The 144,179-nt window shown below is 40.7% G+C and overlaps 7 protein-coding genes and 3 pseudogenes across 10 annotated transcripts; 6 read left to right on the top strand and 4 right to left on the bottom strand.

The window, feature by feature from the left end:
- Positions 1–6,782: 6,782 nt before the first annotated feature.
- Positions 6,783–7,730, bottom strand: LOC128588875 (olfactory receptor 8B12-like). The gene has a single exon (XM_053595636.1). The coding sequence runs from the start codon at positions 7,728–7,730 to the stop codon at positions 6,783–6,785; it is 948 nt and encodes a 315-aa protein (XP_053451611.1).
- Positions 7,731–16,483: 8,753 nt separating this feature from the next.
- On the top strand, positions 16,484–16,884 carry LOC128587200 (40S ribosomal protein S23-like; annotated as a pseudogene).
- Positions 16,885–16,993: 109 nt separating this feature from the next.
- On the bottom strand, positions 16,994–17,954 carry LOC128587194 (olfactory receptor 8B12). The gene has a single exon (XM_053593112.1). It carries the CDS (start codon positions 17,948–17,950, stop codon positions 17,018–17,020), a length of 933 nt encoding a protein of 310 aa, XP_053449087.1. The 5' UTR covers positions 17,951–17,954; the 3' UTR covers positions 16,994–17,017.
- Positions 17,955–33,484: 15,530 nt separating this feature from the next.
- On the top strand, positions 33,485–34,414 carry LOC128587197 (olfactory receptor 8A1). Its single transcript, XM_053593116.1, has one exon. It carries the CDS (start codon positions 33,485–33,487, stop codon positions 34,412–34,414), a length of 930 nt encoding a protein of 309 aa, XP_053449091.1.
- A 4,295-nt stretch (positions 34,415–38,709) lies between these two features.
- Positions 38,710–39,227, bottom strand: LOC128587204 (peptidyl-prolyl cis-trans isomerase A-like; annotated as a pseudogene).
- A 341-nt stretch (positions 39,228–39,568) lies between these two features.
- On the top strand, positions 39,569–40,113 carry LOC128587198 (60S ribosomal protein L17-like; annotated as a pseudogene).
- A 23,082-nt stretch (positions 40,114–63,195) lies between these two features.
- On the top strand, positions 63,196–71,015 carry PANX3 (pannexin 3). The gene is made up of 4 exons (XM_053593103.1): positions 63,196–63,376; positions 65,295–65,437; positions 68,705–68,919; positions 70,376–71,015. Exons 1-4 carry the CDS (start codon positions 63,196–63,198, stop codon positions 71,013–71,015), a joined length of 1,179 nt encoding a protein of 392 aa, XP_053449078.1.
- Positions 71,016–75,007: 3,992 nt separating this feature from the next.
- Positions 75,008–83,611, top strand: TBRG1 (transforming growth factor beta regulator 1). 2 transcript variants are annotated; one of them, XM_053593100.1, is made up of 9 exons: positions 75,008–75,393; positions 77,002–77,072; positions 78,279–78,511; positions 79,059–79,195; positions 79,494–79,640; positions 81,324–81,421; positions 81,667–81,777; positions 82,219–82,361; positions 83,274–83,611. In XM_053593100.1, exons 1-9 carry the CDS (start codon positions 75,244–75,246, stop codon positions 83,414–83,416), a joined length of 1,233 nt encoding a protein of 410 aa, XP_053449075.1. In that variant the 5' UTR covers positions 75,008–75,243; the 3' UTR covers positions 83,417–83,611. The 2 variants fall into 2 exon arrangements, with proteins under 2 accessions (XP_053449075.1, XP_053449076.1); XM_053593101.1 differs by lacking the exon at positions 75,008–75,393 and adding an exon at positions 77,856–77,970 and having other exon boundaries at positions 77,008–77,072.
- A 147-nt stretch (positions 83,612–83,758) lies between these two features.
- On the bottom strand, positions 83,759–124,570 carry SIAE (sialic acid acetylesterase). 3 transcript variants are annotated; one of them, XM_053593097.1, is made up of 10 exons: positions 124,459–124,570; positions 119,978–120,139; positions 111,902–112,077; positions 106,013–106,151; positions 102,340–102,517; positions 100,207–100,316; positions 99,493–99,626; positions 91,416–91,573; positions 90,288–90,480; positions 83,759–88,947 (listed from the first exon to the last, which is right to left on the bottom strand). In XM_053593097.1, exons 1-10 carry the CDS (start codon positions 124,523–124,525, stop codon positions 88,714–88,716), a joined length of 1,551 nt encoding a protein of 516 aa, XP_053449072.1. In that variant the 5' UTR covers positions 124,526–124,570; the 3' UTR covers positions 83,759–88,713. The 3 variants fall into 3 exon arrangements, with proteins under 3 accessions (XP_053449072.1, XP_053449074.1, XP_053449073.1); XM_053593099.1 differs by having other exon boundaries at positions 106,013–106,073; XM_053593098.1 differs by having other exon boundaries at positions 111,902–112,074.
- A 172-nt stretch (positions 124,571–124,742) lies between these two features.
- On the top strand, positions 124,743–135,217 carry SPA17 (sperm autoantigenic protein 17). Its single transcript, XM_053593117.1, has 5 exons — positions 124,743–124,812; positions 125,966–126,146; positions 131,289–131,359; positions 132,563–132,649; positions 134,947–135,217. Exons 2-5 carry the CDS (start codon positions 125,993–125,995, stop codon positions 135,079–135,081), a joined length of 447 nt encoding a protein of 148 aa, XP_053449092.1. The 5' UTR covers positions 124,743–124,812; positions 125,966–125,992; the 3' UTR covers positions 135,082–135,217.
- Positions 135,218–144,179: the final 8,962 nt, after the last annotated feature.

Genomic DNA, 144,179 nt, shown 5'->3' with positions numbered 1-144,179 from the left:
TCACATATGACATGATTCCATTTATATAAAAATCTGGAAAATGAAAACAAAATAGTTACAGAAAGCAGATTTCAGGGCAAAGGAAGGGAAAGTCAAGATAAGGGGAAGCTGGGAGGAAGGGCTACAAAGGGACAAAATTGTGATGATAGTTTCCTAAAGGTATATATATAGGTCAAAACTTATCATATTAACACTTTAAACATGTGTAGTTTTTATATGTCAATTATATTTTACCAAAATTCTTTTTAAAACATAAAAATAGATAAATAAACAAATATGCAAATATTCATTAAATTGAAAATAATTTTAAGCCTGGCACCTTCAGATCTCAAGTGCCCTGCTGATGCAAAACATCAACCAAAAAGAAGCAGAGGTCATGTAACCATTAAGAGCAGAGAGAGAGAGGGAGGAAGGTGAGTGGGAAAAGGGAAGAACAGAGAGAGGGAAGGAAGGAGGGAGGGAGGTGGGGGGTCTCATGTGTGGCACACCATTTGTGTGCAAGACACAATTGTAAGAGGGACTTTACCTAACAAATGCAATCAGTGTAATCTGGTTTCTTGCACCCTCAATGAATCCCCAACAATTAAAAAAAAAATTTTTTTTTTAAAGAAAGATGATTAGGAGAACCAAAATGCAGCCAGTCTTGAGGCTGCTGTGGCTGTGCTGTGTTGCCTTCTCCTCCTCCCCACATCTTCTTTCCCTCTTCCTACTCCTTCCCATTATTCTTCTTCTGACCTCAGTAAAAGATCTCCTGAACAAACCACAGATAACACTAATCATACAATGGCAGGTTGAGAATCAAGCTTCATTAAAATTAAGAACATCTGCTATCAAAAGATATCATTAAGAATAAGCGAGTCACAGTATGGGAGAAGATATATTTATGTACAGAGAGTGCAAAAAAACACATACACATTATAAGAGATGTCATCTATGTATTATATATTACGTACACGGGTGAGCACCTCTTGTAATTGCAGAAGTCACATTTCATTTCTTCTTGTATTCATTTTTTGTTGTCAGTGTGTATTGAGTCTTACAATTTTTTTTTTTTTTTTTTGTAGAGACAGTGTCTCACTTTACCACCCTAGGTAGAGTGCCATGACATGACAGGACTCACACAGCAACCTCCAACTCCTGGGTTTATGTGATTCTCTTGCCTCAGCCTCCGGAGCAGCTGGGACTACAGGCACCCACCACAACGCCCGGCTATTTTTTTTGTTGCAGTTTGGCCGGGGCTGGGTTTGAACCCGCCACCCTCGGTATATGGGGCCAGCACCCTACTCACTGAGCCACAGGCGCCGCCCTGAGTCTTACAATTTTAAAACAGTATTTTCCTTTTTAAAATGTTTATACATACATATATACATACACACATATATAAAAATACCTTTTATACTTGTGTGTATATATAATACAGGTATAAATGTATACACGTAGATATATTTACATATTATATACATATCCTTATATATGTGTATATGTATACATAGTCATGTACATATATCTACAAGGGCTGTCCAGAAAGTATTCAGCTATGCATGTCTCTATTTTTCATTTTACTTGGCTGGATACTTTCTGCATAACCCTTTTACATGCACATATATATACACTGACATATATCTGAGGTCTGAGGATTAAGTTTGTGAACTTGCCACCATGTGTGTCCATTGGCAGCACTGTACAAACAACTCTGTAATGTTTCACACCCTTGATATATCGGTGTCTTATAGCTGTGATCACGTCGACATGTGGTGGTATCTTGCTGAGTGGCATTGATTATTGTTGTTGCATGTTGTGTGTGCCATCATAATATCAGAGTTTGAATTAGAGCAATGGACCAACATTAAATTTCTTGTTAAACTTGTCACTAGTGGTAGTGAAATCAGAGACCTGTTTGTCCCAGTTTATGGGATAATGCCATGAAGAAAATGGCAGTGTACAAATGGATTAAACATTTTTCTGAGGAAAGAGAAAGCATCACTGATGAAGAGAATTCAGGGAAGCCAGGAATGAGCAGAACCGATGAAAACATTGCAAAAACTCATCAAATTCTGTGTCAAAATTGTTGGCTGACTCTGTGATGCATAGCAGACTAAGTAAATGTCAATGGAGAAACAGGAAAATCTTACCTGAAAATCTTGGCATGAGAAAAAGTATGTGTAAAAATCGTCCCAAAGGAACTCACAAATGAACAAAAGCAAAGAAGAGATGAAGTTTGCCAAGACCTTTTGGCAAGGCAAAACAATGTTTTGAGCCATGTTATCACTGGTGATGAAACATGGATCTACCGATAAGATTCTGAAACAAAGCATCAAAGTGCACAAGGGAAGGCAGCCAATTCTCTATGACCAGAAATTTCCGTCAGTCCAAATCAAGAGTCAAACGATGTTGCTAACCTTCTTTGATACTAGAGGGATTTTTCATTATGAATTTGTACCAACTGGACAAACAGTTGACCGAGTTCACTATTTGGAAGTACTGAAAAGGCTGCATGAAAAAGTTGGATGAAAATAACCTGAACTTTTTGCCAGCAACTCATGGCTCTTACATCACAACAATGCACCAGCTCATGTGGCACTATCTGAGAGGGAGTTTTTAGCCAATGAACAAATCACTATATTGGAACAGCCTCCCTATTCACCTGATCTGGCCCCAGTGGCTCTTCTTATTTGCCCAAAGATAAAAGAAATGGAAAGGAAGGTATTTTGGTGACATTGAGGACATCAAGAGTAATATGATGACAGCTCGGATGGCCATTCCAGAAAAAGAGTTCCAAAATTGCTTTGAAGGAAGGATGAGGTGCTGGTGTCAGTGCATAGATTCCCAAGGAGAGTACTTTAAAGGTGACCATAGTGATATCAGCAATGAGGTATGTAGCACTTTTTCCAGGGTGTGTTCAAGAACTTAATAGTTTAGCTGGGCATTGTGGCGGGCGCCTGTAGTCCCAGCTACTCGGGAGGCTGAGGCCAGAGAATCACTTAAGCCCAGGTGTTGGAGGTTGCTGTGAGCTGTGTGAGGCCACGGCACTCTACCGAGGGCCATAAAGTGAGACTCTGTCTCTACAAAAAAAATAAAAAAATAAAGTAAAATAAAAAAAAAAAAAAAAAGAACTTAATAGTTAGACCTCATGTAAGGACTTACATGAAGAATTTTCTAAATGTCTCCAAATCAGTAGGAAAACAACTACCAGCCCTATTTTCCAAATGGGCAAAAAATTGGTACTTCTCAGAAGGAGCTACCCAAACAAGCAAGAAACGTACAAAAAATGTGTTCAACATAACTACTCATCAGGAAAATGAAAATTAAAACAAAAAGGCATACTGCTCACACCAGAATGGATAAAATAAAAATACCCAGTGTTAATGAGAATGTATACCAACTGGGACACTCAGCCATTGTTGATGGCAGTGCAAATGGATTCAACAAACCTATTTGAAAACAGTTTGGCAGTATTTATAAAAACTAAACATATGCTTAGCCTGTTATCCAGCAAATCCACATCTAGTTATATACCCAAAAGAAATGTTTGCATAGTTCAGCCAAATACACATTCGAAAAATGTTTATAAAATCTGTACTAATAATAGGCAAAAACTTGAAATTATGTAACCATTGACTAACAGAATAAATAATTGTATATTCATGTATTGGGATGCGAGAGCAACAACAAAAAAGTAACTTCCCCATACATGCAACAATATAAATGAACATCACAGTCTTTATACTGATGAAAAGAAACCAGAAACAATAGCTAGCCCTAGAGATGCAAAGTCGAGGAAAGGTTGCATTTATTAGGAAGGGGAAAACCCTTCAGAAGGAGACAGAAATGTTTTACATATTAATATTTAAAAGTTCAGTGAGCCAAGGTTTGTGTACTTTGCTGTAAGTTAGACTGTAAAATTTCTTTAAGATTTCTGTTTTGTTTTATTACCTACATTGTACTACATACCCACCACAGCCACCACATTCTCAAATTCTAGGTGCCCTGAATTCAGTGGTCTTTTCAATCCCAACTTCTGTGGGAAATCTTTGAGATTCCTCAAAGAACAAAAGGAAGATCTGCCGTTTGATGCAACCATCCACTACTAGGTATTTACACAAAGGAAAATTATATAAAAACGTCCTTCTATCCCTCTGTCTGTGCATATTTTGTTTCCTGATTTTTGTGTATCTCAAAACTTTTATAATGACCCACAGATGAAGGGACTGGATGAAATGATTCCTAAGCCTCATTCAGCATTCTTCACCTGAATATTTATCAGACAAGTCACAATTTCAAAGACATGGAATCAACCTAAGTGCCCATCAATACATACATGAATAAAGAAAATTAACAGACACACTCACACACACACCACCATAGGGTACTACTCAACCACATGAAGAAATGAAATACATCTCTTGCAGCAACTTGGGTAGAACTGAAAACTACTATGCTATGCGATATATCTCAGAAATGGAAAAACAAACACCACATGTCCTCAGTAAGTGGGAGCTAAACGATGAGTACACACGATCATTAAGTATGTCCATGGAAATTGGAAACCCAGAAGGGGAGAGGGTGGCAAGAGGATGAGGGATAAAAATGTTATCTGTCGGGTACAACGTACAGTATTCTGCTCATGCAGACACTAAATTTCCTGAATTCAGCATTGTACAAATCATCTGTGTAACAAAAACTTGGGCCACCTTAATAATTTGAAACTTAGAAAGAAAGTACAATCCTCCCCCATACGCTTATTCTTTTTATCTCACCAACATTGAATAGAATCATTCAAAGGGCAAAATGAACCATTTATCCACACTTCCTTTATTTTCCAATAGAAGGGAACTTTTCCAGAGAAAAGCTCATAGTCAAAATATTTCCCCAGCATGTCACTTATCATTGCTTCTTAAAGAAAACTTACCACTAATGATGGAGTTAGATCAAAACGTTGTACTTCTGATTCTTTGCACAAAGCTATATTTCTCTTAACATAACACTGTGGATTTATTAATTTACCAAAGATCACCATTGCTTCACCTCATGTCTTATTATTGGAATATCATGATTATCTGTCATGCCCGCAAATGCAGTAGCAATTCCCTCTACTAGTAAACTGATGCGGCCCTAGTATGTGCCCAAAACTATCTATAGTGTTACTTCCTCTAGCCAGTGTCATGCAATAGAAATATAATATAAGCCACATATATAATTTAAAATTTGATAGCAGATATATTTAAAAAACTAAACAGGGAACTTAATTTTAATAATAAACGATTTAGCATACTATATCAAAATGTTATCATTTTAACATGTAATTAATAAAATATTATCGACAAAGTATTTGACATTATGTTTTCATAACATTTCATCATTCTCCAAAGATCCAATGTGTATTTCACATTTACAGTATGTCTCAACATGGATGAGGATATTTGTTTTTTTGTTTTGTAGAGACAGAGTCTCACTTTACGGCCCTCGGGTAGAGTGCCGTGGCATCGCACGGCTCACAGCAACCTCCAGCTCTTGGGCTTACACGATTCTCTTGCCTCAGCCTCCTGAGCAGCTGGGACTACAGGCACCCGCCACAACGCCCAGCTATTTTTTTGTTGCAGTTTGGCCGGGGCTGGGTTTGAACCCACCACCCTCGGTAGATGGGGCCAGCGCCCTTCTCACTGAGCCACAGGCACCACCCAGATGAGGATATTTGAAGTGCTCAGTAGCTATACATGGATAGTGACCTCCATGTGGAATAGCATAGCTCTGAATTATCTTGAATTACATACAAGCTTTCCCATCAGATCCAAAACCCAAGTAAATCCTTAAAAACGAGACTCCAAATTCTGTCTCTGTTCATCTTAAAATAACATACAACATCTCCACTTAGAATTTTTACATCCCTTAAAATTTCATATCTCTCCATTGTAGTTTTAATCCACTGAATAGATTGTTTCTGTAAGGCTTCATCCATCAAGCCCAACATACTTCCCACTTACATGCTACAAAGTCCTCAAACACTGATCTTGTCATTTTGCCAAGACCACCTCAACAAAATGTTTCACCTCCTACATTCTTGCAAAATGTGATATATTAAAATTATCCTGTGAAAAATGGCATGAAATTACTGCGAATATATTCATAACTGAAATGTGATAGGTCAACTAACATGTGAAATGAAATCTCCCCAGAGGGAGATAGGCAAGAGAACATGGCAAAAGGAAAATGAAGTGGATTGGCATTCAAGCTGGGATTCCAGCTCTAAACCCTGGTACCAGATAGTTTTGTGTTCTTGGGCAACATGCAAATATTTCTGAGTCTCCAAAGTATGATTATATATGGGTCACTATGACAGTTTTGAGACAGACTGTGTTATGGTACATCATTTCCCTTCCAAGATCAACAGCGTCCTTTCTGATTTGCCCATGCAAGTTTCGATTTGCTTGGCTTATCTGTGTTGCTGGGAGGGCTTTGTTTGCTTCCATCTGCGCAGATTTTATGTTTCCTGATTTTTGTGTATCTCAAAACTTTCATACTGACCCACATATAAAGGGACTGGACGAAATGATTCCTAAGCCTCATTCAGCATTGAATATGTTATAACTATGGAAAGTTTTTCATAAAATAAAAAAGAGTTGGGGATGAGAGTAGGGCAGAATAAATCGACACAGAAAAAATAGAGCTAAAATTTTCTCTACATATAGGACAGAAAGCACTGTGGCTTAGATCCCTCATTTTGAAAGGTAATACTCATAATAAAAATACAAATTAAAAAATCTTTGAATCTCTTTTCCCCATTTCTAAATTTTATTCCAACAGAAGTTTATTCTGCCCAAGGTCCTCTTCAGGGCAAGTTTGACATCCTTATTCCTCAGGCTATAGATTAAAGGGTTGAACATGGGCACAACGATGGTATAGAACAGGGAGGACACTTTCCCCTGGTCCAAGGGTAAAATAGAAGGTGGTTTGAGGTACATAAAAGCTCCTGACCCAAAGAAAAGGGAAACTGCAATGATATGGGAACTGCAGGTACCAAAGGCTTTGGACTTGCCCTCCCTGGAGCTAATGTGAAGGATGCTGGAAAGAATAAAACCATAAGAAATAAAAATAGCAACAATGGGCACCCCAATGCCGATAGTCACAACAATGACGACCACCAGGACATTTATGTAAGAGCTGTTGCAGGACAGCTCAAGGAGAGGAAGGATGTCACACATATAATGATTGATGAGGTTGTCTGCACAAAACGTCAGAAACACTATATTTCCAGTATGGGCCACAGCCCCAAAAACCCCCATCCCGTAGACACCTGACAGAAGGAGCAAACACAGCTGGGGAGACATGGTGACCGTGTACAACAGTGGTTTACAGATGGCCACATAGCGGTCGTAGGCCATGGCCGACAGGATGAATGACTCAGAAAAGACAAAGAAACAGAAGAAAAAGAGCTGAGTCATACACCCTGCGTAGGAAACGAGGTTCTTCTCTGAGACAAAACCCATCAGCATTTTGGGCACAATGGCACCAGAGAAACTAAAGTCTATGAAGGACAAGTTGAAGAGGAAGAAGTACATGGGAATGTGCAGGTGAGAGTTCAGCCCGATCAGGGTGATCAAGCCCAGGTTCCCCACCACCGTGACCACATAGAAACCTAGGAACAGGAAGAAGAGGGGCAGCTGGAGTCCCGGCTGGTCAGTTAAGCCTGAGAGAATAAACTCCGTCACCGAAGAGGAGTTCTCGGCAGCCATTCTCTTTTAAGAGGGTCTACAAAAGAAAAAGAGAAAGTCACTGAGAGAGAGAGAATCCTTTCATTCTTGAGAATGACATCTGAACAGATTTTTAAACTTCAAGATAGCTATGTTAATCAGTTTGATTTAAGCATTCCACATTGTATATCAAATCATCATATTGTGCCCCATAAATGTATACCGTTATGATTTAATTAAAAATTAAATTTAAAAACAGAAAAGTATTTCCTTGTGTCTGTATTCGCAGGCCCCAAGTGCCTTTAACCACCCCAGTAACTGTCTGGAGGATGAAGTTTGCCCGAAGAGTGAAGAGTGGTGCTACTGAGTCCTCTAGTTGAGCTGGGACAATCCTCCCATCCTTACTGTGGACTTCTCCTCTGTTCTTGCTTCCCTCTACTGCCCTTGGTCAGGGGAATAAGATGTGGGGCCCTTCTTTGGAGTGATTCTTGAGAAGCAAAACCACTTGACCTCACCCAGACCTCCCACATTAGGTCCTGTACTAGACAGAGCAGGAAAATGACGTTGTGCTGTCCAGAGTCTTTAGCTGACATGTTTGTGGAGTTATTATACAATAGTAATCATTAATATTATGTAAAGTCATTAATTAAAAGCTAAGACAAAAAGAAGAGAAACATATACTAAATGCCATGGGGCATTACCAGTACCCCCACTCTACAGGTGAGGACACTGGGCTAAGCGACTTGCACAAAGTCCCAAAGCTACTGAGTTGCAGCAGCAGGTGGACTCCGCCTGGCTGGCTCCCCTGGTTTGAGCTTTTAGCCACTCTGCTGCAGCCCCCAGCAGGACAGGCAAGGACTCACTCCCTTCTGCTTGGAGCCACAGTGCCATCTCTACTGCCTCTCATCCTTCTCTTTCATGGCCCTGCTGAACAGGTGACAACAGTGAGCTCAGACCCCTCTGCTTCTGTTTCTCCACCTTGGAAATTAAAACATTTATTTTATCTTGGTTCTCTTGCTGAGCTGAAGAACACAATCTCTAATTGTGGCTTTGCCCTCAGGGTGCTATCTGGCTTCCAGGGATGAGACAGCATCCTTTCCTAACTCCATAGATAATAGGAGTCTAAAAAGTTTTATTCCAGATTAGAGACCCCAGTGAGCTAGTTACAGAGGCTCCCACAGGGCCATTGCCCAGAGACCATCTTCCCTAAGGAAGAAGAAATATTTGATTTGTTTACACCCTTGGAAATGCTTCACGTGGGTTTTAATGACCTATTATTCTTTCATTCTGGTTACATCTTTTTAAGCATGATTAAGAGCAAAGCTCTGTAGGAAAACATGACTTTTGCTACCTTATATTGAACGCTTACTGTGTACCAAACACTGTATCTGATTTGGCACCTTCAGAGGGACACCAAGGACCCAACAGCAATGCTCAAAGATTTTACCTCAGTTATTTCTCATGACAATCTCATAAATTAGACCTGTTAATCTCCATTTTAAAAGAGAGGGGCACACACAGCTTTCAGATTCCATAATCTTGATTCAAACCCTGCTCTGTACAATTTCATATGGACAAGGGACCTTGGTGAGCTTTCTATGCAATCATGGGCTACTTAATGTGTGCCACTGATGATATCCAATTCTGTCTCCAGATACTAGTCTCGGCTCCTCTAAACAGTGTGTGTTGTCTCAATACTTTTCAGGAAGGAATTTTATTAAGATACAACTAATAAAGCTTCATGTGGCAACTTGTCTTCTAAGTAATGAGGAGCTTTTGTGTGTATTAAGGATGATAGATTTCATAGCCATGAAAAAAGTATTTAGGGAAATTTGAACTTCAGTGTGCCCGTGGGTTAGATATGTTTTTGAACCCGGGTTAATAGCAGAAATATTCTCAGAGAAAATATAAAATTTGGACACAAAAGCAGAAGTCCATATTCTTCTAGGCCAGTCTAACTATAAGTACTACACGCAGGCCCGTGTATGCTCATGAGGACCTGCTCACCCTTTTCTCGGTCTCAGCAAGGACGGCGCTTAGCTGTCACTTTGCACTTAGAATTGTTCACACCCCAGAATGAACAATCTGCTCCAGTGAGTCCCAATCTCTGTCTCAGTCCCTCTGCACAAAAGTTACAAACAGAGAAAAACAATTCATTAAAACAAAATTAAAGCGAGTCCATAAGGCAGCCTGTCCTTGAGATCTAAGTGCAAAGAAGATGCCGAGAGTTTTCTGGAACCTCTAAGGGGATTTTGTCTGTTACTCCAGAGATGGTTGCCACGGCAACTTTACTTCCAAATGCATCTTAAGCAGGCCTTCTCTAAAGAAAGCCGTTAAACTCATGTTACCTGATGATTTGCCCTAGTAACAAGCAGCAAGGAAAAAGAAACCCAGCACTATTTTGACCTCTTTCCATTTGTGTAGTATTGTAGAGCACTGTCAACTTCCAAAACCTGTATCTCTGAAACATGGTTCCCTTCTTGTATTTATTTCATAGTTAAACTATATTTTGTACGTGTTACATTACAGAGCATGTAAATATTCACACACAACAAAATATCCTTGCATGTATGCCCCATGCACGTGTGTTAGCTCTCAGACTTCTGGTAGATCACCACGTTGTAAACCCACGGTCCCAAGCCAATCGCTAAACCCATTCGCTTCCCAACTTCAATAAGCAGCACAAATTGGGACAGACAGAAGAGATGGCGGGTTGAGAGCCCTTCACTGAACTAGCTTCAAAAAGTGGACAGAGTTAATCAGCAGTTACATGGATTTGCCTTGTAAGGTGCCTCTCACCACCTTCTACCACTCTTTCTCCAGGTTTTGGAATAACATTTAAAGTTAAATTGATTTTAGAAAGTGTATTCAGCAATGTACAGTAATATGCAAGATGCAGGGATATGTAAGGCATGGTTCACGCCAGAAAAAAACATATACTCTAATAGAGACACATCCCATGTTGGCTCTTTTTCCTATTTGAGTTCCTTCATAGTTCACATTTACCAGGATTCAGTTCCTAACCTTCCATACTTTTTCTACTTCCTCAAATTAATGGAGGGTTCATTTGTTTCATAGCTTCAGCAATCCATCTGTGTGAAAGGCTCCCAAATTTGTGTCTTTAGTTCTCAATTCCCTGTTAAGTTCCTTTCTGTGTATATTACATCTCTTCTGGATATTTCTAAAAGGTTGTTTTATAGTCACACTAAACTTGAACGTGAAGATGAACGCAACCTCTTTTCCCCCTAAGTAGGTATCTTCTCAACCATTCTCTTTACTTATTTGGCTATAATCAATGATAAGAAAGAAGATTGTAGCATTTCTGAAGTTGCTCTCAATTTTGCTTTTTTAGTACTGACATCTATTATCTCTAAAAACTTCTTAGTAGCTGGACCCTCTTCCAGCAAAGACCCACTGGGCCTGGCACATCATTTAGAAAGTCATCCCTGCTCTTAGCAAATAAATACAAATAAATACAAGGCTGCAGCTATAGTACTGTCTGCTCAAAGCCAGCTTCCTGAGGCTGCCGTGTTGTCAACCTGCCTATCCTGGGATCACATCTAGCTGTTGCTGCACCCCCAACTCAGCAGCAACATGCCATTCCCACCTGCAGCCACAGAACATGCCCTCGGATGCCCTGCTGCTGGACTATAGTGACTCTGCCTCAAGAGGCTGCCCCTGGATTTGCCACAGCCTACCCACCACCAAGCTGACCTAATGATCAAGTTATAGCTACCCCAGCATCACTGCCACCAATAATCAGGTTTTCAGCTGCAACCTTTCCCTTTTGTTGATGTCCCGGGCATTTGGCCAGGAGTTCTCCAGTGAATTAACTCAGTGCAACAGAGAATCTCACCACTTTCTACCACTCTTTCTCCAGGTTTTGGAATAAGACAGCTCCCAGCACACAAATCCCTCACTGACTACATTTCCTAATTTGAGACTGGGGTGAGTCACCCAACAGCCAGACTAAATGTATGCTTAGGACTGCAGCACAGTGGGTGGCTTTGAAAAGTGCCTCTAAAATTTTACAATGAAAACAACAACAAAATTCTAGAGAGAAGCTACTTTAATTTTGGCATACATGCAAGTTTTGCTGTTACCCTGTTTCCCCTAAGGTGTGCTCCCAAAGATGCACTAGGTCTTATTTTCAGGGGATGTCTTATCTTTCCTGTAAGTAGGTCTTATTTTCGGGGAAACGGGGTATATCAAAAAGCAATTCTTCTGTTTTGAATTTCACAGGAGTGACCTCTGAAGTCTTAATCAGGCCCTGCTTTAGGCAAATCATTTATCCTGAGACCTCTTTAGTCCCCACCTCCAGGGATATTGATTGTATCACCTAAGTAAAGTGCCTGACCAGGCCTACCACATAAGAGGTGCTGGATAATTGCCACTCCGTTCTCTTCTTTCTCCACTTCCCTTGGTTTTTCTCCACAAACTCAAGACATGCAAACATAAACAAACATGTATACATATTGTTTTAGATTCTAACTCAGCTGCATAACCTTTATTAAAGAGAATGTGAAAACTGGGATTTCTGATTCTCTCTCCTGGCTGTGCTATTGGCTAAAAACACCTCCCAAGAGCAGTTCCTCAGCCCCTACTGCCTCTTCCTTCAACCATATGATGGAGATAAGCTTTGCTCTCCCTTAAAACTCACTTCTTCCCTCCATCATCACTCTCCCACACTCTGCTGTTCCAGAATTCCAGGCAGAAAACCACCTCTAAGTGCCAGCTATCCTAGTAAGGAGGCCTCATTGTCCAACTACAGGCACTTTGGTGCCAAAACTCTAGGGCGGCATAGAAAGCCGGTTGCTGACCTTCCTGGGAAGCAAGGGGAAGCTTTGAGAGGGAAAGAACTACCAAGCCAAAAGGCTAAGTCAGAACATTTGGCTGATTGGAAGCAAAGAGAGAGAGCTGTCCCGTCAAACTCAGTAGGATTGTGGCCTGGCAGGTTCCAACCCAGCAAATGGGAGCATGGAAGAAGGACAGCTGATGATAATCAGAGAGTTGACAAAGAAATGCCCTCTGCAGAGGCCTGGATAGCTGCTCTCCAAGCTCCTCTTACTCCCCTGCTCCAGCTCAGGGTGCCTAAAGCCACATTCCTGTCTGAGCATCTGTTTCCACAACATGCATGTCAAGCAGACTGCTTACATGGGCCACTCCTGTGAGTGCTGCTTGGCCTCTGCAATCAGGATGAGTCTGCCCGATAAAAACATGATTGGCTTCCCACATGACAGCAAAGTACAGGCCACCTCACTGAGCAAAGTCAGAGGGCAATTTCCACCTAACATTCATTAATTTGCAAAATTGGCATTTCTCTTTTCTGGGTGAACCTGTCATAGGAGAGATGATTAGACCAAGTGACCCGGACACTGTCCAAGAGTCTGTAAGTCATCTTCCAGTTCTCAATTTTAATTGATTTCTGAATTTATTTTAGGAAATGTCACTTTTTTCTCATTATTTCCTCTCCTATGACAGTTTCACCTAGAATTTTAAAACTGGCCTAAAGAAAGCGTAAGAGAAAAAAAAAAAAAAGCGTAAGAGAGAAAAAATTATTTCTGTTTGTTTATAATTCAGCACATAAAGGATGATCTCACTTCAAGAAACTTTCCTACTCCAGATGAAATTCTCCTTTCCTGTTCTCTGAATGATGGAGTAGATCAGTTAGCTATTTTTACATAGCAGTCAAAAAAAAATCTCATTACATACAATATTTTTTCCTCACATGTTTATAGGTTGATAGTAGCAGCTCTTTCTGTCTGGGTTCTAGGGGGCAGCTCTGCTTGCTCTGCACAATGCACCCTGCTCCACCCGTGTTCATGGTGAGAATGGGTTGGGGAGGGGGCTCAGTTACCCAGGAGAGGCCCTTTCAGAGGAAGAGAAATAAGCAGAAGAGGGCAAGCCCCCCAGGCAAACGTATTCCAAGCTCTTGTTTGCATCACATCTGCTAAGATCCTATTAGCCAAAATGGGTCACACGGCAAAGCCAACGATCAATGGGCAGGGAAATATACCCTACCTCTAGGACTCCATGGGCAGTGAGTGGACACATATTATTACTAGATGAGTGATAAAAAATTTTAACCAATAATGCAAGCTACCACATTGAGGTAGGAGTAATTTTTTTCTTTATATATATTTTACATTCCAAATTGGCAAAAATAAATATGAGTTGCTCCAAGAATCAGAAAAAGAAAAACCATGTGCTTCATTGGTTGAAATAGATAAATAAACATGCATAGAAATGTATGCTGAATTAAAAATACTTACCATCCTGCTGTTTTCAGCTATCGAAGACTCTGACCTCACCCAGTATCAACCAAATAGAGATGAGGCAGTGCAACCAGGGAGTAAGCTCAGACGAACCAAAATGTTACTCTGTGGCTGCAGGATTGGGGCCCATGGTCATATCTCCAGGCCAGGGATGCCTCTGCTCTTCTTCTTTCTCAGCCACGTCCTTCCCAGGTCTCTTCTGTGACTGGCTCCTCTTCTTTTTACCCTTGGAATGTTCTCTGTGTTAACCTCTTCAAAGCTGTTTCCATTTAAAAACCCTTCTTTAATGCCTGTACACAACTTTAAAATAAGAAGAGGTACTAAACATGTATATATGCATGCACACAGAGAGAAAGATGCTTGTATATGGGAAAAATCATAAGAAATTAGCAACAATTGTTGCTTCTAAGGAGGAGAATTTAGGTATGAAACACTAAATGAGAGGCAGACACACTTTTCACTGAATGACCCCCACTAATACTATTTAATGTTATACCACAGGCAAGTATTACTTAGTCAAAATATATTACCTTTTTAAAGAAAGATAAAGAGGGGTTTGTGTGTGCAATGATTAAGCAGAATTCCAGGAAGGTGAAATGACTCGCCTCAACTCATGCAAAAGCTTGAGGAAGTGCTGATGATAATTACGTGAAGGAGTTCTTGCAGGGTTGAACACTGAGATTTATTAAGTGCCTTGCATTCTCAAAGACCCCACAGAGTCAAGATTATTGTCTCTTGCAAGAGGGACTTTACCTAATAATTGCAATCAGTGTAACCTGGCTTATTGTACCCTCAATGAATCCCCAACAATAAAAAAAAAAAAAATTTACACATTAAAAAAAAAGATTATTGTCTCACTTTTTAAAATAAAGAAATTAATATGTAGAGATATTAAATAATTTCCCCAAACTCACACAACTACTAAACAACTGAGCCAGGACACAAAACCAACTTCACCATATGCCTCATGAATCTCTGTTTTTCTCTACTTTCTACCTCACATGGTATATTCACCTCACCCACCTAACACTCGCCCACAGGTCTCCTAAACTTACTTCTCTTTCCCTATTCCATGCTGACCAAAGCAAATTTGTTATACACACACACACAGATGAGTCTCTTTGATCCATGTCATACCAAAGGACAAAGCTAAACACCCAACCAAACTTCCATTTTTCCACCAAGAAAATTTTCCCAAGGAAAAGCTCATAAATTGAAGTGTCTCCCCAGCACTTAACATACTAGAGTTTTCCAAAGAACTTTCTTTTGCTACTAGTAAATCATTTAGATCAAAGTGTTCTGACATACCATATCCCTCTCTTTATACAATGTTGTGGATTTATAAACCAGTCTTGGATGAATTATCCCTTTCCCACACACATCTATATAAAGTCAGTGCTATGTGTAGTGCCTTAGAATTCAATGGAAATTGCCTCTTCTAATACTCAGCTGCTTGGTGCTACCTTAGTATCCATCTAGATCCTTATTTCCTGCCACTTTAGGACTTTCAGACCTGTAGTTGGGTTATCCTAAGCCACAAATTTCTTCATAATATCTCAAACACCCAAACTACCCTTGAAAAGGCTCTAAATTCTGATTCTCTTAGTCTTAAAATAATGTATGACTTTGCGCTCAACAACTTTATAACCCTTAAACCTATGAAAGTCCTTATTCACTAGACTAGGCCCCTTGGGTTCCACACACAACTGCAATCTTCACTCAATGCCATCCGCTCACAATTTTGCCACACTTCTTTTGTCATTTGGCCAAAATCAACTTAAGAAAACTCTTCAACTCCTGCTCTCTTGAAAAAAATATAATATTCAAAAAAAGAATTATTGAGCAGTTACATTAAATTACTATAAATAGAATCAGATTTTTAATGTGTTAAATTATCATTCTTTTAAAAAGAAACACACAAAGACAGAAACGAAGGAAGAAAACATGGCACATGAGAATTCAAGGGCTCAGATTCCATTCCCAGTTGTGGCACCAAGTAGCTGTATATCCTTGACAACATATACATTTCTGAGTCTCTTACATGCATTAATTGTAGAGGCTAAATTAAATGATGTATAAGGCCCATTGAAGATTAAATGATGTATAAGTGTAGAAAACTTTGCATAAAATGAAAGTTTTTGAATAGTTGAGGGGAAACAGGGGCAAGGAGAATACATATACACTAAACACTCGTCCAAATTGAAGATTTAAAATTATCCACGTAAGACAGAAAAAAAAAAAAGCCCTGGAATTTGGATCCCTCATTAAAAACACACAAAATGAAATAAACAACAATGGAAGTTAAATATCTTGGAAATTAATGCAAATTAAATAGGCACAGATGCCACCACCTCAGTAAAGTGTTGCAAAGACAACATTTTCAAAGGATAGGGTCCAACCTCAGATCAGGTGTTACACAGTCAGCTATGTGGTGTCATTGGCTGGGTGGGCCTGTTCACGGTGGCTTGTGGCTCCTTCCTGGGTAGCTTCTATTTCATGTAGGTCCGTGGTGCCAACAAGATGAGCAGGTGTCAGGGATTTCGAACTGCCAAGAAGCTCCACATCACCGACGAGACCAGAAGTGGCATGAAGGCCTACTTGGGAACAGCCCTGAAGGCTGCGCCTTTGGAGGTACTTCCCATGCAAAGGGAATTGTGCTAGAACAAGTAGGAGTTGAAGCCAAGCAGACAAATTCTGCCATCAGGAAGTGTGTCTGAGTCTAGCTGATCAAGAATAGAAAGAAAATCACAACTTTTATACCCAACGATGGTTGCTTGAACTTTATTGAGAAAAACAAAGTTCTGGTTGCTGCATTTGGTCAAAAAGGTCATGCCATTGGTGACATTCCTGGAGTTTGCTTAAGGTTGTCAAAAGTAGCCAATGTCTCTCTTTTGGCCCTTTACAAAGGCAAGAAGGAATGATCAAGCTCATAAATTTTAATGAAAACACAGTAATAAATTTTCATATGCCAAAGAAACAAAAAACAAACAAACAAAAAAAACACAGAACACACACATTAATAATCAAAGCATGTTATCTTCCTCAACTCCTTTCTTAAGAAAAAACTTTTCTGCTCAATGTTTTCCCCAGGGCAACTTTGATATCTTTGTTCCTCAAGCTATAAATCAATGGGTTTAACATGGGCACCACAATGGTATAGAACAGGGAAGACATTTTCCCTTGGTCAAGAGGCAAAATAGAGGGTGGTTTGAGATACATGAAAGCCCCAGAACCAAAGAAAAGAGAAACCACTATCAAGTGGGAGCTGCAGGTGCTGAAGGCTTTGGATCTTCCCTCAACAGAACTAATGTGAAGAATGTTGGTGAGGATGAGGGCATAAGAGATGAAGATGGTGATGATGGGTATCCCAATATCAATGCCCACAACAATAAAGACCACCAGCTCATTCATGTAAGAGTTGTTGCAGGAGAGCTCAAGAAGGGGAAGGATGTCACACATAAAATGATTGATAAGGTTGTGAGCACAGAAGATCAGACTTATTATGCTTCCTGTATGGGCCATCGCCCCAGCAAACCCCATCCCATAGACACCCAATAAAAGGAACAAACATGTGTGAGGAGACATAGTGACTGTATACATCAGTGGATTACAGATGGCGATATAGCGGTCATATGCCATCGCTGACAGGATGAAGGACTCAGAGACAACAAAGAAGCAGAAGAAAAAGAGCTGAGTCATACATCCAGGATAGGAGATGATGTTCTTCTTTGAGACAAAACTCATCAGCATTTTGGGGGTGATGGTAGTGAAGTAGCAGAAATCTATTATGGAGAGGTTGAAGAGGAAGAAGTACATAGGGGTATGCAGGTGAGAGTTCAGCCCAATTAGGGATATCAAGCCCAGGTTCCCCACTGCAGTGACCATGTAGAAACCTAGAAACAGGAAGAAGAGGGGCATCTGGAGTTCTGGCTGGTTGGTTAAGCCTGAGAGGATAAACTCTATCATGGAAGAATTTTCAGCTGCCATTCTTCTCTGGAGTTGGGAAAGGGAGGTCTGTAGGGACAAGAGAAGAGGACCACTTAGAAAGAAATACCACCACCACCTCCCCAGTATCTATCCCCCATTCTTAAGAAAGAAATCCACTGAGATTTGAACTCGGATAAGAAGGTTTTACCATTTGCTATGGATCTATCTTCACAGCCCCAGTGACTTCAGCTTCAGGAGTACAATACCTGGATCACTACAAAAGTTTTCAGGCAGTGTGTATGGTTCGTTATTTCACATCTAAGAAACACAGCTGACATCCTTTCAGAGTCACCCATGCAAGTTTCAACTTGCTTGGCTTATCAGGGTAGCTGGGAAGGCTTCACTTGTTTCTGTCTGTGCAGATTTTATGCTTTCTTGATTTTCATGTATCCCAAAACTTTCATAATGACCCACATAAGAGTCTAAACTTTGCCTCCAGAATGAGACCTGGTACTGCTGAAAAACAGGGGTACCAAAAATAAGCTGAATGTCTTTCAGATCTTTAAGGCAATCCTTTTTCTATGTCTCCTGGCTTTGCTTCAGTTGCTAAAACCTGAACCTCTTCCCTGGAGAGAGTTCTAACAGACAGAAGCCACCTGGGCTCTGCTCAGAGCTTCCACCTCTGGATCAGAGGTATCAGACCAAGAAGGTGAGGTCACATTTTCCCATGATCTCTTAGCTTAAGTGGCTGTAGATACAATAATTTTTAAAGCTAACACTTACAGGAAAGGCTCTGTTCTAAGAGCTATGTGACAGTATTATTCCCATTTTACAGAAGAAACAGCCACGATTACATGGCTAGCCAAAAGTCTCCAAACTACTGAGCTGTAGCCAGTAGATTAATTTTGGCCATCTGATTCTCACAGTTTGCACTTGTGATCACAATGTTACATGAGTGATCAGCATGAGGCAGGCACCCACCTTCCTTTATTTTAGAGCCAGAATGCTAACCTCTACTGCCTCTTGTCTGTAATGATTCTAGGAGAAAAATGACCCTAGAGAATAGAAGATGACAGCTTTAAGGTCATTCTCTCCTCCCTGTCCAAATCAAAAGATCAGAGCCTCTAATTTACCTTATAACTCTTTCTGCAGTGAAAGTCACAACTTCTAGTTGTTCATTTGGCCAAAGTTCCCTGCAACATCCAGGAAGAAGTCAGTGCCTTTTCCCACCAGTAGATAACAGGAGAATAAGAGTTTTATTCTAAATTACAGATCTTAGTGACCTGATTATTAAGACTCCTTTAAGACCATTTCCTCAGTGAGAAGCTTGGCAGTTTCACCCTAGATCAATGGGGAGTCACCAATCCTATGTACTCAATTTTGATATGAGGACAATTAATGACAATTAAGGTTATGGGGGGGGAGGGAAAGCAGAAAGAGGGACGGAGGGAGGGGGGTAGGGCCTTGGTGTGTGTCACACTTTATGGGGGCAAGACATGATTGCAAGAGGGACTTTACCTAACAACTGCAATCAGTGTAACCTGGCTTATTGTACCCTCAATGAATCCCCAACAATAAAAAAAAAAAAGACCATTTCCTCAGAGATTACCTTCCCTGAGTTAATCTGATTACCTCACTTTGCTTTCTCCTGGAAATTGCTTGATTAGGCTTTTAGAGACAATTCTTTATTTCAACTAATGTGTACTCAGTACTATTTAGAGAAAATCATTGTGGGAAAAAAATGATATCATTTCTTGAATACCCAGTAATGAACCCGATAATGTGTACTTATATTTAACTGCTGGCTGACAGGATCAAAAGTACATGTACACAAATATATCCTGCTCCTGAATATTATTTATTTCTCATAATGATATCCATTTCATAGGTAACAGAGACACCACCTCTGCTATGGAGACGATATGTTTCAGAGCCCACAGTCATGCCCACATGCCAACACACTTGTCTAAACTACCTTCTGATGGGAGCTACTGAAATATAAAGTAAGGTCCTTGCCTTCTTAGACTTGACAGTTTCTTGGGGAAAAAAATATTCAATTAATTTAATAAAAAGATACAAATAGATCCAGGAAAAGCGAATGCAAAGGGCTATTGTAATTTAAAATATAACATTTAATAATTTATTCATATTCCAATTCATTCCAGGAATTAATTGCATTATTCCCAGCTTGGACAACAAAAGGAGACTTCTGTGATTCCCCTCCTCTGTCTTCTCATGGAGTGTGAATTTGATGGTAACAAAGGATGCCTATTAGGTAACAGCCTTTGACATATGCCAAGACCAACCTTTCTGTAAATTACTGTATAGTCAAAATTCTCTTTGCCTTTTCCTGTCTTCTATCCACTTTTCTTTGAGCACTTCTCCTAAATGCCTCCTAGGCTCACCTACCTCCAAAATGTGAACCAAGTGAGAATTGGGCAGAAAAAAAATATTTTAAAAGATAATATATGACAATTTTCCAATTTTAGTGAAACATTTAAATCCACAAAATAATAAATTTGGGAAAGCACAAGCAAGATACATAAAAATATACCACACTTGGGCATATCATAGTCAAACTGCTGCAATGGTAAAGAAAAGAAGGTTACAAGCAACTAGAGCTAAAAGACATTGCTTCCAAAATAAGAATAACTGATACTATACATGTAAAATAAATGGAAGTTAGAAGACAATTAAATTTGATCTTTAAAATTTTGCAAGAAAAAAATACCAATGTAGTATCCTGAGTCTGGCAAAAATTTCCTTCAAAAAATGAAAAAAGGAATTTTCATATAAAGAAAACATAAAAGAATTTGTCATTAATAAGCCTATGCCACAAAACAAAAATGAAAAGGTTCCACTTGAAAGCTCAGATCTTCACAAAGAAATACATAATACTGAAAATGGTAAATATGTGGGTGACATAAAAGGCTATTTTTTTAATTTCTTTAAATTCAAACTGCTTTAACTATTTAATGTAATAGTTAAAGCAAGTTATGGTAGATGTATAATATATGTAGAAGTAAAATACGTAAAATGATGGTAGCACAATAAAACAAACATAAAACAAATAATACAGTAAAAATAATACAGAGAGATATAGTTAAAAGTCTAGTAAAAGACCTAAAATGGAATATAAAAAAACACTCAGGTAATCCAAGGGTAAAAAATATAGATTAACATTTTTAAAAATCAACACGATTCACCACATATAATCATCCAATAGATGCAGAAAGTGTATTCAAGAAAAAGGCAACATTTATTCGTGATAAAAACACTCACCAAAGTAGGAATAGAAAGGAACATCCTAAATCTGATAAAGGATGACTATGAAAAACTTGCGGCTAACATCAAACTCAACAGTGAAATACTTAATGTTTTTATCGTAAGATCAATAACAAGATCAAAGTTATTGATCTTTGACTTGATACTTTGACTTGTTATTGATCTTACATATATTGTTTCTATATGTAGAAACAAACCTTGATGAGCAAACTAGGTGAGCTGTGATTTCGAAAAGCGTTTCTCTTAAGAAGTTTATGGAACCAGACTACAAAGATAGAAGGTCCGCTTCTCGTCAAGTCCAATGGCGATCACCACAGGGCACCAATCACTGTGTGTTCATGTGTGTGGATATTAGTATCTGTTTGCTTATTCACCTCTGGAGACATTCTCAGCCAATGCTCCATGATAATTGTACCTTATCTGTAGCTTGTCCCTTGGAATTTTCTGTGTCTGACAATATCTCTAATGAATCCCAATACGCATAATTCACTAATTAAAAAAAAAATTAACTCTCTTAGGGAGGTAAAGGCAGAGAAAACTTCAAGGATTCATGTAAAGTTGGCTTTTCAAAATAAATAAAGTTAGCCTTTTTTTTTTTTTTTTGAGACAGACTCTCACTGTTACCCAGGCTAGAGTGCTATGGCATCATTATAATTCACAGCAACCTCAGACTCCTGGGCTCAACCATCCTTCTTACCGGCTTTTCTTTAAGAGCCTTAGAAGCCTCTTGCCTGGATGATGCAACACCAGAAAAATGCCTCTGAGTTAATGTCATTTCAGAGACTACTGCTGTGAAAACTTTATTTCAAATGCATTTCAAACATGGTTTCTCCAAAGGCAAATTCACTACTTGGTTCAGCACAAGCAGAAAATAGTATAAAAAGAAATACTTTTGACCATGTTCATTTTGGCATAGAACCTTCCCTTTCTCCAAACCTGAATCTCTGCTTAATGTATGGATTCATCATTTAGTTAGTTCTATCTAGCACATATCTAATGTGCATGACATGTAATGTAAATGTATGAGGTTGGGCAAATGAGTTTGCAAACTCATCCTAGAAAAAGTGCTACGTACCTCATTGCTGAATGTCACTGTGGTCCCCTCTGAAGGATTTCCCTTAGGAAGCCATGCAATGATGCCAGTGCCTGTCCACCCTTCAAAGCAATTTTGAGACTCTTTCTCTAGAATGGCCATCAGAGTTGTCATCATATAAGGCTTGACAATTAAATTCATGAACTCATCCTAGGAAAAGTGCTTTCAAGGGTGGACAAGGCTCTGGGGTGATGTTCAGAAATAAGGTATACAGCACTTTTTCTAGGATGAATTCATGAACTTAATTGACAATGAAATATGTATACAATGTCTTTACATCTATCTCTCAGAGTTTTTGGCAAATCAAATAGCATTAGTATAACCCCAAGTGAGGTCTTTACCAGAAAAACACAAAACGTGTTAATTCCAACAAGGAGAAGCGCAGAGCCTAGCTGGAGAGAAAAGATAGTAGCTGATAGGTCTTCATTTGAAATGGTCTCAACTCCTGAGGAAATAAATAAAATTAGCGACTAAAGAAGAGTTATTTAACGTTCAATGAACTTTTACTTTGTACATTATTTAGCTTTTAAAATGCTAGATTCAGGGAGAAGAAGACATAGTTCATGTGCTGGAGGAGTTTACAGTCCAATAGGGACAGTTCCCACACTACTCTTCTCCTACTTCCCCTTTTCCAGGGCCCTCTGCCCTCCGTTTTCTTCCTTGGGGAATGGATGGCTATCAATTTATAACTAGTTTTCATATTTTTGTGAAGCCCAGAAGCTGCTATCCCATCACTTTACTAGATATTTCTCTCGACAGAAAAGAAGCCATATCAGTAAAATAACTCAAGAAGTTTTATTCTGAGCCAAATTTGAGGACCATGACTCAGAGCTGCACCCAAGAAGCTTTGAGCACGCGGACTCCAGGAAGTGGAGTTACAGCTTCATTTTGTACATTTTAAGGAGACAGAACTTATGGGCGAGGTCATAAATCAATACGTGGGAAACATACATTGGTTTGGCCTAAAAAAGTATGGGGACAATATTGGGACATCTGGAAGTGGTAGCTTACAGGGTATAGGTGAGTTTAAAGATTCTTTAGCTGACAATTGTCTGAAAGAGTTAGACTATCTAAAAGACCCAGGGTCAGTGAAAAGGAATGCTTAAGATAGAGGGTCTGTTACTTAGAGACAAAGTACTGAACCGACTCAAGTGGTTTGTTATGTATATTGAGGACCTGCAGGTAGGTCTTGCGCAGCCTTAAGGCTGTTAGTGAGTCACAAAGGACATCTCTAAGAAGGGAGGGGGCATGATGAGCCATAGATCTCCTTTCTCATGGCTAGCAACTCAGTTTTAGGGACCCTCTTGACCAAGAGGGGGACCAGTCAGTTAGTCACTGGGGGGAGGAGCCTTAAGATTTTATTTGAGTTCACATTTCCTACTTGTGGTCTTGTGGTCAACTCAAATACTAACTTCAAAGCTGAACCTCTCTTCTCTTCTGCAAAAATAGATACCTCCTCAGCTGCCCCCATTTCTTAAGTAGATATAAGCACTGGGGAAGAACTACAATGCAGTATCAATAAGGTATCCACCTGTCAATTTGCCTAGAATGGTCCCAGCTTATGCCTGTCTCTGCAAAATTATTAGTGACACCTTCCTTCTGTCTCAGATTAGGTACTGATGAATGATCAATTATGGTCATCCCTAAGTATTGCAAACATAAACTTTGGAATCAGACTAACCTCAGTACCAATCCTGGTTCCACCTCTGCCTAGACATGTGACCTTAGGAAGTGTTTAACCTCTCTCTGAACTTCAAGGCCCTAACCTTAAAGTGAAGGTAATTACCATACCTCAGAAGATTGTTACGATGAATAAGTGGTGCTGATTACAGCATTGAAAGTCATAAAGTGAAGTAGTTTAAATAATATTAGCACTCAAAATTATCTCTCTTAATAACAATGGCAGTTTATATAGCTAATGGCGTCAGAATAGGCTGAAACAGAACAGTAGGCTGGAAGATCAGCCAGAAGACTTTCCACAAGTAGTGAATACAGAAAGAGATGAAGACGTGGTAATGGCACAATTAACATGATCCGATGTCTCGGTGTTACAGAAGAGAATGATGGGAAGAGTCACAGATCAAATTCGACTAATATTACAAGCCTCAGGAAACCAGGAGTGGGAAGACACAAATGAAGACTCGAAGAGTGAGGAGAGTAATAATCTGAATTTTAGACAAGACCATACAGTGCTGGCAGAACTTTCAAAAGGCAAAGATCAAAAAGAAGTTGACAACAAATGATCCCAGCTTGGAAGAAAACAACAGATGCAAATTGGAGAATTATAAGAACAAAGGTGATCACAAAAAGCAGAGGAATAGTGAAGTGCTCCTAACAAGTATGTTGAAAGAAAGAATAACTGAGATGTAAGGACTGAAAGTTTTCCCCCAAATGCCCACAAATGGGAAACGGAAGTTGACCAACAGAAGTGTATGAAAGGCATGCAGAGCATCTAAGAACAGGAGTTGGAGCATCCCTGGAATTAAACCTTGAGGCCTTCTGATTTCAAGATCATTCTTTTTCAAGCAACAAAGGAGAAAAGAAAAGCTTCATCTTTCTCTGCCACACCACTTTTAATATTATAAAAGGATCTGTTGTGTAAAATTTGGATTCAGTCAAAAATCCTCACTCCAGGGCCCAGATGGCCACGTGTGGCTCCAAAGCCACAGGTTCCCTACCCCTGGGAGGCATTTGTGAGGATTCGATGAGGCCTTAGTAAATATTCAACTTGGGAAATAATTGTGGGATAAATTACACTTTACAAATCCCAGAGGAGGACATTTCAAGGGTGAGAGATGGCTACATTCCTGATCAAGAGAAAGAACTGAAAACGACGTTGAATTAGATCATTCCCTTGTACTCCTGTTCACTCGTCTTACATAACTCTCTTTATGTGCTTAGTCTAAAAGAGACTTCTACTATTAATTGACTATTTCAAAACTATACTGCATAAGCCCCAACTGGATAAAAACCTCCCTCCAGGAAAAATCTATACTTCATAACTTATGTATATATTAACACATCCAGCACCTAATACTGTGATGAACACATAATAAGCTTTTTTTTTTTTTTTGAGACACAGTCTCACTATGTCGCCCTCAGCAGAGTGCCGTGGCATCACAGCTCACAGAAACCTCAAACTCTTCTGTTTAAGCAATTCTCTTGCCTCAGCCTCTCAAGTGGCTGGGACTACAGGCAACACATAATAATTTTATTGAATGCAACAGCCTTGCATATGAATGTACTTCAATAAAAATCCATAATGCAAACCCATAACTCCAGGAGGGGTCTTTTATTTTCTTAAGTAATACACCTAGTCAGAACCTCTTTAGCTACTCCACCCCCTATAACTTACATGCAACAAGTTTTTCAAAATCAATTTGAGGACTTAATATTCTAGTATTTGTGTTTCATTGACATTGATGCTAGATAATATGTGCCTCCTGGGTGAGACTTCCAAAGTCAAGGTACTTAGAGATTTACACAGAAACTTACCACAGAGATAATGGAAAGAAATTGGTTGTGGAGCTGTCCAGGGCTCATCTTTGCTACAAGTAGGTCCACAGAGCTCTTCAAAATAAAATTTTTATTTTAAGCATTACATTATAGGAACATATGTGTCATAAAGTAAAATCTGCCTATACAATACGACAAAATGTAAAATTTCCCAAGGGTAAAAAAATAAACCAAGATTGCACAATGAATTAAAATAAAGGTGGGGTTAAACAAGAAAAAAAAATGGGCTTCAAGTGCAAGCTATGTGGTTTGACAGGTAAAGAAGGGAGATGATTCTAAGCATAGTCAAGACATCTCCATGGACAAGGACATTCTTTAAAAAGCAAAGCTTTAGATAAGCTGAAAACAAGGATTGAAGGGATTGTTTCCAGTTCACAAAGACCTTTACTAGGAAAAAAAGCAAACTTTCCTGGTGTGTGTCACACTTTATGGGGGCAAGACATGATTGCAAGAGGGACTTTACCTAACAATTGCAACCTGGATTCATTGAGGCTTATTGTACCCTCAATGAATCCCCAACAATAAAAAAAAAAAAAACTTTCCTTGTAAGATGTTCCAGAATTTCACAAAGCTTTTTCTCAAGAACTTTACTCTGGTAAGCTAGTTTAAATCAAGAAGCAGTGTGTTATTATGGAATGAGGCAAGTCTAATGATTTGGCTCTGGCTTGTATTGCCTTGAACAAGACATTAAGTTTTCTTTACCTGGTATGTCCCCTCCCGTAAAACAACAATAATTAAACCTGATTTACCTATTCCATGATGTTTTTGAATAAATCAAATCAGATGTTGTTAAATCCAGTGAATACTTTTTGATGCCATTTTACCTAATAGTATTGACTCCTTCACTTTCAAGGCACACGGATTTTCTGATTTTCCTCCAACTTCCAATTACTTCTTTCCAGTCTCATTCTCTTTGAAGGCTTTTCTTTGCCTGCCCATTAATGTTGACAACTCACCAATCCTCAACTTTCCCCATTCTTTCCTTTCCCCTCCTCCTCACTAGACTGTATTTGTGTTTTTCTTCGTGTAGGCATGTAGTTGTTTATACATTGGTTTCATATTAGTATTGTGTACATTGGGTACTTTTTTCCCTATTCTTGGGATACTTTACCAAGAATAATGTGTTTCAACTCCACCAAGGTAAACACAAAAAATGTAAGGTCTCCACCTTTTCTTATGGCTGAATAGTACTTTGTGGTATACATATACCACAGTTTGTTAATCCATTTATGGGTTGATGGACACTTGGGCTGATTCTATGTCTTGGCAATTGTGGATTGAGCTGCAATAAACAATGAATGGAATTCTTGAAAAGAAGATAGACAAATGGCCAACAGACATAGTTCAATATCACTAATCATTAGGGAAATACAAAGTAAAACCAAAGTAAAGATGCCACTTTATCCTTGTCAGAATGGTCATTATTAAAAAGTCAAAAAACAGGGCAGCACCTGTGGCTCAGTGGGCAGGGCACATATAGCAAGGGTGGCGGTTTCAAACCCAGCCCTGGCCAAACTGCAACAAAAAAACAGCTGTGCGTTGTGGCAGGCGTCTGTAGTCCTAGGTACTCAGGAGGCTGAGGCAAGGGAATCACCTAAGCCCAGGAGTTGGAGGTTGCTATGAGCTGTGTGACGTCATGGCATTCTACTGAGGGTGAGACTCTGTCTCTACAAAAAAAAAAAAAAAAAAGTCAAAAAACAACAGATACTAGATAGATGTGGGGAAAAAATAGAATAGATGTGGAAAAAAAGGTACACTTTACACGATTGGTAGGCCTACAAATTAATGCAACCTTTATGGAAAACAGTATGGAAATTCCTCAAAGAGCTAGAAGTAGACCTACAATTTGATCTAGCTATCCCACTACTGGGTATCTACTCAAAGGAAAAGAAATAATGTTATTAAAAAGACAACTGCACTCAAATGTTTACTGCAGCATGATTCACAATTGCAAAGATCAACCTAAAGGCCCATTGGTGCATGAATGGATGAAGAAAATAGAAAACTACCATGGAGTATAAAGTAGTCTAAATACTACTCAGCCATATAAAGGAATAAAGTAATGTCTTTTGCAGCAACTTGGATAGAACTGGAGACCATTATCCTAGGTGAAGTATAACAGGAATAGAAAAGCAAACATCACACATACTCACTAGTAAGTGGAAGCTAAACGATGGGTGTACATGGTACAAAAACACAGAAAGAGCATTGGAAACTTATAAGGGTACATTGTTGGGTACATTGCTCTGATGGAGTCACACTGAAAGCCCTAACTTCAGCATTATAGAGTGTATGCATGTAACAAAAACTTTTCTTTAATCCCCTTGAAGCCCCATACCAACAGCAGGTGGGGGATAGTCCTCCAATGGTTTGTTTTCTCATAGTCAGTTGTCTGGCTAGACCAGGTGTGTGAAAACCATATTTGACCACCTCCTCCACCTGATTGGTATGCAACTGCTTTAAGATTTTGAAATTTTAAAAAATGATACAAGACATAAAACAATAAAACTCAGAATTACAAAAAAAATCATAAATTAAGCAATAGAACCCAAGAAATTAGAGAAAAATATTATCAAACATTAAGACCGAACCAGGAGTAACAGAAAAGAAATAAGCACAACAGATAAATAAACATACATAGAAGGTGAAAATAGGGGGGAAAGACGTGAAATATAAAGGATTTATGGGCAAGCAGCAAATGTAGACACTGGATAAAGCTCTAACTGACATACAGTAGGTGCCATGACAGAGAAATCCAAACCAAGAGAAGAGAATAATAAAAACCATAAGTCAAAAAACTTCCTAGTGTTAAAAAAAATTTTTTGAAGTGACATATTAAGAAGAATCATTATCCCTAAGAAAATTGCCCTAGAATGAACATTAAAACGTATCCGAGTAAAATTGGAATATTTTTAAGAAGGAAAAAGGGAAAGACCCTTTGAGAACTGTGCAGTAACCAAATTTCTTACTTCTGTTTTAAAAAATGTAGAAACTTAGCCAGGCATTGTGGTGGGCACCTGTAGTCCCAGCTACTCGGGAGGCTAAGGCAAGAGAATCGTCTAAGCCCAGGAGTTGGAGGTTGCTGTGAGCTGTGACGCCATGGCACTCTACCAAGGGTGATAAAGTGAGACTCTTGTCTCTAAAAAAAAAAAAAAAATGTAGAAACAGTGACCAGGCCAGAACCATAAGCCCTTCTCTCACCTGATTCGTGTTCTTGAAATACCATTTCCCCCACTAAAAGAAACAAGTTTCTGGTTCAGCACCTGTAGCTCAAGCGGCTAAGGCGCCAGCCACATACACCAGAGCTGGCAGGTTTGAATCCAGCCTGGGCCTGCCAAACAGCAATGACAACTATAACCAAAAAATAGCCGGGTGTTGTGGTGGGCGCCTGTAGTCCCAGCTACTTAGGAGGCTGAAGCAAGAGAATCACTTGTGCCCAGGAGTTGGAGGTTGCTGTGAGCTGTGATGCCACTGCACTCTACCCAGGGCAACAGCTTGAGGCTCTGTCTCAAAAAACAAAAAGAAACCAAGCTTCTTGGAGAGATGGTTGATTCCAGGTCTGAAGAATGAAATGTGTGAAGTGAGTTCAGAACATCTTGTCATAGCAGGTAGCAAGGAAGGCATTTGAGACTGTTAGCACTGTGCCAAAAAGACTCCAGAGACAAACTGAGAAAATTCCGCAGGCCAAAAATGGAAAAACATGATTAAAAGGTAATAACTGCAATGGATCGACACACATAAAATATGTTCGGATTAGTGAGTTTATAATGATAGTAAAGAAAAATAAATAGTCACCGTGGGAGAATAACAGGAAACCAAACTATTGGTTTGAAAATTAGAAAACAAAAGTGTTATGTGTTTATGTTAACTATGGTATTGGGTACATAAACCTATGTATTTGATGAAATTGCATAGAAGTAAATACACATACAAATAAATATAAGTAAAACTAGGGAAATCTGAATAAGATCAATGGATTGTACCAGTGTGGATATCCTGGGTGTAACGTTGTAGAATCATTTTGCAAGATGTACCTCGTTGGGGGGGAACTGCACAACGGATACAACGGGATCTCCCTACACTGACCTTACGATTGTCTCAAGATAAAAAGTTTATTTATTGGTAATGAAGATTTTTAAAAATCTTCATTACCAATACATTTATGGATAATAAAATACTGACTATATCTTGAATAGTAAATTTTGTTATGGACATACTTTCCTTATGAGCCTATATGAAGGAAGAATTCTTACGAGTCTGAGTTCATATACTCTTCAACCTCCGACCCCATTCTACTCTGCAGTCAACAGGGATAGTAGCAGGGTTATAAAATCAACACTGTTTACAAATTTAACTTTCCTTCACTAAAACCATATAGTTATTTTGGTAAGATATTTGAATGTGTTTTTCAAAATCCTTGAAAATAAGTTAGTCCACTGCGTTATCACAAATAACTAATGACAAGTAACAACCATGTTAGCAACTGATGATGATGTTGGCAGTGACTGAGGGGGTTGTGGTGATGGTGATAAAGATCGTAATCAAGATGGTGGTGATGATAGTGGTGCCAGGGTCATTGGTAGAAGAATATTCCAATGCTACCATTAAACTCTAAGTTTACCTAGCTGCAAGAGGACTCTACCAATAAAGGAAAAATTACACACCCGGGAGACAAAACAGGCTTTACAGAGCAGGTGTAAACCAAGACTCTTAATTACTCTAGTAGTGAGGACCCCGGTTCCTGAGTGATTAAACCCCAGGAGATATTCTGCCATATAATATATATGTAAAGACAATCCAAAGCTTCCCAACCTCAGTGATCTGTTTTTCATGACTATGCTGCCCCTTTGAGTAAATTTAGGACTAAAATCCATGTGGTTCGTACATTTTCTAATTTTTGAAACCAAAGCCTCCCGTGCAATTTCCAGGAGATTGTGCTCCATTTTTCCTCAGCACAGGTATTTAATGACAGATTTAGAGCAACTGTATGAGAAACACGTTTCTTCTATGAACTCTTCTTTATAGTGCAGGCTACTTACAACAGTATGTTTACCTTGACCTCTATGTGCTTTTTCTCTGTGGGCTGTGTTCTCTTCAGCAGTAATCCTGAGCCTCTGATGGTTTGGTAACACTGGCGGGAATAATCATAGTAATTGATAGGAAATATGCGGTTTGTGTTTGCTGATCTTACATTATTACAGGATCATGAGAGTGAAAATTAAATCAGTGCTATCCAGGATTCTTGTGTACAATGACATTCCTATTTGTACTATGTTCAGTCCTAGGTGGTCACTCCAAACTTTGTAAGACACTTTTATCTACAATAATTATTCATAAGGTGCATTTCCTGTATTTCTGCCTTGTTTTAAGAGGCAGAAATTGATACACAGCTATGATTTAAAAAAACAAAAAAGAGGCAGCAGTTGGGTAAAAGAAGATTTATACGTGTTTTTGATCTATTGTTATCTAGAAAACAAATTCTCCTTTGTAACAAATGAAAATAATGCATTTCTAGTTCCATTGTAATAAATGGAAATAATTCCTTATTTGAAACGTTAGGAGTGTTTTGGATTTCAATTTTTTTTCAGATTTTGGAATATATGCATATATTGGAGATGAGCCCCCAGTTTCATATACCCCTTTATACACATAGCATGCAGGTGATCTTATGCAATATATTTTAATAACTTTGTGCACGAAACACTTTTGACTTTGTTTTGACTGCAACCTGACACACAGGTCAGGTACAGAATCTTCCACTTGTGACATCGTGTCAGTGTTCAAAATCTAGCTTTTGGAGCATTTTGGATTTTGAATTTTCAGATTATGGATGATCAAAATTTTAGCTACCTTTGCTACTAGTTATTATAAAGTTAAATGTCTCACTAGCAATAATTTAACATATAAAACTTATAATGCAATGCAGATTTTGTCTTCACACCACATCCTAGGGATTTTAAAGACGCCTTCTTTAAAAAGAAATACAATTAGTGCCAGTTATTATTATTATAGGAATCAAATAATTACATTTTAAAATGTTATGTAATATTGTCAGATTATAAAATGTTTTATAAATATACATATATTTTTATATATGTAAATCCATATCTACATATGTAAATATATACACAGAAAAAATCTAGAATATTCACTACTAGTGTTAGTGAATTTAGTAATTTCTGCTAGTTACCAACTAGCAGAAAATGGGTTTTTTTAATTTTGGCTTATTTACATTTTTAATTTATTGTAATGCTTGCATATTCCCTTCATATTTTTAAATGCATCCAATAATATGTTCCCTCTATATTCAAAAATTTAATAAATTTTTTGGCCCAGCACCCGTAGCTCAATGAATAGGGTGCCGGCCACATGCACCAGGGCTGGTAGGTTCAAACCTGGCCTGGGCCTGCTAAACAACAATGACAACAACAACAAATAAAAATAGCTGGGTGTTGTGGAGGGAACCTGTACTCCCAGGTATTTGGGATGCTGAAGCAAGAGAATAGCTTAAGCCCAAGAGTTTGAGGTTGCTGTGACAACTACCGAGGGTGACATAGTAACACTCTGTCTCAAAAAAAAAAAAAAAATACATTCCACAGATGAGGACATCTATATGTATTGAATCCAGCAATGATTATTCATGTTTGCTAGAGACATGTATGCAATTTTAATACTTTGTCATTAGAGATGTAATAATTGCACGGTTTGATATTATGATAAGAAAATAATAGTTACTGAGCACTTAGTCTGGACACTATGTGCCAGTGACCGGGCTATGCCACAGATCAATTAAATCCAAACTCCTATGGGTAGAATCCAGGTATCAATAATTTCTAAATGTCCCGGGTGATTATATTATATAGCCAATACTGAGAACCAATGCCTTAGCACCCCAAGTATGGTGAAAAACTAAGAGCAAATCCAGACACTTAATGACAACTTATATTTTTCTAGTAATAGGAATTGAGTATTTTAAAAAGATTTCTAAATATGCATAATTATCTCATGCTACATTTATTACTACTTTTAAAATTGATATTACCAACTTCTTTATTGTTCAGATATAAAAACTGACATGTCACTCAATGATATACCTTGTAACTACCTCGTCAATTGACATTTCATCAATTTTGACAGGCATTCACGCATTCACATTCAGTGATTATTTAGGAATTACATATATTACAGCGAAATCTCATTTCTGAAGCAAAATTCATCTTCAACTATAAAATATGAAATATACTGCTTATTGTGTATAGGGTACAGGTTTTCTAACCTTACATGCATCAGCATCACTGGACAGTATACTGTTAGTACACTGATTGCTGGGCTCCATCCCCAGAGCTTCTAATTAGTAGATGTGGGGGGAGGCCTGAGCAATTGCATCTCTAACGATCTCCAGGTAATGGCAATAATCCTGATCCAGGAATATACTTTGAGAAACATTACTCTAGGGTGTTTGAGAAACATGTGCACGGTAAAAGATCCATATCTGGACCATTTCCTCTCATCTTCATGATCTTTGAAACACTCAGGGCTGGTCTTCCTGCCAGTAAGAGCAGGAGTGAGGGGAGGGTACATCAGCAAAGAGCCCAGCATGGCTCAACTGGCACCAAAGACACAACACTAGCTTCCCCAAGCAGTCCAAGAGCAGCCTATCATGAGGTTCTTCTCTCATTCCACAGGCCTCCACGCAGAGAATGGGTGCAGAAAATCACTCCGCAGTGACAGAGTTCATTCTAGGAGGACTAACAAACCAGCCAGACCTCCAGCTCCCTCTCTTCCTCCTCTTCCTTGGGATCTATGTGGTCACAGTGGTAGGGAACCTGGGCATGATTGCCCTGATTTGTCTGAACTCTCAGCTTCACACCCCCATGTACTTTTTCCTCAGACATTTGTCCTTTGTGGACCTCTGCTATTCTTCTGTCATTACCCCGAAAATGCTGGTGAACTTCGTGTCAGAGAACAACGTCATCTCCTATGCAGGGTGCATGTCGCAGCTCTACTCCTTCCTTGTTTTTGTCATTGCTGAGTGTTACATGCTGACAGTGATGGCCTATGACCGCTATGTCGCCATCTGCCGCCCTTTGCTTTACAACATCGCCATGTCTCATCCCGTCTGCTCCCTGCTGGTGGCCATCGTCTACACCATGGGACTCACTGGCTCCACAATAGAGACTGGCCTCATGTTGAAACTGCCCTACTGTGATCAGCTCATCAATCATTACTTCTGTGACATCCTCCCTCTCATGAAGCTCTCCTGCTCTAGCACCTATGATATTGAGATGACAGTCTTCCTTTTAGCTGGATTCAACATCATAGTCACCAGCTTAACAGTCCTTGTTTCTTACACCTTCATCCTTTCCAGCATCCTCCGGATCAGCACCACAGAGGGCAAGTCCAAAGCCTTCAGCACCTGCAGCTCCCACCTTGCAGCTGTGGGGATGTTCTATGGCTCGACAGCATTCATGTACTTAAAACCCTCTACAGGCAGTTCCCTGGCCCAGGAGAATGTGGCCTCTGTGTTCTACACCACGGTGATCCCTATGTTGAACCCCCTTGTCTATAGTCTGAGGAACAAAGAGGTAAAGACCGCCATGCAAAAAACACTAAGGACAAAACCTTTTTGATAGAAATGTTGTATCAAAGTAAATAGTTATAAATATCAGTGGATGCTCTCTGAATGCTGGCCCAGTTGTGAATGGCAATCACTTTTCCACATGGTTGGGTGAATACCTTCTGTCCTTTTGTTTTCCTTCACTCCCTTTCTTCCCTCATTTCTGTTTGAAACTAGCCAACTTCAAGTTCATATTTTCTTTCATTTTGGGATCCAATTCCTCTACCCTGAGCCTTTGGTAAACATTTACTATCTTAGTTGTAATTTAACTTAAGTTTTAAACTTTGAGCATAAGTTTTAGAGTCATTCACAGTTTTATTACCTTCTATGTAGAAAATAGTACTCAGTCCAATTCTTACTTTTTGCACTCAAGAACAAAGCAAAGAGAAAAGAATTTAAAAATTACCAAGAAGGATGGACATTGTGTCTCATCCTGTAATCCCAGCACTTTGGGAGGCTGAGGCAGAAGGATCACTTGAGGTCAAGAGTCCAAGACCAACCTGGGCAACATAGCAAGACCTTGTCTCTACAAAAAATAAAAATTTTAAAAATGACCAAGAAGTGATATGCAGTCTCTTACTTGACCAGACTTTTTCCTTTCCTATCTTTCATTGCTCTCTACTTATGCTTGCCCAATAATTTCTACCTGATCCCTTTATATAATTTTCTTAGCAACAACAGAATTATAATAATAGCAGCTAACATGTTTTTGGATGCTTTACTCTGAGCCAATTCTTCTACGTGTTTTCTATTTTATTTCAATTATACCTTACAACAAGTCAGTTCTACTCTATCCCCCCTTTCACAGATATGGAAACTTGGTTTAGGAATTTGCTCAAGGACACATACTTGGCAAATAAATAGCACTAAGATTCAAACTCCAGTACCAATCACTCCAGAGCTCACACTCTCAGATGTCATACATTATTCCCTTCACTTTAGGCTGACAGTGCTTTGGAAAGCTTATTAAACCTCCCATAATGATGCTTTTCCAACTTCAAATGCCTTCTGAAAATAATTTGTCAACTCCCCTTCTTCTATCATCTGCCCTAACTTCCTACTCTTTATGGGCAACATCTAGAATAGAGTGGGAGAATATAGCTAACCACCACATACAATAAATGCCAGAAAATCAACAGGAAAAAGGCATCAACATCAACAGAAAAAATGAGCAAGGTATATAGAACAGACAATTTACAGAAGAGAAAATCCAAAGTACCACTGAGCATGTGAAGAGATGCTCAAACCAGTTACTAAACATAGAAGTGCAAATTAAAACAGTGATATATCTTTTTACATCTATAAGATTGGCAAAAATTAAAAAGCTGGATGGTGCTAAGTGTTACTGAGGAGGTGGAGATTTAGGAACCCTCATGTACTGTGGCTATTCTGGAGAGCAGTAAGACGTTACTTAGGAAGAATAAGTATATATGTCCACAGGACATAGCAAATCTGGTCCCGGGTATATATAGCCCCAAAGCATCCTCTTTCAGGTCCATCAGATGGAATGTACAAAGACATTCATTATACTATTACTTTTGGCGTTGGGAAAGTGGAGACAAAACAGGTGTCTACCATTAGGAAAGTAAATAGACAAATTGTGGGGGAGACTTTATAGCAGTTAGAAGTCAAGAATTAGCTATAAGCAACATAGCTTTAGAGGTACAGTGCTATGTGAAAAAAAGGAAGAAATATAATGAGGCATAAAATTACTTCAGTATATTAAAATTACATGCACACAAACCAAAAAAAAAATTAGAAAAAATAACATAAAATACACATTAAATAAATTTGAGTGGTTGCCCAGTCAAAAAATATGCCTGGAAATCAGGAGTGGGAAAAGGGAGAAACAAAGAAACAGGACAGACAACATTCTGGAAAATAAAACACATTTTGACAAATTTAAAGGAATAGAAATCATATGTCTTCTCTCATGCCAGTGAAATTAAGCTAGAAATCAATAACAGAAAGATAGCTGGAAAATCTTAAAATACTTGGAAATTTAACAACACAATTCAATACAAGAAATCCCAAGAGAAATTTTTAAGTATTTTGAAATATACGGAAATGAAAACACAACTAATCAAAATGCATGGGATGCAGCAAAAGCAGTCGTTAGAGAGAAATTTACAGCATTAGCAAAGATGATCTAAAATCAATCACCTAAGGTTCCAACCTAGCAAACTAGAAAGAGAAAAGCCAATTAAATCCAAAATAAGAGGCCCAGCTCAGTGGCTCACACCTATAATCCTAGCACTCTGGGAGACAGAGGTGGGCAGATCGCCTGATCTCAGGAATTCAAGGCCAGCCGGAGCCAGAGTGAGACCTTGTCTCTAAAAATAGCCGGGTGTTGCGGCAGACACCTATAGTCCCAGCTACTTGGGAGGCTGAGGCAAGAGAATTGTTTAAGCCATGACACCATAGCACTCTACTTAGGGTGACAAAGTGAAACTCTGCCAAAAAAAAAAAATAAAAAAATTTTTTTTTAATTTTTAAAAAGTCCAAAGTAAGCAGGAGAAAAGAAAAGAATTAGCGCAAAACAAAAATCAATGAAAATGAAAACAGAAATCAATAGAGAAAAATCAATGAAACAGAAAACTGCTTCCTTGAAAAGATCATTAAAATTGATAAGCCTCAAGCCAAGCTAACTGAGGAAAAAAAAAAGATACAGATTAATGATATCGGAAATGAAAGTTTGTCATAGACTCAGTACACAATAGATGTTCACAGTAGGTATTAACCGATACTGCTTCTAAATGACAGCCAGGAATTATTTTTACAAGATATCAACTTAGTTTTTAAAATATAAGCGATGTGGAAAGCAGGACAGATCCTGTGGATGTTAAAAGAATAAAGGAATACTATGAACAATTCTCTACCAAAAGATTTAATAATGTAGATTAAGTGGACCAATTCCTTAAAAGATACAATCTGCCAAAACTCACACCAGAAATAATAATCTGAAAATGCCCATAGATCTATTAGAGACAGTTAAGCAATAATAACCTTCCAAAACCAAAAACACCAGGCCCAGATGAGTTCACTGGTGAATTCTACAAACATTTTAGGAAGAAATTATGCCAATTCTGTACAATTTCTTCCAGAAGACGGAAGCAAAGGGAATACTTTCTAACTCATCTACAAAGCCAGCATAACCCTAATACCAAAACCAAAGACAAGAAAACTACAGACCATGCCCCATGATCATATCAATGTACACAGCTATGAATTAATAAAAAAAAAAAAGAAAACTACAGACCAATATCTCTCATGAGTTTTAAATATAAAACTCAACAAAATATTAGAAAATGAATTCAACAATGCATATACCACAACCAAGTGGGATTTATCCCAAGTATGCAAGGCTAGTTAAACATTTGAAAATCAATATGTATAATCCATCATAAATCACATATCAATACATGCAGAAAAAAACACTTCGCAAAATTCAACATCCAGTTATGATTTTGTAAAAAAACTCTCAGTAAACTAGGAACAGAGGGGAACTTCCTCAACTTGATAAAGAACATCTTTTTTAAAGCCCTACATATTCTTAGGCTATAAAAGGGGGACAGGGAGGGGAGGGGTAGGATGGGTGGAGGGAGGGTTATTGGTGGGACCACACCACAGTGCAGAGGCCTAAGTAGAAATCCATAGAAGGATTCCAATACTTCCAATACTCTCCAGAAGTTAATACAGAAAACAAGAAACCACCCACAGCCCTCTCCCCACAGTCTGCTACCCCTTTCACCTTCTCCACTATGTCGTGACATAGCCCCAAAAGCCCTCTCCAGAAATGAAGCAGATGCCAGCCAATATACTGGGAAGCTTCATAAAATAATTTAGCATGTCCCCAAAATTGTTTCCAAAATTTAATAAAGCATATGACATAATTACTGTTTAAATGTTTTTGCATATGGCTTATTTAGCATTCATATTTTAAATGGACACTATTCTATAAAGCACAGGTCTATTTTTTTATGTGACAGACACATGCACACACAACTTGTTTTCTGTTGAGGTTCCTCATGTAATCAATATAAGAGTAGCTTATGGCCCATTTTATAAGATTTATTTTATAACATTATGTTTTTATTTTTTTATTATTTACTTCTTATTTCATAATCATAAGCTTAATTCTGCAATCCAGCCAGACATGGAGAGGAATAAGGAAACTATGAAACCCAAAGAACTGCAGTGAGAGCACAAGGATTACAAGATATTGCGAGCAAATGTGGTAGAGGAGTGCTCTCCTGAACTACAGAAGGAATGGTTTGGTGGTTGAAACAAAACATGAAGTCAAATTTATTACAGTTGTCCACAGTCAGTAATGGGGATCTTCTTGCTGATCTTACCATTGTTGGACCCAAAGCCCTCCATGGATTCCACAACTCTCATGCCTTCTTTCATCAAAGCCCACATCCTGCCATCCAATCCCTCAGTCTTGGTAGTGCAGATGAAAGACTAGGAACCATTCGTGGTGGGTCCAGCATTTTCCAGGGACAAGATGCCAGGACCTGTATGCCTCAGGATGAAGTTCTCATCTTCAAATTTCTCCCTGTAGATAGACTTGCCACCAGTGCCATTATGGCATGTGAAGTCACCACCCTGGCACATAAACCCTGGAATAATTCTGTGAAAGCAGGAACCCTTATAATCAAATCCTTTTTCTCCAGTGCTCAGAGCATGAAAGTTTTCTGCTGTCTTTGGAACTCTGTCTGCAAACAGCTCGAAGAAGACACAGCCAAGGGCTCGCTGTTGGCAGTGATATTGAAGAACATGCTAGGGTTGACCATGGCTGATAACACACAACTATAGGAAGCAGCAGCATCTGCAAAGCTGACATATGTTTTTAAATGATTATAGCTTATAATATATCATGTATCTTTGCTTTCCTGACAGGTACCTGGACATACCATTATGTTACACTCAATTTTTACTCAGAAACCATGCTCTATTTTTTTTTGCAGTTTTCGGTCAGGGCTGGGTTTGAACCCCCCACCTCCGTCATATGGGACCAGCACCCCACTCCTTTGAGCCACAGGCACGGCCCAAAACCAAGCTCTTTTTTAAAATTGCTGCTGTAGAAATTCATGGTCAAGTTTACAATACACTCATTAAGAATTCATTGTGCTCTTCCCCTAGCGGCCTGACGTGATCTGTGAAAATGGTTCACTATTCACTTGACCCAGAAAACCCACAAAGTCATGCAAGTCAAGAGGCTCAAATCTTCGTGTTCACTTTAAGAACACATGTGAAACTGCCCAGACTGTCAAGGGTATGCATATACAAAAAGCCACCAAGTATCTGAAGGATGCCACCTTAAAGAAATAATGTGTACCATTCCCACATTACAATGGTGAAGTTGGTAGGTGTGCCCAGGCCAAAAAGTGGGGCTGGATACAGGGTCCATGGCCCAAAAAGAGTGCTGAATTTTTGCTGAATATGCTTAAAAATGCAGAGAGTAATGCTGAACTTAAGGGTTTAGATGTAGATTTTTTGGTCATTGAGCATATCCAAGTGAACAAAGCACTCAAGAGGCGTCGCCGAACTTAAAGAGCTCATGGTCGCATTAACCCATACATGAACTCCCCCTGCCACATTGAGATGATCCTTACTGAAAAGGAACAGATTGTTCCCAAACCAGAAAAAGAGGTAGCACAGAAGAAAAAGATATCCCACAAGAAACAAAAACTTATGGCATGGGAATGAATGCAATATAAAATAAATGCAAATAACAGTAAAAAAAAAAAAAAAAGAATAAAGAATTCATTGCTATGAATACTAAATGATGAATAGAAGGTAATGAGCAGAGGATGGGTAACAGCTTTGTAGCCAGAGAAACAGCATTAAAAAAAGACATGAAGGCACAGAAAGCTCAAGTATGTTTAGGAAAAGGTGGTGTCAAATAGAAATAGAGCTTTGAGGAAGAGTTCTGCAAGTGCTCATTTCATCTGTCAGTTTGGCTATACTATGTCAGGTGAAAGTATAGCTTTGTTATTGTCATTATTTGGAGATTAAGTACAAGGAAATGTATATGGATACCAAGATAATGAAGGGTAGACTGTGATGCTAATTTTATGTGTCAGTTTGAAATCCAGTTCTTTGGGCAAACACTAGTCTAGATGTTGCTGTGAATGTACATTATAGATGTGCCTAAAATTTATGATCAGTGGACTTTAAATAAAGAATATTATACCAAATTATAATGTAGTAGGTCTCATGCAATCAGTTAAAGGCCTAAGGGTAAAAGAGTTTGCAGAGAAAGAATCTGGCCTCAAGACTATAACATAGAATCCTGTCTGAATTTCTAACCTGCTGGCCTGACCTTTTGATTTGAGATTCAAAACTACAACTCTTACTTGAATCTCCAGACTGATCACCTGCCTTACAAATTTTGGACTTGCCATCCCTTACAATCATGTGAGCCAATTCCTTAAAACAAATTTCTCTATAGATATGGTATCTGTATATATGCTACAGGTATACTATAGATATTCTCTTTATATACATCTATTTATAAATAGATAGATACAGACATACATACATAAATACTATAGATATACTCCATTGAGAGAGAGAGAGATGTTATACAGCAACCAATAGGGTAAATTGTTTCTGGAGAGGCTTGACTGATGGAAGTGGTTACAGATGATATTTAATCAGCCTCCTTTCCGCATTCTGAGTGAGGAATTAACTTAGAAAGAAGACACAAAAGCTAGACAGAAGGAAGTAAAAATCAGCCTAAATACTGATGAAGTTAATAGTAATAGTAGGTCATATAGCTTAGAGCTACAGCCACAATAGGACTCTCTAATTCTCTCCTTCCCCAGATTAAATTTACAAAGCTAGACATAAGCAGAGTTGGAAACTATAGCTCTTTTGTACAAAAGGAGAGCCCTCAGAAGATTAGGAGAGAGACTCCGCAGGGCAGGCCTTTCCTAAAGAGAGAATGTTTGGGGGCATGGGCCATGCTTAGCCAGTACTGTTTCCCATCCTCAATAATCAGGAGTCATTGTTCCTTCTGGGAGATGAGTCTATGAGAGATATGGACGAAGAGAAACCATGGCCTTTGGATTTGGACATGAAGCAGTTTTAACTGCTTCTATGTTCCATTTCATTTCAAATCAGAAAGCAAGGAAAGGAGGTACCTACCTCCCTACTTGATCCTAGGACCCAGGATTGATGCTAAATGGGAATTCCTATGCTGGCTCTCTAACAAAATAGTCAGAATTCAGTAACATAATTTGCGGACCTGGCAATTGGGTGGGATTGTACATTCTCCACATAACAAAGCCCCTGTGCATATTACCATCTTCAATTAAATTATATAGAATTATTCAAGAGACTAAGGTCTGGTATATGTACACCATGGAATATTATGCAGCCGTAAAGAAAGATGGAGACTTTACCTCTTTCATGTTCACATGGATGGACCTGGAACATATTCTTCTAGGTAAAGTATCTCAAGAATGGAAGAAAAAGTATCCAATGTACTCAGCCCTACTATGAAACTAATTTATGGCTTTCATATGAAAGCTATAACCCAGTTATAACCTAAGAATATGGGGAAGAGGGAGAGGGAAGGGAGGGAGGAGGATGGGCAGAGGGAGGGCGATTGGTGGGATTACACTTACCTACATGTGAAACTTAGTAAATGTAGAATATAAATGTCTTAACACAATAACTAAGAAAATGCCAGGAAGGCTATGTTAACCAGTGTGATAAAAATATGTCAAATGGTCTATAAAACCAGTGTATGGTGCCCCCATGATTGCATTAATGTACACAGCTATGATTTAATAAAAAGAGAGAGAGAGAGAGACTAAGGTCACTATTCTGTTAAGTAATTGCAGATGTTGCCTTGGAAAAGCATAAAATCTCTTCACATCAAACACAGAGAAAACTGCATATTTTGCTTTGGTTCTGTTGGTTCTGGGGGATAATATTGTGGCTACTGGGGTCATAAAGGAAGAACCTAACTGTCATACCTGCATAACACATTGCTGACTATCACCTCACCAAAAACCCAGCAATTACACAGCAAGTTCTATGATCAGCTTCAAAGTACTCCCCATGGCTATCTGCTAACTGTAGTGATATTCAGCAATGAGGCATGTAGCATTTTTTCTAGGATGAGTTCACAAACTTAACTGTTAGACCTCCTATGAAAACAGCTTTTCTTTCTTTTTTTTTCAGAAAAAGTTCCAAAATTGCTTTAAGGTTAGACTAGGTGCTGGCATTGATGCATAACTTCCTAAGAGGAATACCTCAAAGGTGAACAAGGTGAACATAGTGATATTTAGCAATAAGATATGTAGTACTATTTCTAGGATGAGTTCATGGACTGAATTGTCCAATCTCATAAGCTCAATCAGAAATGAAAAAAGAGTTATTACAAGTGATACCACAGAAACACAAAATATCATCTGTAAATACTATGAAAATCTCTACACACATAAACTCAAAAACAGACTAATTGCACAAATTCCTGGAAACACATGACCTCCCAAGACTCAATCAGGAAGAAACAGACAAATGGTAGGTAGCAAGACTGAAGCAGTAATTTAGAAAAACCTTCCAACATTAAAAACTCCAGAAAATATAGCAGCAACAAAAATAAATGGGACTAGATTAAATTAAACAGTTTCTGTACAGCTAAGGAAATAATCCACAGAGCAAATAGACAATCTACAGAATGGGAAAAAATATTCACAAGCTATATATCCAATAAAGTGCTAATATCCAGAATCTATAAAGAACTCAAACAACTTAGCAAAAAAAAAAAAAGCAAATAACACCAACAAAAGTGGGCAAAAAAAGATAGAAAAATGGCGAAAAAACATGAAAAAATACTCAAAATCACTAGCCATCCAGGAAATGCAAATTAAAACCACCATGAGATACCACCTTTTCCCAGTTAGAATGGCTTTTATTAAAAAGTCAAAAACAATACATAATGGCATGGATATAGAGAGAAAGGAACACTTATATACTGTTGGTAGGACTGCAAATTAGTACGACCTCTGTGGAAAACAATATGGAGATTGCTCAAAGAACTAAAAGTAGATGCATCATTTGATTAAGCAATCCCACTACTGGGTATTTTCCCAAAATAAAAGAAGTCATTTCATCAAAAAGACGACTGCACTGACATGTTTATTGCAGCACAATTGACAATACAATGACGTGTAATCAACCCAAGTGCCCATCAATGCATGTGTAGATTAACAAAATGTGGTATATGTATACCATGCAGTACTACTCAGCCATAAAAAAATGATTAATTAAAGCCTTTTGCAAAAATTTAGTTGAGACTTGAGACCATTATCCTAACTGAAGTATCTAACAAATGAAAAAACAAACACCACATGCACTCACTATTAAATTAGAACTAACCAATGAGCACACATGTGCACCGAGGGAAGTCACTAGAAATCAAGAAACAAGGGAAGAAGAAGCAAAACCTATCTAATGGGTACAAGGACACTATTCGAGTGATAGGCACACTTACAGCCCTGACTCAAGCATTACAAAAGCAATCTGCATAACCAAAAACATTTGTAACCCCATAATATTTTGAAATGTTTTAAAAGCATCTAAAAACAAATAAATATATACTTTATATATAAGTGCATATGTATACTATGCATGTGTGTTCATATATATTCCTCTTTTAAATAAATTTTTATATATGCATAATTTCTCCCATAAAAAGAAATAGAAGATGATGTTTAGAAATCAGCAAACGCTAAACATGGTTCAGACAGAATGACTCCCCTGCTACTGCCACCTGGTGGCAGCATGCCTGAAATTTAAAGAGAGTAAACAAAGTATTCCCAGTAGCTCCCTCTGCCCCAGGAAAAACACGACAATTATACAGCAAGTCCTAATAGGTTTTCAGATAAAGTGCATCTATACAGGGGAGTTGCTGTGGATATAAAGAGAGAAATGGGCAAGAAATGATGTAACCTAGTTAAAGGTGAACAACAGCCCTTGAATGTTGGCAGGAAGAGAAGTTTATAGCACATCTAAAATAATTTACAATAAAAAAGAGAAATAAAGAGCATTAGGGCAATATAAAAAAATATTTTTAGGGTGAAAAGGCATACTCATGTCTATATTGAAGAAAGGAGTTAGTATAAAAGAGAAGATTCAAGTTACAAAAAAGAAAATTGAAATTTGAGGATTTGAAATACTTGACAGGATGTGAGGATTGGGACTGAAAGTACAGGAAAGGGCATTTGACCAAATTCAACACATTCAACAGTTCATTATTTTTAAATATTCAATGAAATAGAAATTGGTAGACATAAGATCAATTTGAAAACATTCTTAATGTAAAAATACATGGTATTGGATGCATTCCCATGAAAACCTGAACTAGACCAATCTGCTCACTGTCTTTTTAATTACTTTTTTTTTTTTTTTTTAGAGACAGAGTCTCACTTTGTTGCCCTTGGTAGAGTGCCATAGCGTCACAGCTCACAGCACCCTCCAGCTCTTGGGCTTAGGTAATTCTCTTGCCTCAGCCTTTCAAGTAGCTAGGACTACAGGCGCCCGCACAACGCCTGGCTATTTTTTGGTGCAGTTTGGCCAGGGTTGGGTTTGAACCCGCCACCCTTGGTATATGGGGCCCTACTCACTGAGCCACAAGCGCCATCCTTAATTACTTAATATTAAAAAGGGGAGATTTGCAACTAGACAAAAAAGAAATTAGAGGCAAAAGAACATAAAGGAAGAGGTAAAGTTATGCAGATGATATTGTTACTTATTTGAAAGCTCTTAAGGGAATCAATGAAAAAATACCTAAAATAATACCAGGTAAATCCAGGAATAAAATTAGAAATCAGTATACTTCCTGTACCAACAATAACCTGTTAGAACATGTCACAACTCATTACAAAAGAAAAATAAAATAAGTTCTAGGCAAAAATCTAACAAGAAATGTACTAAAAGTGTAAACATGCCTAAAAGACATAAAAGCAGATCTAACAAATGGTGAAATATATATCACATTCTCCCATTGTATGACAACAGGAAAAATATATCAGTTCTCTCTGTTTGTTTGTAAATATAACATAATCACAATAAATATAGTATGAGGGGTTTTTCTTGAGTAAAACAAAGTGATAATAAGTTTATATGAAAGAATAAACATGCAAGAATAGCATGAAAAATCCTGGAGTGGGGGTGGGAGTCACAACATATATAAGCTAATTCTAACAGATGCAAAAACAATATAAAGTTTCTGTAAAATGGGATGTTAGTACATGAATAGGATGGTAGACCACTGGAACAGAATGTAAAACAATGGAAATTTAATATTTAATATTTGATGAGGGTAGCATCTCAAATCAACAGAGGATAGAATAAGTTACCATTTTTAATGGTTTTGGTACAACTGGATAGCCTTATGAAAAATATTAAAATTAGATCCATTTCTTACACCATAAATAGTATAAATTTCAAATACATCCAAATGTAAAAATTAAAATCCAACAAGTTCTGGAAAGGAAAGTAAAACATGGACAAAGTTATTTATAACCTGAAAGTTGAGAACACTTGGCAGACAATTATTCAAAACCCAGAAGCTATAATTATTATATAAATATTAATAAATGTGAATACATTTTAAAAAGCACTTTTTGCCTGAGAAAAAATTTATAAGAGAAGCTAAAAGCAAATGACAATAAGATAAATCTATGTGGAATTTATATCTCAGACACAATGCTAATATCTTTAATATAAAGAGCTTCTGGAATTTGAGAATGAAATGACCTACAATCTAAGACAAGAATTAGCAAAAGATATAAATAGAAATTTCAGAGAAAATAGAAACATTAATATTTCTTAAACATATAAAAAGATGCTCAACAAGTCTCATAAAAGAGATGCACATTAAAACTAAAGGAAAGATACTTCAAGAAAAAGGGAGGTTGAGATTTCCTCACCCAATCTTGATGGAGTCACAGGGTCCAGATTGCCCTCTGCCTTAAAACCCTAGAGAACTAGACAAACTATATAAAACAGCTGTTTTCAGACATTAAAAAAAAGGAGCAAATAATTGTTTTTAGGAGGGAGGAGGAAAGAAAAGAATTTTGGTTTTGAGGCAATTTCCAAACAGGAATGCAAGGACAGAAAGCAAAAAGGGCTTGGTAGAGTCAATTAACTCAGGAGGCAAAGACTGGTGTCCAGGAAGGCCAGAGCAGCTATGAGAGCAGAAAACCGATGAAGAGGGAGCTATGCAAAGATGAACTCTACAAATCTGCATAGAAATGTACTTGACCTCCTTTTGTCCTTCCTCCTCCCATGTGACAGCACAGCACTTGTCCCTGCTGGAGGAGGATGCAGTGACAGGGCACCATCTTGAAAGCCAAGAGTGAGCTCTCACCAGACCCCACACCTATGAGCACCTTGATATGAGAATTCCCAGCCTCCAGAACTGTGAGACATAAATTTCTATTACAGTTGACCCATAAACAACACGATTTTGAATTGTGTGGGTCCATTTATATGTGGATTTCCTTGTACCTCTGCCACCCAGAAACAGCAAGACCAACCCCCCTCTTCCTCCTCCTCCTAAGCCTAGTCAATGTGAAGGTGATAAGGATGAAAACCTTTATAATGATTCACTTTCACGTAATGAAGAGTGAATATATTTTCTATTCTCTCTCAAAGCAGAAAAAGAGCTACTTGAAAGTTTGGCTTGATGCCAAATCGAAGTGCAATTAAATTCCATAAATCCAGGTTAGGCAGAAAAAAGTTGTTTTGATGAAACAAATTACCAGAGAGCAATAAGCAGAACAATTCCTGGAGTTTGCACAGCCTGGAACCATTTAAGTTCCTACCGGAGTGAAGACATTTCTTTTTTTTTTTTTTTTTTTTCTTTTTGTAGAGACAGAGTCTCACTTTCCCGCACTCGGCAGAGTGCCATGACGTCACAGGACTCAGCAACCTCCAGCTCTTGGGCTTCCGCGATTCTCCTGCCTCAGCCTCCGAGCAGCTGGGACTACAGGCGCCCACCACACCGCCCAGCTATTTTTTTGTTGCAGTTCGGCCGGGGCTGGGTTTGAACCCGCCACCCTCGTTATATGGGGCTGGCGCCCTACTCACTGAGCCACAGGGCATACATTACAAAACCCAGAATAAAGAATAATCGCACCTTAGTGCTGGGACTATATCTGCACTATGCTATTCTAGATGTCCTCAGAACAGCTCAAAAATAAACTTTGAAAGGATCAGACTAAGCCTCAAGATACTTAAAATCCTTCCAGAAGAAATCCCAACACACTTTAAAGGAATAGAAAAAACCCCCCATAAATTCCATTACGTCCATGCCTGGAAATCACTGGATTTGGAAGAAGCAGAAAAATGTGACCAGTAACCAGAAAGGAAATAGTTCTCAATAAAAACGGCCCAGAAGGGTGGCACCTGTGGCACAAAGGAGTAAGGTGCCAGCCCCATATGCTGGAGGTGGCAGGTTCAAACCCAGCCCCAGCCCCAGCTACGAAAAAAAAAAAAAAAAAAAAAATCCCAGAAATGATAGAGGTGATAGAATTAGCAAATAAAGACCTTCTAATTAGTGATTTTAAATATGTTAAATATGCTCAGTAATTTTTTTTAAATGAACATAATGCTGAGAGAAATGGAAGATATCAAAAATAACCAAAGGGAATATCTAGACATTTGTAATATCTCTATTCACATCAGATTAAAAAATCAACAGAACCTCGGTGATCTGTGGAACAATATTAACCAGTTTAACAGAAGTACAATTCTGTTCTAATAGAAGAGGAAAAAGAGAAAAATATTTTTTAAAATAATGACTGACATTTTCCCAAATTACAGGAGAATTATATACCCACTGATCCAAGAAGCTGAATGAATCTGCAAGCAGAATCAACACAAATAAAATCATACAAAGGTATATGATAATCACATTTTTTAGTATCTATCAGAAAGAAATTTTTTTTCCTTTTTTTTTAATTTTTTTTTTTTTTTTTGTAGAGACAGAGTCTCACTTTACTGCCTTCGGTAGAGTGCCATGATGTCACAGGACTCACAGCAACCTCCAGCTCTTGGGCTTCCGTGATTCTCCTGCCTCAATTTTTAAATGCAAACAGGGGAAAGCACATTACATAAAGGAAAAAATTATAAGAATGACTACAGATTTCTGATCAGAATAATGATCTTGTTTAGAAGATAATGGTGAGACATCTTTGAAGTGCAGGCAAATATCAATCTAGGAGTCCATATTCGGTGGGAATAGCTTTTGAAATTGAAAAGGAAATAAAGACTTCTCAATACAAGCAAAGCTTAGAGAATCTGTTCACAGTTGACTGCACCACAAGAAATGTTAGAAAGTTCCTTAAGAAGAAGGAAAAAGATGCCAATTGGAAGCTTGGAGAGCCCCTAAAATTGTGAAACATTACTTTAGAGGTAGGATAAAAATGAAAACTCAGAAAGCACTTGTGTGGATAAATATAAAAAGCACTTTTCTCTATTTTTAATGTCCTTAAAAAATAAAGCAAGGAAAAATGAGTTTTAAAAGTCAGGGGACTAGGCTGCAATTTTAAGTCAAGTAGTGAGATTGGGCCTCATCGTGAAGCTGGTATTTGCACATAGACTTGTAAAAGATGATCAGCGCTGTGCTCAGTAACATCAGCTACCCTAGTGTACTGCAGAGTAATCACGGCTTACTGAAATATCCTTCCCAGACAACACCTTGCAGCATGCACTTCAGTAATCATACCTTAACCCAAAGCAGTGGCTCTACAAGAAGTTTTTAGACATTTGGAGGTGCTTCAAGGAGCACAAGAGATCTTTCTGAGCATTTTAAGAAATCACAAATTTTTTACACAGTTACTCTATGAAGGTAATTGTGTAAACATCCCATTCTGGTCTCTAGACACCCAGTCCTGGCTGCTCCAAATTCCATTCATTGTATACTCAGCTTCAAGAAGGGATCTGATAAAACTCATTTCTTCAAGGACTGATAAAGCTGGTATGTGACCACCGTGCTTCACATTCCTTATTTTTTTATATTAGGAATTTATACTATATTAATATTGAATTTGTTTCATATTATTAGTATATTTATATTTGCAATAATTTCTGTTTTATTGGGGATATTTTAGCCAAAGCAATGACTCTATTTGGGGAAACTGAAGCCTCCATTCGCCAATGGGTTATACATATTTTTGGTCAGAGTCTCCTTGTGGAGATGTTGTGGAATCATAACACAACAGCCAAAGCCCACATTTTTTCCCTAGCAAGAGCTGTTGGTGTTCATGAGTATATGCACGACCACATCACCATTGCTTATCTTTCTCTTGGCCCAACCAAGGCTTAGCAGTAACGGTACATCATTTATAGATTTTCAATGGGAGTATTGCCATATTTTTCAGTGTTATCAATAAACCCCAATCCCCATTCTTAATCCCACTGCACAAAATTTACAACTCGAGAAAAACAATTCATTATAACCAACTTCAAATAAGCCCCATAAGGCAGACTCTTCTTGAGACTCAAGAGCAAATAAGACCTGAGAGATTCATTAAAAGTTAACTTTTCTCTAAGCACCTTTGAGGGTTCTTGTGTGGATGGTGAAATACTAATGAAAGTTCCTCTGAGTTAATGTCACTTCAGAGACTTCTGCCCTGGAGGCTTCATTTAAAATGCATTTAAAAATTATTAGAGCACTCCCTTTTGTTTTTTTTTTAATTTATTTTTATTTTGTTGACATAAAATCCACATAACATGAAGTTCACCATTTTAAGCACATAAATAAAGTAGATTTTAGTATATTCACACTAGTGTGTCACCCTCAACACTATTTTTACCCCACAAAAGAAACCTCATACCTATCAAGCAGTCACTTCCTATTCCCTCCTAACTCCAGCACCCCTGCAACGTCTCTATGGATGTGCCTGTTCAGGATGTGTGATATAAATGAACTTATACAATACATGGCCTTTTGTACCTGGCTTCTTTGACAAATCATAATGCCTTCAAGATTCACTCCTGTTGTAGCATTTCTCAGTACTTTCTTTCTTCTTATGGCTAAATTATATCCCTTTGTATAGAAATACCACATCTTATTTATCCATTCCTCAATTGACAGACATTTGGATTGTTTCCACTTTGGGGCTATTATAAATAATGCTACCTGAAAAATCACATCTTGGGGCCTTCTCAGGCCTTTCTTGAGTAGTGTTCAGCCCTAGGTACCCATGTGGCCTTCCCAGGAACAAGTGGGAGCTTTTCAAAGTCCTTATTTCCCAAGGTAGCTTATCCTCCAGTCTTTTCTGTCAGTCTTTTTGGTTAACCTATTTTTACACCAGTTGTTATCCCTTGCTTCAGTCTGTGACTAATACATTTGCTTTTAAATACTTTTCGACAAGCCCTGAGTCCCTACTCCCACTCCATTTCCCACAAAGCCACCTTAGCCCTGGGAGAGAGTTCCAGATTAGGCAAAATAAAGTCAAGTCCTTGAGCTAGTCTTTCAGAGAGCTGCCAGAGAAGACAAAACAAACCACCTTCATTTTTTTAAATATTCATAGATGGACAACTAGATAAATTATAATATATATGAATATGATAAAAACTTTGTAAAAAGGTAATCCAGCCTTTATAACAATATGGATGAACATGAACACGAAAAACATTAGGCTGTGTGAAATAAGCCAGATGCAGAAAGAAAAATATACACATGATCTTTTATAGATGGAATATAAACAAATGTCAAAATACAGAAACAGAATAGAGCACTGGTGACCAGAAGTACGTTAGGTGCAACGGAAAGATGTATGTCAAAGGGTACAAAGTTGCAGTTACGCAGGATGAATAAATCTAGATACCTAACGTGCAGCATGAGGTTAATAATATAACCTCATATATACCTATATATAATTATATATAATAATATAACCTCATATATATACTTTATATATAAATATGTATTTATATGTTATCTATAAATATAAATATATATTTTTTATTTTATTTATATTTATATATATTATAATATATATTTATATATTATATAAAATAATATACCCTGGGAATTTTCTGGGAGAGATTTTAGGTGCTCTTACCACAACAAAAAAAGATAACTATGTGACAATATGGATATGTTAAATTGCTTACGGTAGCAATCATTTCATTGTATATATGTATATCAAAAATGTTGTACACCCTAAATTTTACAATCTTAAAAAAAATCTCAGTATCTTTAGAAAAAGGTCTGTTGTTCTCCTTCCAGGACTGGGTACTTGTGCTGAGAATGTGAGTTTCTCTTCTCAAGGCTGCTGCCAACAAGGTAGGAGCCAGAGGCACCAGCGCAAGTTAAAATGCTACAAAAGGAAGTGGGGAGGTGTGATAGAGGGAGGGTAAAAGGCGGGACCACACCTATGGAGCATATTGCAAGGGTACAACTCAGATCTGCCAAGTGTAGAACATAAATGTCTTAACACAATAATCAAGTAAATGAGGCGAAAGCTATGTTGATTGGTTTGATGTTAGCACGTGGAGTGTATAAAAAAATCAACACATTGAACCCCACATATGCATAAGTGTATGCAAAACTCTCATCAATATTCAGCTTCTTTTCCTTGATTAAATGTTCCCCTCGTTGCTGCAAGCTTTTTTATTAGCACCCAGAGTCCTAAGAAAGTTGATTCTTAAAGTTTTTGCTAGTTTATTTTTTGCTTTTGTGGGTAGAAAGAGAAGATTTTTGAAGTTCCGTTTTTTCTGACACACTCTAGGATCGCCTCCCCTTTCTTCTCAGACATATCCCAGTTGAATAATAAATTATCCCTTGCTTCAGTCTGAATTCCTAGTAAATTATCGGACAGTAAACATTGGGACTCAGTCTGATCTCGGTGCAAATGCTGGCGCTGCCACATGCTAGCTGAATAACAGCGATAATTTTGTTTAACCTCTCTCTGAACTTCAAATCCCTTAAGATAGGGACAATAATTCCTAAACTCAAAGAATTACGCCTGGCACCATAATTTCAGGTATAAAGCACATAATATAAAGTGAATTTTCCTGTCTTCACCCTGCCACATGAAGCTTCGAGGCTTTTATCTGTATCTAAGAGGGAACATGGTTAGAACAGGTATTGTTACGGAGGGGTGGAGGGGAAGATAGGTAAAATAAAATGAAACTATGTATTTTAAAATGCAACACACACATACACAAGTTACAAACAATGTACATAATGTGATCTCACTTTAGAAGAAAAGGTATACGAATCCACAGAAAAAGGGCTATCAGAAGTCCAGGGTTCTGGCTCGGCACCCATAGCTCAGTGGTTAGGCCACATACACCAAGGCAGGCAGGTTCAAACCCAGCCCGGGCCTGCTAAAACAACAATGACAACTGCAACAAGAAAAAAGATATATATAGCTGGGTGTTGTGGCGGGTCCCTGTAGTCCCAGCTACTTGGGAAGCTGAGGCAAGAGAATGGCTTAAGCCCAAGAGTTTGAGGTTGCTGTGAGCTGTGATGCCACAGCACTCTATCCAGGGCAACAAAGTGAGACTCTGTCTCTAAAAAAAAAAAAGAAGTAGTAGTCCAGGGTTCTAGGCTCGATTCCACCACTTACAAGTTGTATGACCTTGGGTGACTTGAGTAATATCTCAAGCCTCAGTCTCCTAAGATGAGAAAATAATAACAGCTTCTTTCTTTTTTTTTTTTTGCAGTTTTTGGCTGGGGCTGGGTTAGAACCTGCCATCTCCAGTATATGGGGCCAGTGCCCTACTCCTTTGAGCCACAGGCACCGCCTTACAGCTTACTTCTTTTTCCCTATGTTTTGCTGATAATAAGATGGTCAAGATAAAGCTAGGGCGGCCACAATGCCTAAGAGACACAGGCATATGGATACAAGAGGCTGAAAACCAGACCAGTAGTTCTCAAACAGTAATATGCATTAGACTCACACAGAAAAGTTGTTAAAACTCAGATTGCTGGTTCGGCACCTGTAGCTCAAGCGGCTAAGGCACCAGCCACATACACTAGAGCTGGCGGGTTTGAATCCAGCCCAGGCCCACCAAACAACAATGACAACCACAACCAAAAAATAGCTGGGCATTGTGGCGGGTGCCTGTAGTCTCAGTACTTGGGAGGCTGAGGCAAGAGAATCGCTTAAGTCTAGGAATTGGAGGTTGCTGTGAACTGTGATGCCACAGCACTCTACCCAGGGCAACAGCTTAAGGCTCTGTCTCAAAAAAAAAAAAAAAAAAACTCAGATTGCTGGCCAGGGGCAGTGGCTCAGCCTGTAATCCTAGCACTCTAGGAGGCCAAGGAGGGTGGAAAACTCAAGCTCAGGAGTTGGAGACCAGCCTGACCAAGAGCGGGACCCCATCTCTACTAAAAACTAGCCAGGCATTGTACCAGGCACCTGTAGTCCCAGCTACTTGGGAGGCTGAGGCAAGAGGATCTCTTGAGCCCAGGAGTTTGATGTTGCTGTGAGCTATGATGCCATGGCACTGTCACCTGGGTGACAGAGAAACTGTCTCATTTAAGAAAAAAAAAACAAAAACCCTCAGATTGCTGGGCTCCATCTCCAGAGTCTTTTCTTCCGCCACCCCCTTATTTTATTTTATCTTTTACCTTTGATTTTATTTTTTTATTTCAGATTAATATAAGCATTTTGATTTAGTAGGCCTGGGAATGGACCCTGAAAATTTACATTACAGGTTTCCAGGCAGTACTGAGGATACTAGTCTGTACAAGTTGAGAATCACTAAACCAGACAAAGGGAAAAAAGCACAGGATCTTCAGGTTCAAGTTTCAATTCACCTCTATTAGCTTCATGACCTTAAGCAAATCTCTTAATCTGTACTTCAGTTTTTTTCACCAGTAAAAAACATAATAATTCCTGCTAATAATTCCTGTCCACAAGATCATATAAGAATTAAATGATTTAAGGTAGTGAAAGGAATGCACAAAGTCTACTGAATTATGCAGATATTATTTATTATAAAAGGCAACTAACATAGCTAGAACTTAAATTATTTTCATCTTAGGAACCCACCAGTAAAGATCCATGGCTTCCAAAAAACATGTCTGAGATTTGAGTACTTTGCTCAGTTATATCTACAATGCGAACATGTAAACATAAACAATAATAACCACAAGAGTTAAAATTTATTGAATGCTTACTATTTACTAGGCACTGTATGATTTAAACCTCATAATCCTATGAGGAAGCTACTTTTAATAACTCACTATTTTAGCTAAGGAAATTTAGGCTTCAAACGTTCATGTTATTGTCTCAGGGTCACACAGAAAAGATCAGAAACAAGGTTTCTAAATAATATGCTTACAGTGCTTTTTGTCAATTTATCTAATTTAGACATTATTCATTGATTCAAGGCCTAACATAATATAATATTAACTCATATGATTGGGATTTTATACTCTTACTTTCTCCACACTCCCAATCTTTCTCTCCTGTTCTCCCCAAATGGGCAAATTACAATTTTCATACTCACTACTCAATGTTTTCTGTACTGTCTTATGCTTTTTTTTTCACTTGCTCTGTTATTTTTTCCAAAGTAAACACTGTCCCCATAGCCTTCTATAAGCCTCTTATTGCCATACGTATTATATCTGTCAAATACCCATCAACATTATTTTCCAAAAGCACAGATATATAAGACAATATATTGATTTTATTTTTCTCCTGGAGGCCTCCACCCTTCTTTCCCTTCTGCACTTGCTTTCCAGGCCTGATGTGTGGCTGTCATCCTAGAACTTCCCTTCACTGTACTCGTGGGTTGGACCTGCTTTCTCCTGGATCCCATGTCTTGGTGTAAAGTCAGACCCTTGTTTTGCTAGAACACTTTATTGAAAAGCTCCCTTGAAAAGAAAGGAAGAAGAGCAGGAGGGCAGGAGATAATTATTTGAGTTTTCATTTTTTACATCTTCATTCTAACCCTCACATTTAAAAAACACTAAGAATAAAGTTTTCCATGAACTACTGGACAAGAGTCTTGTCTTCCAGTAATCAATATTGCCATAGAGACACTTTTCCATTCTCATTTATTTTCGTTTATATTCAGGGCTACTGGCCCTTATTTTTTATAGCAAAACAGCACGTGTTCTCTGTCTTCCATCTCCTAACACCATAGAGCCATGTGGTGTCCAGACAACATACACATATATATAATAAAGATTCCAAAATACACAAACACATACATATATATACATATATGCATATCACATATATCAAGATATGTGTGTAATAAATATATATATATATATCATGGGGGGGGTATTGTTTGTTTAGGTGTATTTTTATTTTATTTTCTTCAATAGCAAGGATGTCTCAATTTTTGTTATAGTTTTTTAGCCCCTTTCTTTTTTATTTATTTCTCTCCTTTTTTCTGTCTTTTGATAGATATTTTTCTACTTTTCTCATCTTTCCCACGTGAATTTCTCATATAACAACTTTTTTTTATTTTTGGTTTTTCTTTATCTTATATAATTGTATTTTTAATGTTCTTTTTTTTTTTCTTTTCTCTGAGTACTGGGGCATCGTGGCATTGGTTGGGCTCAAAGAGGTCACAAGTTCATGGTCAAGGATGTCCATCTAGCTTTGACCTTTGGAAAGACGGTACTGTCGGATCCCTGCTACAATATACTGCTGAATTGTAAGAGGATACAATAGGAGCTCTTGACCTATCCAAGCTCTTGATCTATCCAAGACAGTTAAAGAAGCAGAAGAGAGAGAAAGCAGAACACTGGTGAAGAATTATGGGATTTCATGAATCGTTGAAACATAAAAATTATAGGGATCCCTAAAGGGGAAGAAGAACATCCCAAAGGAATGGAAGCCCTGCTGGAAGATGTCATAAACAGAAATTTCCCAAGTTTCACTAAAGATTCTGAAACACTCCTATTACAGGGATAGCAAAACCGGGGCCATCTCAACACAAACAGAGCATCTCCAAGACACATTGTAATGAAACTTTCCAAAGTCAAGACAAAAAAGAAAATTCTTCAAGCATCTAGGAGTAAGCACCAATTGACCTACAGGAACAGATCCATCAGGGTCACCGCGAACATTTCAGCTGAAATTTTCTAAACCAGAAGAGAATAGTCATCTACCTTTAACCTTCTTCAATAAAACAATTTTCAGCCCAGAATTCTGTATTCTGCTAAACTAAGCTTCAAAATCAATGGAGAAATCAAATCTTTACTAATATGTAAACATTAAGGAAATTCGCCACAAGACCAGGGTCTACAGCAGTGGTTCTCAACCTTCCTAATGCCGTGGTTCTTTAATACAGTTCCTGTGGGTCATGACCCACAGGTTGAGAACTGCTGTTCTACAGGAAATATTTAGACCTATTCTTCACACTGACCATCACAATGGCCCACCAGCAAAATAAACACTCACAAAATAAAGGACAAAACCTCACCTCCACAAAGGCACAAAGGATAAAACTAAGCAATGGACTTTAACAAAATAAGATGAATAGACTCCACCACACTTATCAATTCTCTCAATAAATGTTAATAGCTTGAATTCCCTGCTGAAGAGGCACAGGCTGGCTGATTGGATAAAAAAGCACAAGTCATCCATGTACTATCTAGACTCAGAGTAGAGGGATGGAAAATAGTATTTCAGGCAAATGGAAATCAGAAGAAAGGAGTGGTCACAATTTTATTTTCAAATACAAGTGGATTTAAAGCAACTAAAGAAAAAAAGATGATCACTTTATTCTGGCCACAAGAACAACACAACAGGAGGACATTTCGATTCTAAAAATTTATGCATCCATCTTAAATGCTCTCAGATTTATTAAACATACTTAAACTTATTGGTCTGAGCAATAGGGCATCACATAACACCATGATAGCTGGGGACTTTAACAGCCCTCTGACAGAACTGGAGAGATCCTCTAAGCAGAAACTAAACAAAGATACAAAGAACTTAAACATGACCCTAGACAAATAGGCTTAATAGACATATACAGATTTGCTTGGGATTTCACACCACCTCAAACCTAAGGAGTATACATTCTTCTCAACAGCCCATGGAACATACTCCAAAATAGATCATATACTAGAATATAAATGAAACCTGAACAAAATTTTAAAAATTGAATTATATCTTGTATTATCTCAGACCACAAAGTAATAGAGGTGGAACTCAACTCCAAGAAAAACTTTCATCACCACACAAAGACATGGAAATTAAATAACCTTATATTGAATGACAGCTGGATCAAGGAAGAGATAAAGGAGGATATTGTTAAATTTCTCAAACATAACAACAATGAAGCTACAACTTAAAACCTGTGAGATACTGCAAAAGCAGTCTTAAGAGGGAAATTTATCACATTAGATGCCTACATCTGAAAAACAGAAAGACAGCATATCAAGAACCTAAAGAATCATCTTAAGGAAAAGGAAAAGGAAGAAAAATCTAATTTCAAACCTAGCAGAAGAAAAGAAATAATCAAAATTAAATCATAAATAAATGATATTAAAAACAAAAGAATCATTCAGAAAATTAATGAAACAAAAAGTTGGTTTTTCAAAAAAATAAATAAAATCGATAACCTTTGGCCAGACTAACTGTGAAAAGAAAAGTAAAATCTCTATAAACCCAATCAAAAATGAAAAAAGGGAAATAACAGCAGACATCGCAGACATACAAGAGATCATCTCCAACTACTACAAGAAACTCTATGCCCAGAAATTTGGCAATGTGGAGGAAATGAACCAATACCTGGAATCACACCACCTCCCTAGACTTAACCAGGAAAAAGATGATCTCTTGAACAGACCAATATCAAGCACTGAGGTTGCAGAAACAATAAAAAAGCTTCCAACAACAACAACAAAAAGCCCTGGACCAGGTGGATTCACACCAGAATTCTATCAAACATTCAAAGAAGAGTTTGTACCTATACTTCAGAACCTATTCCAAAATATTGAGAAGGAAGTGTCCCTAACACATTCTTTGAAGCAAATATCACCCTGATTCCAAAACCAGGAAAGGACCCAACTACAAAGGAGAATTACAGACCAGTTTCACTAATGAATATAGATCAAAAATACTCAATAAAATCTTACCCAATAGACTACAGCTACACATTAAAAGAATTATACATCACAATCAAGTAGACTTCATCCCAGGGATGCAAGGCTGGTTTAACATACACAAATTTATAAATGTAGTTTATCATATCAATAGAAGCAAAAACAAAGACCATACAATTCTCTCAATAGATGCAGAAAAAGCATTTGATAAATTTCAGCATCCTTTTCTAACAAGAACACTTAAGAATATAGGCATAGGTGGCACGTTTCTTAAACTGAATGAAGCCATCCATCACAAACCTCCAATTTGTTGAATTAAATTTCATATGCAAAGCAAAGCCAGTTATTGGTGTAAAAAAGTGCAACATCCTATTTCTTTTCATATTTTCTTTCATTTTTTAATACATAAACCCACAAATATATATAATATAATTTTTCACAAATACATAACTGTGATATAACATGCATATTTTTGTGTGCACAATTCTTTGTTCTTTATTCTTTCCTTTCTTATTTGGTGACATTGTACCAATGCCACAGTCATGACACATACAAACACCTAAAACAGCGTTTCTTCATGGTCTTCTAATGTTTACATCTGTGTGCATTAAAATTCAATCAGTCGAGCTCCATTAACACTGACATGCACGGCTTGTCAGGGTACAGACTGTACTCCTTTTGGAAATGGTTTCTCGGAAACCACCACATGACATTCTCACCCCATCTACATCCCTCTGATTTGGCTGCTAACTATCCTCCCCAAAAAAGGATCCCTGCTGTGTTAGATCACAGAGCTTCAAGTCCAGGGAAAAACTAATGATGATTTCCAGATCCCTGACGGCAACTCACATTTCTATAACAACTGCACATTTGAAAAACATTTTCATACACATTATCCCATTTTATGCTTACAACATACCTTGGGAGTTGATATAATTACTCTTCATTTTATAGATAAGGAAATGACTTTTCACTCAGTAAGCAGTATAACTATAATCATGCCACACTGTACTCCCTAGATTTGTAACAATATCGTATTTACATTATCACGATCTAGTGAATATTTTGGGATTGCCTATATGAAAAGGAAGATTAAATTTCAGAAGCAAAGCACATGTCCAAATCTATGAAATAAAACAAAAAAAATTATCTCTAAATATGTGGAAAGGTTGTAGGCAGTAAAAATTCCAAGTCTAGCCCATTTACTCTAACCATCCTGACCTCTGGCTGGTCTGACTCCTAGAGAATATTACTAATAATGAGATGAGTAAAACACAGAAAATAGTTCAATGGGCATACCTGGCCCTACCAAAGGACTTCCATCTTGACAAGAATGGCAACAGAAAATTACTCTACAGTGACACATTTCATCATCAGGGAATAAACCCGCCAGGGACCCAGCTCCCCCTCTTCTAGGGATCTATCTGAGCACTGTAGCAGGGGGTCTGGTCTTGATTACTCTCATTTTTCTTAATCTTCATCTTCACACTTTCATCAGAAATTTGTCATTTGTGGATCTCTGCAACTGTTCTATTATTAAAATACTGATGAACTTTGCCATGGAGAAGACCATCATCTCCTATGACAATGACATGTCACTGTCACAGCTCTACTTCTTGCTTATATTGCCATGGCCAAGTGCTACGTGTTGACCAGCAACTGCTGTCATCACACTCATCAAGTCAGCTCCTGCAGGTAATTATAGTATTTAATGGAGTTGGTTGGCTCAACAATAGACACTGTGCCTTGTATTAAAATCATACTATTATGAATTATTCATCAGTGCTTTCTTTCCTGGGTGCATGTATGGTGTTAATATGAAAAATTTCTTTGTGGCTAGATTTGACATCATGGCTACTATTAATATTACATGTTTCCTATACCTTTTCTCTCCAGCATCCTCCCAGAGGGCTTCCCAGAGGGCAAGCTCTAGGATTTTTCTGGGGTCTGATGCATTCACACTCCTGCTTTGCTTTCCTCATCTTGGTTACTCCAGAAAAAAAAACAAGTCCCATGGAGAGAGAATATTAGATCAGCCCTGCGGAAAGGGCCATGTGGTGAGGAAGTTAGGCCTCCTGCCACACTGAGGCCTTCTGCCAAAAGCCAGGTGAGGAGCCATCTGGGATGTGAATCTTCCAACACCAATCAAGACCTCAAATGACCAAAGCCAGTATCTTGACTGTAATCTTGTGAGAAACTCTGTGCCACAGCAACCCAGATTTCTGACCCACAGAGACTGGAAAATAATAAATGTTTGTTGTCTTAAGCTGTTGACTTTTCGAGGAATTTGTTACATGGGAAATAGTTAATGCACTTATGAAGAAATACTCAAATTCATTAGTTATCAAGAGAAATACAAATTAAAATAATAAACCTCACTTTACACCAGTAGCCCTAAAAATTCTAGTCTTGAATATGTATCCCAACTGAATTTTCTTGTAGGATCATAAGGGGAAATATATGTTATTTGTGGTACAAGTAGCAGAGCCAAAATGAGTATCTACCCATAGGCAAGTGAGCAGGTTAGAATGTATTCAGCAGCAATAGAAATACCAGATTAGCTGTACATAGCAACACAGAGTGCTGGGTTATTTTTAAAAGTAAGAAACAAAATGAGATATAAAACAGAATATTGCTTATGTATATTAAACTTATAATGCACAGACTTTGGGGTATGGTGTAGTATGTCACGGCAGGCAAATGCTCCTGCAGCAACAAATAGGAAAGGCCATATTAATTACAAAAACCGTATTTGTGTGAACATCAGTAAGCTACGGAAGAAACGAATACAAAATGAATTGAAATTCCAGAAGAGATAGCATTGTTTTTGTAAGATAATTAAAAAATCTCGAGAAATTTTTATCCTGGAGGAATTTTCTGCTTCTGGGGCCTTGGTCCAAGCAGAGAGACTCTAAGGAGAAAAATGAACCATCAAAGCTTTTAATGGCTGTTACAGAGTGGAGTCACAACCTGAAACTTGAGGGACTCAAACACACAGCCAGTTTTCCCCCATACAACAGTAGGGATGTGGTGTGTAGACTGAGGACCAGAACAGAAGCTTCTAAAATTCAAAGTGAAACCTCCTACATTCTGTGGTGCTTTCAAAACAAAGACTCTCCAGAAGGTCACTGAACTAATACAAACTCACTGAGCCAGTGTCTGCTTCAAAACTTTGCCAGATTTTGATGCTACTTACATGAAGGGGTGTGTGTGTGTGTGTGTGTGTGTGTGTGTGTGTGAAATATGTTGGGGTAGGCAGGTAGAACATACAGTACTTTATTCAGCAGCTTGTTAGCCTGATCAAAAACATTGATCAATTGAGAATGCCAAGCTCAAATTTAGAATCCTCAGACTCTCCCAGGCCCCTGGCCTAATCCCTGTCTCTTCCCAACCTAGACAAGGCCCACACTGCAAAAAAACTCAACAATTACATGTGTGGACACCTCAGGACTTTCATTCCATCCAAATCCCCAAACCAGCTATTCCTCAGGCCTACCAGTGCACACCACCAACACAATCTTCCCTGGAAGGATGTCCCTGAAGAAGGGGCCCACAGGTGCTGGAGGCAGGCTGGGGCCTGTGGCAGGGCATTACAGAGGTCCTGGTGCTAGAAGAGTGGTTTAGAGTGGGTTAATAGGCTCTGAGCAAACACACCCCCTTGGCCCCACGGACTCCTTACCTCCTAGGAAGGACACAGCCAATAGGAACCAGAGTAAAGCCCAGCTTAAGGCCCTTTTGCCAAGTTTAAGGCCAATACTTGAGATAAGAGTATGGTATTCTCCACCCATAAGCCCCACCAAAAGAGCTGACACTTGCCCTACTTTACCGTTCTTAAAGCACCTGCACAAACAATGCTTTTAATCAATCCCCACAACTTTGTAAGATCGTAACATACTTCCATCTGGGAGATGAGAAAACTGAGCTAAAAGTGACTTGCCTGAAATCACACACACACAAATGAGTATTCCAAGGTCTGCAGCAGAGGAGTCTCCCCTCTATTCAAAGGTCATGCTCTTTCCACTACTAACTGCCATGCGTCCCCCAGCTCTCAAGAGAACTGATAGGCTAAAAAGGAATTGGAGATTGTAAATACGTGGTTGAAATGTCTCGGAGAAAGACCAGAATCAGGGAAGGCAATTTAACACCAAATACAGAGCAGTTTTTTGGGGAAAAAAAAAAAAAAAAAAAAAAAAAACCTGGGCCTAGAGCAAAAATCATCACTGGGACAAAGACGACCATGTAGGGGTAGCAATCCTAGCTGGGTCTTGGGGGCTCCATCCCCACTCCAAACCACAAAATGAGAGCCTACAACACATGCAAGCACTCCCCACCCAAATTCCACACCAATTACATGGGGGGCCTGGCTCCACAGCCCTCCTCTCTCCACCACCCTGCTGAAAATACTTTATTAATGAGAGGGCAACATAAAGCCACAGGACACATCTGTTCGGACACAACCCGCAGAGCAGCCTGGCACCAGCCCAGGTGAAGACAGACCCTCCTCCAGCAAAGACCCACTAAGGCTAGGCCTCCCTCTAATTACCAGGGTGCCTAGCTCAGGACCTGTGCAGTTATTTAGAGAGCCATTGCCTGCTCCTAGCACAGATACCCATGAGCCTGGGGCAGCAGGCACTGTCTGCTCAAAGCCAGCTGCCTAAAGCTGTCGCCTCCTCACTCCACTCTCCCGGGATCACTCCAGCCACCACTGCACGGGCAAGTTCAGCAGCACCATGTCTCTTGCAAACACAGCTGCGGAGTACATGCTCTCTGATGCCCTGCTGCCTGACCGCAGGGGTCCCCGCCTCAAAGGCCTGCGCCTGGAACTGCCCCTGGACCGGATGGTCAAGTTCGTAGCTGTGGGCTCCCCATTGCTGCTGATGTCTTTGGCATTCGCCCAGGAGTTCTCCTCCGGTAAGTCGCTTCCAAGGCCCAGTGAATGAGAGAGACTCCACTTCACATCAGGCTCTGCCCGTGCTCGGAGGTGAGGCAGCACCCACAGCCACTGTGTCTCATAATTTGGGGCTGGACTAGATAACCCAAAGGGCAGATAGTGTACAAGCTTTGGACACCAGCAAAGGAGACGCACCAGAAAGTCTGAGAATTCATCTCCAAAATGCTACATTTAACCAAAAAACTTGTGATTTTAGTATTCATATATATTTTTGTGTCATTTTAATACTTAAACTATAATTTTCGTTTTCATCTGGATGAGAGAGGTTAGAGTCCCATAATCTTTTCAGGACCTCACACCTCTCCTTCTTAGCCACTGTGAATAAGTTTCTGGCTTCCTCTGAGCCCCATCTTCAGGGTTGCTGATTTGAGAACAAACATTAAGTGTCTGATGGAACCTGGCCCATTAGGGGTGCTGGACAAGCTCACTGCATCCTCTCCACAACTGCCAACACAGTCATGAACACACACACGGATCTAGTATTTCGCGTGCTGAATTAACTCAGCAAATCCACTACCTCTGTTAAACAGAATGTGGACTTCCTGAGACTTCTGGCTTTCTTTTCTGCCTGCGCCGTCAGCTTATTATACTTCCCACTGAGGTGTGCCACCCCCACCACTGCCTCTTGGTTCATCCCCAGAAGGGGAGAAGTAATGGTTCCCACCTCTGCCCTTCCTGGAGAATAACAGGAATACAAAAAGCCAGAGATGCTCCTCCAAGCTCATTCGCCTATCGGCTCTGCTTGCCCACCTTTTCTTTTGATTTGGGATCAGAAATCCAGTAATTAATCCTTTATATTTACAGCCTAAAAGTTGTCTGCCGTCTCAGGAAGGAGACATCACCATTACACTGTGAGGCTTCTGGTGCCAGGCTGTGGGAACACAGGGACCCCCAAGGCCCACCAGTCTGGGAATCAGTGGCTCTGAGAACACAGAACCACCAGCCCTAAGTCAGTGCACTGATAGGCCTGGGCCAGACAGGGGAGTGCTGTCAAGGTGTACCCTGTCCAACTACAACATAGCAGTGCCCAACACAGAAAACGGGGGCATCAGAAGAAGGTAGTGCCTGCCGGACACAGAAATCGGCCAAGAGTTGAAAGAGTTGTGGACGTGACTGACCCCTTAGAAAGCTGTTAGATGAGTGCCCCCAGGTTCCCATTGCTCCACTCCAGCTCAGGGCCAATAAATGTTAGAGGAGTGCCCCCAGGTTCCCATTGCTCCACTCCAGCTCAGGGCCAATGAGTGTTAGAGGAGTGGCCCCAGGTTCCCATTGCTGCACTCCAGCTCAGGGCCGATGAGTGTTAGAGGAGTGCCCCCAGGTTCCCATTGCTGCACTCCAGCTCAGGGCCAATGAGTGTTAGAGGAGTGGCCCCAGGTTCCCATTGCTCCACTCCAGCTCAGGGCCAATGAGTGTTAGAGGAGTGGCCCCAGGTTCCCATTGCTGCACTCCAGCTCAGGGCCGATGAGTGTTAGAGGAGTGCCCCCAGGTTCCCATTGCTGCACTCCAGCTCAGGGCTGATGAGTGTTAGAGGAGTGGCCCCAGGTTCCCATTGCTGCACTCCAGCTCAGGGCTGATGAGTGTTAGAGGAGTGCCCCCAGGTTCCCATTGCTGCACTCCAGCTCAGGGCCGATGAGTGTTAGAGGAGTGCCCCCAGGTTCCCATTGCTGCACTCCAGCTCAGGGCCGATGAGTGTTAGAGGAGTGGCCCCAGGTTCCCATTGCTGCACTCCAGCTCAGGGCTGATGAGTGTTAGAGGAGTGGCCCCAGGTTCCCATTGCTGCACTCCAGCTCAGGGCCGATGAGTGTTAGAGGAGTGACCCCAGGTTCCCAGTGCTCCACTCCAGCTCAAGGCCACTGCAAAGCTGTATTTCTGTTCCAGGGTCTTCAATAAGCTGCTTCTGTCCCAGCAACTTCAGCGCCCAGCAGGCTGCCTATGTGGACAGCTCCTGCTGGGACTCACTGGTTCACCATGAGCTGGATGAGCCTGGCCAGTACAAGATGAAATCTCTCTGGCCCCACAAGGTAAAGCAGCCACACTCTATCAGGCCAGCTCCATGGCTGACTGGAGGGGACAGGACTGCCCCGTTCTATCCCCTCTTGCCTCTGCCCCTCACCCCCACCCCACTTATTTTGGTTGCTAGCTTTGATGTTTCAGGCATGTGTCAAACATCTGGTGATCTTTGGCTGCCCACTTTTGTCCGATGGCAAGGGCTGTGCTCATGGGTGAGGTCGTAGACAGGCAGCCTTCCGTTTACAGTGACCCTGTGATCTATTTCGTTGGAAAAACCTCAACTCTATAGTCCTTTCTCTTGGGCCAGCTTTCTCCAGGAAGAGTCATTCAGTCCTTAATTTGCAGAGATGGAGGGGTGCAGTTGGAATTTAAGCTGGCTGCCCACCCTCTGAGGGCTCGGCTGTGGGTCTCACTGTTCAGTGTCCATTCATCTGCTCCCGCAATTATCAGTATGGCTCTGCTGCCTTGATGGATGTGAGAGTGCAGAGTTTAATCTGGTTTAATCTCTCTAGAGAGCAAACTTTAAGACTAAAGAGAGGGCCACTTGAACAGCTCACCTTACAGAAAGGTTCTGTGGGCTTGTTTCTCACTTCGACCCCACCTGCACTCTCATTTTCAGACGTCCCCAGTGTGTCCATTTCCTGAGGCCTTCCGGTTCTGTAGTGCAAACCAGCTTGATTGCCCCCACCCCAGCTTCCTGTCCTCCCCACAGGGTAGTACCTTCTATTCTGCAACTATTTCCCAGTTTTCAGCTTTCTGCTCTCTTGTCACCTCTCTTGATCTCTTTGTCCTTATAAGATTCCATCTTTTTTTAATCTTTTATTGTCATCTCAGTGGGGGTTTATGACAGACTAGTGGTGACACATATATTCAGTTCACAAAGTCACACAGCATTTTCTAGGTATGACAATTTATAAGGCTTCAAACTGCCACAGTTCTAAGATCCAGGCAAAACCAGAGATGTAAGGGAAAGGGTTTGTGAGCTTTCTATCAATAGAAGTCTAAGTGGGATTTAAATGGTAACAAATTCAATCACAGAGGGGGTTCACATGTCAGAAAAGGGTCAAATTGATAATCAGGATCTTTAAACCCAAATTCTCTGCCTCACTTTAAATCTACAAAAACTGAATCCTTTGGGGGAAAGGGCTTATTTTCAAGAAATGTCATTTCTTAGGAGTAAAAAAGTTCTAATTTTCTCTCATGGTCTCACAGTCAGGTACCTTTCCTAACATAGCTGTCTTGCTGAGTGCAGAAAATATACACACCCTTTCTCCTCAAATACACGTGTTGTCTTTCCTCTTTTCCTTCAAACTCTCCTCTAACAAAGCATCCCTGGTTCAAAAAAAAAAAAGCTGTAAGTCAAGTGGTCATTAAGGGAGTAAGCTCCAAACTCAGCTAGTTCCACACTCTGGCTCTCCCACCTACTGGGCGTACAGCTTGCACAAGTTACTTACTCTTTTCACGCTTCAGTTTCCTTATCTGTCAAACAGAGATACATACTAACCTGATAGCATCCCTATGAACATCAAATAAGTAAATGCATATTAAACCTTTACACAGAGATTTTACTGCAGGCAAAAGAGTGGGGTCAACGGTTTGAGGTGTGGTCAATATGATGAGGAAACCTAAGGAAAAGTGCCTATAATAGTTAGCTAGGGCTGCTGTAACAAAGTATCACAAACTGCGTGACTTAATCAATAGAAATGTAATAGAAATGTACGGTTTCACAGCTCTAGAGGCCGCACAGCCAAGATCAACACGTCATCACTGTTGCTTCTTCTGAGGGCTGTAAGGGAAGAACCCTTCAGGCCCTTCTCCTTGGCTTACAGACACATCATGCTGGGCATTCCTATGGCCATGTCTGCCTCTATCTGGATTTTTTTTTTTTTTTAGAGACAGAGTCTCACTTTGTCACCCTCAGTAGAGTGCTATGGCATCACAGCTCACAGCAACCTCCAGCTCTTGGGCTTAGGCGATTCTCTTGCCTCAGCCTCCTGAGTTAGCTGAGACCACGGGCGCCCCGCCACAACGCCTGGCTATATTTTGCTGCAGTTTGACTGGGGCGAGGTTTGAACCCACCACCCTCGGTATAGGGTGACACCCTACTCACTGAACCACAGGCGCTGCCCAGGATTTTTTTTTTTTTTTTAAGAACACCAGCCATAAGGAATTAGGGGCCACCCTATTCCAGTATGATGTTATTTTAAATTCATTAATTATACCTGCAAAGCCCCCATTTCCAATAAGTTTTCATTCAGAGGTACTAAGGCAGTGGTTCTCAGCATTCCTAACACCACAGCCCTTTAATACAGTTCCTGAGGGTTGTGACCCACAGGCTGAGAACTGCTGTACTAAAGATTAGGACTTCAACATATTAAAGGAGAATTGACACAAGTGTAGCTAATAATGTAGCTGAAAACAAGATTTATATCAGCAATTCTCAACCTGTGGGTCGTGACCCCTTTTTAACAATGAAAATACATTGCGGCATTGGGAAGGTTGAGAACCACTGGTTTATATGCATTCCTAAACGTCAGTTTGCGGGCCAGGTGTGGTGGCTCACACCTGTAATCCTAGCACTGTGTGTGTCTGAGACCAGCTTGAGCAAGAACGAGATCCATCTCTACTCAAAATAGAATGTATCAGCTGGGTGTTGTGGCACATACCTGTAGGCTACTCAGAGGCTGAGGCAGGAAGATCCTTGAGCCCAAGAGTTTGAGGTTGCTGTGAGGTATGACGACACCACTGCATTCTACCAGAGAAACAGAGTGAGACTCTGTCCCAGAAAAAAGCCCGTTTGTGTATCTTTGTAAGTGAAAAACTTTCCCCAAAGAACTCCAAAAAAGTGTCGGATGGTGCAAGCATTACCACGAATCCAAAATTCAGAAAAGACCGCTGTGCATCATTGAAGACTAGAAAGGTTACATGGAGACAAAATGTGACTTTCCCTCCCCTAGAATGTCATGGCCACTGTTGGCTGTGTTCTCTGGCTAGCTACTCAGATTAACATTTGGAGGGGAAAGGTAGGGAGAGCCTGCCTCTCTCCCTCCCTCTCCCACCCCGCCCTAGGCCCCTAGACAGATGCAGGAGCAGATAAATGGATGGGGGAGCCTGAAGATAACACATCCCTTCTCTGCCAAAGCTCCCTGTACTCAGCCAGGGCAGGAGAGCTGTCTGCGCAGCCTTTCTCTTAGAGGCCGGAAAAGGGAGCCCCTCACTCAGAGCTATCACCTGGTGCTTGGCAGTCCAACCCTTCCTCAGCCACTCTCACCCCACAGGCGCTCCCCTACTCCCTGCTGGCCCTGGCCATGGTCATGTACCTGCCAGTTCTGCTGTGGCAGTACGCGGCGGTGCCAGCCCTCAGCTCAGACCTGCTGTTCATCATCAGCGAACTGGACAAATCCTACAACCGCTCCATCCGCCTGGTGCAGCACGTGCTGAAGATCCAGCAGAAGAGCTCCGACCCCCACATGTTTTGGGATGAGTTGGACAAGTGAGTTCTCTCTTCCACCTTTTTCTGAAAAATTCAGTCAACCATTAAAATGGGGTCTTTGCCTGGCCATCTTTAAAGTAACTTCTATGCCATCCTTCTCAAGAGTGCAAAGTGTGGACACATCATCTCCTTATCTTTCTATCATTTCTGTAAAGGGAGAAGAGAAAGGACTCTGCCTCTAGTGTACAGAAGCGCACACAGAAGGGCTTCATCCCTCTAAAACACCACTTCTGTACCCTATTCCCCTTCACTAGCTCCCTCCACACCTACCAAAAAAATGCCAAAATTCTCCTAAATATTTGTCCAAGGCCTTCTACATAAGGTCACCAACTACTTTTTCAACTAACGACCAGGTAAAACCTTCCACTCCACCTAGGCCATCTCCTTCTTTTCCCCTGAACAAATCACTCATTGATTTAATCATTCCTACATCTGTGTACCAGGCAGGTGTTCTGGGTGCTTCTGATAAATCTGTGTGTGGTGCAGAGTGTGGGCAAGAGGACATAAAGCTGTACCTGGATGGCTTACATACTGCAGGGGAAAAAATAGGGAGTAAAAAACATGTCAGGAAATAATAAGGAATATGAAGAAAAATGTAAAGGGGGACTGGCAAGCCAGAAGGATGAAATATGGTTTTAAATAGAATGTCCAGGTGAGGTGCCCCAAGAAGGCAAAAGGACAGTTAAGCTAACATTTGAAATCATATCATGTCCTATGAATGCACTCGTTACTCCATCATCTGATAAAAGGTCCTCTCTACCCTGAAGCCCAGCTTTAAGCCAATAGTCTTTGTAAAGGTCTCTGAACACTCTAGCCCACACTGTTACCTCCCTCTCCTAAGTTTTGCAGCTACTAAAGTTTGAGTCCATCAAGTCAACAAATCAAACCCCATCCTTATTTCATATTTGGTTGTCTTATCTGCCCCTTCCCCATAAGCCGGGCTCTAAGCTTCTTTTGAGTGTAAGCAGAGACCAGCTGACATGTACCCAAACACCACAGCTCTCAACAAATACTGTGACCACATTTAATTACATAAAATTAATGGACTGGCCTAAAAATCATACTCAGACTACACAGGCCAAGAGTCAGAATGCACTTATTTAGACTCTCAGTCCAGTGCTGATTTCATAAGCCTATTGTTTCCGAAACGTCCTGCTTTCACTTACAGCTTCAGTCTGCCTCGCTGGGCAGAAATCCAGTTTGACTACTCATTACTCATTGATCATTCGCTGGATTTATCACATTTCAGTCAATGCCTGGAGAATCAAGCTATGCTCACTCGCCTTTTTCCTTTTTTTTTTTTTTTTGTTCTGAAGCACGTTTATGTTCAGGGAAGGCAGATTTTCATGTAAGCCAAGAGTGCTATGTTGGGAGCAGAGATCTTCTGTTCCTTTCCCACAAAGTTCTCCTGAGGTACGATTCTAAATGGGCTGGTTTCCTTCCTTCCCCTGCCCAGGGCTCGGAAAGAACGATACTTTGAATTCCCTCTGCTAGAGCGATACCTGGCCTGTAAGCAGCGCTCACATTCACTAGTGGCTATCTACCTCCTGAGGAACGCGCTCCTGCTCCTCTTCACCTCGGCCATCTACCTGTACCTTGGTCACTTCCATCTGGATGTCTTCTTCCAAGAAGAATTCAGCTGCTCCATCAAGGCAAAGCTGCTAAGTGACGAGACCCACGTTCCTGATCTGATCACATGTAGGCTGACCTCCCTGTCCGTTTTCCAGATTGTTAGCCTCTCCAGTGTAGCAATATATACCCTGTTGGTTCCAGTGATAATCTACAACCTCACACGGCTGTGTTGGTGGGACAAACGTCTCCTATCTGTCTATGAAATGCTTCCAGCTTTTGATCTTCTCAGCAGAAAGATGCTGGGATGCCCCATCAACGACCTCAATGTGCTCCTTCTTTTCCTCCGAGCGAACATCTCTGAACTCATCTCTTTTAGCTGGTTGAGTGTCTTATGTGTGTTGAAGGACACAACCAGCCAGAAGCACAACATTGACACAGTGGTCGATTTCATGACTTTACTGGCTGGCTTAGAACCCTCAAAACCCAAACACCTCACCCAGCAGGGGTGTGATGAACACCCATAGTTAAGAGATCATGGAGCAAGAAATTCTGTGGAAAGTAAAAGTCTTTCTCCTTCTTCACAAGCCACACACACTAATACAAAAAAAAAAAAAAAAAAAGACAGAAAGAAAGAAAAGAAAAGAAAGACAAGCTTGGATTCAGCTGAATCATCCTACATTATGTTATCCTAAAGATAAGAAGCTATAACAAAGCCAAGGAAATAAATGTGAAAGCTGAAACTGAAGAGTCAAAAGAACCAAAAATTAGATCTATTCTATGAAGACAGAATAAATAAAGTCTACAAGGAAAGAAGATTCTAAAGGCTATTTATAGAGGCACATTCTTCTCACTACATTCATTCCATCACCCTCTAAGATACACACTCAGCTTATCCCAAAGAGCAAGTGAGGAAACCTGTTAAGACAATAATAAATATGTAAAACCCCTGGAAACTTCTGGGTGGCACCTGAAATCCCAGAAATTTTCCCAGTGTGCTTTGTTTAAGTCATCAACCTTGCCCGGGCCCCCTATGGGCAGCAAAGTGTGAGCCAGGATTTAATGAAGGCTTCAATTTGGAATCTGATCTTAGGGTTTAAAGATGTAGTAAAACAAGGCTAGGGCCATGTATTAGCCATAAGTAGAGCCTTGAGGTGTCCAGAACCAGGTTTCATCATCTAAACCAGGGACTCATATCATCAAGGGCTGGCATTATGGGTTGTGGACAACTCTTAAGGGGCCCAAGAGATGCTTTTAACACCCTAGGGAATACTATAACTTCCCTTAGAGCCAATCACTAAATATCAACCACTTAGAACAGTGATTTTCAACTGTTGTGCCATGAGAGGATCTTAGGTGAGCTGTGACAACTTTTAAAGATCATTAATTAAATTATTTTTGAAAGAAGTTCAAAGCACAGTAAGTACATTCTTTTTCTTACTCTCTTTTTTGATCAACATAATTTAAGCGTGCGGCGGAAGTTGAACCGTAGCTTCAAGTGTGTCCTGAAATAAAAAAGATTGAACCACATTGCTCTAGGGGGTGAACCTGTTCCCTTCCCTTCTCCAGCTTCCAGAGGCCGTCCTCATTCCTTGGCTCAGGGCTTAAGTGTGCTGCGGAAGTTTAACTATAGGTTCAAGTGTGCTGAGATATAAAAAAATAAAAAAGGTTGAGAAACACTGACTTAGAACTAAACAGGATCGACAGTAAAGTACTGTTGAACCCTGCTCTCTCTTCTCTAATTCATCTCCCGTCTCAGCTCCCATTCCTTTTCCTGGATTAAATGGAACCCTGATCTGATTCCAAAGGCCATGATCAGCCATAAGACCATGCTGGCTCTCATTTTATGTTTCTTTTAGGGGTGCACATGATGCATTTCTTTAGAGAATTTTTGCATAGACTCTCCTTCATCTAAGTAAATGTTGCTAAACAAGAGAAGAGTGATACACAGATATTCATCAATGACTTCCTACTGCTGTTGGATAAAGGTCCAACTCTTCAGTTGGGACACAAGACCTTTCATGATCCAAGCGCATTTACTACCTCAATCTCCCCTCTTGCCTCTCTCCACTTACATCTTAAGCGCTAATCAACTACTTGCAGTTTCCATGCTTCTCACAATGCTAAGCCTTTGCATATGCTGTGCCCACTACCCAGAATGCCCTCCTTTGTTCTTCACTGAGCCAACCACTCTCTCTCCTCCCTCTCCTCCAGTCTGACCAGGCAGACTACCTATCTCCCTAAGAAACCTCCCCTATCTCCTCCCTCCTTCTCTAAACGAGGGAGAGGTGTCCATATCAAATAAAACCTACGTCTGAAATAAACTTTTTACACCATTATTAATATTGCCGATTTACTTGTCTGTCTTTCCCTCTTAAGTTTCCTAAGGGTTGTGTCATTATAGGCACTAAATAAATACTCTTCTGAACAGATAAGTAACAAATAAGTAACTGAGTTGCTCAGCAGTATCACCTTTGGAGTACCCAGACCCAGGCTCTAAAAATAGTCTTATACGGAAAGAGCTTTGTACAAAAACAGGCATTTCATAGCAATTGCCCAAAGAGTCAAACAACATGGAAAAATTATGCAAAATGTAATATAGCCATAGACTATTAACCAGACATTTAAAATTATGCTTCTAAAGTCAAAATAACACTAAAATGATTCTTTCCTAATGGTAAATTATTAAAAGGAAACATTATATTCCATATGATCTAACCCACAAAAAAATGCATGAAAATATTAACATTTATTAAAAGTGGTTCACTCCAAGTAGTAGCATTATAAATTTTTAAAAATCTTCTTTGTACTATATTTTCCAATTTTCTAAACAATTTACATGAAATGTTTTATTATTGTAAGGAAATACTTCTATGAAAAAGAAATGATAAGCATTTTTATGTAAATTCCATTGAAGTCCATTGGCCAGAACAGCCTGTAAACTAAGACAAAAGATTGCACTTTCCTTCCCACTAGATGTGATATCTGCATATGAAGATGAATAACACAAAGTTAGATCCCCAAGCTTGCAAGGAAAAAAATACAGCTCAACAACGAACAAAGCAGGCAATTTAGCAAATAAGGTTTTAAAATAAAAGAAGAAAAAGAAAGTCTCTTCCTATTATTGTAACTATTTTAGGTTCCAATGTAAAGTCCCAGTTTGTATTACCAAAGGCTTGAGAATTTTGTGACCTAGAAATAATCCCGCCAAAGCTGAATCTATATGACTGCCTTAAGAATGTCTGTGGAAGCACCATGGCACCTTGAGAAGCTGCTATTAAAAGCCATTCAGGTCCAATAAGGATAGCTTACAATATGGACAGTAAAAAAAGGACATCTGTAAGCCTTGGTTCTGTGTTTAAAAATCGTTTGCTGATCTCCCATCTCTGTTTTTACAATTTTCTGAAGTACCTGGGTCATCAATTCTAAATCTATCATTTTTTAATTATAAGTTACTTTAGTGTTAGAATCTTTCTCTGTAGTAATTCAATAAACTTTCTGTAAACTTTGTAACGTATTTTCCAGAATTTCCATATACAACTGGAGAAGCCTGCATTTTGAATATATAACAGGAATTATATTTTCTATCAGTACAGTTTAGAAATTCATTCACCTCCACTATTCTAAAGAATATATTTACACCTGTGGTGCATTTTACAAGGGTACATGTTAAATTTACTAAGTGTAGAGTATAAAATGTCTTAACACAATAACTAAGAAATGCGGTGAAGGCTAAGTTAAGCAGTTTGATGAAAATATTTCAAATGGTATATAAAACCAGCACATTGTACCCCATGATTGCATTAATGCACACAGCTATGATTTAGTAAAAAAAAGAAAGAAAGAAGAAGAAGAATATATTTAGTTGCGAGAGAAAAAACATTTAGAGGTTCACTCAACAGCACTGTGAAAAGAAAGCTCTCTGCCATCCAGCCCCAGGGCATTGACCAACACCCCAAAAATTTGCCTAGCTTCCTAATTTGGTGAATTTAGATACAACTTGGTTTTAACGTTAGAACTACATAGGTATAGAAATACACTTTGGGTTTCATCAGGCAAACATTTACTAAGCGTTAGCATTTTATGGAAACTGCTTGCTAAATCTCCCATCTTCTCTGACAGATTCTAAGCTTTGAGAGGGCTAAGGCCTTTCTTCCTGTTCACTATTGTGGTGCCAGCTTCTAGGAGGATCACAGGATGGAGAGACCCTGAAGAAACATTTATGTGAGCTGCATAAAGGAAGGGAAGCAAGGAAAGAAGCTGAGTCCCAGCTCTAACGCAGGAGGACCTGTCTGCACCAAGTGTGGAAAACAGGTGTTGAAAGGCCCTGCTGGGGCCGGCGCGGTGGAAATGACTATTGGTCTGAGCTCAGCGAGACTCCTCAGCCTAGTTCAAAGACGCCCCGCCCTCCTCTCCTGCCCAGGGCTCAGCCCCAACCCTCTTTCCCCCTCGGCCGGCCTAGAACCTTAAGACCGCCCTCCCCAGTCCCGGAAGTTACCCGGGGCCGACGCCTTACGTCACTTCCGGACAGAGCTTACTTCCGAGATAGATGCGGAAGTGGCGGGAGGCGCCGGCAGCCGTTTGGGTTGCGAGATTTCTGGCGCTGCGCTTCGCTCTGGGGACGTCCTGTAGGGCTCAGTCCGTCAAGGCCCGATTCCGCCAGCCCCGAACGCGCCGAGCCAGCGCTCCTGCCGGCTCCTCGGCGCAGAAGCCCATGCTGGCCGCGTCCTGGAGCCCCGGTAGCGGGGCTGGACCATGAGCCTGCTGGGCGGCCTCGCCTCCTCGCCGCGGGCCCTGCTGCCGTCCAGCAAGGCCAGGATGAAAAAGCTCCCGAAGAAGAGCCAGAACGAGAAATATCGGCTGAAGTACCTGCGGCTGCGCAAAGCGGCCAAAGCCACAGTGTTTGTGAGTGTGATGGTCGCTCAGTCCGTTTCCTCCTCCAGCCTCCTTCCTTGCGAAATCTTCCCCAAGCTGTTGCCTTTCCCATAGTGACAGTATTAATAATAGGGTTAGCTTGTCTGCATATGTCACTACCGGTTAGCCTTGTATCCTTGGACAGATAATTTCTGTGATCCTCTGCTTCCTCATCTGCAACTGAGATCTAGTAACTATATTGCAGTTATTAAGATTAAATGAGAAAAAGTGGTACCTAGAAGATGCATCAGTAAATTTCAGTCATTATTACTGCAAAACTCTCAGAAATGTGTTTGATTCTCAGATAACCCTGAGATTTAGGCACAGTTTTAGAAATCATAACAGTGAAATCCAGAGAGATGATTTGTTCAAGGGCACTGTGACAGGGCCCTGACTCCAACTTAGAAACCTTGATTCTAGTTTACTGCTTCTACTACACAGCCTGTTTACTGAGTGCTCCACATTCCCCATAACTAAACTCTTCCCTTGCCCAGTACATGAAGCTTTCAATATTTGTCCCTCTTGACTTCTTGAGTCTCCCAAGGGTTTCTGCTTTTCTTTTATGGTAGAGGGACTAGTTTATTGAATGAATGAACTAGCAGGCCTACTACAACTTTGCGTTAAAATATTCTGGCTTCTTCAAGCTTACATCTGAATCAACAACTAGTACCTCTTCTCTCTGCTAAAAGCTCAAACATTTCTCTGCATTTTATACAAAAAGGTTTGGAAATTAGAATATTCATTCCAAAAGCATTTATTTAGCTCTGTTACATGCACTGGAGAGAAATAAGAAAAGTAGAATTAATAAGAACTGACATCTTATTGACTGTTGTCTTGTGTTTATCCCCTACATGTCAAAAGTACCTAAAGCTTGGCATGTATATTGTTGAAGGATGTTGTTTCCATCTTATACATAAAGAAGGTTTTCTGAAGAAAGGGGATACTGTTTTGAACATTGAGAGTTTGAAGCTCCACGTATGGAGCATCCAGAGTGGAGTATTCCCTACAAATTGGTACTTGAGAGGTAGATTGAGTCATCAGTAAAGAAAGATGATACTAGAGTACATATATTATGAAGCTTAATAATTTTACACACTAATTCATTTTGTTCCATCCAGTTCTTATCTCTGAGGTTCTTAAGGTATGGGATGCTTGGGACAGGTTGGCTTTGTAAATTCCTCAAATGTCGAGGCCCTTGGGAATACAGACAATCCTCATAGATAGCCTAATGTTGAATTTAAGCATCTATGGATCTAAGCAGTATACCTTTCTCTCTACAAAAGACTACACTAATTAAGATAATCATTAATCTTGGTATGCCCAGGCCATGGTTTACCATATTCTTCTGGCATAAGCATTAATGGTACTCCCTTTTCACTCAAAGGTATCCCAGATGGGATAATATTACTCAGCCCATAGTAGAACCTGACTACTTTTACCTATCAATTTATTTATAGATTGTATGCAAGGTATAATAGCTCTTTCTTCTCACCCAGCAGCACAGACTTCTTTAGTTTTGAAATGGTAGATCCTCTTCCCAACATAATACTTCAATCTTTTAGGCATTTTGTGTGATTATGTTTAAAATTTTTCTTCAAGGAAAATGCTGCTATTTGTGATGAAATTGCTCGTCTTGAGGAAAAATTTCTTAAAGCAAAAGAAGAAAGAAGGTGAGCTAGCTTCATTTTGAATTACATTTTTAGTGATTGATAATGGTGTTACTGCTCTGGGGATTTTTGTCTGCTGGGATTTTTGTGCATTGCACATCTAGCCCCTTGGCCACTTAATCAAGTACAGAGAAACTCACAGCTTGGAGTATTGGTTCCTGCACACCCAAATCGTATGGGACCATAGTGATAGAACAGCTCCTCTATTAATCTTTTAATAAAGCCCTCTTGCCACGTCAAAGAAGTAATCTTGTAACTCTTCAGTTACAAAAGCCAAGTGATACAGAAACAGTGTCTCATTTTACAAATAGTTATTCAGTATGTACTATTCTGTGCAAAGCACAGTGGGTATATAAACATCCGTAATTCATGATCTGTGCCCTTCAGAAGCCTAACTCCTTCCAACATCACAGCAGAGCAGAGATTTTCAACTGGTGTGCCCCGGCACACTGGTGTGCTGTGAGAGGATCTTAGGTGTGTTGTAAAAATTTTTAAAGATCATTATTTTCAAAAGAAGTTAAAAGCACGGTAAGTATATTCTTTTTTTAAGGTTTGGTTTTTTGTTTTTGTCTTTTTTTGGGAGGGAGGTTGAGACAGAGTTTCACTCTGCCCTGGGTAGAGTGCTTTGACATCAGCTCACAGCAACCGCAAACTCTTGGGCTCAAACTAAGCTCTTGTCTCAGCCTCCTGAGTAGCTGGGACGGTAGGCACCCACCACAACACCCAGCTAGTTTTCTCAATTTTTAGTAGAGATGGGATCTTGCTCTTGCTCTTGCTCTTGCTCAGGCTGGACTCGAACTCCTGACTCAGGCGATCCACCCGCCTCAGCCTCCCAGAGTGCTAGGATTACAGGCGTGAGCCACTGTGCCTGGCCTCTTACTCTTTTTTTGATCAGCATAATGTAAGTGTGCCGCAGAAGTTTGACTATAGGTTTAAGGGGGTTGCGAGGTAAAAAAGGTTGAAAAACCCTCCAATAAAGGAACTCTCCAGATGTAAGAGAGATACAGTCCTTGGCTTCTTGAAATATTAATTATCCTCTGGGACTTCATTAGTCCCTGGATTCAGCGGGGTTGCCTTTAGAACCACCATATTTTTATGAGTATAATCATCTTGGTATTTAATTCTCATTTTCCCCAGTACTTGAGTAAGATACTGAATTGAGACTATATGAAAGTTTATACATCTGCTCCCTTTCCTTCCTGACCTCAGGTACTTGCTAAAGAAGCTGCTCCAGCTTCAGGCTCTAACTGAAGGGGAAGTACAGGCTGCCGCTCCCGCCCACAGCTCCAGTTTGCCCCTGACTTACGGTGTGGCCAGCTCTGTAGGAACTATACAGGGAGCTGGGCCCATTTCTGGGCCCAGCACTGGGGCTGAGGAACCATTTGGGAAGAAATCCAAGAAGGAGAAAAAAGAAAAAGGCAAAGAGAACAACAAACTGGAAGGTACTTTGGGGAGACACTATCCATTGCTCCAGTGACTCAGCTACTAATGACAGACCTGGTACCAGGTAGTGGACGACACAGACAGCCACAGATACTTAAAAGTCTCATCTGGTTCTTAAGGAGCCCGAATAGCCCTTGAGAAGCAAGTGTCTTTTTAGAGTTCCTTGGTTAGACTTGGATGAATGTATAGGGAGCAGAGCGAGACTGCCTCCTTCCTCATCCCCAGCACTCTGGGTTGCACTCTGTTCAGTCTTTCCTAGAGCCAGGGAAATGGGCTGGGTGGCCTTTTGAGCACATTGCTGGCTTGGGACATTACTGGTCTTACACATGAGGCCTTAAAAAGTATAAGGCTTTTAGCTCCTAAGCACTGATATTAAAGGTGGGCGGATTAGATGCTCAGGGCACTGGGGAAGAGCCCCACATGCCCATTCAGTGAGTCTGTAAACCCAGCCTTGGCTTATTGCCCTTCACAGTCACATGTAAATTTTTCCCTTCCCCTCAACACTGGGAGGGCCCTAAAGTGGGTGACCCCAGATTTGCGTTTCAGTTCTGAAGAAAACATCCAAGAAAAAGAAAATGGAGGGAGGTGCTCGCAAGCTGGTTCAGCCCATTGCCCTGGATCCCTCAGGACGGCCTGTGTTCCCCATCGTACTAGCGGGTCTAACAGTATATAGCCTGGGGGAGGTGAGTGAGACCAGCGACACAGAGAGAGGAGAACCAGGGAGATACGGGAATGGGGCTGAGCCTTCCCTCCCCGCGCCCACTAGCAGCAACCCCTTGCTGATCCATACCAAGCCCAGACTGCCTCCAGTCCCTATGAAACCAGGTCAGTTGTGTCTGCTATACAGCCTGCTGTCTTCCTTTGTGTGATCTGAGTCACTCTGCAGCCCAGTAAAGAGTGGTTCTAAAGGCTTTCGCAGTAAACTTGACTCCTGAATTCTTCAGTGACCTCAGTCCCAAGTTGGGGGAATCTCTCTTATAGATCATCACCGACCGACCTGGCTTCCATGATGAGAGTGCCATCTACCCCGTGGGCTACTGCAGCACTCGAACATATGCCAGCATGAAGTGCCCAGACCAAAAGTGTCTGTACACCTGTCAGATCAAGGACGGTGGTGCGCAGCCTCAGGTACCCGCGCTAATGATAACCACGGTGGTCTTTTTTTCTCCTTTGTTTTGTTTTTGAAAACTGTCTCTCTGACGCATTTAAAGTATGTTCCCTGTTCCGACACTTTACGAGGTGGGTACTGTATAATCACCATTTGATTATGGAGATGCATAAAAGTGACTGGCCCTAAGTCACATCTCTGCCTAGTAAGTGATTGAGCTGGGACATGAATTTACATGTGTTTGTCTGATTCTCAAACTGATGCCCTTTCCCTTGAACCTTGTTGCTTCTGTTGTTGATACTGTGACTACATGTGGCTTGATCAAGCCTGCTTATGTGGAATGCGGGCCCAAATATGGGGAAGGTCAGTTTGATACTCTCCCATTTCAGGATAGACCAAAATGGGAATAGCAAAGAAATTTCATATTAGGCTCTGGTTGCACACGCTCTCAGGGACCTGGGTGGCCTGAGTCCTAGCCCTGTTACACGCCTTTGTTCATCCTTCTCAGTGCCGAGGTGCAAGACAATGCATTTTCCCCACCATCACCTCTTGACGAAAAAATAGGGCCACTGACTCACTATTGTAGCAATGTACCATATTTACTAGAAATCTATAAATGCAGTGCAAATCTAATAAAAAATCTAATCTAGATTCATATTTGAACAGTAAGAATCTGTAGGATTTTTAGTTTTCTTTTTTAGCTCATTAACCTTACTGAACATTATTTTTTGACATATTATAATCTAGGGACCTAGCTTTAATTTTTTTTCTCAATTAACATCAAATAGCTTTAGTTTATACACTAAAGATATGTAATACTTGGATCTGTTTCCAGATCATTCTGTTTTATCGATCTATTTGTGTATAAGTACCAATATGACTTTTAATTACTTCAGCTTTATACAGCATTTTATACCATAAATATGTTAAAGGACAATGTAGACAAATTTTTTTAATCATCTTAGGATGAGGTGAAAAGGTTTTCTTTAGCAAAACAAATTATGGTATGTTTATCCTTTGACCCAGAATACATCTAGGTAGTCTTGTATTTCCTAGAGAAATGTGCAAATGTACAAAGAGTAACATATAACATTGTTCGTTATTATTTTAAAGAATTATACAGAAAATAATTTAATCGTGTTCAGAATAATATGAATGAAGTAAACATTGAACAACTGCGCTTTGTAGAAAACTGATCAAGGAATTTAACTGGTTAAATAGAACTTGTTTCAGAAACATTTTCTTGGCACATAATCCTTGGGATTAGTATAACTTTTTATAAACACAGTCAAGATATTTTAATAGTCAAAAATGAAAGAAAACAGAATGACCTTGTGACTAAAATATCTTGTTCTCCCCCTAGATATTGTAATATTACATGGAGAGTGATGTCACCTGTTTTTAAAAATGCCATTTGTATTTGTACTTAAGGATATAAGTCAGTGGATAGGAAAGGGTCTGGAAAGGTTGATAACAAAATGTTCACCTCTAGAGAGCAACCAAGAAGGGTAGAAGTGAAACAATCAAAGGACTTTCTCTGTTTACTTGGATCTGTTGGAACTTTTAATAGCACTATGGGAATATGCCCATGTTCTAGGATGGTATAGCTTCAGATTCCAGAGTGAAGAAATATTTGCAGGAGTATCATGACTGTACTTCTTCCTTCTTTAGGCGTGATCTAATTGCTCCCTTTTCTTTCCCAGTTTGAAATTGTTCCGGAAGACGACCCTCAGAATGCCATTGTCAGCTCCTCTGCGGATGCCTGTCATGCAGAACTGCTCAAGACCATACGTGCCACTATGTAAGTTGGTCAGCAGCTTGGAGACAGGCTGAGGGATCCCTGGATCCCTGGTGGTACAGGGAGACCTTTCTTCTTGCTTTTAATGAGTGGAGAGCCCTTATTTTATAGAAACCTGTCCTTATTCCTTCCAACATTTTAGTAATCAGAATCTCAACAGTATCCTGTGTTCATACCACCATTACATTCCTCAGCTCATCTTTATCTCCCTCTAACTCTCAAACTAAAATTCTCCATCACTTGTTCAGGGGAAAACCAATGCCTAATCTGCTTCCATCTGGAGCTGACTTTTTTGGGTTTTCTCATCCAACCATCCACAACCTGATCCAGAGTTGTCCAGGAGCTCGAAAGTGCATCAAGTAAGTGTGGTCAAGTCCATTCCCCTGAGAGAAGTTCAGTGATGAGCCGGCCAGGGACCTGAACTGGCAGTTACTTTACTCTTCCTTCATACATTGATGGAGCTTCTCTGTCCAAGGCATGCTTGCTTCTTGCCCAGCGTGCCTCAGAATTGGGTCTCTCAGCCCCCACCTCAGACAAGTGGGCAGAAACCAGGACCCCACAGTGTTATAATTGTTACCGTTTTCTGTGTGTACCATGACAGCAAAAGAGCTGGGAGATCTAGCATAATAATGTGTCACCAAAGAGACTTGCCTGCTTATGTTTTTTTGTTAACTAGTATGGGTTTTTTAGGTATATATGAGAGAGATCTAAAGAAAAAATAACCTGACTCCTTTGGAGACAGGAATGGGTTATTATGGCTAGCAAACAACTCTAGAGAATGATCCCCTTTGATCCTGCAGTTACCAGTGGGTGAAATTTGATGTTTGCAAGCCTGGAGATGGGCAGCTACCCCAGGGACTGCCAGAGAATGACGCAGCAATGAGCTTTGAAGCCTTCCAGCAGCAGACCTTTGATGAAGATCCTAATGATCCCATTCTGCCGGGTATCTCTAACTTTACTTTTCTGATTTGAAAATTGACCGTTTTTAGGCTACCTTCCCTTCTTCACGCACAACTAAGTGCCCCAAATATTTATAGGCAAAAAGTGATATAAACTTTCACTGATCCCGCCATGGACAGTGCTGAGTCACAGGGCAACCTGTCCCCTGCCTACCTTCCTAGATCAGTCCCAGAAGTCACTGGGAGCATGTGCAGTCATAGGAAGGAGGGGCCCCCGAGAAACCTGAGCAGAACACCCGGGGAGGCTGACTGTGCTGGGAGCAGAACCACGCGAAGTCAGAGGGGCCAGGTCATGGCCTTGGCCCTGTCTGTGTTCCATGGATTCCCTCCCTTAAGTGTGTAGCGTGATTAGAGGGTCAGGCTTTGGGGTCATGTAGAGAAAACTGGGATGGAAATAAGAAAATGGATTTAAAATTCTCACTCTGCCTAGGCACGTCACTTAATCTGTTTCAGCCACAGTTTTCTTCATTGCAAAAGTAAACAGTTACCAAATAGAGGCAAAATTGGGCTGACACATGCAAAGGTATTAAGGAAATGATGGAAAGGACACCCCTGTGTCTGACCAGCAGTCTCCTGAGTTTCCCCGGCAGCAGTAGAACTTAAAAAATTGTTTTCTCGGGTGGCACCTGTGGCTCAGTGAGTAGGGCGCCGGCCCCATATACCAAGGGTAGCCAGTTCAAACCCAGCTTCGGCCAAACTGCAACCAAAAAATAGCCAGGCATTGTGGCAGACGCCTGTAGTCCCAGCTACTTGGGAGGCTGAGACAAGAGAATCATGTAAGCCCAAAAGCTGGAGGTTGCTGTGAGCCATGTGATGCCATGGCACTCTACCGAGGGCGGTAAAGTGAGACTCTGTCTCTACAAAAAAAATAAATAAATAAAAATTGTTTTCTCCAGGATCCCTGGACCTCCCAGACCTTCAGCCTGCAGTCTTTGTGTCTTCCTACCAGCCCGAGTTCCTGACACATGAACCCTTGGTAGACACCCTGCAGCACCTGAAGTCGCCACCCCAGTGCAGCCCAGTTCAGTCGGAAGACTGAACGAGAAGGGATCAGATACCACATATTTTCATCATGATGAATTTTTAACTTAAACTAAAATTGAAAATACATAAAGAAGGCAGCAATTCAAGAGTAAAGAAGATATTAGCACATTTCATCCTAGAGGTTCCCATGGTGATGGTTTACCCTGGGAAAAACTGCAGCTGCTTTATTTTTAGTAATAAATCTCTCTTGACAGTTTTGCTTTTCATCTTGTTTTAATCAAGATGTAATCTTTTTTGTTTAGCTCTGCCTGAGATAGAGTAAACTTCAGTCCTCTGTAAACCAGAATAAGATAGTCCTGCTGTCTTAGTCCATTTGGACTGGGTAGCTTATAAACAGGAACTTATTTCTCATATTTCTGGAGGCTGGAAAGTCCAAGTTTAAGGTGCCCGCAGATGCAGTGTCTGGTCACAGCCCAGTTCTAGTTTATAGACCACTATCTTCACACTGCCTTCTCATGTGCTAGAAGGGGCATAGGAGGTCTCTGGGATCATTTTTTTATTATTATTTTTTTTTTTTTTAGAGACAGTCTCACTTTCTCGCCCTCAGTAGAGTGCTGTAGCATCACAGCTCACAGCAACCTCCAGCTCTTAGGCTTAGGTGATTCTCTTGCCTCAGCCTCCTGAGTAGCTAGGACTACAGGCACCCACCACAACGCCCGGCTATTTTTTTGTTGTAGTTTGGCCGGGGCTGGGTTTGAACCCGCCACCCTCAGTATATGGGGACAGTGCCCTACTCACTGAGCCACAGGTGCCATTGCTGGGGTTCTTTTATAAGAGCACTGATATCCCACCCATGAGAGCTCTGCCCTCACAACCTAATCACCTCCCAAAAGCCCCACCTCCCAATACCATCATATTGGGGGTTAAGATTTAACTTAACAGATCTTGTAGGGACACAAACACTAAGTCTGTAGCAGCTGCAGACCCATAGGTAGACAGCAAAATTATGACAAACTTCTACTCTTGACTTTTTTTTTTTGAGACAGACTGTTACTCTGTTTCCCAGGCTAGAGTGCCATGGCCTCAGCCTAGCTCATAGCAACCTCAGCTCCTGGGTTCAAGCGATCCTCCTGTCTCAGCCTCCTGAGTATCTGAGACTATAGGCACCCACTACAACACCCAACTAATTTTTCTATTTTTAGTAGAGGCAGGGTCTTGTCAACCTCCTGGAGTGCTAGGATTACAGGCGTGAGCCACTGTGCCCAGCCCAACTTTGAGTCTGATCCTAGTTCAGATGTACAGCCCCAGCCCCTGGAACCCGGGCTACTGCTTTATTTTCATGTCAGTACCATCAAATCAAATCTGCTTATGATCAACCCAGAAAGTCCAGTCCATGGGACACTGTTCATCTTTTCCTTAACATTTTTGCATATCCTTCAAGGAATCAGAAAGTCTTCTTTATCATCCTTTGGTTCCTTTTTGGAGAATGTGCTTTTAGCTCGTTACATTGAAACCATATAACACAAATTCAGATACGACGTAATTGGGGATTAGTTCCCATCCTCCATAACAGACTCATTCCTGTTTTTTCATTAACCATGTGACAACATAACTCCATAGTCCACACAACTGTACTTTTTGGACCCTGGTTATAGCGTTAAGGGGGAGATGTATGGTATCACCTAATCGCAGTCAGTACATTTCCATTCTATCTGTGGGATGCCTTGGCTACCCATGCAGCCGGGACCCAGGGCTGCTGGAATGGGAAGGATGAAAAGAATGAGGAGAAGGAGGAGAATGGGGGAAGGCTGGTGAGAAGTGAATTGTTAATGTGCTGCCAGCTCAGGACAGCACAAAGGGACCAGCACTCGACAGTAATAACTGAGCAGCAGAGGGAGGGGGTCAGACGGAGCAGCCTTTAGAGCACCCACACCGACCATTATCAACTCGGAAACTAACTTAACTGGTATTTATGATTCTAAGTATTGTTTTTTATAAGTTTGGATACCTTTTACAATGTAAAGGAAACAATCTAATATAATTTGGACAAAGCAAAGCAGGCGTGGGAGAGGGATTACTCAAACTTAACATTTTAATGTTTTTCTTCTTTCTCTGCATAAATTGCTTGAGCATATTTGCACTTACAGGGAAATGACGTATGCTGCTTTTATCATACAACAAATATTTTTCTGTTCTGGTATAGCCTCAGAATAATACATGTTAAAAGACATTTAAATTATTTTAATAGATTAGTACAAATTTCCTAGAACTATTTTTCAAACTAAAATCTCATTTCATTACTTGTTCATAAATTGAGGGAGTCAAAACCTACATAATCTAAAATTAAAACATGTTGGAATGTATCACATGGAGAAAGGTTGAAGCCACTTTCAAGTATCGTGTGTACAGTATTTGTAGAAAGACCCACACACGGGATGCGTGAGACAAGGTAAAATGCTCCTACTTTGGTTCACGGTTTGGAACTTGAAAAGTACTGCTCTGCTACTCTTTAAATATCCTTTCATCATCTAGATCAGCGGTTCTCAACCTGTGGCTCGCGACCCCTTTGGGGGTCGAACAACCCTTTCACAGGGGTCGCCTAAATACATCCTGCATGTCAGATATTTAATTATGATTCATAACAGTAGCAAAATTGGGCGGCACCTGTGGCTCAAGGAGTAGGGTGCCGGCCCCATATGCCAAAGGTGGTGGGTTCAAACCCGGCCCCAGCCAAAAACTGCAAAAAAAAAAAAAAAAAAAAAGGTAGCAAAATTACAATTGTGAAGTAGCAATGAAAATAATTTTATGGTTGGGGGTCACCACAACATGAGGAACTATATTAACAATAGAACCACTGTTCTAGATTGTTAAAGATTTTCTAAGTTTGACAACATTCACTGTCAATGGAAAAATGGGATTATACCCTGGTGAGAGTGTAATTTGTTTAATCCTTTGGGAGGGTTAAGCTGTGGGTATCAAAATTTTAAATATATATTTATCCTTTAACCTGTTCATCCATGTTAAGAACGCTAAGAGATAAGTGGATAAGTGTGGTGTGATATTTGTGTGTAATATTCATTACAGTATTAGTTTAATAGTGGAAGTTTATTAATTTATATGTCCATTAATAGGAAATTCATTAAATAAAGTATGAGGCTTATACAAACTGAAGATCTCTATATTTTATTTATATAGGAAAGTTATTTTGGTAAAATAAGTCAAAAACAGATTACATACTACTCTACAAAGGTGTCAAAAAAATGTATACACCTTTTAAGAAAGGAAAAAACTAGTAACTAATTCATAATACTTCCTGCAATTACAAGAGGTGCTCAGCGTGACTCGTAGTCATCTTTTGTTATCAGTATATATTATTACAATTTTAATATAATTTTTTCCTTTCTTAAATGTGTATACTTTTTTTTGGCATTCTCAGTGTTAAAATTATATAACCCAAACAAACTAAGTGAATGTTCACCAAAATAGTGCTTCTTTCTGACTGATGCATTTGGGGATGATTACCACTTACTTAGACTTTTCTTTAGTGTCCAAATTTTCTACAGTGGGGCGGTGCCTGTGGCTCAAGGAGTAGGGCGCTGGTCCCATATGCCAGAGGTGTTGGGTTCAAACCTAGCCCTGGCCAAAAACCACAAAAAAAAAAAAAAAAAGAAGCAATCACCAAATTTTCTACAGTGATAATAAATTTCATTTTTAAAGAATAAAAAGTTCTGTTCATTTTGGGAAATACAGTGAATTCCCACAGAATGTTTTATTCCGCTACTAAAAAAAAAAAAAAATTACACATGACTTCTTGGATGTATCCACTCCCTAAATGAAATTTTTTATACTATGTAACTAAGTTACTGGGGATGAAAGGAGCCTGGTGTTAGGGTTCTTGGCTATTCCTTGCTGTCTCCAAATTAGAACGGCCCATGGGCATAGATTTCCTGGGGGTGGAGGAGTGGACAGATTTACTTTCCTCAGAAGTTACTAGATTCATGATTCCCATAGAGCCAGGTACATGAGTGGTAAAAGTTAGGAGTTAAATGTGTACTTAGGAAGTCTGCAGAGGAGTCAACGTTCCTTGCAGAGTGCGTAGTTTTTTTGTTTTTTTAACTAAATAAAATCTTGGCACTGACCAAGCTATTCCTGCTGTGTGGAGCTACACCAGAACCCCTTAGCAGACAGACGTGGGGTGAGTGACACTCACTGCTCTAACTCATTGTCACATAAAGGAATGAGAGCTACCCACAGGAAACATTCTTACGCCTTTCCCATGCTTTAAGGAAAACGGATAGCTTTGTTCCTACCCAAATTTTGCCTGCAAAGAAATATATACACATCACTAACGATTTTTATTTCCAACTTCTGATAATACAATTTTCAAATGCCACCACAGTAAGCGTCTTAATAGCACACACAAGAGGCCGCTTTCCCGTTTGTCTCCTGTGCGTTACTTCACTGTATGCTCACCTCGTAGCTCCACTATCAGCCTCAGTTTTTTCTTCCTTCTTGAATATCCTTCATTAAACCTTTAAGGGATTTGGACTTAATTTGAATGATCCACTTGCCTCTGTTGCCTCCACTTTCATGCTTTCCTAAGTCCTGTTTCCCCAGCCCTCCTGTTCCTGCGACCTGAGTGCCCCCCTGGGCTTCTACCACATGGCCCTTTCTTTTCATTCCTTAACGCAGTCCCGTAGCACATTAAGTCCCCACACATGGGTTTGGTTTATTTGTTTTAAACATTCACATTATCAGTATTTAGACTGCAGGAACCATTATTTTTGGCTTAAAGAGAATGCAAATAGGTCTATCTTCAATTACTTGATAGATTGTCATGTCGTAGTAAAGTTACATGAGAGAAAGATTTTAGTTCCACATAAGGGACAACTGTTAGGAAGTTTAGAATGGAAACTTCAGAGATTCAATAACCACTTGTCAGATTCTATAAAGAACATGTAAGCACTACCTGGCCCACATGGCCTTTAAAATCTCCCAACCCTGAGACCCCATAGTTCTTTACAAAAATGGGCAAAAGTGTTAAACTCCCAATGATATAAGTGAAGTGAATGACATTCTGAGGTCCAGTTTATTTGTCATTCAGAATTAGCCCAAGACAGACTCTTAGACTCGGGATAAAAAATCAGCATTTCAAGTTACCTGCCAGCCCCAGCTCCTCTCAGAATATGCAAACAGCTGTGTGCTAGCTAGAAACTATTCAATAAGGCCTTCCATTCATTTCCTTTAAAAACAACAGTTGTTTTTATTTAAACTCCTAAATGCCAAAATCAAAAGGGCTCCCCCCATATCTAAATTCTGATGGTGTCGCAGCTGTCAGTTGCTACCCAGGTTCTAATGTCCAGCAGTCTGGTCTATGATAGAAGCAACAAAGGGAGGAGCTGGCAGGGAACTGCCAGGGTGGTAGAGGGGACACTGCTTATATTCACAAGGCCATGGGGTCCAGGCATAGCGGACAGCAGACACAGTGCCGTGACAAGAATTGACTGACAGGGTCAGACTCTGGGTGGAGAACGTATTCATGGGAGCTGGAAGCCACTTGCATTTCTGGTCACTGCAACATGAGATCTAATAAGAGAGTCATAAAATGGAATGGTCAGGTCGGTTAGAAGGGTCCCAAAAAACTGAAAACTGCTTTTTCAGACCAGCTAGACGGGAGGGAAGGAGCCAACAACCTACTTTCTACAACAGCTGCAATGAACATGAGTCCAGTTTGGGTCTAGTCCATATCGGCTGATAGGACGCGTTCATGTGATTCAATACACAATTTAAATCAATAAATGCAACATTAGCTCACTGAGGAGACAAGGAAGCATAATCTTATAAAGGAAGCATCTAGGGAAATCTCCCCCTGAGCATTCTTCCACTGATCGCTCCTGCCACACGGCAGAGCAGGCAGGAATTTTGAGGGAACAGAGAAGCTCAGCTTCTCCCTCTATTCTCTGGATTCCCAAAGGACCTATGGAATGAAGAAGGGGTACAAAGGAACTTTAGATATGATGCCTTTCTCGGGTCAGAAGGCAATCCAGAAAAGGGAACATAAATTATCCAGAAACCAAAGAGCAAACTCTGTCCTGTCCCCATCTGTGGGCCAGGGCCAGATGGTGGGTAGACTGCCAGCAAATGACTAGCAAGGAGAACTCCAAAGGCAGAGACTTCCCGGGAGTCTTAAACACTGAAACCCAATGAGGCAAGAAGCTAAGTGGGCTAAGCGCTGACCAATCATCTGAGGCAGGTGGATATTATAGTTAGGGTTCTAAAAGCAACACTCCTAGATAAACTCTTCTGTAATTAAAGTTTGTCTTTAACACTCTTTCACCTTCAATGGTCCTCTTTTCTCAATGCACCCTCCCAGGCTAAGGCCTCAGGCTGTAAATGTTCCATTTAGGAACGCCTCCACCCTCAATGAAGGAAGACTCCTGAATAACTTCTTTAATTTATAGTCTCAATTCCATTCTCAATACCCAGAATGTTGCTGGGTATTAAAGTCTCATTACATCGATTCACACTAAGTTACAAGGGTCACTCAAATCCCAGGAGATGCGAAACTCAATGTCAGAACTTAGGACAGAATAACAAAAAAGACAGCTGAAGTGAATATTCAGGAGGAAAAATAACCTACAAATAAAGCTGCAGGCCCTTCCCTGAACAAAGACAGTTGCTCTGAAGAGAAAATTAAAGATAAGTATCATTTTAATATGGACTTGTTTTCCCTTCCTTGACTGTCTTTCAAAATTGCCTCTAAGCTAATGAATTAATAGCTGCTTATTTGCTCCTCTGAGATAAACGCAGCCACCCACCAACCACAACTGCTTCATCATTATGTTACGATGAATGAGATGGGCCTCGGTGTATTGAAGTCCTAGCTCCCAGCACAAGATGAATGGGTGATTTTCTGTTATTCTCACCTCAAATATCTTCTTGTCCTGCTTCTGCACCTTGATTTCCAGGGAATATGTGAGGTTGAGCAGCCCCCTGTCAGAGAGCTCTACCTTCTCCGGCAGTGGTCCTTGAAAGATCAAATCCTTCTCCCCGTAAGCCACAGCACGGGCCCCCAGGTGTAGCCGATAGGCCACCGTCTGCTTATCTCGAGGGTGGATGCTACAGGATAAACAAGTAGAGAACTTTGGGTTTGAGCTCAGCAATAACAATGATTTTTTAAAACAAAGTATACAGAGCTGTCTTCAAGAAGAAAGCTGCCTCAAGTCAACGTCGGGCGCTAAGTCAGGCTCAGAAAAATGGCGAATAGTAACCAAAGAGGCTCTGGGCCTTCTATGGGTTGGTGACCATGAAATAACAGACGGCTTGGAAGGAAAGAAGAAAGGGAGAGACAGAAAAAGGGAGGAGAGAAAAGAAGAGGGAGGAAAGTTATCAAAAACACATCAGACTATTCCCAGCCCCTGAAAGTCATTTTCATCTCAATCAGCTGTTCATTTTTTTGGTCCCCTCCAGCTCTTACTTGTTCATTTATATATCTTCAAGTCCTACTATAATCCAGACATTGTGTGTTGGGCCTATTTCGATCCTACAGTTAATGTGGGGTATTCACTGAGGCTATTCCCAAATATTCTAATATTCCTTTTCTGAGTCCATGGTAGAATCCCATTTCCTGCTTTCACTCAAGCTAATGATGGCCATATGACTTGGTCTGGTCAGTGCAATGTGAACAAAAATGACTTGTGTTACTTCCAGACAGAAGCATCTAATTGTGAGTATGAACCTCTATGGTCACTGTGGACATGCAGGTCAACTTGGAGGCTCTGTTGCTCTGGGTCTGTGAATGATTATAATGAGTCCAGTCTGTGCTGATCTTCTTTGGACATAGTACATGTCCAAAGATTTGTTGCATGAAGGAACAAAAGATGTTGAGGGGTGTTTTGTTAAACTGCAGCACATCCCAGCATAAACGATTGATACCTAGTGCTTCCAGGCTCTGATCCTTAGTTCAATCAGAGTTAAGGTCTAGGACAAAGCAAGCCCAGATGACATCACGTAGAGCAGAGGTGAACCATGCAAAGCCCAAGAAGCTACCATACCTTCCAAAAGGCGAGTCCTTATCGCCGAGATCCATCGCGACAGCCATGAAAGTATTAGGCATCTTTAGGTTGGGGACATAGCCCAAGTCTGCTGTTTGGTGCCAACGGATCTGGGGAAATCCACCATCTGGGTTGTCCTCAAACAAAACTGAAGATAACTAGAAAGCAGAGACGTTGTTGCTTTTATTGCATCAGAATCACACACTGGAAGTTTTTCACTGACAGATTGTGCTTCAGCTTCTCTCATTGGCGCAAATGCTCATTCAACAAGTTTTACTGAGCTTCTTAGTATTGTGGCCGTGTCTCTCCAAAGATGGATGTTACAGTCCCTCTCATCCCATGTTCCCTTTTACAATGCAGCTTTGCCACACCTCCTACCAAGTGCTGAAGTCTTTTTCTCCTCCCATTGAATCTGGGCCAGCCCTGGGGTGTCCTCTGCTCGAGGGAACACAGCAAAAGTGACCTACGGCTTCTGAGTCCTTGCCTTAAGGACCCTTGCCTTCTGATTTCCTTCTCTTGGAACTCTGAGCTAATCATGTAAAAACAGTCAATTTCCCTGCTGGAGAGATTGTACAGAGGGAGGGGTCTTGGAGACTGAAAAACCATATAGAAACGCCCTAGCATTCCAGCAATCCCAGGTGAGGGTCCAGTCACGTGAATTCTAGAGCCTCCAAGCTCAAACTGCAGCCACCTGAGCAAGCCCAGCTGCTGTCACAAAGAAGAGCTGAGCCATCCCCACTGAACCTTGCCTGGCCAACCCCAGGAATCATGAACAATGTTTTAAGCTACTAAATTTGGGGGCAGCTTGTTACGAAGTAATAAGTAACTGACATGTCCATATATAACACAGGATTAGGCACTGCAGGGAAGAGAGAAGAATCTGCCCTTGAACATGTGGTTAATTGCATCGAAGACCCCAACTCTTCACTCCTTCCTATATCCACACCCTTTGTGATGTGACTTTGCAATTCCTGCCATGATGAAGAATGTATTTCCACACCCCCTGACTCTGAGTTCAGCCATGTGGTTTGCATTGGCCAATAGATGGAAGCAGAAATTATGGGGTGTCAATTCCTAGCCGAACCCTCAAGAGACCCCACATGGTTCCACTTGCTCATTTGCACATCTGCTATCCCCATGGGAAGGTGAGCTAACCGCTCTCTGGAGATGGACAAGAGCCATGGAACTGAGCTGCCCTTTTTAATCCTCTCCAGCCAAGCAAAGCACCTCTCTGGCTCAGAGAGACGAGCAAGAGCCCTGTGGAGCTTCGCCAAATCCCCCAACTCCCCCTGATCCCCAGACTCATGAACTCTATAATAAAGTTTTTTAACCCATTTAGTTTTAAGGTGGTTTGCTACATAGCTGTAGCTAACTAGGGCAAGTACTTTACAGCTTTGTCGGGGGACAAATGTGCACATAATAAAGAAGAAATATTCATAAACAACAGTATGAAAAAATATGGAGTAAATACTAAGTTGGTAGCACAGACAGCAAGTATTATACTTTTAGAACAGGCAAAATTGCCATAAAGAAACGTGGCCTCACAATACTTTTTAAAAAATCAGATAGGCACAGAAAATATGAGAAGTCAGTACAAATGGTACTGCTCAACTTCACACTTTAGAACCTTCCAAGATGGAAAGGTAGGGAGGAGAATGACTATCGTGAGAGAGAGTACAATCTAGTTGGGTTGGAGGATTTGTGCAGGAAAGACAACCTTGGAAAGTCAGTGAGCAAAGTGTCCAGACAGAGTTTATACTTTATTCTGTTAGCAATAAAGAACCACTGTACAGGTGATGGCTATCTGACATTCTGAACGTACCAAACCACCACTGAACTGAACTCTTTAAAATGGCTCATTTTATGTTTTACAAATTTCATCTCGATTAAATAATTACAGAGCCAGTGAAACTATTGAAATGATAAGTGGACCATTTCAAAAGATTAATCTAGTGATCATACAAATGGCTTTGGAGAGAAAAAAGAACTTACAGCAAAGAGACTGACTAGTTAAGCAGCTATTATCATATTCTAGACACAGGTGTCTAATCTAGAGGGAGAGTAGCAGGAAAGAAATAAGACAACCAAAACTAAGACAAACTGACAGAACCAGACAACCCACCGGGACACGGGGCACAAGAGGAAAGGATAAATTCCATCACTCAGAATTCACAACATCTGAATTCTCTTCCTGGAATCTGGGGCAGCCAAGTAGTGCCAGAATATTTGGGAAATGACATACTCTCGAAAAAGCCTGTGCATGAACAACAGCTCATGTCACACCAGTCCACTCATTCATTCTTTCTTTTCTTTTTTTGAGACAGAGTCTCACTTCGTCACCCTATGAGTGCTGTAGCGTCATAGCTCACAGCAACCTCCAGCTCTTGGGCTTAGGCGATTCTCTTGCCTCAGCCTCCCAAGTAGCTGGGACTATAGACACCTGCCACGACGCCCGGCAATTTTTTTTGAGACAGAGCCTCAGCTGTCACCCTCGGTAGAGTGCTGTGGCATCACAGCTCACAGCAACCTCCAACTCCTGGGCTAAGTAATTCTCCTGCGTCCAGCTCCCAAGTAGCAGGACTACAGGCACCTGCCACAACGCCCAGCTATTTTTTTTTTTTGGTGGCAGCCGTCACTGGATTCAAACCCGCCAGCTCAGGTGTATGTGGCTGGCGCCATAGCCACTTGAGCCACAGGCACTGAGCCATTCATCCATTCTTTTAACAAATATTTACTGAGCATCTACTCTGTCCAAGCACTTAATGTTGGCCCAGCGGATAGAGCAGTGAACAAAACACAAGAATCCCTTCCCATGTTTAAATTCTAGTGGGAAGAAATAACCAATAAACAGGAGAATAAGTAAACTACATATCTTGTGAGAAAGTGGTAAGTGCACTGGAGAACGATGTAGCAGGGAAAAGAGCGTCAGGCTTGAACAAAACCTCACTAGGAGGAGATGTAAGAGATCTATCAGGATACCTGGGTGTGTGGGCAGAACTCTAAGATGACCTGCAGTGACCCAAGCCTTTATATAATACTCTCCTTTGGTTGGAGGGGTGGGGAGAAACCTGTAACTTGCTTCTAACCAAAAGGCCGTGGCAAAAGTAGCAGGCTATCAGTCCCATGATTGTGTTCTGTCACATGGCAAGGGTGAAGGGATTTTGCAGATATAAGGTCCCCATAGCTGACTGACTTCAAGATCAGAGTACCGTGGTGAGGCTGACCTAGTCATATGAAGGCTTTCAAAGAGGGCCACAGAGTCTCCTATAGGCCTTCAAGAATTAAGCTACCATGAGTTCTACAGCTTCAAGGAAGTGAATTCTGCCAACAACCACATAAGTTTGGAAGAAAAGAACCCCAAGCCTTAAGTGAAACCCCAGCTCTAACACCTCTGCTGTTGCCTTGAGCAGAGGACATAGGAACTGGGAGATAATAAACGTGTGTTCTATTGTCTTAAGTTGCTGAATACATAGTAATTTGTTATGCAGCAACAGAAAACTAACACAAATAACTTTCCAGGCATAATGGAAAAGAAAATGGCGGGCCCTGGGCGGCGCCTGTGGCTCAGTGAGCAGGGCGCCGGCCCCATATGCCGAGGGTGGCAGGTTCAAACCCAGCCCCGGCCAAACTGCAACAACAACAAAAAAAAAAATAGCCAGGCGTTGTGGCGGGCGCCTGCAGTCCCAGCTACTCGGGAGGCTGAGGCAGGAGAATCACCTAAGCCCAGGAGTTGGAGGTTGCTGTGAGCTGTGTGATGCCACGGCACTCTACCGAGGGCAATAAAGTGAAACTCTGTCTCTACAAAAAAAAAAAGAAAGAAAATGGCGAGCCCTAAGGTGGCAATGTGCTTTGTGTGCTTAAGAAAAGTAAGGCAGCTGGTGTGGTTGAAGTGGAATAGTCAAGGCTGAGAGAATTAGGACAGGGGGGTAAGGGAGAAGTGGGAGCAGGGAATAGATCATCTGTGGCCTTGCTGGCCTCCGTCATGTGGGGGGCTACGGGAGCCTTCTGCTAAGACTTACACTTCAAAGGATCACTCTGATGTGCTGGGAATATCCTAAGAAGGAGAAAAGGCAGGAGCAGGGAGAAAGATCAAGTTAGGGAGCAACAACGCAAGGGAGAGAGGGTGGCGGCTTAGACTGGTGCAGAAGCAGGAACAGAGGGAGAAACGGTCAGGTTCTGAATGCAGAGTTAACAGGAATTGTTTTCATCTCAACTGACAGTTGATACACTCCCACTCTGGAAAGGACAGAGGCTCCCAGAAAAACCCTTCACTATTACTAGGCTGCATGCCTTCCCACTATTTCCTCCCTACTTTTCTGATGTTTACATTTAGGTAGCATATTATTCTTAGCCCTCGTTCCAGCCAGTGAGAGGCATCAACCTATTATCTCTCTTTTCCAAACCATGATGTAACTGTGAGTAAATCACGAGCTGGGAAACAGTCTGGGCCAGAAACTACGTTGTCTTTTGACTGAATTTCAAAATGTCTGACCCCATCAGAGGACTGCTTTCATATAAACAGGCTTCCCTCTCCCCCCCCACTCCAGTATTACTACTCACACAGCCCAGAAAACACCTGACATCGTCCCTACAAATGTAGCCAAATGAAGCTATGAAAGGAAAATGTTTTCTGCTTCCTGGGTTGCTCCAGAAAGACTAGAAAACCATTAGGAAAACATGGAAAGGGTGCAACAGAGACAGAAAGGGGCCTTGGATGTGATGTGAAACTAAAAGAACATTTCCAACTTTCTTATTAAAATTCTATTATGCAGGCCAGGCATGGTGGCTTGTGCCTGTAATCCCAGCACTCTGGGAGGCCAAGCTGGGTAAATCACCTGAACTCAGGAGTTCGAGACCAGCCTAAGCAAGAGTGAGACCCCCATCTCCACTGAAAAACTAGCTGGGTGTTGTGGCGGGTACCTGCAGTCCTAGCTACTTAGGAGGCTGAGGCAGGAGGATTGCTCAAGCCTAAGAGTTTGAGGTTGCAGTGAGCTGTGACACTCAACCCCAGGGATGAATGAGTGAGACTCTGTTTCAAAAAAATAAAAAAGAAAAGAAAACATCTTATGCAAAACAGCTGTAACACAGGACATGATAAAAGCTTCACAGTGGAATCTCCTGAAAACTAGAAAATGGGAATAAAAATTCCCATGAGTCTCTCTACTTTGTCCACCCAACACCCCAAGACTGAAGGCAGACCCACGCACAGCCAGTGTCATGCTGCAGACCACAGCAACGAAGCCACTGTAAAGAGCCTACGGTAAGTACTAACCTGAAGCTCAACAAGGAGAAATGCTAATAAGCCAATAACAGCCCCTCAAAATGGCAGTTTGCTGAGAATAACCGCAGCAGTCTGCTGCTGATTCACTGACTGCACTGGTAGACACTGGCCACATGGGGGCACCAGCATACCCAAATGCAGTCCCTGTTTTTTTCCCCTAATCTGAGATACAGCAGGGCACTATTCAGTCTCCCACAGTGACTGGTAGAAATGCTGAAGCTAATTCACTTCTAGAACATCTGAAGGATATAAAACTGGCCACACTGAGAGAATTTTACAAATAACATACTGCAATTTATGGTCTGTTCCATTGTTCCTCCAAACCAAACTCCTTTCTTAAAAAGCATCCTCCTAGGCACTCCAGTCCCTACCCTCCCGCTCTTTATTCTTTTCCCTGGCTTCAGGTCACCTCTCTACTAATAATTCTCTGGCACACATCTAGCCCTGGTCTCTCCTTGGAGTTCAAGTCCTACATCTCTAACTGTGCTCTAATTACTGAAACCATCATTTCAGACTCCACACTTCTATAAATACGTTCCTTACAGACCAGCTATCCCTCCAGATTTTCTGACTTCTCTCATTAATAATAAAAACCACTAACATTATCCACCATGTACCAGGCTTTACATCAATTCGACATCTTGGTGAAAATCGTAGCTTAAGAATTGTCAGAACTGGAATTTGGATCCAGGCAGGCAGTCTAGCTGCAAACCTAAGATCCGAACCATTATGTTGTCCAATTTCGTATTTCCCCTTTGAAGGCGCATGTTTATATTTCCAGCTTTCCACGAGTAAGCAAGATATTTTTGTTGGCAATGATAAAGTTAAAGCCTGGAGGTTAAGGGACTTCCACTGAGCTGTTAGGCACAAGTGCAAGAACAGATCCGTCTCATCCATGCTACATTTCAAGCACTTCACAAGGTCCACAGCACATACTCTGTTCCAATTGGCTGAAGTCACATTCAAATCGCCACGTACATAGACTAGGAGACAAAAACATTCCCTGAAGTCCATTTGTAGTTTCCAACAACAGTAATACACAACTGGTGACGGGAGCTGCTGTTTTGAAAATAATTAGCAGAATAATCTTGTTTCGAAATCAAAACAAATGTAGAGAAGAAGGGGGGAAATGATCATAAGAACATTTTAAGTGGAAAGAAAGTCTCCAGAAATCTTTACTCAAAAAAAAAAGGGTACAATGACACAGGACAAGGTACAGGAGATGGGAGGCTGGTGAGAAGACAGGCGATGTGGAGGCAGATGTTGGGAAATACGGATGCCGGAGTCCAACAGTAGAGCCTACTCTGGGCTTTGTTTTTATAACACCTTATTTATTTAATTTCCTGTGCTGTAGAAATCCCAGAACTACACTCTGCTAAAGAGTCTACATCTTTGGTGAGGTCAGATGATCAGGTGAAGGCAAAGTAATCATGACCTTGGCCAAATATGTTTATTTTTTTTATTCAGGGAGCAAAACAGAATCTTTCTGACTAGTTATCTCTAATTCCAAGTCTGGTTTCTCTTGATATATTTGTTCATTCATGTGCTAAGCCACTATCTAATGAATGCTGACCAACTAGGAACTAGGGATGTAAGTGTGGTCCAGGAAAGTATGGTTATGTGCGCAACCTACATGCAAATAAAAAAGGAATGTAGAGGGTGCTAAGAAAGCCCATAATCTGGGGAAAGGGAGAATCTAACCCAGACTTTGGACAGTCACAGGTTTCCTAACTAATATCCAGGCTGCTGTCTAAAGGATGATTAGAAGCAAAATATGGAAAAGCTGGTTCCAGGCTAGCAATATGTGCAATGGCCTGGGAGTGAGAGAGCATGGTACATTCTAAGGGGTGAATAACACCAAGTTAGGGAAGCTGTGGGGAAGTGGACTTTCTCACAGATAGTTGCTAAGAGTATAAATTTATACAAGTTCATAAATTTCTACAGAGAAACTGGGAACATGCTCGAAGCTTTATAAAGGCATGCCTTTTGGACCAGAAATTTCATTTCTGGGAAATTATCTTATGGAATTATCTTATAGGTGCAATGATTTACCAACAAGGAAAATAAAGATGCCAATGCTTATAAAAGCAAAATATTTAACACAAAATGCCTATTTATTGAAAACTAGCTAAATAAATCACAATCCAACCTGTTTGTCAGAGTATTCTGCAACCATTACAAGTTATGTTGAAGATTAATATTTATTAACATGAAAAAAATGCTGTGACTTTAAAAGAAAAAAGCAAGATGTAGTATAGATCCTGTTGCAAAAATACATGAGCAGATGCTTATTTCTGGATTATAGAATTATCAGCCCTTTTAGCTTCTTTTTTGCTTATCTTTTTAATATTTCTTCAATGAATCTATAATACTTTTTTAATAAGAAGAAATATTAGTCATTTAACTTTTTTAAAAGATTAAATTGGCCAGGCGTGGTGGCTTATACCTGTAATGCTAGCACTCTGGGAGGCCGAGGCAGATGGATTGCCAGACCTCATTGGTTCGAGACCAGCCTGAGCAAGAGCGAGAACCCATCTCTAAAAATAGCCGGGCTTTGTGGTGGGCACCTAAAGTCCCAGCTACTCGGGACGTAGAGGCAAGAGTCTGAGTTTGCTGTGAGCTATGATGCCACAGCACTCTACCAAGGGCAACAAAGTGAGATTCTGTCTCAAAAAACAAAAATAAAATAAAAAGATTTGTCTCATCAACAACCTGCGATGAATTCCCATGCATATTCTTCCCTCCACACAGGAACCAACACTGACATGAACAGGCCAGCCTTTATCCAAACCGTACCTGGACAAATCCAAACGGGAAGAAGAGCTGTGTCTGCCCCTGGGAGCCGAGGTGGAAGGTGTGGCGCCAGTCTTCAATGAGTGCAGGGAACGTGCAGTTGTACAGGTCTGTGTTATAATTCATATTGGCCTCCCCTAAAAATAGTCAAAATTGGAAGAGGTGCATGGGACAGACTATAAAAATAGACACACAGCACTCTCCTCCCTGTAGACATTTCCCCGAGTGAGTGGCCTTCCCACAGTCTCTCAGGACTGGCCTGCAACTTGCTCTGGACAATGGGGCATCAGTAAACATCACGCAAGCAGAGGCTTGAAAGCACTTCAGCTTCGAGTTCTGCTCTCTCATGATGCACCTGCAACCCTGAAACTACCATGTAAATAAAAAATGAGTCCGAACTAGCTTGCAGAAAGATGAGAGGCCACCTAGGAACCAGTATGCACCAGTAGACACCCACCAGTCTGCAGATACGAGGATGAGGCCATAGTAGACCATCTGGTCACCAGACAACCTGTCTGGTGGCTAAAGACACATAAGCAATCGTAGTGGAAATTAGCTGAAGCAGCCTAGAAGAAAAACCACCCTGTAAACCCAAAGAGTTGTAAGCTAAATAAAATTATAAAAGTCTTGTTGTTTTAAGCCACTAAGTTCTAGGGCGGTTTGTTACACAGCAAAAGCTAACTGATGCCAGGGAGAATTAGCAATCTGAACACTCACCCTGGTACCATATCACGCCTTTCAGAGTCATATTATGGAGCGGGTAGATCATGGAGTTCCAGAGAACAGAGTGCTCGAAGGGACCAGTTACAGAATCACGTGGAACGTACCTGAAATCAATAAGATGCACAAGTGTCACCAGAGAACAAGTGACCGATCACATGACAATCCTTAAATTGCCCTTCTGTCCACTTGGAGCAAACTTCTAAGGAAAGTGACACAGAATTAAGTTGAATGAACCTCTGTGTCCCATGAAAACATGTGAATAGTCTCTGGATTTCCCCCTCCACATTGTCTCCAAGGTAAATCTATCAGTCAGCTTGCTATGAGATCAGAGTGGGCCATCCTAGCATCTAGGCAAAGTCTTTAAAGCCAGACAAATGTTTTATCATGGGTCTTTCACACAGGCAATAAATTCATTTAGCCTACTCACTGGATAGATACTTAGGTTGTTTTAAACTTTTTTTATTTTATAAGTAAGACTACAATTATCTTCCTTATAATTAAATCATTGCATATATATGTAGTTATTTCCTTAAGATAAATTTCTAGAAATGAACTTGCTGGATCAAAGGGAACATTTTCTTTCTTTTTTTTTTTTTTTTTGTAGAGACAGAGCCTCACTTTATTGCCCAGGTAGAGAGCTGTGGCGTCACAGCTCACAGCAACCTCCAACTCCTGGGCTTAGGTGATGCTCTTGGCTCAGCCTCCCAAGTAGCTGGGACAACAGGCACCCGCCACAACACCTAGCTATTTTTTTTTTTGCAGTTTGGCTGGGGCCGGGTTTGAACCCGCCACCCACAGTATATAGGGCTGGTACCCTACCCACTAGGCCACAGGTGCCGCCTGGGAATATTTTCTTAAGACTTTGAAAATGTTCCCAGATTTCTCTGTAGAATACTTACAAAAATGTAGCCTCATAACTGCTGTGTGAGAATGGCCACTTCCCCACACCCTTGGTATGATCCTTTGTACCCCTGAGACTGAGAGGTCTAGCTTTAAATCCCCATCCCCCTCCCTGACCATGTGCTGCCTCTGACCTCCTCCTCCACCACAGGATGTGCTTCCTGGTCCAAAGTTGAGGGTCTTCACTCCCCCCACACCCAGGCAAACCTGTAATTCCCAAACCACACCAACAGTTTGAGTCCACCCTCCTCCCAGAGGTCTTCCCAGAGTGAATGAGACAATGTCTGTGAAAGCAGGTCACACACGGCTCATCTCTGTGTCAACATGAGTATTGAGATTCTTTTTTTTTTTTTTTTTTTTTTGAGACAGAGCCTCAAGCTGTCGCCTTGGGTAGAGTGCTGTGGCATCACAGCTCACAGCAACCTCCAACTTCTGGGCTCAAGCAATTCTCCTGCCTCCGCCTCCCAAATAGTTGGGACTACGGCCGCCCACTACAACACCGGGCTATTTTTTGGTTGCAGCTGTCAACTGTCGTTTGGCGGGGCCGGGCTGGATTCGAACCTGCCAGCTCAGGTGTATGTGGCTGGCGCCTTAGCCGCTTGAGCCACAGGCACCGAGCCAAGTATTGAGATTCTTATTAACTCGCCCTTTCTCTCCACAGTATTCTCCTGACCCAGCTTTTCCTAGTGGCTTTCACAGTCAGTATACTAATGTATTGCTTTAAATGCGGGTTCCTACATTTGTGCTTCCTACTAGACAATTTATTCTGCTATGCGATGGAGCAAAATCTAGAAGCACACACCTGCAAGACAGACTGTGCCTCTTGCTAGTTGTGTCCATGTATAAGATACTACATTTCTCTGAGAATTAATCTTCATTCATTAGATACTATTAGCATACTATAGCATGCTAATAGTAATTACACTTCAAAGGACTGTTGCCTTATATGAATTAATATACATAAGGTGCTTAAAACAGTAGCTGGTATAGGGAAAGCTTTCGGTAAGCATTAGCTATTACTATTACTAAGGAAAAGGATCTCAATTTATTTTTGACATATTCTCAGATGTGGTGGTGATGACACTATCTTCCCTGTCCATGAATAAATTGCATAAATTTAATACATATCTGAACACTCAACACATAACTCCCTGAAGGAGACCATAATCCGCCCTCTTAGGTAATTCCCTAGTAGGCTGCCTCTTAAACTGCAGGATGCTTTCTTACCCTTGTGTATGAATATCACAGGCTTTCAGTGACCTTCCAGATGACCAGGCTTCAATGGGTGTCCCACTCCAGGTGGAGGAGATGAGCCCAATGGGATACTGCAGAGTGTCATATAGTTGACGCCCAAAAAGCCAGCACACTGCGGACATGTACCTGAAATATCCATGGCCTAAGTTCTCTGTTGAGAGAAATAGTTAGAGGAAGAGTCAGAGAAAAAGTAGATGGATACAAAAAAACTGCAGCTACTGGATGGGTCTAAGTGAGAAGGGTGAGCTTGGGTCATCACTTCTGTTTCTTTCTAAGACTTCAAACCCAGGACACCAGTGAGAGGCAATGAGAAGAGACAGCATCGAGACCCAGATGCTTGGCCTTGATCCTATTATCTCTTTCAGACCTTTCCTAAGGGAAATCTTTCCCCATGGGGAAAACTGTAACTTCAGGGTCTTCATTTTCTTTTCAGTTGCTCAAAACGCTTGTTCTCATAAGACAGAGGCAGCGGTAATTATTTTGGTCTCCATCTGAGTATACAAAATAGTGCATTCACATAATCAGGGAGCCAGAACTCTGAGCCAGGCAAGCAGGCTTCCTCATGCTTCCCATCGTATACAGGTTCTTCAGAGTCTAGGAACGTTAATGCTCCCCTCGAAAGGTGAGAGGCAGAAAGGCCCTGGGGCCCCTGTGCTACCCTCTGCTGAGCCTCTCTCTTCCCACTCATTCCCACTTAGCTCTGTAAAGGGAAAAGTCAAGCAGGAAGCACGTGGAGAAGAAATGCATATTTTTTTCTGGGTGGTTTTATACCCAATTTTATAGCTATGGTCATGAAAACACGGTCAGATACACGATGGGAAATTTGGCCAAAAGGGACAGCAACAGAAACCAACGCTAATGTTTCAATTTTCAGCACAGTCTAACTCATGTGTCCACACTGCACAGTAAGCAGCACTGGCCAGAATGAGCGATTTCCCCATTAGAGGAAAGAGGATGAAAAGGGGAACATGGACACACACACACAACCGGGGGACCAATTCAACCCAATATTTACTAAAGACTCACGATGTCTAACTCACTGGCTTAGCGCCACAAAAGTTCCAAACTCAGTGCAGTTCTGGCACTCTAAAGTAGGTGACGATGGTGGCCATTCAGACCAAATTCAAATGAGTTCAAATTGATTGAGCACCTACTATGTGGCAGAACTTCTAGATGGTTGTGATAATGAAGGAGCTACAGAGAAACAAAGAACCTCTCTCCTCATAGGCCCTATAGTTTACACAATAAGGCAAGAATTTAGTTGAATAAAATATACGGCAGAATTTGGTGCTTCAAGAGATACAAATAAGTGTCAGATCAGACCGACCTCCTCCCCTGAGCTTCCACGCTGCCCTATGCAGAGCTCACTGGCTGCACTTTTTTGTAATGGTCTTGCCAGTGTTTCCCTTACCCCACTACACTACTGGCTACCTGAAGGTAGGGAATTCTCATTATTCCCTTCTGTCCCCCAACATCTATGACATGGTAGAGAGTCAGCTGGCTGGTGGTGACTGGCTATGGTGGGTGGTACCAGTATAAAGGTAGAGTCACTGATAGGCAGGCAGTGGAAAGAAGAGGGCTGGGGAAGCCTTGAAGGAGGGACAGGAGTTCAGTGAACACAGCTGACATTCCCGACAGAAGGAAAATACGTGAAAAGGCACATGGAAGCATTTGGCTAGAGCAGAGACTACAAAAGGAAAATAGCAGAGGATTAAGACTAAAGGGAAGGACGGAGCCACATCTTGAAGTAAATAAAATGGAAACCACTTGAAATGACCGAGAACGAGACTGTGGGGCAGGCGGAACAATAGACCTGGACGGTGTCCACACCCTGATCCCTGGAGCCCATGGGGCTAAAGGGACGCTGTAGATGTGATTAGGGTTAAGGACACTGAGATGGGAGCGTACCCTGGGTCATCCAGGGAAGTCCACTGTAATTCAATGAGTCCTTAAAGTCAAAGGAATTTTTCCATCTACAGTGAGAGAAATGCTACAACAGAAGGCAGGAAAGAATCTAACTGTGGAAGAGACTAGATCCTCTCTGCTCGTCCCCAGACATCTGCATAGCCTCACCTTGTTCAGGTTATTACTGACATGCCATGGTTCCTAGTCAGGACTTCCCCGGCCACTCTTAATTGCAAAACACTCCCTCATCCCGGCCCAAACACTCCCTTCCATAATGGATTTTGTTGATTTATTTTTGTCTCACTAGCATACTTCCCCATCTAAACTATCCCATGATATCTAACTTCATTCAGTCTCTGAGTTCAGAAACTAAAAAAAAGAGTTCAGATAGCAAGACATCACACATTTCCAAATCTGACTGATTCCTGCACTTTGGATAATAGGTAATAAGAGTTTATTAAGCAAAGGATTCATCCAAAATTACCAGAATCCGTTCACTTCCTGAGCTCCCACAGGAGAGTTCACATAGAGTGACAATGCATACCATCAGGTAACTTCGTATGCAATTTACTAATTTTATTATTCATTTTCTGTATTCCCTCAAACTACACTATAAACTCCATGAGGTGGTCTCACCTGTTTTATTTACTGTTTTTTACCCCCATCACTTAGAACAGTGTCTAGCACATGGTAGGCACTCCAATAATTGTTGAATTGAATGAATGAACACTTGAAAATGTAGGAGCCACTGAGGTCATCAAGGTAAAGCAAATACAGACAAACAAGAAAAGGGCCCAGAGAAAACACAAGGACCACTTTTGAAGAGGCTTAAAATGCAAAGAAATGAGGATAGAGAAAAAGGAGGACTAGGAAAAGGAAATACCAGGCAAGCTAAGAGGAATACAGTTTCTAGGAGGGGTGGTCTACAGTGTCAAAAGGTGCAAAGGTCCCTGGGTTTATAATTAGAAGAACAACAGTAACCTTGAGGTTGAACACGTTCTCAAAGTGGAAGAAAAGCCGTATTACAAAGGGTTAAAGAGGAAACACATGGAAAGGTAGGGAAAGAATGAAAACCAAAGATATTCTAGAAAGGTTTAACGAAGCAAAGGAGAGTGATGAGTTGTCAGAAGAAGGGTGTTTGTTAGGGTTAGCTTTGTCTTGTTTTGTTACAATAAAGGAAAGGCTAGGCTCTGAGACAGAGACTGTATGTCTAGTCACTTCTGTGTCCAGGGGCTGAACACAGAGTCTGACACAGAGTAGCTATGAAATAAAGACTCCATGGCGAATGACAGAAGGGGAGAGAACACAGCCTAAGAGATGAAAGGCAGCTCTTGGCTCTGGAGGAAGTAAGAGCCCATGTCAGAGTTAGCCCTGAAATGAGACAAGTCTTTTGTCTTCAGACATAGAAACAAAAGAAGAATGAGAAGAAAATAATACAGAGTTAAGGCACTGGCGATGGGCGCTGGCAAAGCCCATGCTGAAGGGTCTCAATATTTTCACTGAAGTTGTGGAAGGAAAGGTCACTTTGTCATCACAAGGGAGAGAAGAGTCACTGGTAGAGTCTTGGGAAGACACATCTGAAATAGCATCAGGGATGGGGTGGAGAGTCAGTAAGAACTGGATGAAAAGGGAGTGGAGTAATAATCAATAGACAGTTAAGAACCAAACGCAGGCTCATGGATTCCACTTGGAGCACTAACCCGGTACGTAAGAGATGGCACATGTTGGAGCAGTCATGTACCTGAGTTGGGCTTAGACCACTGCAAGTCAACGGCAGCCAGGTCCTTCAGCTCCTGCTCTGCCTGAAGGAGAGAGACGGAGAAGATGCGGACAGACTGATAGGCAGCAGTGTTAGACAACTCCCTTGAGGCATTAAGTATCTAGAAGAGAAATTGAAATGTCGTTTAAGCTAGTGGGTGGTGAACTAGCCTGACGCCTCTTAGTAACCAACATTAGTAATCCTACGAGTACCTTCTGAGCCTTCAATAGACTGAGATCAAATAAGTAACTAAAATCAACAGGACAGACTGAATTACCTTGACCCACTCTGACCAACAGGTACCATGATGAATCATGTTCTCAAAGAGGGCAGGAAAATAATGAAACCCATGATCTTAAGGAGCAGGTCTGCCTTAGCCAAGAGCAGTGGTGGAGTCATTTAGGCTAAAGATACTGACTCTGAATTAGAACACAGTGGTATCTTGAAACTAAAACACTTCTACTCTGAAAAGGCATCTGATAATACACAGGCCTGGCAATTATAAAAAATGGGGCTTAATATCCTATGTGGACCCAAAAAAAGGCCATGGGGAGGTAGGTTTATCTAATCCATACCACACAAGACAAGTGAGATCAAAAGAAACACGCCTGAGAAATGAGTGAACTACTGAACATACGAAAATCACTCTCGAAATGCTTATAATGTCCTTCCATAGCTGCCAAGGATTGGTTCCACGACCTCTCCTCTCTTAGGTTTAAAGATGTTCAAAAATCCTTATATAAAATGGTATATTTACATATCAACATAACCTACAAATATGCTTCAAATCATCTCCAGATTACTTAGAATGCAATGTAAATGCTATGTAAATAGCTGTTACACAGGTTGATCCTTCCCTATCCTAAAATCCAAAATCCAAAATGCTCCCAAATGCAAATTTTTTTTTTTTTTTGAGACAAAGTCTCAAGCTATCGCCCTGGGTAGAGTACCATGGCATCATAGCTCATAGCAACTTCAAACTCTTGGGCTTAAGTGATTCTCTTGCCTCAGCCTCCCAAGTAGCTAGGACTACAGGCGCCTGCCACAATGCCCGGCTTTTTGTTGCTGTTATTACAGTTGTCATTGTTATTTAGCAGGCCAGGCTGTGTTTGAACCTATCAACCTCAGTGTATGTGGCCGGCGCCCTACTCAGTGAGCTATGGGTGCTACCTCAAATCCAAAACTTTTTGAGCGCCAACACCCAAAAAATGGAAAATTCCACACATAAGTACTCAACACAAACTTTGGTTCATGCACAAAATTATTAAAAAGATTATGTAAGACTACCTTCAGGCTGTGAATATAAGGTGGATCTGAAACATACATGAATTTCATGTTTAGACTTGAGTCTCTGCTCCAAGATACCTCCTTATTCTATAGTTTGAAAAAATCCACAATCCAAAACACTTCTGTTCCTAAGCATTTCAGATAAGGAATACTCAACCTGTACTTTATTGTTTTTTTATTTGAATCTTTTTAATTGTTGTACTGGTTTTTTATTGTTTGGGGTTTTTTTTTCCAAATATTTTCAATTCCTGGGTGATTGAATCTGTAGGTGTGGAACTCACGGATACAGAAAGCCAACTGCATGATCATCTTGGTTCTGGTAAATCATGAAAGAAGAGCAAGGGATGTGAAAATTGGGGTTCAGGGTAAGAGCTTAGAACAGTCCCAAAGAACGAGAAAAAGGAAAGGGTCCAACCAAAGGCAGATTTTCCCAAATTGCTTTATGAAACGTCGTCATCAGCTGCCAAGGATATGCCAGGAATGGCTTAGGGTTTTTGTGGACGAGAATGTGTGTAATTTCTTTGTTAGGCCTATTAAGCATCATTCCTCTATGAACTTACACACAAGTGCTATTCCCTTTAATCTTGATTTTTTTTTTAAATGACATTTTTCTTTTATTTTAAAAAGATTGTATCAGAAATACCTTGTTTTGCTTTGATGTGTGTTTTTACTTAAGTCCTCTCTATCCTCCTGGGCTAATCCAGCTTCTCCCAAAACAAAGGGCTAGGAGGAGCATCAGGATGCTGTGTTTCCTTTTGCCTTAGGGAGCAAGTGCTCCAGCTGAGCCAGGGCTGCCACCACACAAGGCACCAGGCTGGGATACTTTCCATTGGCCGATGGCCAGAGTGCGCAGCTGGCTCTCTTTCCCTCCCACCCACCACGGAGAATACAGATGGCCCTCCAGCCACAGTGTAAGGGAAATGAAGGAGCAGCCTGGGTGCCCCCACAGCGCATTTCACTGAAGCACTCTGCCCCTGGAATTGCCTCTTGATGTGCCACTTAGCCTGCTGCAGACCAATGAGACAGCCAGCTGCAAATGAAATGGCCCTTTTGGTCACAGTGGAAGCCACAGCCTGAAATGCTCCCTGGTAGCAGCAGCTCCAGCCTGTCAGGGCTGCTGGTCTTCTCACTACCAGGCCAGAAAATTCTGGTCTCAGGAAAATTCCAAAGGTAACCCACCCCTGTTCCTTCTGGATCTCACCTGCAAATTAAATCTAAACACTAAAGAGTAGGAACAGGCTGAAGCACTCACAGTACATTCTGGCAGGGAAATTATTTTTCAGCACCAAGTACCTGTAAAAAGTTGCCTCCTTTGAAATTCAGTTCTGCACTAAACACTAAGGATGGTATGCTGCTTCCATGGAAACAGTGGATGAAATCGCTTTCATTCTCTCCGCCCACACTGGCTTCCGCACTGGCTGGGAACTCAAGGGCCTCATCGCAGTGAGACGCCAGCTTGGGGAGGCAGTCTGGGAGAGCATGTTACTTGTCTTTGAGCCTTGAGAGAGGCCGGCAGAGTCAGGGTGGTTGGCATTCTCCCACACTGTTACCAGCACGCGGAGTCGGATCCAAAACACTGGCTGGAAAACCTCCATTTTCCAACTCCCATTTGTGTATTATTTCAAGCCAAAACTTGAAATCCACAGAAAGTGGTAATAAAGGTGGAGGTGGGGGCGACTCCGGCTGGACCTGACTATGTAATGACAATTACTAAGAAATTGGTCTCCTTTCCCCAGATCACTGGGCCTTTTTGATGGAAGCATTTCCTCGGGGATATTGGCAGCAAATTTAGGAATAAAGAGATTTCGGGAAGATTTTCATTTAAATGACACTTGGTTTCCCTGCTGATGAAAGGGGAGGCCTTGCTCCATCTGCTGAGATCAGATTTCATCTCATCAAACACCTCAGTGTAATTATTTTCCTACCAAGTATTTAAATGAGGATGTAAATGAACACCAAGGTATTTGAAGTCATTAACTCTGCGGAGGCTGAGAGAGAACACTACGGCCTCTCTAGGGATTGGACCATTCACCATCAAAGCAGCTGCTCTCCGGTGTTCATTTTGTAACCTTTATGCCACATTCTTGAATTAATGAAGACACGTCAAGAACCTATTTCCTAGGAGAATGTTGGCATGGGGTCTGTGTGGGGGAGGGGGATGAGGCGTGTGTGTGTGTGTGTGTGTGCATGCGTGCACATGCAGAAAAACATAGGAAAATTTCATTTACTTACAAGAATTTGGAGAGTCTGTAAGTGAAGTTACCTTTCACTATGGTGGCAGGTAGATGAGATACTAACTATAAAAGGCCAGCTGTCACCTCTTGTGAATCTTTTCTTTAACGTGGTACCAGCCCTTCTCTTCTGGATCTCCCATTCTCCACTTGTAAAGTAGGAATGTGGGGAGGCTCAAGATACTGAAAAATAGGTTTCCTCCCTGACATTGGTCATCCTTTTTCTGGGCCTAACTAGAAATAATCCAAGTCTTAAGACCTACCCTGACTTAGGAGGCGACAGATGAACGTTTAGACTTCTCTCCATTTATAAACATCTCGCTCAGTGTTATAAATAACGCACAGTTTTAAAATTCTACTTTACTCTTAACAACAAGATGGGCATACAATCTGCTGTTTCCTGCATTTGAATGTGAACAGTGGCAGGTTATAGTGGAAATCTTACCTCCTCGAAAAGTCACGTGGAAGGAGGGAAGGGAAGGAAACAGACGCTGCGTGTGTGCGTGTGTGTGTGTGCGCGTGTGTGTGCGTGTGTGTGTGTGCGTGTGTGTGTGTGCGTGTGCGTGTGGTGTGAAAAGAAGCAAGAGGAATAAAAGCGAAGCCACGTAACGCATCTTTTGATAAAAAAAAAAAATAATAAGATTCTACAGACTGTTAAGAGACTAGAAAACTTGGCTTTTGGTACCATCAGCACCTAAAATGCTGTCTTGCAAACTAAGCGCGTGATTTAAAACAAAAAAATTAAAAATTAACACTTGGATGTTTCAGATGGAATCTTTTTTCTATTCCCTTATACCTTAGAGTTTGCAGGCCCTAGCCTAATATTGAAGATGGTTAAGAGTAAACTCTAGACAGAAAAAAAAAAAGAATGTGTTTACTCCTAACAATCAAAATTTGATTTAACTTGACAGAAAATGGGATGGGATCCCCTGGCACAGACTGCTATTGAGAAAGTGACTACATAGATACAAACAGATCTGGTTCGTGCCTTTCTGTACAAACACGGAACTGCAATTAAAGCATTAAGAAAAGTACTGTTTTCCCAGCCTGAGCAGAGTGAGACCCCCCATCTCTACAAAAATAGGAAAAATTAGCCAGCCGCGGTAGTACATTCCTGCAGTCTCAGCTACTCAGGAGGCTGCTGAGGCAAGAGGATGGCTTGAGCCCAGGAGCTTGAGGTTGCAATGAGCTATGATGGCATTACTGCACTCTAGCCTAGGATCAGAGCACTACCCTGTTCTCAAAAAATACATAGAAATAGAAAAATACTGTTTTCCTTAATGAGTTCACAGCAATTTCACTTCTATACAAAACCATGCTACCAAAAGTTAAAACTTCAACTTTGGTTCCACTCACTTATGCTAAAAACAGAGTACAAAGTTCAGTTTAATAAACACTTCAGTTCAAAAACCTTACATATGTTTAAGTAAGGCAGAAAGTAAGGATAAATAAAATATTAATTAGGAAGACTTAAATACAGTAATTTGGGTTCTGAATCAGAAAACCAATGATGAAGTAGATATGTCCAGAGTCAGATCGTTTTAGCAGAGTTATTTAGTAATAGGCTTAAAAAAGGAAAAAAAAAAAAAAAATGAAGGAGAAACTACAAGGAATAGAAGTTATTGAAGCAAAACAAGAAATCAAAGTACCTAACAGGACTCAATTTTACAAACTTTTCAAAAAAAGAAATAAATTGAGATCGTGGTCTAGTTGTAAAGATTTTTAACCCTCAAATTTAAATGTTTCTCAAAGAACGGGGATAATATAAAAAAAAGGTAAGAAAATAAAAATCAACTTGAGAAGAAACTCCGCTTTGGAGAAAGTCCTAGTAATTTTTTCAAGCTCTTAACCTATTAAAGGAAGAAAATCAAAATGTATAAAAAATATTAGTGCCAGTCAATAACTACCAATTTAATTGGTAATTTACCTCTTAAGGCTGTTAAATCAAATTAATTAATCATTCAGAGCACTGAGAACAGATCTTAGCATGTGTTAAGTTCATTGTTTCCTCCCTCCTCCTCCTTTCTCTTCTTTTTTTTTTTTTTTTTTGGAGAGACAGAGTCTCACTTTATTGCCATCAGTAGAGTGCCGTGGCGTCACACAGCTCACAGCAACCTCCAACTCCTGGGCTTAAGCGATTCTCTTGCCTCAGCCTCCCGAGTAGCTGGGACCACAGGCGCCCGCCACAACGCCCAGCTATTTTTTTGTTGCAGTTTGGCCGGGGCCGGGTTTGAACCCGCCACCCTCAGCATATGGGGCCGGCGCCCTGCTCACTGAGCCAGGCGCCCCCCGTCCTTTCTCTTCTTTATCTCACAACATCAACGTTGATTATCGTAGAAGCTCTGAAAATTACCTGTAGGACGGTCATCTGCATGTTACTCTGCCCACTGCAGAGCCAGACATCTCCAAACAAGACATCGTGAACTGTCTGGGTGAAGTTCATTCTCCCCAAAACCTGTTGTGCCATCATTTTGAAAGGTCCCCCAGGCTTCATAGGATCCAGTACCACCATCCAAGTATCACCGTCTGCTGAAATGATAACAAGAGTTCAAGAAATTAATCAAATAATTAAAAAATACTTAGAGCCTAATCATACCCATTTGTGGTGATTCCCGGCCTCTGCAATAAACTGAGTTCAAAGCTGTAAGAATGGCCAGGTTTCAGACAAGAGGCTAGAACTAACAACAGCAGCAGCGTTTTTACCCTTAATCTGTACCAATCCCTCCTTACCTTTTTTTTTTTTTGAGACAGAGTCTCACTTTTTTGCCCTCCATAGAGTGCCATGGCCTCATAGCTCACAGCAACCTCAGACTCTTGGGCTTAAGAGATCCTCTGGGCCCATTGGTTCTCAACCTTCCTAATGCCGCAAGCCTTTACTACAGTTCCTATGGGTCACGACCCACAGGTTGAGAACTGCTGCTAGCCTCAGCCTCAAAGTAGCCGGGACTACAAGAGCCTGCCACAATGCCCAGCTACTTTTAAAGACGGGGTTTCACTCTTGCTCAGGCTGATTTCAAACTCCTGAGCTCAAGCAATCCACCCACCTTGGCCTCCCAAAGTGCAAGGATTACAGCCATAAGCCACTGCACCAGGCTCCCTCCTTACTTTTAACTGACACATTTGCCTAAATAAATAAATAAATAAAATGGTTACCCAGCTTTAATCCTAAATGAAGATTAAAAAAAAAAAATACCTATGAAAACTCAAGGAAATTTAATGAAAAACATAAAACAGAAATTCTTGTTATACTATCCAGCTGTCAATATTAACATAAACTAATCTTCTACATTTATACCATATCCCACTTGTAATTATCCAATGAAATGGAGAACAGGTTAGAGAAAATCCTTTGTAATCTCTTTTTTTTTTTTTTTTTTTTGTAGAGACAGAGTCTCACTTTATGGTCCTCGGTAGAGTGCCGTGGCCTCACACAGCTCACAGCAACCTCCAACTCCTGGGCTTAAGCGATTCTCTTGCCTCAGCCTCCCAAGTAGCTGGGACTACAGGCGCCCGCCACAACGCCCGGCTATTTTTTGGTTGCAGTTTGGCCGGGGCCGGGTTTGAACCCGCCAACTTCCCACTACTTGGTGGTATCACCCTGTCATCAATTACCACTTACCCTCCTTTCTCTCACCACTCTCCAGACCACCCCTGCCGAGATCATGCTCAGAAACGTAAGGAAATTACCTTCAAAATGACAAAATTGTGCCTGTGCAAACCAAACAACATGAACTAAGTTGACAAAACGAGAGTGGGAAAATAGAAAAAAATAGAGAAATGGGTATTTTTAAAATAAATATCCTGGGCATTATGCCAAAGAATACGAACTGATTTATAACTTCTATCACTCGGATCAATATAAATTCAAAGGAAAAGAATGGCAAGAAGGGAAACGGAGCATCCTAAAGTTATTATACCCAATCTCTGAGGAATGATAATTATAAAAATACTACCCAAATGCCTACCAGCTGCTAAACACTGGGTAAAATTCTTGCTAACCAGCAAGAGTTAAGCAGAAGCATGAGTTCTCCATAGGTGATTAGTAAAATCTAGAATCATAAAGGAGTCCTGGGGAAATGTCCAAATACCCCAAGGTGTCAGTTAAAGGGCATATGTTTCCCCTTAAAAGCAAGACAACTGATGTAACAAGACAGCTTGTTACTCCCATCCCTAAGAGATTAAGTAAGCCCTGGACCAAATGTTCAATATTGTTTTTATACCACCAATAGCCAGACATCAACATATTAGATGTATAATTCACCTAAACCAGAAAAATCATTGTTTTGGAAACAGTGGGCAGCTAGTACAGATTGTGTGGCACAGGTGTGATGTGCTCCATATGGCTCCCACTTCTGAGCAGGCAGACACTCCAATCTGTCCCAACTACAGGCTTGCCAAGGTCTTTCCAGGCTTCCCACACTGACATATCTTACTGGAGCTCTGCCCTTCTGCCACCAACGCTACTCACTTATGATGATAAGGTCAACCCCCCAGAAAACCCAGCATAGGACTATTTCTTAACCTTCTCCTACAGCACAGTTTATCCCTACTCACTGCTGTTAGTCAGGTACTTATATTTAGCCCCAGTCCAACATGGCTGGTGAAAAAAACTACCTGCACCAGAGCTTCTGAGAAATGTTGCCACCTAGTAATAAAAGATAGTGAAAGAGGGGGAAGGCAAACTGTGGGGGCAAAACATGGCAATACTATCCTACTAAAGCCCACATACTATTCCATACATACTACAGCCCTCCAGCGCCTCATTCTGAACAACTGTCTTCCCAGAGGAACCTCCTTTCAACTTCCTCAAAGACCTTGAAGAACCTTCCTTTAGTGCTAGTCCTCAAGTTCCTTAGGTTTCTAGCTTTCTTCCTCTCCCACTTGATAAAAGAAAAATAAACTCTGATACAACAATAAGTGTTAAGAATAATGACATTTTTGGGGGGTGGGCAACAGAGTCTTACTTTGTCACCCTAGGTAGAATGCTGTGGTGTCATAGCTCACAGCAATGTCAAACTCTTGAGCTCAAGCAATCGTCTTGCTTCAGCCTCCCAAGTAGCTGGGACGACAGGTGACCACCATAATATCCGGCTATTTTTAGAAATGGGGGTCTCACTCTTCCTCAGGCTGGTCTCAAACTCCTGAGCTCAAGCTGTCCACCTACCTCTGCTCCCCAGAGTGCTAGGATCACAGGCATGAGCCACAGCTCCCGGCAAGGACAATAATTGTTAAGAAAAGTTAACTTCCCTACTTAGGAGGCTGAGGCAAGAGAATCACTTAAGCCCAAGAGTTTAAGGTTGCTGTGAGCTGTGACACAACGGCATTCTACCAAAGGCAACAGTATAAGACTCTGTCTCAAGAAAAAAAAAAAAAAAAAGGAAAAGAAAAGTTAACTTCCAGATAAGGCAAGGGAAATCTGATGCATTGCAAAAAGGTTACTAACGGTCAAACTAACTCACAAGACAGTTCATTTAAAACAAAAGTGATTTCCTCCTATGTAAGTACATACAGAGAACATCATCCGTGAAGACTATTCCTCAGACCAAAGGGAGTGGGTTGGATTATAAAGGCAAAGATGCCATGTTTCACAAGAATTAGTTAGTCCTTGGCTTGCCAGCTCAAGACCGGTTGGTTGAAATGGAGTTCACCACTGACCAATGACGTCCAGTGAAGACATTTTAGAAACTGCGTTAACCCAGCACATCCATTAGCTTGAGTCCCAGTAATAAATGTGAGTACCTGACCACCCAGAGTTCACCATCCCTGGATACAAGTCCACCGTCCAGCCGGTTTTCTGCTGGTCACTGGCGCTGGCTCCTCCTTCTGGGGCCTAATCACTTGCTATCTTACAATCATTTTTTACCAACCCAGGTCAGGATCACACTTCCCAACATTCTCATTTTCAATGCATTCAAATCTCTGTTTCCTGGTAGTCTCCTACCTTTAGGAAGATTAATTTCCTTCCTTCATTATACAGCTACTTAGAGTGCTTCCCGTGTGCCAGGCACTCCATCAAGTAAAGGGCAGAAAATAAAGCCCATCCCAGAGTCACACTGACAACACAGCCATGCAAATTGACGAGGGCTTTACGTCCTCATGTCTAATGGTTAGTGTTTCTGGTGGCCTGTTTCCTATTGTTGCTCTTGCCTTCATATCCTAGCCAAGGACGTAAGTAAAGAACTCTGTATCTCCATTTTCTCTCCATCTCCCCAGTTAACTCCCACCTCGAAATGGGAAGAACAAACAATCAAAGGGGGAAAAAATGAAAATAATTTGTCTAGAGACATAATTAGTCATAAAGTGCTTTCTCGCTTTTTCCTGTTGCTATTCACATCAGATGTTAATTATTTTGCAGGTTATCTTGCCAAAATCTCAGATGCCAAGAAGAGAAGAAGGAAAATTATCCATGACCTTTCCCTTCCCAGGAGGAAAAAATGCAAGCTGAAAGAAGCAGCCTGTTCACTTCTCCCCCACAGAACACTAGCTTCCTACCAGCTGCAAAGTGGTTCAGTGGTTTGCGGGAGTGGCTTGGAGATAAAGAAGGCCTGACTGTCCAAACTGCTCCTTCCCGACCTACATTTATTCTGTAACCTAAGTTCATCTCCATCACCAAATATGAATGTAAGAAAAAAAAAAAAGGCTTAAATACATGTCTTTCAATAAAACTGCTCATACAGGTTACTTAAACTATAGCATGCTGCAGCAGACAATCAGCCTAGGGTGACACCCCAAATCACACGATCATTTAATCCCCTCAAGCGCAAGCAAAATCTGTAATTTGCTTCCAACAAAATGGCAAAGGGGATAAGATGTCACTCTCATGATTAGATTAGGCCATACGGACATGATGATGGCAATTACAGATATGATTAAAGTCACTAATCAGTTGGCTTTAATAAAAAGGGAGATTATCCTGGGTGGGCTTACCTACTAAAGTAAGCCCTTTCAAAGAGAGTCAGGGGCCAGGGATCTAAAGTAGCAGAGATGCTACCGTGAATTCTATACTCCAAGGACATAACTCCTGCCAGCAACTTAAAGCATTCAAGCAGGTAATTCCCTCCTTGAGGAACACACAGCCTGGCCCACACCTTGATTTCAGCCTTCTGAGACCCTGAACAGAGAACCCTATACACCATGGCCAGCTGTCAGACCCGCAGGAATTTGATATGGTAAGACTATGTTGTCTTAAGCACCTAAGTTTTTGGTAATTTGTTATGTAGCATAAGAAAACTAGTATGCATGCTATCATCAAGGACAGAGATGGGAAGGTTTTAGCCTTCTTGTATATTTTTAAAGTTAGAAGAAATTCATCTGTTGACAAGTACAGAAGGACACACTCTTGTTTTCTCACCTACATACATATACACCCCAACCAGGTATGTCAAAGTCGGGGATATTCCCTTTTCCCCTGATTTTATTTCTTATATCTGAAGGAACAATCATGTATCATTTGTCAACATGTTTTGAACTGACCCAGTCCCTGACCAATCATCTCTCAGGTTTTAATTTACCCAATGCTTAAGTGTCAGTCTGCTGGACAAAAACCTCTATGTGGTTAAATCCCGCTCTGTTCTAGGTACCTGGGAGATACTTATAGGTAATAAGTTAAATATTACCAGAGGTAATACTCTGGTTTCTCCTCAGATCATATAAATCTTTTATCTTTCACAATATTACAAGAGGTACACAAAGTGGCAAATTGAGGCAGGCAGGTTGAAAGTCTCAGAGTCCTTATCAAAATCTATACCAGAAGTCTACTCTCCAACACTCTCTATACTATCTCTTTTGAGAGATATTTTCTTTTCTTTCTTCTTTTTTTTTAGACACAGTCTTACTCTGTCACCCTGGCTAAAGTGTCATGGCATCAGCCTAGCTCACAGCAACCTCAAATTCCTGGGCTCAAGCAATCCTCTTGCCTCAGCCTCCTGAGTACACGGGACTACAAGCACCCACCAAGACATCCAGCTAGTTTTTCTATATTTATTAGAGATGCAGTCTCACTATTGCTCAGGCTGGTCTTGAACTCCTGAGCTCAAGGGATCCACCCTCCTCAGCCTCCCAGAGTTTAGGATTATAGGTATGAGCCACCACGCCAGCCTGAGAGATATTTTCTTTTCTGCCTTATGAAATTTCTTACATGTCTAACTCCAAATAACACTACATCTATTTTGCTTCATGGACAGGACAGAGCAAGATGCCCATTGAAGTCAGTTTGCAGATTTCTATAGACTTAAATATCCTCCTTCTCTGCTAAGCAATTGTGGAAAACCTGATAAATAGATCTACCACCTGCCTCTGACCACCACCAACATCAACCCCTTTTCCTCTGAAATAATCAACAGTCTACGAATCATTTGATTCAATTAAGATGCCGTCGGTTATCTGAATTCCGAATAACACATTACTTTGCAGTGAAGCAGCTAGAGCATTACTTGAGTCTAAACTACTAAATGTGAAAGGGCAGAATGAGAGCATGAGTTCCTCAAAGATGGGCACTAAGTGCAATCTTCTTTGTATTATTGTAGGGTTTCCGGCTCAGTGTTTTATATACAAAGTGAACCCATGATCACTGTTTATGAAATTGAACTCATTTCAATAAATGAGCAGGTTCACAACCACCATGAAGGAAAAGGGAAGCTCTTCTACTAACTATTACCTTCTATTCCACCTACCCTCCTGCCTCATGTCTGCCCGCCTCAAATATTAGTCCTGAAATAGAAATGAAGGGGAAAAACTCTAAAAATAATGCATAAGAACATTTTGAAAAACTAAAATGCTAGATAACATTGTGAGTTTTCTTTTTTTTTAGAGACAGAGTCTTACTTTGTCGCCCTCGGTAGAGTGCCGTGGCATCACAGCTCACAGCAACCTCCAGCTCTTGGGCTTAGATGATTCTCTTGCCTCAGCCTCCTGAGTAGCTGAGTACCTGGGACTACAGGCGCCTACCACAACACGCAGCTATGTTTTTCATTGTTGTTGCAGTTTGCCTGGGGCCAGGTTCGAACCCGCCACCCTCGGTATATGGGGCCGGCGCCCTACTCACTGAGCCACAGGCACCACCCTATTGTGAGTTTTCTGTATCTCGACAATACTATCTAGTCTCTGACTCCTAAATATGTATTGATACCATTAATCTTTAGCACCAAGGAAATCCTTTTTCTTATTTTCAAACCACAGCAGGTCTTTGGATTTCTACATCGATGTCGTTACTGATTGGGCCACTAAGTGTACGTGATGCTTCCCATTTCTAACACGGACATGGCACAAACAGAGAGCACTGCTGGTCCTCCCACCTCTCTCTGTCTTACTGGTCTCCAATCCATCTTCCACGGTGCTGCCAGAATGAGCTTTTGAAAATACCAGACTGGTGCTACTTTACTATTAGAAACCTTTGCATCCAGAATAAAGCATACACTTCTTAGCAGTGACAAACAAGACAAACAAGCCTCTTACCTTTCCCACCTAACTCCTGCCATCTGCCACCAGTCACACACCCCCGTGTTCCAGGCACCAACCTTCCTGGCCTTTCTCCAATGACCTATACACACTCATGCCCAGGATACCCTCTCTACCTGGTTTTCCCTCTTCACTTGTCAAGGTAAGTCTTAGACTAAGTCAATTATCTCTCCCCCCTACTTAATACTCCCATAGCATCATGTCCTTCCTCACTGCGGCACTTATTACTTACACCTAACTGTAATTGTTCATTACTTTTCTGTTTCCTCCCCTAACCTACAAGCTTCATTCAGGCAGTGACAACATCTGTTTTGCTCAGTAGCAGAACCCAGCACAGTAACTGGCACACAGGAGGCACTCAGCAGATACATGAGCGACTGATAACAGCGGTAACACTACTGACCGCTAAACTCAGTACTTACTGCATGTCAGGCATTGTTCCAAGTGATTTGCATGTGTTAATATAGTTCATCCTCACAATATTTCCATAAGTATTATGACTATCTCTTTACAAATAAAGCCATAGAGATGGTAAATGCCATGTCTAAGGTTATGTAACCATCGAGTAACAGAGTCAGGACCTGAATCCAGAAAGTGAATTGCAGAACCTAGAGTCTTAACCACCCCTCCATACTCCTTTATATATAATTAAGTGCAAATGTCACCTCCAGTAACAGTTACAGGCTGTTACTCCATCGCTCCTCTGTATCCCATGACGGCCCTCACGCACCCTCATCAGCACATTCAGTGCACCACACAACATCACACAGCATCTATCCCCGCCATTCCATGAGCTCCTTGAGGATGGGTCTTTATCTCAGTCTTAATTTTCTGTGTACTTTCAGCGCCCAGCATATGGTAAATACTCAGATAACACAGATGGATGCTGAGCTGGAGCATAAGCGTTCATTTTCAGATAATCCAGCAGGTGGCAGAAGCAGGCAATAGCTGAGCAGAGGATGGGCCGCCTTACCTTTCACACTGGTCACTTTTTTCATGATGGTTTCCCGACCTCGCCACAGGGTCACTGTCACTGTGGCTCCGGTAAGGCCAAAACCCCATATCACTGCCCCAGCAGGCTCCTTCTGTAGCACCATGTAATTATTGATGTACGAAGCAAAGCGAAAATTAGTACCTGAAAAATTTAGCAAACATTGAGAGAAGCATCACGAGGGAGATTCCAAACCAAATGGATCAAGTGAAGAAGCAAGGATCATCTAGTCTCTCTGTACAAAAGAAGTGGAATATGCTTGGTCTTTTTAATCTTCCCAAACTATCTTAACCCTCTAATTAGGTAAGCAATGTAAGAACAGTTTCTAACAATCAGAAAAACTCAGGAAGTCCCGGGCAACCAATGTACCACAAGCCTTCTCCTCTCCCTTCAGAGCCCTTGACCTTCCTTTGCGCTCAGGCTTGGCGTTGAAACTGAGCTCTCTCCCCCAAAAATCGCTAAAATTCTCCTTTCATGCACCCCACTGACGGTGTTTATGAGAAAAAAATAAACCACTTCCTTACCCTCCTTTCCCTTACCACGCCCACGGCTAATGACTGGGGATAAAAAAGCACCTCTCTTCCAAACAGTCTTCTCTATTTTCCCTCTTCATCACCACTCTCCATACTACCAGTGTCAATGTCCTTTAAATAATTCCCCTTCTTTGAGTTTTCTGACAACCCGGTGTACTGGACCAAAAACTCTAAATAACCATGTATGAATATCTGTGACTAATCTGCTCTTTCTCGGGGAAATTCAAATAAATCAAAACACGTAAGTAAGGTCAGTGATAGACAGAAGGCCAACATGTCTGAGCAAAACTCTTCTGTCACAATTCTACCCGTTTCACAAGCTCAATTATACAAAAAGAACCAGCGGAAGCACACTTGAAACTGAATTCTATTCTCGAGAGTCACTAACAAGACTGAATAAGAACTCACTTTAACGAGCTCATTCCTATTTTTAACTTCCAGCCTGTACAGAAGTATTTTATTAATCACACACATCGATCCGAATCATCTCAGGGCTCCTCATCAGACTAAACAAGGAAACAATTAAAACTAAAGTTGTATCTTAATTTGTCTGAACAAAACAGATCCCCAAAAAACGCCGTAAAAGAAAATAACTAACAGAATCTTTAAGAACTGTAAAGAGTTTTAAACAAAAATGATGGGCAGGAAAGAGAACCTGAATTAACAAGACTGACTGTTTTCCTCCCTGGAAGCCACAAATGATGACAGCCCTTAGGCTACACTTAGCAGGGCAGTACAGCTAATGGAGTCTCCCACACAAGCTTCATGCCCTATTTATCCTGCTCTTAGAATAACAGCCCAGTCCCTAAAAATCCACAGCTCTGTCTCATGATCTAGTTGGATCAAGAAGCCTACATGACAATCAAAGATCACCCAGAAGGCCTGCTGGACTGGAGAAGCACAGCTACCATGAACAAAATGGTCTAAGAAGAGAGTACAACAACCCAGAATTGCATAAGCAGGTTGGCAGCCTGCTGGGGGAAGGGAAAGACATGTGCGGGAGAGCCTTGTCTTGGGTAGGTGCTTCATATGGAACAAAAAAAAAAAAAAACAATTACAACAGGCATAAATCAGATCTAAGGAGAGAGGGGAATGCAATAAAGAAAACTGGCTGCAGCTCAGTGGCCCAGAAGCTAGCAGGGAGGATGTTTTCAAGTCGGCCTGTTTGCACCAACATGCACTCAGGGAACCTCATCCTGCCTGACTCTATGCTGAGTAAAGAATTTATAAGTACATCTACACTGCTGGTGGGATTGCAAACTAATACAGCCCTTTTAGAGAGAAGTATGGAGAATCCTCAAAGATCTAAAAGTAGACCTTCCATTCAACCCTGCAATCCCATTACTAGGTATCTACCCAGAACAAAAATCATTTTGCCACAAAGACATTTGCACTAGAACGTTTATTGTGGCTCAATTCATAATTGCCAAGTCGTGGAAGCAACCTAAGTACCCATCAACCCATGAATGGATCAACCAACTGTGGTTTATGTATACCACAGAATATTCTTCAGCCATCAAAAAAGATGAAGACTTTGCATCTTTTACATTTACATGGATGAGCTGACATTCTTCTTAGTAAAGTATCGCAAGAATGGAAAAGTGAATATCCAATGTACTTCATACTGATATGAAATCAATATATGAACAATTACATGTTCATAAGAATAATAAAACAGTAATATAGTCCAGTTGGGAGGGTAGAGGGCAATGGGGTAGGGGGGACACATTTGGCAAGAGGGAGCACATGAGGAGGGATCTCACCTACTGTGCGCATTTGTGAGGTGTATAACATGGCCCCTGGGTGAGGGCCTCTTCTACAAAGGGAATTTTACCATGGAAGTGAGAACAATGTAACCTAAAAATTGGACCCTCCTATTAATTTGAAACAAATTAAAAAATAATAATAAATTGAAGGGCAGATAAAATCCCCCATTATTAAAAAAAAAGAATTTTAGAAGTAGAAAGGATCTTTAGTCTAATCATAACCTAAGCATATTACTTACTGAACAAGAGGTATAATCACATTAATAATCAAGAAAAAGAGACCCAAACAGATTAAGAAATTTTTTAAAATAGCTTGCATACATAGTATTCATTAATTCAAAAAATGTTTACTGATGCTTACTACAGTCCAAGCATTATTTTAAGCCCTGGAGATATAACAATGAAAAAGAAGGACAAAAAAAAAAAAAAAGAAAGAAAAAAAAAACCAGGAAAATGTCTTGCCAGCAGGGAGCTTCCATTCTACTGAGCAGACTCAGAGCTAAACACACTGCAGGCATCAGACTTCTTTGGCCTCAGATCACGTAGGTAGTTTACGACAGGGCTAGAAACCAAGTCACGTGATTCCAAAGTTCTTGCCATTTTCCCCCCACCACAATTAGATTGTGGTGGTAAATAAAAAAAAAAAAAAAAATCATATTCCTCGCCCTTGTAAAGCTCAAATTCTCAGCTGATTAGGCAGTGGAAATTACCAAGGAATATAAGCAATCAACAAAAAAAGAAAAGAAAAAAAGAAAGACTGATAATTGCTGTCAAATACAAGCCACATTTAACATAGACACTTTTTTCTTTAGTTCTTCAACTTTTTCCTTCATTCGAAAGTTGGAGTAGAAAAACAGGAATTAGTATTGTGGAGACAAGACCATCATTAAAAGTGGAGTAGAGAACTGGTTGGGGCACTTCAGCAGTGGCAATAAAACTAGCCATGTTCTAGTTCTCCAGTTGAGTAATATGCTCCTGGTGTTCCTTTTATTGCTTCTTTGTTACATAATTTTTAATCTCAAGTATTATATGATAAAAATGGACACAGAGCAATGATTTAAGATGTCAGGATACACAACCAAGTAACAAGGAAGGAAACTTTGTCACTAACCAATGAAAAATGTTGTCAAAGTTAGTGAAGATGATAAAACCATGACTCTAAGGAGGAGATAAAATACACTAACATAAACAGCTTTTAACAGAAAAACTAATAAAATACCTCATTTGATAGATCTCAGAGGTCACTGAGTGGGGAATGAGAGTTAAGGAACAACATACAGAGAGCTACTGGTTTGTGTTTTTTGTTTAAATTCTGAAAAAGCATTTATGGGCCGCAGTTTGTCTGAATCTGAGTACTTTGGGGATTCTTAGGTAGAGCAGCAGCCATTTTTCTGCTCACATTTCTCTCACCTCAATCTGTATTTCTCAATAGCGGTTGGAAGAAGTAAAAAGCCTAACCTTCTCTCTTTACTTTGCATCAGCAAACAGATTGCATCTTCTGGTTTCTCCATTCTGTGACCCATCCAGTGGTAGGGTATTCAAATGACAGGATCTGACCTGCACAGTAACCAGTGCAGTCGCCCTCCTCCCCAATACCACGCATATGATTTCATCACCACTATCTGTGTGCTGCGCCAGAAATCAAAGCTGAGCCTAAAATATTCTAAGCTAGTGAGGGGGTTGTATTTCTTAGACCTAATAACCACTTAAACTAGTAAAATATAATTCCCCCAAGGAACCCAGCCTGAAGCAAACCTTCCCAAAGGCACCACTGAGGGGGCAGCGCTGAAATGTTTTGGATGACTCAGTCACACGTTTTCAAATATTATCTAACTAGCTTCGCCCCCTTCCCTCGGAGCTCCCCTGTGGTTACTCTAAGACCCTGAAGGCCTCGGTTTGGGAACATTTGGCCCTTCCCGCCCTGATAAACACAACTTTCACTGTGCCCTACCTGTTGCATCTTAAAAGTTAGGTGGGTAGAAGGGAAGAAAGCCCCCCTTCCGCCTGCAACCCAGAAGACACCTGCAGGCCAGGCCTGGGTCACAGAAGCAGGCGCCTGGCCTGGGTTTCTTCCCTGACCTTGAGAGAGGAGCCGGGTGGGCATCCCGCAGGGGGCGCGGGTTTCGGAGCCCGCACAGGCTGAGGCCGAGCCGCACCGCCTCACCTGTACTTCTGTGGGCCCACAGGAGTAATGGAAGCACCAGCCCAAGGGCAGGTCCCAGCGCAACCATGTCTGCGAGGATCCGCAACCCATCCGCAGGACTCGCACAGTGGACTCGGCGGGGGGCGGAGCCACGCGGGGCGAGTAGCGGCCGGGGCGGGGCGGGGCGGGGCGGGGCGGGGACGGCCGACTCCGCCCCTACCCGGACCTGCTGCCCTCCGCGCGGCCCGCGGCCGCGGAGCGAGACTGCGCCTCTCCCCTTCTCGGCCACCGTAATTTTTTTTAAAAAAAAAACGGTTACCCAGCAACGAGAAAAACAACCGGAACCATCGGCCCCGACTCGGAGAGAAGGTGGAGGTGAGGCGGCTTCCCCCACTTGCTCTCCAACGCTGAGACCTCGCTTTTTCCCTTGGTCTGGTGTTCCTGGACACAGCAGGGACCCCTAGGGCAGATTAGGAGCCGAGGCAGCTCATTCTGTGTGGTCCAGACCTCGACGTCTCGTCCCAACTAGACCCTCCTTCTTCCCTCTCCGTCAGCCCTCCACTCCCCAATCGCTTCGGGGTCTCACATGTCCTTTTCAGAACCCTAGACTGATTCAGGAACCCAGACTGACTCAGTACCCCCATCGCCTCTTCCCTCAAAAAAAGAAAGAGAGCAGCCGGGCGCAGTGACACGCACCTGTAGCCCCAGGTACTGGGGGAGGCTGAGGCAGGAGGATCGCTCGAGGCCAGGAGTTCACAACGTAGCGAAACCTCCGTCTGGGGTTAGAAGGCAGAAAGGAAAAAAAGAAAGAGAAAAACCCTCCACAAAGTGGGCTTCATTAAACCATCTAGTTCCCGAACCTGGATCCCCTACTGGCACTTGTATTCTAAGATGGGAAGACAAGGCCTAATCAAGACAAAGCAGAAAATATAAGAATCCCAAAACTCTAGAGGCTGGGATTTCAAAATCATGACCCGCCGCTGCAGCTCCATTCCAGAGCACAGAGTGGCTTCCAGGCATTAGGGGTCATGTCTCAGAAATGGCAGCTTAAGGAAGGATTAAGTCTGAAACTTCGCCCTTCAACAAGTTCTAGTAATTTCTTGAGCCAGGACGAATTTCTACTTTTAAAAAATTATTTTTAAATGTTAGACATTAAACAGGTCTTCTCAGTTAAACTAGCTTTTTAGCAATTATTCTCTCTAAATTTCTTTGAGAGAGGCAAAAACTACTTTTACCTTTTAAGAGGAACAGAGAGAAACAGCACTTAGCGTCGTATTGAAAAATTTTTAGTTTCTTGTAATTCTTAAAGATGATTTGTCCTATTGAATGGGTCTGTATTTGTAATATTCTGGTTCGTAACAGAGATTTCAAAACTCTTTGGAAGAAAAGATAGACTTAGGTTGTGTTGGGATAAAAAGAATTGAAGTCCAGATAATTGGGGTCTCTGAAATAACTTTTTTATCACAGCTCTGATTATGTGAGTAAAATCAGATAAATTTAAAGACAATACCCTTTGATGAATCTCTAGGTACCATAGGCAGTTCTTCCCAAGGAGATGTCTATTCCATTCTCCAACACCCACTACCGAATTCCACAAGGATTTGGGAATCTTCTTGAAGGGCTGACACGCGAGATTCTGAGGGAGCAACCAGAGAATATACCAGCTTTTGCAGCAGCATATTTTGAGAACCTTCTAGAGAAAAGAGAGAGTAAGCTTTTTTAAAACTAGGCCTTTGTTTAAATAGAGACTAAAGATTTGGTTATTGTAAAACTTGTTTAAGTCTGTCTTCATTCTACAGAAAGCCTTTACGAAGCAGGTAACTTCAAATGACAGTTCTTGCTCTTTAAAATAATATGATAAAATCTTTGATAAGCTCTGTTACATTAGTTTCACTTTTATTACCCATTATCCTTCTCTCCCACACATACTGGAAGGGAACTGCAAAAGGTCATGCGTTTTACTCCCTCCACCATCAGCAGACTGTTCTTATCCATCCCAGGCAGCTGTCTATTCTTTCTAAAAGGAGAGTGTGTGGTTTCCTTTAAATTTTGATTTTTCTCATTTGAAAGTATTATAAGTGTTATAAAAAATTTTTTCTGCAATCAGTGTAACTGGCTTATTGTACCCTCAATGAATCCCCAACAATAAAAAAAAAAATCAGGAAAAAAAAATTTTTTTTACTCCTTAGATTAAACAAATTGGTAATCACTGGGATATGTGAAACTGTTCTGCAATAAAGACATAGAGACAAACTACTTTGAAAAGGAGAGTGCCAGCCTGGGAAAGTAATTTATATTCTTTATATTCTCAGAGTCCCATCCTGCACAGAGACTAACTTCCATGCTAACAATAACTTTGTGGTCGAGAGCCAAAGCAAAGTTCCTTCATTCCCTTCAATAAAATTTACAAATCCCCAGCCTGGAAGGTTCATAACTATCAGTGCCTGGCCCAGTGATCAGAATGGAAATTCTTATAGCTGTAAGTTGTACTAAAAACTTATTAGCTGGATGTAGCAGACTCACTCGTACTCCCAGCTATGCAGGAGGCTGAGACAGGAGGATTGCATAAGCCCAGGAGTTTCAGGCTATAGTGAGTAATGATTGTGCCTGTGAATAGCTACTGTACTCCAGCCTGGGCTTTATAAATAAATAAACAACTAAACAAACGAATAAATAAATAAAACCTGTCCTTGACTAGAACAATCACTTTGTATAAATTGGTGTCATCATTACTGTTGATTACAGTATTTCACCAGAGTAGCAAAGGTGACTAGAAATATGTAGCCACAAGCGAGCAAACATTCCGTTGTAAATCATTTTACAGAGGGAGAAAACCTAGCACAAGACTTGCATTAAACAACTCCCCACCCACTGCATAGCTGCAACCCCTTGCCTTTTTTGTCCTGCCATCACAGAGCTCAAAATCACTGCCAGTTTCCTGAACGTTGCTGGTCTTTTCCATGTACAGTCGGTGTGAATATTTGTTGCGTAATCTGAAACTTTAAATGTTTTCCACTGAAAACATTTGACGAACTGTGTGTAAGGGAGAGAACTTATTAAGAGATATCCTTTGGGAAAAGTGGTGAATTGTAATGAACATAATTTAATTTTGTTATTGTAACTTTAATTTTACAAATTCATGCAGTAAAAAGTCTTTAGTCATCTGTTTAATGTTAGAACTCAGAAAAACACTTGAGTCATTGTTACTGGATCACAGTAATTAAAGCAAATGATGATTCACATTAATGGTCTCAGGATACCAGCTCAGTAACTAATAAACAATGGATAAAACCATTTGAAAAAATTTTAAACACCACACCCACTTCCACCCGTGTCAATCAAAGATAAATTATCCAACTGATAGAAGTATCATAATTCAGTCTCTTAATAAAGGCAAAAGAAAATCATGAACTTCTAGCCCAGTCTCTCCCATACCGTGCAAGAACTCTCTTGCCAGCTTTCCTCATAGGTAATTACTAGTCTTAGTTTTTATTTTCTGTGACAGGAAATTTGTGGGTATAAGTGGTATTTCAAATCACTAGGGAAAAGGTGGACTTTTTATTAAATCATGTTGGGATAAAGATGGGAAAGGTAAAATTGGATCAATTTCTTATACACCAGGAAAAATTCCAAATTGGCCACTTTTTAATATTAAAAAAACATACAAATACTGGGGGAAAAATGGATGAATTTCTCTATAATAGAATAGAAAATTACTAGCTAAATTGCTTGGATAGGTTCAAAAATCCAGAAGCAATTAGTTTGAGGTTGCTATGAGCTATGAAGCCTGGATACTCCACCGAGGGTGACAAAGTGAGACTCTGTCTCAGAAGAAAAAAAAAATTAAAAAACTATTTTGTAACATTAAAAAAAGGGCTCAAAACAATGACCAACCCAGCACCAATAAGCAACTAGCCCCTAGACTACCATCTCTAAATACCATTTCCCAGGAACCAGGGCTTCTTGGACACCTTTTTTAAGAGAAAAGAACAGTTAAAGATTTGATTCTTTCCCTTTATTTACTGGTTTTCAAAATATTCAGTTGGGTTCCTAAGATTGAAGGTATGGCTTGGCACCTGTAGCTCAGTGGTTAGGGCGCCAGTCACATACACCAGGGCTGGAAGTTCAAACCTGGCCCGGGCCTGCTAAACAACAATGACAACTACAACAAAAAATAGTAGGGTGTTGTAGCAGGTGCCTGTGGCTCAAAGGAGTAGGGTGCTGGCCCCATATGCCGGAGGTGGCAGGTTCAAACCCAGCCCCAGCCAAAAACTGCAAAAAAAAAAAAAAATAGCAGGGCGTTGTAGCTGTAGTCCCAGCTACTTGGGAGACTGAGGAAAGAGAATCGCTTAAGCCCAAGAGTTAGAGGTTGCTGTGAGCTGTGACTCAACAGCACTCTACCAAGGGTGACATAGAGAGACTCTCAAAAAAAAAAAAAGATTTATGCAAGGTGGCCAATGAGTGTTGTTGGTTTCTTTTTTTAAACCATTATGAACTCGTAAATATTTAACAGATATTTCCATGAACTAGGAAGGAAATACATAAGATGAGGCTGAATGTCTTGCCATACCAGAGAACAAGGAAGCTATCAGAGTCCTATCAGAGGTGTTTCCAGAGGCCTGAGGAGCATCTGAGCACCTGAATAAGCTCCCACTGGCCAAATTTTGAACAATTAGGCTATCAGTTAAATATTCATGAGATCATAATTATTTTTAAAAGAAACCAACATCATTCATTGGCCACCTTGAATGAATCTTAGTACACCAACTGATTATTGTAAAAACTAGTAAATGAAGAGAAAGAATTAAACCTTTCACCTTCCTTTTCTCTAAGAATTCTACTTCAGAGTATACAAATAGTTGATAAGGGTAAAGTTTTCTTGAATGAGGATTCCATAAAATGAAAGTAGTGATCAAATTACAGCATTACCATTTGCCTCTTCTAAAGAAATCATCTAAGCAATGATCATCAAGGGGGCCATGCAAATTATAAGAGAAACATCAGACATTAAATATCTCCTGATGGAAGATTACCAGTCCACCAATTAGCACTACCAATACCAACCAAGTATTCTTGCTGGGGGGAAAAAAAAAATCAAACCTAAATAGGTTAAACCTATAGATCTAATTACCAGTTCACAGGAAATTCAAAGACAGGGGAACTTGTTAAAAGCCACTGTGGGGATAGAGTCAGAAATAGCTGAACTGTGGAAAATACCAAAGGGAAAAATGCCACAGTTTCGTCAACAAATAAATTGCAAGAAAAAAATGAGGGGTTGGTAGTTTTCCATTAGAGAGATTTGAAGGACATAACAAAGGGCTGTGTGTACCTGTTTGGGGGTGCGGGGTCCTGATTGGAACCAATAATAAAAAAATAAATAAACTAGGATGCAGTGGCTCACATCTGTAATCCTCGCACTCTGGGAGGCCAAGGCAGGAGGATTGCTTGAGCTTAGGAGTTTGAGACTAGCCTGAGCAAGAGTTAGACCTGGTCTCTCCTAAAAATAGAAAAATAAGGGCGGCGCCTGTGGCTCAAAGGAGTACAGCACCAGCCCCATATACCGGAGGCGGTGGGTTCAAACCCAGCCCTGGCCAAAAACTGCAAAAAAAAAAAAAAGAAAGAAAAATAATCCAGACATCATGGTGCGTGCCTGTAGTTCTAGCTTCTTGGCAGGAGGATTGCTTGAACCCAGGAGTCTGAGTTTGCTGTGAGCTAGGCTGATGCCACAATACTCTAGCCCAGTGGTTCTCAACCTGTAGGTCGTGACCCACAGGAACTGTATTAAAGGGCCGTGGCATTAGGAAGGTTGAGAACCATTGCTCTAGCCAAAGCAACAGAGGGAGATGCTCTCAAAATAGGAAGAGGACAGAGAGAGAGAGAAAAAAAAGGGGAGAAAGGAAAGGAGGGAATGAAGGATGGAGGAATGAATCAGAAAAAAGGGTTATAGATACAATAAGATAAATCATGAATTGATAATTAAATCTGAATTGATAATTAAATCTAGGTAATATGCATATGGGAGGTTATACTATTCTCTCTACTTTTGAAGTTTGGATTTTTTTCAGCATGAACAGTTAAAGAAAAATGTGTTTAAATGTAAATATCTTTTACTTGGTAGTTATTGTTGATGGTAAAAATAAATAAATAAATAAATATAAATACCTCTTCTGTCTATGTCAACTCTCTATGTAATATGATTCATTAAAAAAAAAAATTCTCCCTTGGCTCGGCGCCTATAGCTCAAGCAGCTAGGGCACCAGTCACATACACCAGAGCTGGCCTGTTCAAATCCAGCCCAGGCCCGCCAAACAACAATAATGATAACTACAACCAAAAAAAAAAAAAAAAAATAGCCGGGCACTGTGGTGGGCGCTTGTAATCCCAGCTACTTGGGATGATGAACCAAGAGAATCACTTAAGCTCAAGAGTTTGAGGTGGCTGTGAGCTGTGACGCCACAGCACTCTACCAAAGGCAATAGCTTGAGACTCTGTCTCAAAAAAAAAAAAAAATTCTCCCATCCTTCACTTTTCCAAACTTGCTGACTACTTAGTATTTATTTTTATACATTTTTCTGTGTTTACTAATACATGTTTTTAAGTGTCCATACTTATATTTAAGTATTAGCATTTTTTTCCTCTATCCCATTTTGTTATAAATTCTGTGAAGGCAGAGATTATGTTTTTAGTGTTTTCTAAATATACTCAAGAGCTTATCCAATGTTCAACTGGTCATCATATATTTAACGATCACTGGTTATGTCTGTAGTGATAGGTTAGGCCTAATGTTACTATTTTAGATTTGTCTTAATGCATTCAAAATAATCTGAAATTATTATATTTTTATCATTTAGAAACCAACTTTGATCCAGCAGAATGGGGGTCTAAAGTAGATGACCGTTTCTATAACAACCATGCATTCAAGGTATGGTCCTACAAAACTATTGATTTGGCTAATTCTTCCCCCTCTCTTTAACACAGACTATTAAGACCTGCCTAGAATTGTAAGAATCCTGTAAGGCATCACAAATAACTTATTAAATTTTTTCAATTGTGCTATATTCTCTGATGAGAAATTCTCTTCTTAAGTGTCTGAATCGTGTACAGATACTTAGCTTAAGATTAAAGATGATCACTGGGACAAAGGTGCTTGATAGTTATAGAATAATTACTCCATCAGTATTCAAATTTAATTGCAACTCACAATACTTAGCAATAACAGGTACTCAACAAATACTTGTGGAATTGATGACATTTCATTAACAAAAACATTATTGGTCCAATTATTTTATTACCATTGACATGTTACAAAATACTAATTAGGGCTTGGAGCCTGTGACGTAAGCAGCTAAGGCACCAGCCACATACGTCTGAACTGGTGGGTTCGAATCCAGCCCAGGCCTGCCAAACAACAACGACAGCTGCAACCAAAAAATAGCCAGGCCTTGTGGTGGGTGCCTGTAGTCCCAGCTACTTGGGAGGCGGACACAGGAGACTCGCTTGAGCCCAGGAGTTGGAGGTTGCTGTGAGCTGTGATGCCATAGCACTCTACCCAGTGACAGCTTGAGGCTCTGTCTCAAAAAAAAAAAAAAAAGCTCTTTCCCATTGGTGGTGAATTAGCAATGCTTCTGTTTTGGAGGAAGACTTCGAAAACTTATTATATTTAAATCATTTTCCACAGAAAAGCTTAATTCTTTGACTTAGTTTTTAATCCATCTCATTAAAAAATCAACTTGATGTCCCATTGTGGAATGCAATGGCACTTATTCCTATTTTAGAAACTATTGGTAGCTCCTTTTTATACTTTGTTCAGAATTCATTATACTCAGCAGCTTATCAACTGTTAGTACAAGGCAATGGTTTGTTTTTAACATAAAACAATGCCACACACATTGCAAAAGATCAAACATTTTCACCAATTCCTTGGTCTTTCATATTTGTTTACACATAGTCCCTTGAGAGTTTTCATCCATTTCTTCTTGTTTTGACATATTTTCCTTGTTAAAATATTTAGTATTTGATTTATCTTTCAATAACTAAAAATAATATTTAATTACCTTTAAGCAGTTCAATCCAAGACTTTGCCATTTTGGAAACATTGCCAATTTGGCCTCTTTTCTCTCTCCAGGAACAAGAATCATCTGAAAAATGTAAGACTGAACAAGAAAAACCTCAGGGATCTGGGAAAGAGGAAGAGACACCAGTCACCGCAATAGTATGTAATACTTTCATGTACTATTGGATTCCTACAAAGAAAGATATCACTCATTTTAACATTGTACTCCAAATATAAATTAGTCTGTTATCTATCTACTTTGTTAATATTGTGATCGTGCTTTCTAGATAACTAATATTGGCGATCAACTAACTGGTGGATCATTTTTAGCTATGCCTCTTATAGAGGAAAATTTATTCTTCCCCTTAAAAATAAAATCTTACTCTTCAACATTGTCAGTGGACAGAAAATCTTCCCATGGGGAAGGGAAGATGGAATTCACAGCTTCAGTGATCCTTCAAATTCATCTTCTACTTAGGAAATTTTTCACTAATTGATGCTGTCACCACCACATAATGACAAAGTTTCAAATATAACAAACAGAAAATCACAGCAAATTATACACAGCCAAATATGATGGCTTTACACAAAGTGGCTTATTCATTTTCCATGATGGCCTGCTACAAAAATGCCTTCCTGCCTAATACCCAACATCCATGCAGCTAAAACATAGGAAAGCCCACCCTTAAAGATGCCTCTATTCAGTGGTATGCTGGAGTCAGCTCTCAAGAGACAGTTGTGCACATTTCTACCCAAACCCATATTCAGCACTGTCACTTTAATAGCTTGAAATTAGCCACAGAGGGAGTACGAAGACTGTGACAAACACTACCAATCAGGGAGCTTTTTTCCTATTTTTCTTTTCTGAAAAACCAGTTGTTAAGCATTTACTAGCACATTACTTTCCATATTCTTCATTGTCCAGACTCATGAAGGCCATGCCTAAAAGAAAGAAGAAACTCATTCTCGACAATGTCAGAGTCCTAATTCCTGAGTTTCTTTTCATGTCTTCATGTCCCAAGTAGTTGCTCAATAACTGTCACCCCAAATGGACGTCTTCTCAAGGAGTACACTATATCCTGCCCAGAGAGGGACAGCTTTTCCCTACAGCATGTCCAGGTTATTCTAGAAACACATCAATACAACCCAAATGTAACGGGGAGTCAGGGAAAGAAAGGGAGTGTTATTTCCTTAAATCTTTCATAGGTGCCGCACACAGGTTTTCATGAGTTTGAGTTGGGCTTTCAACTGGAGCACAATGCATTAGGATACCATCTCAGAATTCTGTACCATTCTGCTTACATTTAAAAGTTTAAAAGCTAGATCTGCCTGATTGTAATGAGGAGGTTGGGGAGGGGGACTTGAACAACCCAAAGGTCCATCAGTAGGAGATTGAGTAAATAAATCAAAGTACATCAGTAAAACAGAATGTAATGCTGTCATTAAAAAAGGAAGAGGGTGGCACCTGTGGCTCAAAGGGGTAGGGCGCTGGCCCCATATGCCAGAGGTGGTGGGTTCAAACCCAGCCCCAGCCAAAAACTGCAAAAAAAAATTTAAAAAGGCAGAGGTATTTACTGAATAATAACATAGAAAAAGAGAACCGAGATAAATTGTTACAAGGAAAAAGTAGTTGCAGAACACTATGATTAGCATGATCTCGTGTTTAAAATAAAAAGGCATCACACCCATATGAATATATTTGCATATAGAAAAATTCAGAAGGATATAGATACTCAACCCATAATAATGGTTATCTTTTAGGAGTAAGATTTGGGAAGGGGAGAAAGTTTTCACTGCCAGTGATATTTGAGCTTTTCAAATGTGTACATTTAATTTTTATAACTAAAAGGATATATTAAAACCTATATTGGTATTCAAGTATACACTTAAGATTCATGCATTCCACCGTCTATAAATTATACCTAAAAAAAGAAGAAGAAGATGAAGATGCTAGATGCCAAAGTTCAACCAACCATGTGAAAACTGACATTACTGGACTAAATGGATTGCTCTTTGGTAGTCCACTTGAAATGTATGATTTTGATTAGCTAATCATTGAGAAAATGAGAATTTAACATTGAATCCATCTTATGTAATCATGATTATTTTGAAACAGCACATTTACTATTCTTCTTAACATTTTTACCATTCTTAAAGAATTCTTTCCTGTTTTTTCTCCCCCCAAAATGTTCAGGAAACTGTTGAATGGAACTATTTTGGGGAGAAAAAGTTGTCAATGATCTTTTATCACAGATACACACTAAGAGGCGACAAAACGGGGTGCCTACTATGTTGCTACCCAGCATTTGGTGCATACAGCTGACTATACATACAATTCCCCCAGGAAGCAACAGATCTCAGATAGTACGTCCCCACGTTGATTAGACTTATGTATTTATTTTTAAGGAATCAATAATATGGGATTTTTAAGAAGTCTCTTTCTCCTTTCAATAAAGGCATCTTCTGAGGAAGAGAAGGAAAAAGAAGAGGTTGCTGCTCTCAAAATCCAAGCAGCCTTCCGAGGACACATGGTCAGAGCGGAGATAAAGAAAATGAAATCAGATGTCACCCAAAATGAGAATACGGAATAAAACAAATGAAAATACTGGTTTTACCTCCATAAAATGTGAAGGATAATCGAAATTCATCAACCTTGTTGTGATTATCATTTTCTCCGTAGAAGGGAGATTTGATGTTGTGAAATGACAGTTGTAGCTGTTGTGAAAATCTGTCATAACCATTTGTTTAATAAACATGCCATTGAAACATACTCCTTGAAGTTTACTCTGACTTCTCCAGTGTTTTTTATACTTGTCCTAAGTCTACGCATAGAGACCCTTGGATTTAAAGTTACAGAACTAGAGCGTCTTGAGTTCATGAGATCTCAGAGGTTATGTAGCCTAACCTTTAGCTAATGAATAAATTCCTCTCATGTCCCTGAAAAGTGGTTCTTTAGCTCCTGTTTCACTCCTAGTGATAAAGAATTTCATTGCTTTTCAGGGCTAATCTATTTAATTTTTTAATTACTGGCCAAAGCTAAGTCAAAAATCTGCTTCCTGGTGAGTTTCCCCGTTGGTTTCATTTATCATACACGCATTCAGTCATTTACTGGAAATATACTGAGCACCATTCATGAGCTGGGAATTAGTAGTGAATGTTCTTCCATTCATGCAGTTTACAGTTTTTTTGTTATCTTGCTCTCCAGAACCACACAAAATGATACTAATAATATCCAATTGAAGAAACATAAGCTACCATAACATTCTGCACTCCTCTTCAGCTAAAACTCCTCAAGTTTCTTTAATATATAAATGTGCTACCTATTTCATAAACCCAGAGGCTTTATCTGTTTTTCTTTGAATGAACTGTTCAATCCGCTACTCCCCTACTTTTAGACATTTCAATCTCTCCTTTTTGAGGTCTTCTTGCCCTTGATGGACCAAGGAATTGAGGCTTCATGTTTTAAACTAAAGGGTACAGGTTCCTTCCCAATACAAAGTGAAGAAAGTGGAGTCTTTCCATCTGATTAATGCTGTTGTCTTGTAATGCAGCACAGCAGGCTGAGATGGTGCCCTGGCCAGTGCCAATTACTGCCTGCACTGTAGTAGGTGGCCCATGATTTGGTCCTAGGATTATACTTCTCTTGGCTCAGGGTCACACAGCCAGAGCTCAAAAAAACAAAAACAAAAATAGCCTGGGGGCGACACCGGCGGCTCAAAGTTGTACAGTGCTGGCCCCATATGCTGGAGGTGGCAGGTTCAAACCCAGCCCTGACCAAAAACTTAAAAAAAAATAACAACAACAAAAAGCCTGGGTGGCTCAGTCCTTAGGAACTTCAAGACCAACATGTTATGTTTGAACAAGTGCTCTCCTACAAACATTTTTATCCTTGTCTTAGGCTCAGATGTGGTCTTTCTACAAAGCAGTTTTGTTTCAGGGGCGTCATCACCCTTCCCTGGCACCGAGTCTTCACCAGGCTCTACAAACAGAGGTTCACCCAACTGATCTCCACTGAGACAGTGACGACTTGTCATCTGCCAATGCTTTCAGGGTTGTGGGGTTCATTTTCTAATCCACACTCACCTTCAGGCACTTTTCTTCCTTCCAAGGTCTTGCTGACACTAGATAGTTGCATTCTAGCTAAACACAAATCTCTAACAGGCCTGTCCCCCTTCCTCCCATCCTTAACCGCTGTGCTCCAGGCTTAGAAAGGAACCAAAATCAATTCTTCGGGATTCCAGCTGTTCATTCCCCCATTCCACTCAAAGCACTAACCTCCAACACCTTCCCTTCTCAAACAAAGCCATCTGCTTGAGGAGATTATCAAGGGGACACCCAGAATTAATACAAAGACTTAGCTTCCCTGTCCTGGAGAGGGGAGGAGACCAGAAAAAGATTTTCCCCTAGTGAGAAAATGGCAGGGGAGTAGAGGAGACTAGTTAGCTTTTTCAACAATTATTTCTGTTATACACGTAAAGTGATTAACACTGTGCTTTTCATACAGTCAGTTCACACACAGAAATCTAGTGGTGGTGCTATTTGCAGTAAAGGAAGAAAACGAAAAGGGGAAGATAAAGAGCAACGGACGTGGGATTGTAACATTTTCAGCACTTACCTGGTTTTCCGCTTACTCTGGCTCGTCCTTCTTGATCTCTATTGTCAATAATGCTTCACCTCTCCAATCACTAAATGCTAAATGCTCCCAGGCTTGGCTCTTTTACCACTTTCCCACACTCATTGATTTCCTGCAGTCTTAAGGCTTTAAAAGCCATCTCCATACTGATTACTCCTGTCTCCCCTCCACCTGCAAACTTGTATATTCAACTGCCTACTTAGCCTCATTTGGGTGTCCATAGGCATTTCAAATGTAACATGATATTGCCTGATATTCTGACATTTCCTCCAAATCTATAATTCCTCCAGTTTTCCAATTAAAACAAAAAAGCTGTCTACTCCATTGTTCCATTTGCTCAGGCCAAAAATTTAGAATTAATCTTTAGCACTTCACTTTCTCTCATGTCCCATATACAATCTATCAGCAAAACCTGAAGGCTCTACCTATGACATACACCCAGAAATCTGGCCCCTTGTCTCCTCTTCAATTGTTACCACTTCAGTCCTAGTTCCCATCATCTTGCTTGTGAATTATTGTAACAGCCTCTATATTGGCCAGTCATTGCCACGTTACTGCTGCACACACCTCCCAAACTCAGGGGTTTAAAACAATTCTTTTTTTATGGGTCTGTGGGTCAATGATCCTATAGCTGAGCAGGGTTGGATTCCAGCCTCAAGGTTAGGTTCAATACTGCTCCAAGCTGTGGTTTGGGCTAACTAGGGAAGGCCTGCTTTAGGTTGTGGGTCCCAGAGTCATCTGCAGAGCTTCTGCTTCCCCTGTCCTATTCCGAGCCGGTGCCGAGAGAGAGACTCTCAGGGCACGCTCTTTTCATGCTGATCCCAGAAGCACACGTAGGAAAACCCAACATGCAAGAATATTCCATGATTTTACTGATAACTACTTCCACTGACATCCCATTGATCAAAGAAAATCATTTGGCTAAGGCCAAAGTGAAGAGCATGAGGTAATAAACTGCTCATCACATGGCCATAGCGAAGGCCTCACGGGTGTGTAAAACTATCACAGGGTGTTAACGAATCAGGAGGAGGATGGAATCTACCCCAGTCTGCTCCTTTGTTTATAATTATTCATATCCTTCCCACATGCAACACAAACACACTCCTATCATGAGATCCCTTAAAGTTCCATCAAATATTTGAAGTCCACAATCTCATAATCTCTCTCAGGTCCAGATATAGCTCCTCTTGATGTAGAGACCTGTGAATTAAAAGAGCAAATAACCCCACACACCTCACATACAACAAATAATGGGACAGGGATGATATAACCACAGCAAAATACTCTCATTTAAAAAGGAGAATAATAAAATAATAAATGGCAGCCACTGGCCCATAACAATTACAAAATTCCACTAGGCAAATGATATCATGTTCTGCTATTGAGGGAAGTAATGTTCCATGATTTAGGCACTGGTTCCGTCCCCTCGGGATGAGTCTCCAGTCTGTCTTCCACAGCTCTTGGTTCTACACTCTAGGAGATCATTCTTTTCTCAACACCTTCTTTAGTCTCTTGCAAAGATCACTGGAGAATATTCCCAGCTTGGTGGACAAGTGTATTTCTCAATCTGCTTCCTGCCTGTAGAATTTTAGAGCCTACGGGTCTGTTTATACGTAGTAACTCACATGGCTTTAATCTCTTTCAGTTGATGGTGGTACTTCTGCCAGTGAAGTAAAACTTTGTGGATTTCCTACAAATTTGACTGTAGTCAATTCCATGTGCCAAAAGCTGAACTCACAATTTCTTTCAAGATATGTCTCTCTCTCTCTCAATTTCCCTCAATTTAATTCTATTAAGAGAAGTAAAGTGTTGGAACCAATATTTCAATATACTAACGCCTTCTAACTGTCAAAACTAGTCTCTTGGCTTCCACTCTGTTTTACTCAGGGTTCTCCAGAGACACAAACCCAAGTGGATACATAGAGATTTACAAGAAGGGTTTTATTATGGGAATTTACTCATGCAATTATGGAGGCTGAGAAAGTCTACAATATGCCATCTGCAAGCAAAGAACCAGGAAAACCACTGGTGTAATTGACTTAAAGTCTGACGGTCAGAGAACCAGGGAACACAATGGTATAATTTCAATCCAAGGCCAGAGCCCTGAAAACCAGGAGCACTGATGTCTGAAGGCGGGAACAGATGGGTGTCTCAGCTCCCAAAGAGAGAATTCACCCTTCCTCTGCCTTTTCTTCTAACCCAGGCCCACACTGCTGAGGGCAGACCTTTTTACTCCGTCTATTGATTCAAATGCTAATCTCTTCAGAAAATACTTGAAATATTTTATCAGCTATCTGGGTATCCCTTAAACAGTCAAGCAGACACACAAAATTAACTGTCACACACCTTTCTCCCTTTCAACACAACCGGCAAAGTATCATATTAAAATTTAAATCATATCACTTCACTCCTCTACTTAAAACCCCCAACAGCCTCTCATCTTGCTGAGAGTAAAAGCTACAGTCTTCACTGTGGTCTGCAAGTCTTTCCCCCTGTTACCTCTGACCCCATGTTGCTTGTAGTGAACACTGTCCTCAAAACTCTTCCTCAGGCATTCCAGGCACACTCCGATCTCTGGTATTTTGCACATGTTGCTCCTTCTGCCTGGAACGCTTTCCCCTCCACCCCCAAAATTGCCTCATTCCATTCAGGTCTTGACTCAATGAGCAGAAGTCAATGAGACCTTTTCTGAATACACCTTCTACCTAAAATAGCTAAAAACAAACAAACAAACAAACAAACAAAAACACTTCTCCTTTCCTTTCTCTTTTTTCCCTTCATTCTGAAAACCACTGAATAGGGTGGCACCTGTGGCTCAGTCGGTAAGGCGCCGGCCCCATATACCGAGGATGGCGGGTTCAAACCCGGCCCTGGCCAAACTGCAACCAAAAAATAGCCGGGCGTTGTGGCGGGCGCCTGTAGTCCCAGCTGCTCGGGAGGCTGAGGCAAGAGAATCACTTAAGCCCAGGAGTTGGAGGTTGCTGTGAGCTGTGTGAGGCCACGGCACTCTACAGAGGGCCATAAAGTGAGACTCTGTCTCTCCAAAAAAAAAAAGAAAAGAAAACCACTGAATATATCTTGATATCTCGTTTACTGTCTGCTTCTCCCTATAAAATATATGCCCCATGAAGATAAAGATCTGTTCTTTTGTTCACTTTCTAGTTCCTTTTTCATATGCAACAGGAAGGAGTGAATCATTTCTAGTGGCTCATATAGAAATTGATAGCAAATAACTCCTTCTATCTCATTAGCTCTGACTGGGTTATATATCCATCCCTGAATCAATCATTGAAGCGAACAGAAAGGAATAGGCTGGTAAGTCTACTGGCCTATGACTAACAGAACCTTCCCCTAGAGTAGAGGGTCAGTTCTGCCCAAAAACATCTGGCTGAGAGTTGAGAAAGTTTGAAGTCTCCTATAGGAATTCAAGTAATGTTGTCAGGAAGAAAGCCCAGTGATTGCCAGGAAAGCCACCACTATACTTTAATCACCCTATGGCTTCTCCCTAATACTGCACTATTTAGTAAGTTGTTCATCAAAATGAAAGATTAGAGAAGTATCAAGAATAAAAGGAAAAAATTAAAACAGCATATGAGTGGTTAATAAAGCACAAGAATATGGAAATTTGGGTAGCCTGCCACATAAATTGCAATGTGAATGGTGCTTCCTGGACTTGTGCACTGTACACAGATGAATCTCTCAAAAGAACGAGCTTTGCAGTCTAGGAGAGTAAGAAAACTCATGTGAGAGGAGAAGGAGCACTTAAGCTCTAGAACTATTTTAGAAATATATGCAAAATTTGGCTCTGTAGGAAGCTAAATATGACAGTTTGTCAACATGAATTTTTCATAAAACACTCTTGTGAACACTGTACCTATAGAATTCTTTTCTATGCTTTTAGGTCTTCTGTCAAGATCATCAATCAGTTCCTCTTTAATAAATATAAATCCAGCATAATTTGGAAGGAAGGGCTCTGCTGTGATATGCTCTCAGTCAAACACAATGTCTCTGTGATTCAGAGATGAACCCAGGAATTGTCACTGTCATTCTGCCTCTAAACATATCATTCATTCACTTTTGTTGTTGTTCTAAAGCAAACTAAATAGTAATCTCCCCGATTTCTCAGTAAAATTAATGCAGCAGTTTCTCTCTATACCGCAACACAATGAAAAATTTGTAAACATTTCAGCAGGCACTACCTTTCCTTCGAATTTTGAATTTTCCTCTATAAAATTATTTTCCTGTTCTTTTTTTATGGATGGGATGGTGGTAATACAGACACCAGGTACTAATTTTCTACGTGCTGTCTTCTTAGCTTGAGGATATTTCTAGAGTACTTTATAAACATAGAACTAGGACCTTTGTCTCTTCATTTTTATTCCTATTTTTCCTCTTCCATTTATCTGCAATGAATATATGATGATGACTCATTTTGTATCAATTTATAATGTTGATAGTTGAGCGTGGTGGCTCACACCTGTAATCCTGATGCTCTGGGAGGCCAAAGTGGGTGGATTGCTTGAGCTCAGGAGTTTGAGACCAGCCTGAGCGAGAGCGAGACTCTGTCTCTACTATAAATAGAAAAATTAGCTGGGTGACGAGGTGGGCACTGATAATCCCAGCTACTTGGGAGGCTGAGGCAAGAGGATCACTTGAGCCCAAGAGTTTGAGGTTGCTGTGAGGTATGATGCCGTGGCACTCTACCTAGTGTGATAGAGTGATACTCTGTCTCAAAAAAAAAAATTATATATATACAAATTTCTTCTCTAAATTAATTATAATTACCAAAATCCCAAATAGTGACTGTTGTATTCCCCCACAAATTCATATGCTGAAGCCCTAACCTTCAACATGATGGTATTTGGAAATAGGGTACTTGGAAGATATTTAGAATCACATATAGTCATGAGTGGGGGGCCCTAATAGGGCCCTTATAAGAAGAGACATCAGGGCTCGGCATCTGTAGCTCAAGCAGCTAAAGCGCCAGCTACATACACCGGAGCTGGCTGGTTTGAATCCAGCCTCAGCCACCAAAAACAACAGTGACAACTACAGCCCCCAAATAGCTGGGCATTGTGGTGGGCGCCTGTAGTCCCAGCTACTTGGGAGGCTGAGTCAAGAGAATCGCTTAAGCCCAAGAGTTTGAGGTTGCTGTGAGCTGTGATGGCACTCTACCCAGGGTGACAGCTAGAGACTCTGTCTCCAAAAAAAAGAGAGAGAGAGAGACATCAGAGAGCTTGCTTCTCCCACTCTCACCCCCATAGGACCCAAGGAAGGGCCATGCGAGGATGCAGAGAAGTGGCAGTCTGCAAGCCAGAAAGAGAGCTCTCACCAAACCCAACCATCCTGGCACCCTGATCTCAAACTTCCACCCTCCAGAACTGTGAGAAAATTAACATCTATGATCTAAGCCACCCAGCTTACCGTATTTTATTGTGGCGGCCCAAAGAGGCCAAGACAAGTAACAAGTGTTGAGTACCTGACGTGTGAGAGCATAATGCCACATCAGCGTTTGCCATCTTTTCTGAACCACTGATATACTTAGTCCTTTCTGATTTTGCTGTAACATATATAACTGAATCAGAAAGGAAGAGAAAATTAGAGTGGTGAGGGCTTAGGATGGATACTGGCTATTGAAAAGGGAGAGGAGTGGCCATGGTCACTTGGCTGCCACATTGGGCCTTACATCAGAATATCAGATTTTCGGGAGGAGGGGGGCATAATTTGACTCTTCATCATCACTTCCCCTTTCCTTTCCTCCTTTCCACTAGTACTTAACTATTTTTTGTTTGTTTGTTTGTTTTGCAGTTTTTTTCTTCTTTTTTTTAGGCCAGGGCTGGGTTTAAACCCACTACCTCCAGCATATGGGACCAGTGCCCTCCTCCTTTGAGCCACAGGCACCACCCTATACCTAACTTTTTTTTGTTGTTGTTGTTGTTTTTCTTGGTTACTACCATAATCATCAACCCAGAACAAAAGTTGAAGCAACTCTGGAGAGAAATTCAGATTGACTTAAGCCCTCGGGAGGCTGTCACTGTTCAGGGACTAGAAGTGTGATTTAAGCCCATTTAATTAGAATAATAGCTCTTCATCAGGAGTGATTTCACCAGCCCTCCCCCAGGAAATCTAACAATGTCTGGAGTCATTTTCACTTTTTTCTTTCTTTTTTTTTTTCTTCTTGAGACAGGGTCTCACCCCGTCACCCTGCAGTTGAGTAACGTGGTGTTGTTGCTCACAGGAACCTCAAACTCTTGGGCTCAAGTGATCCTCTTGCCTCAGCTTCCCAAGTAGCTGGGACTACAGGCGCCCGCCACAGTGCCCGGTTATTTTTAGAGATGGGGTCTCGCTCTTGCTCAGGCTGGTCTCAAACTCCTGACCTTAAGTGATCCACCCACCTAGGCCTCCCAGATTGCTGGGATTACAGGTGAGCCCCAGCGCCTGTCCTGGAGTCATTTTCCACCATCACAGCTCAGGGTAGGGAGGAGGACTGCTGTCAGTACCTAATGGGCAGAAGCCAGGGATGCTGTTTAATATCCTACAATGCTCAAGACAAATCCCTCCACAACAAAGAATTATCCAAACCACATGCCTTGAGTATCAAGGTTGAGAAACCCTCAATTAGGCATAAAAATGTCATGTGGCTTTAGAGGAGAACAAGCTTTAGGATAAAGCTGACCAAACAGAAAGTAGAGCAAAAAGATGGAAAGAAACCATTTATATTTCTTTAGTGATTCTATCAATAATCTGCAGAAACAAGTCAAGTGCTTCCACTTGTATAAACTCATTAATCCCTTTTATTTTTAACAGTCTTCAGTAACTGTAACAAAGAGTTATAACCAATATTTTTCTAAGCCCACCAGTACTGGGCAAAAAAGAATGAAAACAAGATGGCCGAGCACCGTGGCTCATGCCTATAATCCCAGCACTCTGGGAGGCCAAGATGGGTGGATTGCTTGAGCTCAGGAGTTCAGATTCCAACCTCAGCAAGAGCGAAACCCTGTCTTTAGAAACAGCTGGACACTGTGGTGGGCACCTGTAGGTCCCAGCTACTCAGGA

The sequence above is a fragment of the Nycticebus coucang genome, chromosome 6, assembly GCF_027406575.1.
Source record: "Nycticebus coucang isolate mNycCou1 chromosome 6, mNycCou1.pri, whole genome shotgun sequence".
Lineage (NCBI taxonomy): Eukaryota > Metazoa > Chordata > Mammalia > Primates > Lorisidae > Nycticebus > Nycticebus coucang.
The sequence above is the reverse complement of the archived record's forward strand: the minus strand, read 5'-3'. Positions and strand labels throughout refer to the sequence as shown.

Coding starts and splice junctions, on each gene's coding strand:
- LOC128588875 (XM_053595636.1), bottom strand. CDS start 7,730: ATGGCTGCCGAGAACTCCTCTTCGGTGACGGAGTTTATTCTCTCAGGC.
- LOC128587194 (XM_053593112.1), bottom strand. CDS start 17,950: ATGGCAGCTGAAAATTCTTCCATGATAGAGTTTATCCTCTCAGGCTTA.
- LOC128587197 (XM_053593116.1), top strand. CDS start 33,485: ATGGGTGCAGAAAATCACTCCGCAGTGACAGAGTTCATTCTAGGAGGA.
- PANX3 (XM_053593103.1), top strand. CDS start 63,196: ATGTCTCTTGCAAACACAGCTGCGGAGTACATGCTCTCTGATGCCCTG. Junction 63,377..65,294: donor CGCCCAGGAGTTCTCCTCCG/GTAAGTCGCTTC, acceptor TTTCTGTTCCAG/GGTCTTCAATAAGCTGCTTC. Junction 65,438..68,704: donor AATCTCTCTGGCCCCACAAG/GTAAAGCAGCCA, acceptor CTCACCCCACAG/GCGCTCCCCTACTCCCTGCT.
- TBRG1 (XM_053593100.1), top strand. CDS start 75,244: ATGAGCCTGCTGGGCGGCCTCGCCTCCTCGCCGCGGGCCCTGCTGCCG. Junction 75,394..77,001: donor CGGCCAAAGCCACAGTGTTT/GTGAGTGTGATG, acceptor TTTTTCTTCAAG/GAAAATGCTGCTATTTGTGA. Junction 81,422..81,666: donor AAGACCATACGTGCCACTAT/GTAAGTTGGTCA, acceptor TCACTTGTTCAG/GGGAAAACCAATGCCTAATC.
- SIAE (XM_053593097.1), bottom strand. CDS start 124,525: ATGGTTGCGCTGGGACCTGCCCTTGGGCTGGTGCTTCCATTACTCCTG. Junction 106,152..111,901: donor TGCAGATGACCGTCCTACAG/GTAATTTTCAGA, acceptor TTTCTCTTCTAG/ATACTTAATGCCTCAAGGGA. Junction 88,948..90,287: donor AGGACAAGAAGATATTTGAG/GTGAGAATAACA, acceptor CTCTCTTATTAG/ATCTCATGTTGCAGTGACCA.
- SPA17 (XM_053593117.1), top strand. CDS start 125,993: ATGTCTATTCCATTCTCCAACACCCACTACCGAATTCCACAAGGATTT. Junction 126,147..131,288: donor CCTTCTAGAGAAAAGAGAGA/GTAAGCTTTTTT, acceptor TTTATCATTTAG/AAACCAACTTTGATCCAGCA. Junction 131,360..132,562: donor ATAACAACCATGCATTCAAG/GTATGGTCCTAC, acceptor TTCTCTCTCCAG/GAACAAGAATCATCTGAAAA.